This window comes from Anguilla anguilla, chromosome 12 (assembly GCF_013347855.1).
Source record: "Anguilla anguilla isolate fAngAng1 chromosome 12, fAngAng1.pri, whole genome shotgun sequence".
Taxonomy (NCBI): Eukaryota; Metazoa; Chordata; class Actinopteri; order Anguilliformes; family Anguillidae; genus Anguilla; species Anguilla anguilla.
The window spans coordinates 26,847,317-26,991,495 of record NC_049212.1 but is presented as its reverse complement, the minus strand read 5'-3'; the positions used below and the strand labels follow the sequence as shown (position 1 = coordinate 26,991,495).

General features: G+C 45.8%; 7 protein-coding genes across 8 annotated transcripts in view; 1 reads left to right on the top strand and 6 right to left on the bottom strand.

Moving 5' to 3' along the window:
• The window catches only part of sipa1l3 (signal-induced proliferation-associated 1 like 3), a 79,547-nt gene extending 65,326 nt beyond the window's left edge, over window positions 1-14,221 (bottom strand). Inside the window, 1 exon segment of the mRNA XM_035385365.1 lies at window positions 14,024-14,221. The gene's annotated coding sequence lies outside the window, so the exon portion shown is untranslated.
• Window positions 14,222-25,212: 10,991 nt separating this feature from the next.
• On the top strand, window positions 25,213-51,642 carry map3k10 (mitogen-activated protein kinase kinase kinase 10). The gene is made up of 11 exons (XM_035385272.1): window positions 25,213-26,086; window positions 41,917-42,097; window positions 43,754-43,902; window positions 44,253-44,428; window positions 44,859-45,105; window positions 46,028-46,150; window positions 46,905-47,043; window positions 47,435-47,547; window positions 48,160-48,398; window positions 48,666-49,200; window positions 49,831-51,642. The coding sequence occupies exons 1-11, from the start codon at window positions 25,213-25,215 to the stop codon at window positions 50,256-50,258; spliced, it is 3,204 nt and encodes a 1,067-aa protein (XP_035241163.1). The 3' UTR covers window positions 50,259-51,642.
• A 2,942-nt stretch (window positions 51,643-54,584) lies between these two features.
• On the bottom strand, window positions 54,585-72,449 carry ttc9b (tetratricopeptide repeat domain 9B). Its single transcript, XM_035385273.1, has 3 exons — window positions 71,642-72,449; window positions 58,635-58,817; window positions 54,585-58,167 (listed from the first exon to the last, which is right to left on the bottom strand). The coding sequence occupies exons 1-3, from the start codon at window positions 72,120-72,122 to the stop codon at window positions 58,073-58,075; spliced, it is 759 nt and encodes a 252-aa protein (XP_035241164.1). The 5' UTR covers window positions 72,123-72,449; the 3' UTR covers window positions 54,585-58,072.
• A 4,880-nt stretch (window positions 72,450-77,329) lies between these two features.
• On the bottom strand, window positions 77,330-87,272 carry c12h19orf47 (chromosome 12 C19orf47 homolog). 2 transcript variants are annotated; one of them, XM_035383674.1, is made up of 8 exons: window positions 87,193-87,272; window positions 85,394-85,481; window positions 83,601-83,715; window positions 82,557-82,638; window positions 80,041-80,166; window positions 79,733-79,879; window positions 79,433-79,509; window positions 77,330-79,303 (listed from the first exon to the last, which is right to left on the bottom strand). In XM_035383674.1, exons 1-8 carry the CDS (start codon window positions 87,209-87,211, stop codon window positions 78,716-78,718), a joined length of 1,242 nt encoding a protein of 413 aa, XP_035239565.1. In that variant the 5' UTR covers window positions 87,212-87,272; the 3' UTR covers window positions 77,330-78,715. The 2 variants fall into 2 exon arrangements, with proteins under 2 accessions (XP_035239565.1, XP_035239566.1); XM_035383675.1 differs by having other exon boundaries at window positions 79,808-79,879; window positions 87,193-87,267.
• A 7,884-nt stretch (window positions 87,273-95,156) lies between these two features.
• Window positions 95,157-99,338, bottom strand: fosb (FBJ murine osteosarcoma viral oncogene homolog B). Its single transcript, XM_035383893.1, has 5 exons — window positions 99,057-99,338; window positions 98,527-98,714; window positions 96,439-96,774; window positions 96,067-96,174; window positions 95,157-95,780 (listed from the first exon to the last, which is right to left on the bottom strand). The coding sequence occupies exons 1-5, from the start codon at window positions 99,118-99,120 to the stop codon at window positions 95,256-95,258; spliced, it is 1,221 nt and encodes a 406-aa protein (XP_035239784.1). The 5' UTR covers window positions 99,121-99,338; the 3' UTR covers window positions 95,157-95,255.
• A 16,601-nt stretch (window positions 99,339-115,939) lies between these two features.
• Window positions 115,940-138,053, bottom strand: capn12 (calpain 12). Its single transcript, XM_035384203.1, has 22 exons — window positions 137,686-138,053; window positions 136,038-136,258; window positions 134,737-134,806; window positions 133,585-133,703; window positions 130,852-130,985; window positions 130,332-130,503; window positions 130,137-130,220; window positions 128,745-128,830; window positions 127,455-127,532; window positions 125,867-126,036; window positions 124,932-125,221; window positions 124,380-124,391; window positions 123,574-123,782; window positions 123,175-123,211; window positions 122,691-122,765; window positions 122,273-122,318; window positions 121,226-121,287; window positions 120,917-120,985; window positions 120,635-120,713; window positions 118,605-118,721; window positions 116,911-116,963; window positions 115,940-116,235 (listed from the first exon to the last, which is right to left on the bottom strand). Exons 2-22 carry the CDS (start codon window positions 136,233-136,235, stop codon window positions 116,209-116,211), a joined length of 2,187 nt encoding a protein of 728 aa, XP_035240094.1. The 5' UTR covers window positions 136,236-136,258; window positions 137,686-138,053; the 3' UTR covers window positions 115,940-116,208.
• Window positions 138,054-142,331: 4,278 nt separating this feature from the next.
• Window positions 142,332-144,179, bottom strand: part of znf296 (zinc finger protein 296) — a 10,506-nt gene continuing 8,658 nt past the window's right edge. The window contains exon 3 of the mRNA XM_035384872.1: window positions 142,332-144,179. This exon is cut by the window's right edge and continues 787 nt beyond it. Coding sequence (XP_035240763.1) covers window positions 143,333-144,179 — 847 coding nt within the window. The 3' untranslated portion in view covers window positions 142,332-143,332.

Genomic DNA, 144,179 nt, shown 5'->3' with positions numbered 1-144,179 from the left:
TTTACGCCAGCAGCTCATTCCTCATTACTGCTCGAGGACCTATAAACTTCTTGTAATGAGAATTAGAGGGAAAATATATGTAGAGTGGAAACAATAGGCAGTGAATGTTGGTATGCTGGCAGCAGGGCCGCTGATGCACAACTAAGAGGGTGCAGTGGGTTAGAGGTGTGAGCGTGCCAAGTGCGCACACACACGCTGGACACTAACATGGACACGTACACGCCCACACACAGAGCTCTCTGACACATAACAACTAATACACAAGTGTAGAGACAGACAATCACTGCCTGCACAAGCCCACACAGACATATGTGGAGAGATACACACATATGCATACTCTCTCTCTCTCTCCCTCTCTCACTCTCTCTCTCTCTCTCTCTCTCTCTCTCTCTCTCTCTCTCTCTCTCTCTCTCTCTCTCTCTCTCTCTCACACACACAGAGCTCAGTTTGTAATTACTGGCAGGTGGATCAACAGCAATTACATCCCCAAATGACTTTGCTCCGGGGCAGGCTGGGCAGCACCATCAAACAGCCATAATGAAAGCGTGGGAGAGCCAAACCACAGACGCTACAACCAAACGAGTTTCCTCACAGCAACCAGAGTTACCAGCAGCCTCACCCCCCCCCATATCACCGCCATCCTCATCCTCGTACCCCACATCACAATGCTCATCTTCATCACCACCACACACAGCAATCAGTTATCATCAGCCTCATCCTCGTACCCCATATCATCACCATGCTCATCTTCATCATCATCATTGCACGCTGGGATAAGCTCTAGCACCCCCCGCAACCCTGACCAGGATAAGTGGGTTTAGATAATGGATGAATCGACGGATGTCACGGCACTTATTGCTCATAGGTAATGCAATCATTTAATTATAATTAGTAATGGAACACCATTATTAGAGTTTGCCTATGGGCACTTTCACCCTCTTATATCATACAATACCTCACAGCAGTAACCTAACCCTAAGTGCAGCTCCCATCTCAGTGCTCTAATACAGACTGAAACTGTGAGCTGGGCTCAGTGCTCTAATACAGACTGAAACTGTGAGCTGGGCTCAGTGCTCTAATACAGACTGAAACTGTGAGCTGGGCTCAGTGCTCTAATACAGACTGAAACTGTGAGCTGAGCTCAGTGCTCTAATACAGACTGAAACTGTGAGCTGGGCTCAGTGCTCTAATACAGACTGAAACTGTGAGCTGAGCTCAGTGCTCTAATACAGACTGAAACTGTGAGCTGAGCTCAGTGCTCTAATACAGACTGAAACTGTGAGCTGAGCTCAGTGCTCTAATACAGACTGAAACTGAGAGCTGGGCTCAGTGCTCTAATACAGACTGAAACTGAGAGCTGGGCTCAGTGCTCTAATACAGACTGAAACTGTGAGCTGGGCTCAGTGCTCTAATACTAACTGAAACTGTGAGCTGGGCTCAGTGCTCTAATGCAGACTGATACTGAGAGCTGGGCTCAGTGCTCTAATACAGACTGAAACTGTGAGCTGGGCTCAGTGCTCTAATGCAGACTGATACTGTGACCTCTTGTTTCTTTGAGCTAACCATCACTTAGTGCCTGACATTTTTGTTGTTTATTGATAATAATACTGACATACTTGTTGGTAGCACTGAGAGATTCAAAGAGAAAACCCTTCATTTGAATGAAAAGTTGGAAATAGGATGTCACTCCCAAGCTAACTTGCTCAACCTGAGCAAATTAAAACAAAAATCGCTCCTAGGGTTTTAAAAAAATTTATTGGCCTGTGTCGTGCCAAACCATTACTTGTAGCATGTAGTTGTCAGGACAAAATTCCATTATTTGTGTGTTCAATAGCTTATCACTATTTAAATTGTACCAGCAATAATACAAAATGATCATATTGCCGAACCCTAATAAACATGCACACAAACCCACTTTTGTCTGTTCTCAAGCCCAAAAGGCCAGATGCTGTGGAAAGCATATATTCATCACAGGAGCAGCTCCAAAACCCAAAGAGCCTGAATGCTGCTGCGGACTGCACCATCCACCACACTGGAGAGCTACCGTAACCCTGCCGCCATCTCTTAAAGTAATAGCATCTCTACATGAAAACACCCTCTGGCAGCAGCGTCATAATGCAAAGTGCCAGCGACGGCCTTCATCTCTGGCTCGGCCGCTCTCTAGCCTGTTAGCGTCCGCTAAACACAGCAGAGGGGTCTGTCCGCCTGTTAGCGTCCGCTAAACGCAGCAGAGGGGTCTGTCTGTAGCGTCCGCTAAACGCAGCAGAGGGGTCTGTCTGTAGCGTCCGCTAAACACAGCAGAGGGGTCTGTGTGTCTGTAGCACCCGCTAAACACAGCAGAGGGGTCTGTCCGCCTGTTAGCGTCCGCTAAACGCAGCAGAGGGGTCTGTCTGTAGCGTCCGCTAAACGCAGCAGAGGGGTCTGTCTGTAGCGTCCGCTAAACACAGCAGAGGGGTCTGTGTGTCTGTAGCACCCGCTAAACACAGCAGAGGGGTCTGTCCGCCTGTTAGCGTCCGCTAAACGCAGCAGAGGGGTCTGTCTGTAGCGTCCGCTAAACGCAGCAGAGGGGTCTGTCTGTAGCGTCCGCTAAACACAGCAGAGGGGTCTGTGTGTCTGTAGCACCCGCTAAACACAGCAGAGGGGTCTGTCCGCCTGTTAGCGTCCGCTAAACGCAGCAGAGGGGTCTGTCTGTAGCGTCCGCTAAACGCAGCAGAGGGGTCTGTCTGTAGCGTCCGCTAAACACAGCAGAGGGGTCTGTGTGTCTGTAGCACCCGCTAAACACAACAGAGGGGTCTGTCTGTTAGCGTCCCCTAAACACAGCAGAGGGGTCTGTCTGCCTGTAGCGCCCGCTAACCAAGTTAGCTTGGACGTTAGCCGCAGCAGGGCCCCTCCGGGCGGAGCTGAAGAGGCGCTCCGGGCCCAGATGGCGCATGTTCTGGCGCGGCCGGCTTGCTGAGGCCCGGAGCCCGGCGCCAGCTGCCCGCCGGGCCACGCCCACCCGAAGGGGCGGGCACTGAAATATCGCCATCTTGCCCTTCAACATTCAGCTCCTGGCACCTCCATTTTTGTCTCTGAAGTCCCTGAGAACAGACGCCCTGTCGCCTGTAACAGCAGCTCTATGCATTCATGGATTCTGCATGTTATTTTAAATGCGTGACTTCCTAAAGGTGATTCACTCTTTCATGCAAAGCTAATTTACATGCAATAAAGGCAATAAACACAAAGTACTGTCTGAAGCACTGCCTCGCTATTAGTCTCAGAATGTCTCGGTGCTTCCCAGCCCAGTTTCTGCCCCAAAGGACTCTCGGTCCGTCTGTCTTTCTGTCAGTCTGTCCCTGCTTCAGCGCATTTCTGTCCCGCGGTGCGTAGCGACTCTCACATCATGAGTTTCCAAGAAGCTTCTTGTTTAGGCGGGACGAGTCAGAGCGGGCTTCGCACAGGCATTTGCATACAGGTCGAGCCGGCTCAGCCTCTGACTCCGGCTCCAGCACTCCCTCCCCCCCCCCCCGAGCCCCACAGTGGCTTTCCCAAGCAGCCGTGCTCCCCCCACACGCAGTGAACCCCTCTGCGCCCGCCCCATTAAAACCTGCTCAACTTTCCAAGCAGTGAGAAGGAGGGGGGGAGGGGCGGCACACAAAACTGCGCCGACCCAGGAAAAGTCACAAAGGCACGCAGGGGCTCAATTAAGGCTTTGTCCCCTCCGTTAATTAGTCGCCCTGGCAGCGCTTCTGCAAGCATTCCGCTGGCAAGCGCATAGGAAGTGGTTTAGGGGCCCTCCTCCGCTACCCCCACCCCCAGCAAAAAAAAGACATCCAGAAATAAAATGAAAGGTAGGAATTGTTTTCAGAGCTCTGGGGAGTGAGGGAGATGGAGGGGTGGAGGGGAGGAGGTGAGGGAGCGCAGGTATGCGGGAGATAAAAATAGGGAGAGAGGGGTGAAAATAAACCAAAAGGGGCTGAATGGGGAGCTGTGTCCTCCCCGAATCTCTGCTGAATGAGTGACACATAAGGGGGCGGAGCCTGGCATGAGACCGCCCACTTCACACTGCGCCTCAATGGGAGGCAACACCCAGGCAACATGTACACACACACACACACACACACACACACACACACACACACACACACACACACACACACACACATACAGTTACCCACACAAACACGCACATGCGCATGCACACACACTGGTAGCTACACAAACACGCACAGATGCACAGGCACGCACACACACATGCATGCATACAAACACACACACAGGTGCCCACACAAACACGCACATGTATGCACACACAGGTACAGGTGCCCACACAAACACGCACATGTATGCACACACAGGTACAGGTGCCCACACAAACACGCACATATGCACAGGCATGCACGCACACATACATACAAACACAAATACACACACACGAAGGAACAATAAATTGTTGGCAAACTCAAGTCCTCGGCCCGGGCCGCAGGATTAGAAACCCTAAGCAGCCTGCAGATTTTGGCCAGGTTCCCGGCCGAGTTTGTGCGTTAAGCAGGATAATGTACACCCCTGTCCTCCTAATCACAGACCCCCCTCCTCCCCCCAAGCCCTCCCCCTTGTTCCACTTCTCTCAGCGAGCTCATCAAAGGAGTCTTTTGTGAGGTGAGGGGTCAAACAGATTTAAGAGCGCGGGACAGGCACTGGCTCTTCCTTGCTCGCGGGTGCTCTGGATTTTTTAGGGGTCAGCTCGTGCGCCTGTCTCTCGCGTGTGTGCAGGACCGTGCTCAGGCTGCTGCCCTCACCCCCCACTAGCCCTGCTCTGAAGGGTGTTCAGACTCACACTGCCCCACCCTCTAAACTCACTCTGGCTCACACAATATAACAGCCTCACGCCACTTCACTTTGCCCATAGTCTACAGCGGTGGTCTCCAACCCAGGTCCTAGAGAGCTACAGGGTCTGCCGGTTTTTGTTTTCACCTTAAAATCAGCACCCAATCGAGACCCAACACACCAGGTGAGTTGAGTTAACTGTAATCAACTGCTCTAATTGATTCATGAAGTGTAGAGTCACTATGAAAACCAGCAGACCCTGTAGTTCTCCAGGACCAGGGTTGGAGACCATTGGTCTTCAGCCTCACACTGCTTTACTCTGTTCACACTACACACAGCTTAACTCCGTCAAACACTACAGCCTCCAAATGCTGTACAAAATAGCAAAATTGTACCCATTTGAAGAGTAGGTTTTTCGGAATATAAGTTCCAGAATTCCATTGTTTTCAAATACCAGTAGTGATTGTTACATCAGCATTAGAACAGTCATTCTAATCACATATTTGTGATGTCACACCTTACACTATGTACAGAAGCTGGTTAGGTCCATGCAAGGGTTAAGCACTATGGCTGAAAAAAAAAGTGCAGGTTCACTCTGCTCACCAATTCTGTCTATACAGAAAAAAAAAAAATTTCAGAACAAAAATAAAAAAGCTTAAGGTTGAAAATTGTATGAGCTGGGCCATGATCTGAGTCAACCTAAATGAAACATTTAAGCGTTTTCTTCTAAATAAAGTCTAAAAAGCTCAAGCAGATTTTTTTAAACAAAGCATGTTAGCAACCAAAATGAGTTTTGTTTTAGAACACTGTTGAAAGCAAACTTTTTCTAACAGTTTAGTGCCAATTCAGGATTCGGGCCACAACCTATTCTTTCACATGAGCACAGACGTAAACGTAGCGCACATCGCTAACAGTGAGGGCCCCTCGGCCTTTTACAAGTACTAAGTAACCCCACAAGCATCGTGTTACATGAACCGGCCCAGCCTGCATTCTGTCTGGACCGCCACACAGACATCCCAGGATTCCACACTCTAGACTAGGGCATGATCTGGGGTCTCTCTCCCTCACTCGCTCGCACGCATGCACGCACGCACACACGCACACACACACACACAAACTCACACACACACACACACACACACACACACACACACGCGCACGCACACGCACGCACGCACGCACGCACGCACGCACGCACGCACGCACGCACACACACACACACACACACAGCAGAAAGCACTAAGCCATCGGCCGTTCTCCAAGAACAAGGTAAGAGAGAAGGCACCTCCAAGCGTGCGTACCGCTTTAAATGTTGCCCTTCATTAAGTCCAGCTCCCTCTCCCAAACCCCACACAGCCTCCCAAAAGAGCAGCCTCGCTGACGAGGCGCCGGGAGGAGCAGCATGAGCAGGCCTCTTCCTCCGCCCCGGGGCCCGGGGCCCGGCGCGCAGCGGCGCTGCTGTGTGTGCGCAGCGGCGGTAATAAAACGTGTTTTTATGGCTCATATTTACACCGTTACCGTGGTGCGTGCCCTGCGGAAGCCAGCCAGAGCCCAACAGCAGCGTTGTGCAACGAACGGGGAAGGTGTGTAACAGGGCCGCCTGCTCCAGCTCTGAACCCAGCCTCACTCTCCGGCGTGACACCCGGTCCGAGAGCGGCCGGGTTTTGGGTGGGTCCCGTGACGGAGGGTGTGGCGCTGCGTGGACGGGCAGCGCGTCCCGCAGGCAGGGGGCCTGGGGGGGCAAAATGCATTTAGTATTGAGCTCTGGGACAGTTAGGGGAGCAGTGATTGGCAAAGTGAAGGTGAGAGAGAGAGAAAGAGTAGAGGGAATGTGTGTGCGTGTGTGTGCGTGTGCGCGCGTGTGTGTGTGTGTTATGTGCCGTGAGGCACCCCATTGGCCCAACAGCATTCCTGCAGGAACTCAGAAGAGAGAAATAACACTGCAGATGAGGTCATAAACACCGTGTGAGTGAGTCTGTGTTTGCGTGTGTGTGCGCGTGTGTATGTTTGTATGAGCGAGTGCCTGTGTGAATGCCCATGCACAGATCCATCTGGCTGAATCACTGGGTGAAATGGCACCGTGTCTCCAGGTTACTGAGGGAGAATGTTTATTTACGACACTGCCCAAACTGCTTCCTTGTCGGTGCAACCTTTGACCCCATCCACCCCCCCCCCCCGAACTAGAGTGAGGTATTCACACTGCATCGCGCTGACAAGCCAAAACCAACAGATCAGCCTGACTGAACCTGGGACACACCCCAGAGAGAGAGAGAGGAAGAGAGATTATTCACAGGCCTTCACTGAACGCCAACACTTCATTTAAAACTTCTGCTTGAGCAAATGTAGGGAGGAGGAAGAAAGGGGGAAAGGGGGAGCAAAAGAAGAGGGGAAGATAAAGGGGGTTCTGTCACGGAAGAATGAAGAGGTGGGAAATGCTGGAGCCTGCAACGGCACTTTGGCTCCTTTCATCTGTATCTCCCCTCATCCCTCTTTCTCTCGTTTACCTGTGCAATCTTAGCTTATCTCTCTCAATCTCCCCTTCTCTCTCAATCTTTCTCTCTCTCTCTCCCGTGCTCTTTCCACCCTCTCTCCTTCCCTCACTGCAGCAGGAACAGAAAAAAGAAAGAGAACACCTCTTTCCTGTCTCTCCCTCATCCTTCTGAAGGTTCTGGAGCAGCCTGTCAGCAAGACGCACCAGCGATGAGCTTAGAGCCCACCTTAATCCACAGCTACTGAGCATGGACAGAGCAGGTCACAGCGCTATTACTCACTCACTCACTCACTCACGTACGCAAGGGGAAAAAAAGGCAAAAAAGCAGGGCTAAGCCAAACAGACAGACGGCTGAAAGGCTCCTGCTGAGGGACGGGCATCGGCGGAATGAAGACAGGACCAGGGCATTTCCCGCAAAGAGAGAGACTCCATGCAGCGGGAGGTGACACAAAAAGCAGAGGGTTTATGGGTTAAAAATGCTAAACATGCACATAAAGGGACCCCCGCCTCCAGAAAAGCATTCCAGAGCCCCGAAAGAGCAAAAAAAGAAAAGGAAATTCCACTCCTGGGGGGGTGGAGGGGGGTGAGAGAGGCGCCCAGCGGCCAGGGGAGCGGGGTCTCAGCCCTCGGCCCCGCCCCCCCTCCCCACGGCGGCCCTTCCCGGCGGGCGGAGCTTTAACTCTTGGCGTGGGCGGAGGACGGCGGGAGCGGGGATTCCTGCGCTGCGCTGACGCGGGGCCGGGGGCGGGGCCCGCTGACGCTCTGCGGCTTTGCGCGTCGTTGAGCGTCCATCGCCCGGCGACAGGGTTACCAAAACAGGGTCAAGACTGCCTGTGACGCACGGACGCGTTTGCCACAAAGCGGAAGTGGGCGGCTCCCGTTCTCTCACGTGGCTGGGGCATCCAGCTCCGGGTCCGGCACCGCGGCGTGGGCGTGTCACGGTCCGTCTCTGACGCAGGGCTGTCACACCCGAGCCCCGGAGGCCAGCAGTGTCCCTGGGGTTTCGGGCATCAATCGGCGGCCAAATTAAGCAAGGTGGAAACAAGGTGTTTGCACTCCGGCCAATCTGTGACTTAACTTGTAATCGTAAGTGCTGAGGTATTTAGAACCCTGGCCTTGGTAATCTCACTGGTCCGCTGTTGGCCATAGCCTCGCCATGGTAACCCAAGACCCAATCAGCTGGGGGAAGCGAGGCATCCGTCCGCTTGTTGTGCAGACCAACAACATTTTGGTCCCAAGATCCAAAGCAATTTTGCTGTGATCACACAAGACAGAATGGCAGCTCTTTTCTCTGTGATTCTGCCATGTTCCCTGGTTGGCTGCTACCGCTTTGCTCTGATGCATACCCAAAGACTCATGGCGCTTGGCCAATGGGAGGGAGCTGAGGTGGGAGGCGCTTGGAGGTGAAGCGGAAATCATGGGATCTTGTTCATTTGCTTAGCAGACTGGATGCTCTTTATCTTAATGAGAGCCAAGCTGAGCAGGGTCATGTGCTGACCCCCAACAGTGCTGCATTCAGTGTGTCTGCATGCAGAGAGGGAGACCCACGGGCACACACACACACACACACACACACACACACACACACACACACACACACACACACACACACACACACACACACACACACACACACACACACACACACACACACACACACACACACACACACACACACACACACACACACACACACACAGACAAACGCGCGCGCACACACACACACACACACACACACACACACACACACAGGAAAGGCCTCTCCATGTGCTGTGAGGGTCGGCGGGACAGGCATAAACCCCGGGCTGACCTTGCCTTCCCTGCATTCCAGAGGCTGAACTGTATTTCCGCCGCTGGTCCGCGGGCGCGCTCACACTGAGGGATGATTCAGAGCCTGTCATCTCCCAACGCTGGGACTCATTTCCTGTCCCTGCGTCTCCCCCCCCTCCACTCCCCCCGGGGTCCACCCTGACCCCTGGCCCCCACTCACTGGGACGGCAACAACGGCTCCGACAAACAACTTTACAATCTAACCTCAGAGCAACACGGGAACAGAGTCAGAAACAAACACAAGCACACCATCAGAAAGACAGCCACTCCCCTCCTATAACCCACTACAGCATGATACTGCCATTAGGAACGCCGCTCCCTCACAGATCTCTCTCTCCTTCTCTTCTCTCCACCCTTATCGTTCCTCTCTCTCCCTGTTATCTCTGAATCTCTCCCGCTCTCCCCCCGCCCTGTCTCGCTCTGTCTATCTATGGCACAATCTGAGATACAGAGGAAGAGGAGAATGCAGTGCTGAAAAGACAGAGGCTTCAGAGCCAACACTGTGAGTGTAAAAGAATGTGCCAGGGTTTGATCTTTTGATCTTCTGTAAATGTGGTCGGTTTACATTACAGATTCTCTTTCCCAGACACTGTCCTTTTAACAAGCCTTATATAAAGGGCTTGGCCCAAGTCTCTCTCTCACTCTCCCCTCTCTGTAACAAGGCCCGGGGAGAGGGCCTAAAACTTACACTCAGGGCTGCTGAATGGGGGGGGGGGTGAGGGTTAGGATGATTCCAAGGGCCCCGACTGACAGGGGCCCTCAAATAAATTGTGCTGTAATTGTGCAGGGATGGGGTAGCCTGGGGTGGTGGGGCCCAAAGTCCCTGGCGGCGCCCCTGCTTAAACCTCCCACTGTCCCCTAACTGTGCTTTTGTCCTTTATACTGGGAGCCTGTTTTTACCATTAGTTTAAGGGGGAAATCGAATTTAAAAAAGCAAACGAAACGATGGCATCTTACCAATTCAATTTTCTACTCAAGAGCACTTCTGAAACGCCGCGTGCAAAAAGCAGGGAGGCAGGAGAGGAGGGGCGTGGCCAGTCAGAACCGCTGCACGCTAAACACACATTAGCACAGCCTCCACAGGCACTTCTGCACAGGGCTGACAGAGGGTACCCATGATGCATTAGGCTCCGTCACTGCAGGCTGGCCCGGAATGTCACACGTGAACTTGGGAGAATAAAATGTTTTATTTAAAGACAAAAGATGTGCCATGGGCCTGGGGCCCAGTTCATAATGACTGGTATAGTAAGGCCAAGTTAAAGCACTCTCTCACTACCCCCCCAGTCTCGTCTCCTCCTCTCTTTCTCCATTCTCATTCTCCCTCGCTCTCTCTCTCTCTATACGGTAGAGTGATGCTGGGAGAGGCCTGTGGCGAGGAGGAACCCCAGCCTACTTGACATCTGTGTTTATCCTCCGGCTAAAACCAACAGGCTATATTTACACAGGCCAAACAAACCCAGCCATCCTGGGGCGAGGATCGCAGCGGCCAGAAGGGCTCCCTCCTCATTTGCATACCGGCTCCGCCTCCTCTCCGTGCCAAACTCACCTTCAGAGTGGAGTTATCTTACGGTGCGACCACAACACGATTCACTGAAATCCAGACGCAGGGCTCCGCACCAGATCAATCCAGATTACAACTCACGATTTGCTCAATATTACACTTAGCAGCTGGATTTGAACCTGGGCTAAAAAACAGTCTGAACCACAGCGAGGCCCTGGGAGCATTCCAGCGTTCGGCTGCCAGGAAACGCCAGCGCTGTACTCGCCTCTCTCACACGTTTCAAAACTTGACGAAAACATGTTATCCAAGAAGAAGGATTATGACGACAGGCACACGCGCTACTGAAATACTCACTTCTGGCATTTGAAAGGCTTACATTTTTAAACTGTAAGCAGTTTGACCGGATTGGCGCACTGCTGAAGAGGAGTCATGCTCAGTGAAGTGTCTCCCACTGGTCTGGGCGCACTTGAGTCAGTTTATTTTACGTTTATTGGTCAGCTGGATCCAACCGCCACAAAGCTCAGAGAACATACCATTCACTCCTTGCGTGCCTCACTAGGTCAATAATTCATTTCGCTGCATTACTCACCAGGAAAAGCGTGGATAACTATGGAACAGTGTGCAAAGCACAAAAGACTCCAGCTTCCCTAAAGGCATGCTTATTTGGCAGCGGACGTCGAACGAGGTGAATGTAAGACCGTCCGTTTCTTCTGTGAGAATTAGAAACAGATGGACTTACGATACTGCGAGAGCTAATGCAGGATACGCTTCTGTAACGATATACTCGCCAATTAATCAATAAAGAACTCACATGCTTAAGGGAGGCGATTAACTTTAACATCACATTTATGGGGGGAAGCCAGACCAAAGTTTTTTTTTTTTGTCACAGGTAGACTACTTGCCCTGCGTTGGATTCCTTACGCCAGTTCGCCAGACCGAGAGGAATGCCAAATGCAACAGCACGAGGCACAGCAGGACGTGTGCGAGAACAGTCATTCCATATTGTGACCTCGCCTAAGTCACTCCATAAAGCTCCCCAACTTCCTGGTCCAGGGATGCACAAGGAACAAGGGCCGTTTCAGGACTATGCGCTGACTTCTGCTCTTATTTAACTAGCTGATTCATGTCTTGATCTGACATTTGCATAAGCACTACAGCCACAGACTACAAGTGTATCCTAAAGATTTTACTGAGCTCAAGTACAGAAGCGAACCAGTGTAGTTCATAGAGCTGTCAGAAAACTAAAGCTAAGGTAACCGGTTGGAACTAAAACCACCACGCAGACCAGCCTTCCAGGACTGGAGTTGTGCGCTCCTGCCCTAGTCCGTTAAGCAACACAGCGTCATTCCTGTGACAGACCTTGAGTTTAACTTACAGGCATTTCCCCTCTGAATTAATTTGCATGTATTTAAATCTTTGCTTGTTTCTAAGCCGTGAGATTTTTAGGTTAGAGTACAACCTTAGTAAACCAGTGGGACTAAATGTGAAAAACTAAACACATTTCATTTGGCAATGTCATTTGTTTATCAACAGACAAGTTACCTGCAGTGTAGCTCTAATTTGCCTAACTGTCACTTTTCCAGACGATCACTTAGGCGTCCTTATTTCAGCCAAGATACAAAAATATATACATCTCAAAATCACCAGAAGATACATCTCTCTGTAGGTTTCCAGCTTTTATTTCCAATGGAGACTTTGGTGTTGAGCACTGAAGCCGAGTTAAGCAGACATAGCATTGGCCCACAGATGGATGTGAGAACTCCAAACACCTGCCCTTCCCAACAAGGAGTATAGAAAGCATTAGAGGCATTCGGGCCAGTGTATTTTTACATAACATCAATTAGCATACTCAAAACTTTCCAAACAGAAAATGACAGCAGATAGACGCAAAATGTCTCGGAATTAACTATCCACTGCTTCCAGTAGTTGCATACCATAACGTTACACTTGCTAAATAAAGCTATTTTTCTTTTTCTGTTCGTCTAGACTTAGCCTGCTTAATCATCATCGTCAACTGTACTGCTCTCATTACAGTGTAGGCTAATTATTCGCAAAGCGGAAGACTGGACGAAATCCATGCTATGGACTGCGCGCCTGCCGTGTTCAATCATGAGGGGCCGATATTAATATTTGACGTGTTATTTCCTGGGGCGCCGTAAGCACGGCAGTTGGGCAAATACTTAACGACACCCCGCCGCTTACACGCAATAACAACACGCCCCCCACCCCGCCCCAGCCAAACTCAGACACTCACACTCTCCATCCCTGCTATGAGTTTCCAAAACTCGTTTGTCAGCTTCTATGCCCCGAGCATGACAGAGATTTTAAAGACATGCCACACGTCAATTTTGGTTCTAAACAGAAAAGAATGAGGAACACAGTTAAGACTATCAACACGCATCATCATTCAGCATTAGGCTAAAACGAATAAATGCTCCAGCAAAATACTAATTGAAATTTGCTTGACACTGTACATCGCATCATAGGAAGTTTGTCACCTAATTTGGACCTTCCAAACATAGTTTCACAGTATGCCCAGTGGAATCATAAAAAACAGAAACGAGCGCAACAAACAACTGAATTTCTCCTATTTGTTTCAACAGATACAAGAATGTTGGTCATTAGCAAGTATATTGCTTAATTACCTTAATGGCCAATACTGTTATTAAAGAAGCATTTATGCAGGCTACAATGTATGTACCTGGAATTTACCTGGTAAGGTAGCCTAGCGTGTTTTATACGTCGTGAACTGCAACTTTCATTGTTTGGAAAAGAAAAACATAAATGGTGGACAAAAGGAACCTCCGAGAGTGATTAAAAACTTTTCGCTTAAATTGCTTCCCTTTGCCGGACCCCAGAGAAGCACTTACACACTTTTTATAAGGTTATTTACATTAACAAATAAGAACATCACATATGTCGGGTGGGGGCGCATTATTGCATGGAACATGTAGTTTATACGTTAATAATGTCAGTCAGAAAGGTAATTTTCAAACAAGTAAGAACTACAAAGTCCCAGAATACGCAACAGCGTTGCGCGTGCGTACTGAGATTACGATGGATCAGGAAGGACTACAGCAGACAGTGTAGTTAATAAAACATAAATAAGGCTAATGTAATCGAAAGCGAAAGCCAATTTAACAAAATAAAGTTGCAAGAACCACAACTTGTTATACAATCACACGCATATTTAGCATGAAAACATGAACAATAAAGGAGAAAACAGACCTTATGTAGCTCGCTTGAGTGAGCGTTTGGGTTAGCTAGATAGCTAACTGGCTAGCGTACTCCCGACTTTAAAGCGTTGCTAACAAATTCGCTAGCTTGCAGGCTACCGCTTCGGAGAATTTACAAAATTTAGTTTTAAAAAGGAACCGTTTGGGTTTATATCTTACCTTACAGTGCTCCCGGGGCCTTAGACTAAAACTTATATTCCCTTTCGAAAGAGTCGCAATCCTTTACAGAAGCATCTCATTTCACCGTTTGCCGACGTTCGCAAACCGCTGTTCTGGACTGAGGCAGCTCCCCCTTTCAATCGCCAGTCGCTACTCCTCTCTCCCGACCAACCGAAACCGCGGCGCCCCGGTTGCACGCTCTCTCTCACACACACACACACGTACACCGCACTGCGCCTGTGCAAACTGCTAGTTGTACTGTCTATTTTGCGCGATAGATAGCGATTGTTCTCTGTGCCATTGACAGAAATGTATTTAATCTTAACAGCAGTATATTCTTACGCATTTAAAGGAAATAATTCTAAGCCTTTATGTGAAGACAGAGAAGTCTATACACGAGAAGTTATGTTATTAAGTAAATAAAATAGCGTGTAATAAAGCGCGTAACTTATTTTTGTGCACGTTTCAAATGTTTCAGCAATTTAGTTATTGTAATACGTTTGTAAACACTTCATTTTCTTAACATGTTAAATTGATATATGTATGCTACATATTTAAGACCAATGACGTTATGCTAGCTAAATACCACTGTTGCAACAGCTGAGACTTGACTTAAGAGAATATTAGTTTGGTCAAGCATCGTGTTACTGCATCGTGTTGCGTACCCAAGCCCACTAATTAAGATATCTTATTTCTTTTATTAGCTAGACGTGTAGGCTATCCTAATACAAATGCTGTAGACGTGACTCCGATTCAACAGACATGTACAATTGTTTTATGGCGCCCTCATGCGGTTGCATTTATACACTGACGTGGAAAACATTACGATAGAATATATGTAGCTTTCCTTTTTCCATTGTTAAAAACTTATTTTAAAAAAAAAGGGTGATCCTGAAGTATTTTTATATCGGCATTTTTAAAGCAAAACAACCACTATACCGCCTTTCTATGACATTTTGTGTTATGCCGTCTTGCATGTAAATGTATGCATCCGCAAAGCGCCCTGGTCAACAGTAAGTGCATGCATTTGAGTAGCCTTCAAGGTGAATATACGATGAAGAACGTGATGGCGTCCATGACTTAAATTGCTTGATTAAATCCCAGAATAATTTTCTGAAGCTGAAAGCTGAAACTATTCTGTAAGCGGCTGCTTATTGTTGGGAATTCGATTTTGTAACGTGGCGACGTTGGACAATACGGCATCGATTACTGGTAGCTAAAATATTTTATTATGCCTGGTGGTAATTAAATTAATCGAAATGCACACAAAAGACTCCACACTGATTGTAATTTGGCTTTTTATGCATGCGCAAAGCATGAGCTCTTTTAGCGCAATCCAGTTGAGGGGCGTGCCTTGCACGTGCCTTTTTTATAATCATGACATTTCGCTCGCATTTCTTTTAATGGTTGTGATTGTTCTGACAATACTGTTTTTTTATTTATTTTAATTGACTAAGAATACCGTGTATTGTTTAATTATACGTTATCGTTGTCATCCCTTGGTTATCTTTCTATTACTGATCAGCATGGCTAGATTTTCCTGCCATTTTACTTGAACCACACACACACACACACACAAGACATGCAACTTTAATGGAGAAAAGGCTCTGCGGATGGTAGCAATAACAATTATATATTTTCTTGTTAATCACATCAGGCAAAATATTGCTGGCACCAGCTGTTATAACTTGTCATAGTGTATTTCAGGTCTGATATGTACAAAATGGTGCAAAGTGGTGGGTGTGGTCAATGGAGTAGTGTGCAGTAGTAGCCTGGCTCAGCTGCTCAGCTGGGGGCAAAGGTCAGGGACTTTTAACTTTGATGGTGGGAGTGGGGTTAGTCAGAGGCAGATTTCCTTGGATCTGAGTTTCCTGTGAAAAACACTCTGAAGCCTGATCCCTAGCGGGTCACTTGGTTATGTGCAACATGTACACAGTTCAATTCTTCCATTGTTTATCTTGCTTTCCCCCCTTTTTATATTGTGCAAGATGTTGTCTTCCATTTTGGCTGTTATGATCTCCTCAATAACAAACAACACCTTTCCTCTGGTCTCTCCCCTTCAGAGTTCTCAGATTAGACAGAGAAATCTTGGAGGCGTAGAACAATGAATATACTATTCACAATAATCTTATTGGAGTTGTTAAACTATTCATATCTTTTATGTACATATGTATTTTCTCTGCACAATGTCCAATGATTCATCAGTCAAGCACTTTCCTTGAGAAAGCATGGATTTCCAGATCTTCAGTCTATTTTATTTCGTCCTGCTCTTCCCCATATCCCCAGAGTTCAGGCACATACTTAAACTATTTCTTCCATTTCTGTAATCTCCCATTAGCCAAACTCTCTTGAATACAATTTATTTGCCTTTTTTTGTGGTATTCTTACATTTCTGTATTTTCACTAAAGATAAAGTGCAAAAAACCTTTCTTTAAATAAAATATTGTATACAATATTGTCAAGTGATGAAAAGTGCACAGTGTTTTGATTGTGTCTTGCCCTAAATGTCAGTCTCTTCATTTCAGAATGAAATGTACAAATGTAACTCCTAGCCAGTTTTTTTTACAAAATGTGTTTGTCATCTGATAAGGCCAGTCTTTTTTATTTTTGCTAAAGACGACACACCCCTTTAAACATTACTTGTGCATTTCATCTAGTGTGTAATTTTTCTTCCATTCTCTCCACTCTCTTAGTGCCTTTATTTTACTTGACTTTAATCTCAGTAACCCTAACCAATGATTTTTCACTTCATGTTAATTATCTACACAATGGGAAATGACCTCATCCACTGTAAGTCGGAGAATCGGGGGATACAAAAAGACAGTAGCGCAATTTACCAAAAAAACAAAAATGTGAAAAAAATACTGTCACATGTCACAAGGACTTGAAAGATCCTATCCAGCAGCATTGCACAGTTCATTGCACAATCTAAACCAATCAGTGCTTGCTGCAGAGAACTGTCCACTTTCAGGAAAGATCTCAATTATGGGTGCCACAGAAGAGTTTGAAGAGGTAAAATTCTCACAGTTTATTATGCATTATCAGTCCTCCAGTGCTTCTCAATTCCTCCAAAAACACAGTAAAAGCAACATGGTGAAGTGTGCAAAGGCCATGCTTAGGTTATGTGCATGTGCCCTGATAACCCTTATGTACAAAGGCAAAATTCAGTATACTCCCTCTTCTCAGTTTTGTGGTATGCAAGAACAAATTCAAGATAAGGAGAAATTCTGTGCTCCACTTTTGAGCTCTGGGGACAGATTTGATTAGCATGCACATATATACACACACACACACTTGCAATTTTGGCAGTAAATCCCTTGCATGAATGTCATTTTTTGCACCTACTACATACATGTGGACACATCGGTGCTTTGTTTATGTTAATAAATATCCACACATGATCAGGCATGGACGTAAATGGAAAAGGTGACATTAGTTGAAAAGGAGCTTTTCTATGGGACAGTACAGTTTGTTCAGTACTTGCCCTCCCCCCACCCCCATCTTCCTTCAGAATTCCTTTCTCCATGAGAAATATCCTCTTTTTATCTGGAGAGTGGTAGCTGAAAATACGCACTGTGCAGACCCATACATTTTGGCACCCAGCACGAGGCTGCACATATCCAATTCCCACCTTTAATTGTAATTTACCGTTATCTGCAACCACAGCCAAGTTCAAGTGTGAACCCCATCAGGAGAGTACAAGCATCCGCAGTTCTCCTCCAAAACATGTGGTGTCACTACTGCTTTTGTTACACTGCAGACTGCAGCTAAGCACTCATAGAACCAGATGATTGTGCATTTATATAATAGTAGATTCTTTTTTTTACATTCCATTGCTATCAAAATGTTGGTATCTAGGTATTTGACCCTTTGTCACACACCTTGATAGAACCGTAAGGTAGCGAAATAATATTATTTGTTATTTAATGCAATAATCCAATATCACACAACTGGAGTTCCGACAAACAAAAGCAGAGTTTTGGCAGCAGGAGGTGAGCATCATTCTGCACCGTGAGTGCCCCATCTCTTCTTCTTTATCCCCACCAGTAAGAAAGCTTTGAGACAGCTAGTTTGTCCAAAGATTTTGGCTTATTTCAGTGCCCCATTTACCCTACCACAAATGACCCATCATTGACCCAAAAGTTCAGGGAAGGGTCGCCTCATCCACCCCAACGCCACATTTGTAAATGCAAAGTCACCCAGCAGCTATCTTCAGTTGCTCCTATGGTCACCACTCCTTTAACATCCTACCTTTTTCTTCTCCTTTTTGCTGAGTCACTCCAGGATCTGATATTATCAACTGTTGGAGATGCAAAGTCCAAATCAAGGCAACTAGTTACAGTGCAAAGCTGCGCAGCACTGCGTAACATACAATAGTAACTGTTTTAGTATACACTTTCAGTAATGCAAAACAATTATCCTAAAATACTCACATGCATAAAAGACTTGATGAAGGAACAGAGATTAGGAAGATTGTGATTGGGGACCAGGGGACCTTTAATTCTTGGGTGTACCAATCAAAAACTGTGTGTGTACGTAGGGCACCCAGGACACAGTGTGCCATTCGCCTGTGAATCTCACACAGCCACAGAGTAACACTCATGCCAGAGTTATTATACTATATGATGGAAAAGAGCAACGTTACCATGCTCATGTCATTGAACAGTGGTCCGTAATATCAACAGTAATCTACGCCAAATCAGATTTCATTCAGGATCAGGCACTAGGCGATGGGTAGGAGACATGAAATGATTCTGAAAAGGTGTCTTTTTGATCAGCATCAGATGATCACGTGTCGCTTCAGATTCACTGTTTGGATCATTACATAAATGACCACATAGCCTGACTGCAAGAGAAAGAGAAGAGATACGAACTGACACCAATGTGCTGACCAACACGCAGGTAGTTCATGTGCCAATGTTCCAAAACTCCCAAAGAAACCCTTGTGGAATCGGTCGGCTCCTGAGGGGATGGGTCAGTTGACACACAGACTGGTGATTACTAAGTCAGAAAGCAAGCAACTGGCTCCAGGTACCTCCAGCATCACAGCATGCTCCGGCCCTTTAATGCCAGCCATCAGTCTCCAGGGAGAGTAGCCATCCGAAATAACTAAAGTCAGAAGCATTTACGACCTGAAAGCTCTGGCTCTGTTCAAGAGCATGCAAATGCTGATTTTCTGCCCTAATTAATAACTGCCACTGTTATATGGCAAGAACCTTCCAGAAATCTCCAGCAGTGGTGGGTGAATGGCTAATGTGGAGAGGGGAAGGGAGGTGGTCGTGGGTCTGGGAGGTGACCCTGTATCCACTGAAGGGCATTTATACTACAGAGCAAAGAGAATCATTGCTCCTACCTGGTAAGCAGTTTGGTCTTTCCAATGTTCAAGGAAAGTCCTGAAATAGCACACTGTTCTCCATCTGCCTGGTAATGAAGACTTGACATGCAAGCTGAGATGTATTGAATAGAGCAGTACGAATTGTGGCATCTCTCTTTCTCTCACTCTCTTATTCTCTACCTCTTTCCTCAGGATAAAGTGGAAAGATTATGCCTGGACATCTCACCTATTCTTCTTCAGGACCTTTTGGAGGAGCCAAGAATCACTTCCTAATGTCTCCTTCCTAAAGCCTTCTATACACGACTGTGCAGCTAATTAACTTTTTCTTATCGGTACACCAGGACACACTGCCACTGCTTCTGCACCCATTGTCACAATAGAGGATAAACCAAAAAAAAAAAAAAAAAAAAAGTCCAAGCCCATGGCCAAGCTCACACAAACACGTAAATGCATAAATGTGCGCACGCTCAGCACATAAGAATGACACTGGCTGGGAAGTCCTCCCTCTGTATGGGCAGTGATTCTTCTCCCACTGGAAGACAATAGTGAGTCATTCAGCCCCCGTCCCCCACCATCCCTGCCTGGTCCCCAGCCCCTTGCAGTGCCCGCAGCTGCCCAGGCACAGGGAAACAGAGACCAGGCTCCATTATCTCAGCAGATGGCAGACTGGCCTGGCAGGGGTTCCTGTGTCACCATGCATGCAGCTTGAGAGAGGCGGTACACTGACTGGGAGATCAGCACCACTGACACAGAAACGTACTGATAGATACACAGTGGATATAGGGAAATGAACATGATGGAAAATATCACACCTCCAGATGAACACACAAACACACACACATGCACACACACACGCACAAGCACATGCACACGCACACGCACATACAGGCTGAGGCAGTTTGAACTGTTTAAAATGAAATGAGCCCTGACCAGCAGAGGGGCTCCAAACGCCCACAAGAATTTTTGAAAAATGGTGATAGTAAGGGCTGGAAAATGAAGCTCACCACTCGTCAGAGATGGGTAGGCTAGTTTATGTGTCGGGCGAATCCAATTTTAAGGTGAGTGATCGGTCTACCTACCAAAAATAGGTGGGGGTTGAGTTAAGGTAGTTGAATGACACCTGTCTAATCTGTAGCCACAAAACGTGTTCTCATGGCAACATGAATCTCCTCAGTATTTCAGAAAATCACTCAACTACGCTTTTTATTTCCAAGGACAGCTCCAACCTCATGTGGAGCTCCAGGCACATCATTCACATTTTCAAATGTGACATGTTGTATTTTATAGGCTTATGTTTCACATGGGGGCAGCATGGTGGTGCAGTTTGCGCTCCAAAACTATTAATTTTGGCAAGGTCCTGAAAATAAATGGAAGTAAATTGACAGCAGAATGGGAGTCTGGAGGTGCCAGTATACTCAAAACAAAACTGAAAGAGACAAACAAAAAGACGTGGTGTTTTGAGTTTGTTTGGCACGGTGTGTGCAAGGCCCCAGGGCAAACTATTCACAAGCAGTTCGTAAGTTCGCAGATCTCCCCCTGTCTGCAATTGGTCCATCCAAATATCATATGGTTGGTTGTGTCACGGTTGACTGGCCAGCAGGCAAAGTTCAACTTTATTTTTCTGGTCATCTCATCACTGTACTGTCCTGCAGTAGGTCGTGCCTGGATGGGCACAGGCAATTTTGGGAAATGGTGTCCTATCCCATAGGTTCGTCATGATAGAAGAATTAAATGTACATGTACACCAGTGGCTCTTTTTCAAAAAGTTTGTATGTCGTTTGGAGTATAGTGCCTACTTGCCCCTTGCATTTCATCGTCGTTTGTGTAATGACCTGGAAGAAAACCACCACACCACACAAAACACACATTTTTAGATGACTGAAATTTCTGTTGATGAGTTAGGCAGGGACATTTCGTGTCCAATGGGGGCCCATTTCAAATTCTATGACGAGGCTCTCTCCTCTCTTCTCTCCGCTACCCCACCAGACAGCTGCCTATGTAGGCCTACAGAACACTGGAATGGTCGATGGTCTTTTAGAGAATCCTGATATCAAGTTTATCCCCCCATTTGTGCCATGTCCTTCTCTATTGATCTGCTTGTGCTGCTCATTCTGAATTTAAAATCAGTAATAAGGTATTTCTAGTTTCCTCATATTGTTTCTCTTTCCTGTAATACTGCCTGAGCTTAAAAAGAACTTATGGTTAATTATATTCTTGACTTAGAGATATGGAAAGATTTCTTTATTATGAAGATTACTTTTAATTATGAAAAGGGGATAATTTAATTGTTATATTAATTGTTATACCTTTTCCCTTCCTTTCCATGAAGTCTGGGCTAACGGCTTGTTTAGAATGGCTATCCAGGGATTATCCCATAACCTGGTCTTTTGTGCTGCAGTTAAAGGCTTTTTTTTTCATTTTACAAAAGCTTTGAATGGTATTATGAATGGTAAAAAAATTCAGAAGAAATTCTACAATTGTCTTTTGAGAAAAGGTGACAAAATTGACTTTTTGATTGTAACTGAATATTTTCTATTTGAATCAATTTTCCTCATTACTGTTTTGTACTGTGTAATGTTGTACCAATAAAAAACAGCGTGGCTACTTGATAGATTTGAAAATTTGGTAGATTAAGACCCCCTTCAGACGTGAGTACATGAAACTGTTTTAGTGATAACCTATGCGTTTTATTGACCCATACAGGCTTATTAAAGTGGAATAAATTACGTCAAGTTTTTGTTCCCCCAGGACACACTTGTCGTCGACATCCTTCTGCGTTTCCCTTACTCTCCCTCTTTTCCGATCGCAAAACGGCCAGCCAACCAGTGAAAGCTATTGCAGTCAAACTGAGCCAACCAAAAGGCAGTATTTGGCTGGTGTGCCCCTTTAGCCCTGAGTATGCCTGTTTCACTATTGTTTAAGCATCTGCGCGTTGTTACACCCACGGGGTGAAAGCAATAAGGTTTAAAGATAAGCTAACCCCCCATGTTTAAAGGTAGGCTACTCAAATACACTGATGGAACTGGAATGTGTTCTTTTGTAAATGTAAATGCAAATGTAACAGGTGACATCCGGAAGTTGAGCAGTAGGAAGTGACAGGTGTGCTGTTTTTGTGCACCAGTGGATGTGGATGAATTCGCTGCTTACAATAAACGTGGCGATCACAAATTATTCGAATTAACACGACAGTAAGACATTGACTTTGTAATTTGGTGACAATCGCACCATCGGATGCTATCGAAACATGAAAGAGCCCTCACCTTTTATTAGCACGGAACGCCCTCCGTGTTGACGGTACTGATCCGTGTTGACGTATGTACTGCGCTGCTGCCTACTTCGGAATCCTGTAACTACACTTCCCAGCAGCCATCACAGTCCTCCACCCCCGAGTCCAGCCGGTGTATTTGGATACAAAGTCAGCCGTAGCCACTGACAGCTCGGTCCACTGAATGGAATATATCTTTGTGTGGGAAAATGTTTTTGATCGTAATGGACAGATGATCTTTCGAATGACCACGACAGGAAAGACTCAAACAAATAGCTCCCCTTGTGTATTCTAATTGGTAGGTTTATTGCATTGTTATTGTAAAAAAAGAAAAACAGTGGACACCTTCGGACATATTCACACGCCCATGCGACGAGGATATGAGATGGATATGACATAGCATAGCAAACTAGGCTATACATGTCATACAAAAATAATGAGAGTTTAAATATCTGCCATCTCTATTATTAGAACAGTGGACAGTAAACTTAAGGTAGGCGTCGCAGTTGGATTATAAGTGGCTGTCATTTGTCGTCGGTAACTGTTCTTTTTTATCCTTATTACAATGAAGATGGTGGATTCTTCTCCCACGGACTTCGCTACAGCCAAAGGGAACACATTTCTGAAGTGGATTTCATGTAATGTTCATTTCGCTGTCGCGATTCGTAGCGACATCACCGTCGACGCTGTACCATCAAGATACATTGATAACAGAAATAATAGCTACTCATTTCTGTACAGATAATAGACTTGCATCCGTCTTGTCGTTACGTGGTTTGGGTAGCTATAGCTAACGGGCTAGCTGGCTTTACGCGGCTGTAAAGGAGAATAGGCACAAGAATATAAGGCAATGATATGTGCAACGGCGCTATCTTGATAGCTAAAATGAATGGATGATGATACATCTTACCTCCGAAAATAATAGTAGGCTAATGGGCAGAACTACTGTAAATTAGGCTATATCATATTGATTAGGCTGTAGTGACAGCAAGAGCGACTGTTCGCAGAGTGTTGTTGCGGTGGCTAGGCTTATTTCTGACATGGTTCTAGCTCAAATAAACCATTCGAAATATTAGGTGCACTTCATGGGTGTCGTTGGATTAACGTATTTATTCCGCTTAAGGGCAAACACTGGGATTCGTGTGTTCGGGTGCCCTACTATTTGCTTACGATGTCTGTAGCTCCAGGAAAAGAAACAAACGCATGCAACGTACATTGTGGCTGATATGCAGAATGAGCTATCAGTACTCAGTTCTGATCATGCAAATGCGAGATATTTAGAAACCGAACTGTGCTAGCTAGCTAGGTCCGGGTGCTTTTCAACGGATGTTTAAAGGCATTAAACATGCTTATACGTTTCGTGATCATTAGGATTTATCCAAGGAAGCGACAAGGTCAATAACACCCGACTAAAACACTTGAAAACATACGCGTCACTTCACAAGACTGGCTGTTTTTCGCATTCTGGCAAGATGCATCCACTGCCAGCCAACTGAACCAATGTATCCCAACTTGGTGGGGGAACAGCCAAAACAAATCGAGTCCGTCAGGACTGTGCTCCAGGCAACGTAGACAAGCCACACAGCTGTTAGCCTAAATATATTTTTCTTCTGATACATCTGAAATACACACTTTGCCTAAAGACTATGACATAATTTACTGTTATAAGCTAAACCAAATCATTCGACCGAGCGCGCTCTCAGATTTGTGCGGGCCACCTGAAGTAATAAATGTAGGCTAGATGCTTCGTTTGGTACACTGCAATCAATTTAAATGTCATCACTCACAGCGAGGCTGGATGGAGAGTCTCTAGTTATGTAAATGAATTAAATTGCGAAGTCTGACATATAAAAAGGAAAACACCGCAAAAACACAAGCCGTTTCTTGGATGAATATTGCTCGCGCACCACCAACTTATATAGCTAAATAATCGTAGGGGAGGGGTTGTGGGGGGGAAAAAATAAGCACGTACTCGATGGTCTTGTGGACAGACAGTAAAGCAAAGGACTACTGCATGTTACCTGTGCAATGCAATGCGGAGTAGGCTGTTTGTCCCATACGACTGAACACGTTGGGTCAGTTGTAAACTCAGTGAAGGAGCATTCATCTGTCAGGACAGTTGCAAACGCAATGTCCGTAACTTTATCTTTAACAAGCCAGCTGAGCTGTCGGTAACACATTTATTCTTTTGCATTACAATTGAACTTGCACCAGACTTAGGGGCAGGTGCTCGGCAGGCTCTTGTTTGCGGTAAAGACAATGGAAAAGCTGGAACCCTTTGCCTACTGCCTCCCGGATAGCTATAGATTTACAGTAAGCACGTCGTCTCCTGACAGACCAGTACACTCAGGAAACTGCTTATAAATGATAATACTGGGTGCATCAGCGGCAGCAGTGACTATCCCCCCACAGCAGCAAAAATAATGGAACAGAGCAACTTCTGATTTACTCATTGATATCTCCCCACACACCCTCCTTAAGCAAGGTTGGACTCGGTGCATGGATTCTGTATGGAATTTGTGCATGCCGTGAGACAGGGCCCGATCCAGCCTCTGAGCCCACATCGTTGAGCTGTGGGCCACCGCTGCCATGGACCCCTATGGCAGAATGAGCGGCACCACCGCCCCATTGCCCTGTGCGAGCTGCGGGGGCTGCCTGCCCCCCTCCGCCTCCTGTGCCCCTCCCCCCAGCGACGCCCAGCCACCCTGCCCGTCGCTGGCAGAGAACGGCAGTAGTTGGAACTCCTCCACGCTGTCCTCCTCCGGCTCGCCTGACTCCCACCCCCACCACCTCCACCAATGCGGCCCCAACCCCTTCTGGACAGCGGTGTTTGACTATGAGGCCACCGCAGATGAGGAGCTGACGCTGCGGAGGGGGGACGTACTGGAGGTACTCTCCAAAGACTCAAAGGTGTCTGGGGATGAGGGCTGGTGGACGGGGAAGATCCAGGACAAGGTCGGCATCTTCCCCTGCAATTACGTGACGAGGCGGGATGGCGGCTACCAGCCGCCGCTGCCCCCAGAGGGCCTGGTAGGGGGCGGCGACTGCCCCCTGGAGATCGATTTCGCGGAGCTGCGACTGGAGGAGGTGATCGGCGCAGGCGGGTTCGGGAAGGTCTACAGAGGGGTTTGGCGGAATGAGGAAGTGGCGGTTAAGGCGGCGCGGCAGGACCCGGACGAGGACATCAGCGCCACGGCGGAGAGCGTCCGGCAGGAGGCCCGGCTCTTCTGGATGCTGCAGCACCCCAACATCATCGCCCTGCAGGGGGTGTGCCTGAAGGAGCCCAACCTGTGCCTGGTCATGGAGTACGCCCGCGGGGGCGCCCTGAACAGGGCGCTGGCTGGGAAAAAGGTCCCTCCCAGGGTGCTGGTCAACTGGGCTGTGCAGATCGCCACTGGCATGGACTACCTGCACAACCACACCATCGTACCCATCATTCACCGAGACCTGAAGTCTAGCAACAGTGAGTACCCCCCCTCCCCCCCCATATATGGTACGTCATTGTAGTGACAGTGAGTACCCGCCCGCGTACGGTCCTTCAGTATAGTGACAGTGAGCCCCCTCTGAAACTAGTCCTTCAGTGTAGTGACAGGGAGTACCCCCCCCCCCCCCCCCGGTTATGGGTATCCAGGGCCCTTGGCAGGGTTGGGCTGTCCTTTCTGGTAGTCTGACTTGTGGGGAATGTTGAGCTGCTTTTATTTAGCCGTTTGTGGTGTCCAGTCAGGTGCTTTTCCCAGCTTGTCTTAAGGGTGATGTGAAAAGCCAGCTTGTGCCCACAGAGAAAAAGAGAGGGGGAGGGGAAACCCCTTGGACTCCAGTGCTGTATTTCCTGCTGGCAGTTTAACAGTGTCTCAATCCAGGAGGGCAGGACAGGTTTCGACCGGTTTATACCCTGAAATATTCCCGGGCTGGAACAGCGTAGCTCCATCTTCCTCCTGCCGTTCACAACCTCATCCTCTGCCTCGCTCCATCTCCCCCCCCCCCCATTCCCCCAACCCCCTGGAGGATGGCTGCTCTGTTCTGTCGTCTGAGTCTTGAGCTATTTCAGTTCTTTTGTGCTACTCGGTGCTCAGACGCAACTGCGGACCGCGTATTGAAAAGCTGAGTGGCGATGAAGATGGAGAGGGGTGGGGGAGGGGGGCAGGATGCTGAGCCTCGAGATTTTGAAGTGGAGCTTTATACAGTATAAGTGTCTGGCGTGTGTTGAACCCAAAACTCCCAAGATTTGTCCCACCGCACCTCTTAGTCTCCAATTTTCACCTTCCTCTCCATGCTCCCTGAGTTCCCTAAAACTTGTGACCCCCCCCTCCAAAAGCCTCATCGAAAAAACCTGAAAATGTTTTTCGCACAGATAGCAAAACGATGTACATATTTTGTCTGAAACGCTGTAAGCAGAAGCCCTTTTGTCTCCGGGAAGCTCTCTGCATCAGGGATGTTGAGTCACGCAGATGTATTCTTTGCCAGAAACGTCCGCAGCTTAGATAGACGGCTGGTGTGTGTGTACATGCCTATGTTGGGGTGTGGAAGTGCGGCCTTTCTACCGTGAACGTTTTCTCTGCCAATAGCAAGTGAGAGCCCCATGCAAAAGATCACTGTGGGACAAACGTTGGTCCACAGGCGAGCCCATATACCAATAACCCAGCTCCCTGTTCCAGGTAACATCTAAACGTTAGAAGAAAGAAAACAGCGTTTAAAGTTTCACTCCGGTTCATTGTACAGGTGCGCGGGTTTCGGGTGTCTCCTGGCTCTGCACAGCCATGATGAGCGAGCAAGCCAGACCCCTGGGGCCATAACATCAAACCGCCACCCCCTTCCCCCCACTCCTCTGTCCTGTTCCCGTCACCCCCCCGGGTGGCTGGGACATGGGCCAGGCTCATGCCAACCCCTAGTGACTGTCAACACACACACACACAGATGCATGCATATGGGCCTACACACCACAATTTGCATGGGGGGCAATTCCCTGTTTGAAACAATTAGCCTACCTCCGTATCAGATGGAGGATGCCTAGCCCTGATGTAATGTCCAGCGATTTGGTGACCACTGGAGCCCTGGAAGTAGCCCAGCACTGGCAGTCATGTGTCTTCAATCAGCACTGTGTGTATGGGATTCAGTTCAGGAAATGTATTAATTTAAATGTTATTATTTAATTGAAAAATGTTCTGCATGATTTCTTCGAAGAATGAATTGAATTTATTTGGCTTAATAGAAATTAAATTGACTCCATCTCTGTTGGGGGCTGACTCATTAATGTCCTTTAATACATTTCTCGTAATAAGGACAATGACAGTGAACTGCTGCTGCTGTGACTACATCTACTACTATTAACATGGTGATGGCAATAATAACAGTAGCAAAATTACTCTTTTCTTGCCTGGTTTATTAATGCTCGCGGTTGGGATCTTTTGGGGCAGGAAATTTAGCAGTGGTTCTTCGCATACCTTGCCTCTGCAGAAGGATGCTGCCACTTCTGATTAGACTTGAGCACATGCTCGATTCCCACCTCAGTACTGACAAGCATCAGCCGGGGGTGTGTTGTGCTATGTGCCCCGTCGTAGCCCCCGGCAACCGGGCCATGACTCAGCAGCAGGTAACGCGATCTCACTTGTCTCAGTGGCCCCCCCCTCCCCCCTTCACCTGAGCGTGTGGCATGCCAGCTCCTGAGGAGGAGAGCATGGTGAATAAGGCATTAATCATTCCCCGGATTGTTCCAGAAAGCCACTTAATGATGAAGGAGTGCGAGGGATACGACCCGCAGCCATCGCCGTTGGCAGCTCGGGTGACAGGGCGTTCCACAACGTGGCGGCAGTCGCCGTGGCGGTGGCCCTTTGCTGTCCTCCTGTTGGGACTGCTCAGGGACTGAGTGGAGGTGATGGGGGGGGGGGGGGGGTGGATCTAGGGATGTGATTGGTCCTGTGCCCTTGGTTGAGAGTTTTAGGGTCTGAAAATCTGTTTTTATCATGATTACCTGGGAAGAAAAAAAAATCACATCGGTGCCAAGCTCTTCGGGGGTTTCAGCAGTGTGGCTTTGCGATTCTATAAAATCCATAACATTTTCTCAAGCTGTAAATTAAAATCCTGTGTCAGCCCTCAAACAATGTGCTTTACCTGAATTTCCTCAGCACATACATTCTAGTGTATGGATATATGCTTTATCAGTACATACAACGAAAAAGTCAGGTGTCAGCTACTCGGATGAGTAATGTGGCGTGTGGTTAATGCAGCAGTTAAACCCTGCTTTATTAAAGCGTGTTGGAGGGGTCCTCGGTGTTCTCACGGGTGGAGGTGTTGGGGTTGTCCTCTCGGTGGCACGGGAGCAGCTCCGACGTGCTGCAGCAGTAGGTAGAGATGTGTGTGTGTGTGTGTGTGGTGGGGGGGGGGGGGGGGGGCACAGTACTGGGCGCACCAGGACTGCCAACAATAACCCTATTTATTGCCCTGCTGGAGACAGGGATGCATGGACAATGGCAGGAGTCACAGGGGGAGAGAGAGAGAGACAGGGAAGGAGATAGTGAGAGGGACAGAGAGAGAGCATGAGAGGGAGGGAGAAAGTGGGGGAGAAAGAAGGATAGAGGGAGAGGGAGAGAGCGAGAGAGAGAGAAATACTGCAGACCTTGTACTCTGGACAGAGAAACAGAAAGTAAACACACAAAGGAATGTACCATTGTTATCTTTGTGTGCCGTGTGAATTTTTCTGCGGTCTAAAGGGTTAATGTGTTGAGTAATTATTTAAACCAGGGGTGACCTGCAGGTACTGTGCTCCTGGGTGTTCAGGGAAGTACGCTCCTGAGTGTTCAGGGAAGTACGCTCCTGGGTTTTCAGAGAAGTGCGCTCCTAGGTGTTCAGGGACGTGTGCTGCTGAGTGTTCAGGGATGTGTGCTCCTGGGTGTTCAGGGATGTGTGCTCCTGGGTGTTCAGGGAAGTGCGCTCCTGGGTGTTCAGGGACGTGCGCTCCTGGGTGTTCAGGGACGTGTGCTCCTGGGTGTTCAGGGATGTGTGCTCCTGGGTGTTCAGGGAAGTGCGCTCCTGGGTGTTCAGGGACGTGCGCTCCTGGGTGTTCAGGGACGTGTGCTGCTGAGTGTTCAGGGATGTGTGCTCCTGGGTGTTCAGGGATGTGTGCTCCTGGGTGTTCAGGGATGTGTGCTCAGCACGGTGGCAGGGGGAACACCTCCGTCTCTTTGGGCCGGCTGAAGCAACAGGAACCTGAGAGCACAGCTGTTTCTGTCCCCTCCTTAGTTACTGTTGTCATAAGTAATTGATGCACCCCTGAAAAATGCATCAGGGCAGTGATCGGTGCACTGCTGTGAATTCTGGGTAGTTGGCAGCGACTGGGGCAGCTCAGTGTCTCTCTCAGCTTAAACAGTGACACAGATCAACGGTTAATCAGATAGCAGCAGCAGCCACAGAAACACACACACACACACACACACACACACACACACACACCTATGCGTGTGCCTCCAGGATAAGAGAAGATACCAATAGCGGTCACTACACAGCATGACTCCACAGCAGAGTCCCAGAAAAACACACCTAAGAAGAACTACATTACCCCAAATACATCAGAACACATCAGCCAGGTGCCAGGCAGATTTGCTGATTGGTCTCTCAGTGTACGGAAATAAGTTGGGCCATTATACTACATCAGGGTGTTGCTAGGTGGTACTGCCACAGCTTTTCAGAAACACCATGAGATCCAATATGCCCATCTACAGAAGTCTACCCACACACCGGAGAGCCAACATGGAGGTGTTGGGGGGCATCTCCACAGAGCCAATGTTCAAACTCTCATTGGCTAATAAAGATCAGCATGTGCAGTATGACTAAGGTGATTGGTTCTGGGTTCCTGCCCTAGGCCCTTAGCCCTGAATGCCTCAGGGGGGTGGAGGGATCACATGCGGTAAAGCATATAAGTGGCTCTGCACAGATGGATTAGCAGGAAGTGTGAGAGCACTGAGGGGTGGGAGGTTAGGGAAATAAGAGCGGTGACTCACTGCAGTATGGCTGAGTGAGGGAGGCTTGGCAGTGCAGCGGGTTCATGCACATCTCAGGCAGGAAGTGGTAATGGCACAGTGGCATGGGTACTTCCTGCTCTCTCTGCATTGGGTTGCCTTGGATTTATGGGGGCCTCAGGTCAAGTTGTAAGGTGTGTGTGTGTGTGGTTTGAGTGAGCATATTTGGATGTGGGTATGTGTGGGGCTTAAGGTGGTGCACAGGTTAAGCAGTTGAGTTTATAACCCACATGCTGGAGGTTGATTGATAATGAACCCGAGTGGCTTCAGTGACTATTCAGTACATTACATTACGGGCATTTAACAGACGCTCTTATCCAGAGCGACTTACATTTGTTACCGAAACCACAGTAATGGCAAGTAAATTACATTTACAAAATAAATAGCCTAATACTGTGTGTGAATGAGTGCATAATAGGAATGCATGATAATATTGGAGTTGTGTCACTGTCAGCCAATAATGGCTTAAAATGAAATGATCAGCATTGACTTGATACTGTGATTACGGCCGATATGATTATGCAACATACAAGTGCCAGAGATGTGATGCGTTTGATGTGCTTATACTTAAATTAGGTGAAAATGCCATTGGCTCAAAAAGTAGCCTTACCATAGTCATCTTATTTATTATTTATTTTGGTTTTTTACCAGCCAAACCCACAGGCAAAGCTATACAGAGACTCCCTAGCTCTCTAGACTCATGCTCTCTGCTTATTAATAAAGTAAACAAATTAAAATATTGTGTCATACAAATACAATTTCATGCATATTTCCTTCATAAGTTCACCTACTTCTTCCCTGAATGTTGAAACTGTTGAAGTTCACATTTATGCTCTAATGTAAAATAGTCCAGCATTAGCATCAGCATCAGCTAATTTGGCCAGGCTGATATTGGTTAATTATATCAGCCTAGAACTTCAACATGGTGTATCCTAACATATGCATATGTGCATTGTTCTGTGCATGCCTAATTGTGGGGTGTGTGTGTGTTTGTGTGTGCATGCATGTATGCATGCGTTTGTGTGTATGTACTGGAATGTGAGTTCCTCTGTGTGTGCATGTGTGTATATATTGATGTGCACTGTTATGGTCAGAAGCGCATCTCACAGAGCCATCCTGTGCCCTTGATTCAGTGCAGGCAAATGCTTATGCACATTTCCTGGACTTGGTGGTTTGCATTCCAAATAGCCTGAGTGAAAACTATGGCACAAGAATGCTGCAAGCATGATACAAATATATAACTTCATTATCAAAGATTAATTTTATATATGGACAGCTTCTCAGCAATGACGAGGAAAGCAATGTGAATGTTGCTATGATAGTTAAGTTAGAAGCCTGATGAAAAAAAAAATCCCACATCAAAGTGCAGGTATATATTTCATAAGTCAAACCACTGGCATAATAGGAGATATTCCAGGGCCAAAAAAGCGGATCTCTATTACGTTAGCAGCTATGGATGAACTTGACTGAACTCATGGAAGAGTTTCTGGTAACAATTATGAATAGTTCTATGGAATTTCTAATTTTGATGGGAAACTTTCACCAAGAATGATGCCAAAATGCTTTTGTGAAGAAATAGGCTACAGTTGTTGAGAGAGTAAAATATGAAATCCAAAATATAAGGAACCCATTCTACAATTGTCAAAATATATATGGTGTACATTAGAAACTGACATTTATTATTTCTCAAAAACACAAGGTATATTCTATAAAATAGATTTTATTACAGTGAGCACCATAATGGTCGGCGCAAAGAGGATTATGGGTTTGCACCTTATTTAAGGGTATTTTTAAACATACTGTGGTTTCACTTAGTGGGTGCCATGGTGGGGCAGTGGGTAGCACTGTCGCCTCATAGCAAGAAGGTCCCGAAATACGCCACTAATCAAGCAAAGCCGAGAAGTGTTGATCACCAAAATTTGCATACATGAGCAAACATGGTTGGGCTGACCAAAATGTGGAAAACAAACTGATGTTACTTTCAGAGATATCAGTTTATGAACCACCTTCTGGTTAATAGTCTGATAAGCCAGTTCAAACGTGCACACATCTCATTGGCGCGGTAAAACACTGGCTAGCAGCTAGCTATAAATAGCGGTACAAGACTCCCCACTGTCTTGCTGCCAGTGTTAGTGCCAACACTGTGCTAAAAAATTATTCTCTGCTGTGAAAACCCACTTACACCTGAAATGACATGAGGAACTGCAGAATCAGGTGAGCTTCAAGAGTAAAATGTGCAGGGTTGGACAGATTTATTGATTTCTCCCATGTGCTGATGTCACTCTGCAGATCTTAAGTGCTGGGGTGATCAATGGGCAGCTGCTACAGAGCAGCTGATTACAGAGCGAGAGGGAGAGAGAACGAGAGTCATCACTTAGAAAACATCACCAAACCGTCTCTCCATGCCTCCCTTTCTCCAGCTCAATACCATTTGTCCTCCCTTTTTTGATTTTCTGCATTGTCCATCCCTTCATCTCAGCCCTCCATTCCGTCTCTATAGTTACTCCTCTCTCCTCTTTCACACGTCTCCTCCTTTCTGTGAGAGAGCTGGGATCTCACTGTTGGGTGGTGGATTAGGGGTGTTGTCTGTGCCACAGCAGCAGTGTGAATCTCTCCAAAACTCCTGGGGGGGGGGGCAGTTGGGGGAAGTGGGATGGTTGGTGAGTGGGGGAGGGGCAAAGGACAGGCAGCCCAAGTCACTGCACCCCATGTTTATTACTGTGTCCAGATGTCCGAGCGCTGAGCATTTAGGCCTGCGTGACCTTGCTCACTGATCCACCACGTGACCGCCATACCTCTCAGCCGCACCTTTACCTCCCAGTAACTGCCCGCCAAGTTAGATGAGCTGGCTCCCGCAGTGTCGCGTGGCCTGGCCTGGCTCAGCAGCACGAGCGTTTACGTAGCGGTTTTCAGCAGCTTCGCTCGCGCTGAAATGTGACGCACACGCATATCCATCGGGTGGTGTTACCGCCATTAACGCCTTCTGATGCTGAAGTTGCGCTGAGGTGATCTTCTGGGCCTGGGTGGCTTTTTTGGATCGTAGAAACTGTCAGAGGCACACACTCACAGCAAAGGTGATGTCCCCACTATTACTGGTAAAAGTGACTAGTTTACCGCAAAGAACGCCCATTGCTACAAAATATGAAATTCAAATTAGCAGTAAGGACGACTTTAAAGTCTAGCTGTCGTTTCTCACTCATTTAAAAGTGCTCTGTGTTAAACGCATATGTAAAAAGGGAAACAAAAACGTTAATAAGGTCATACACTTGCCAAGTGTCCTGTCCCAGATGGAGCAATATGATGAGGTACGCCGGGGGTGTTGCATAAAATGCCCCCGGTTTTTAAGGTCATTTTTGAAAGATAAATGGTCCGCTTTTTTCTATGGATTTATGGTCTGTGGATGTGCTCTCCTTTAAACAGAAATGCATCGTGGACACTGGTTAAGTGGAAGCTAAAAATACAGTTGCGTGGTACTTTTTTCCCCCAGAAGGAGGAGAGTTTGCTCACATAGCTGCTGTGATTTCAGAGCTGTAATGTTAACATCAATCACAGATTTCTCTTTTACAGTTCACACGCAAACGCTGCAGTACATTGCATTACTGCAGGACAAGCTAAAAACGGTACACGGTATAAACCAGAATAAAGAATGCCTGCCATAAAAGATGAGGTTCGTGTTCAGGCCAGCACAATAGCGATGTCAGGCCAGGCACCGGAGGGTTGGGGATGGGGTGGGGGGGGTGGTGTGTGGAAATTGACCCCTTGGGCAAGATACTCTGCTCCCATTTCGGTGATGAAAACCCAGGCGCATGAAAGGGTTTTCCAGCCTGGGAGAGACGTCCCACTGGGCCTGGGTATAACTGTGAGAAATGTGTGAGAAAATCTAATTAAGCAGAGCGGTGAGGCTGTGAAATACTTCCTTTCCGGAATTTTCCTTTAGATCAGGAACGGCAGTTATTTTCCTTTTGGATGAGCTGCAGGTATAGCACAATCAATGGACCAAAAGCAGAGGAAGAAGTAAAGAAGCAGAATGTTAACCGCAAATCTGGAATCACGGAGAATATGCCCCTGTTGTTATACGTCACAGTCCCTATACAAAAAAATCAGAGACACATTTTACCCAATGCAGAGCCATCCATGTAATCATTAAGCTGGGGAAGTCATTCTACTGAATACAGTAATCAATGCCCAAACTCTGCCAACCTATACAAAGCACAAGTCAAATTGGCTCTCTTATAAAACAAGGCATGCCATTTACTTTAGGTTTACAGACCCTAACACAATCATTTTAAAAAGGTTACATTTGCTTGTTTTGTGGACTTTCAAAAAGGATTTCTTTGGATACACTGTTACCGATTATCGGTGAAGCATCTGACATTTTGAAACCAATCTACTCCAAATACCAATTTTGATTTAAAAAATGTAGCAATCTTTACAATGTGGTATGAAGTAAAACAGGACCAGTCCAGAATTCACTATCTACGTTGATCTGTTGACGGTGATGACCTGGGCACCACTGTGCCCAGGGATTTTAGCAGAGTGAGGATCTGGACATAAACAAAACTTAATCTTTAATCCCAGGAAAACTTTAATGTTCCCCAGACCTCTGTAAAACACCATCCTTTCTGTTCTGTCTACTTACTGTACTGCTGTTGATAAGGAGATGGGTTGATAAGGTTAAGCTGTTTCTTATTGTAGCTGGGATTGCCTGCTGTTTTTATTTTTGTGCTCATAAATGCATTTGTTTTGTAGTATACATTTTGATTTCCATCAAAGCCAACCCTATTATTTACCCATGTTGGTTCCGCTGTCATTTTTGTGGTCAGATCAATAAAGCCAATTTGAGCTTGAGAGAGAGAGATTCATCAGGTGAGAGTCTGATAAAATGTGAGGAAGCGAGAGGGAGAGAGAGAGTGACAGAGTGAGCGGGGGGAGGCGGGGCGAGGGGGTAGATCTGAGGAGATGAGGTGCTTGTTCACATTAAACCCTGTGACTATGTACAAGCTGCTTTAGTGACAGGGCCTCCAAGGTCACTGGGCCACTGTCCCACGTAAGCTCCTGGCTAAGTGAGCTCGACCCTGGAAGGCCCTGTGCCAGCTCTCTGAGGGGGAACTCCCAGAACACACACGCGCACACGCACACACACGCACGCACATGCACGCACACGCACATGCACACACACATGCACACACACGCACACATGCACATGCACGCACACACACACATGCACACACACGCACGCACACGCGCACGCACATGCACACACACAAGCAAACACGCACACAAACATGCACACACAGACACACAAATACAAACACATGCAGGCACACAAACACACACAAGGCACTGTACATTCAGCCAGACATATATGCATGTTCCCTGTCTTGGCATTAACGCGCACGCACGCACACAAATACAAACACATACATGCATGCACACAAACATACATACAAATACGAACACATGCACATGCATGCATGCACACACACACACAAGGCACTGTGCATTCAGAGTCAGACATATATGCATGTTCCCTGCCTTGGCATTAACACACACACACATATGCATTCACACACATACACATACACACACACGCGAGCAGTTGTGCCTCAAAATGACTGAAATAGCAAAAGAACAGGGGAAAAACAATGGTGTATTATCATGCCCATTCTTTTTTCCTTATTTCCACACACATTGAAACATGCGCACACACTCTCTCACGTACACTCAAACATACACATACAAACACACAGTCTAGTTTCATGTCACAGGCCAGTTACACAACGTTTGCCCAAAACTGATGGCCCAACTGATCATGCTCTGGACTACATACAAATGAGAACTGAGTCTAAGACAGGTGAAAAAGACCTACAGGCTAACTGCACTGTGTGTACATTAGCACAGTCACGCAGCAGTACGTGGCTATGAAACACAAACAAATGTATCTAAGCTGGCTATGGTCAATAAAGTCACCACAAAGGTACTGCACGCGACTGCCAAAAGCACATACCTGCCACATGAGACAGCTTAGCCGAAGGTCAGCTCTACCTGACCTGAGTCCAAGGTGTTTCTAAAGCAAGCTAACCAAGGCCGACCGTAAAGAAGGTCAGCAAATCCCACACACATTATTAGTCTTTAACGTTTTAAACCTGTGCATTTCAAGCCAAAATGGACTTCTTTGTTCTGCGCAAAATATTATAGCCTGAAAGTATCTCAAACAGTGCTGAATCATATCTCAGCAACGTCGTGTTCAGATCATCACTGGTTGTTGTCATCTCCAGTGCTGTCCACCAGGTCTGCATATCGTCAGCAGAGCCTGATGTTTTTGGTGTGGTGTCTCCAGAAATAAGACTAACAGAAACACAGGAGTCAGAATGCCTTCCTCCATTATACCTTAGTGAGCTGAAGCACACTCATTTGCTGTGCTGTGCATTTTTTTTTTTGGTTCAGGCTATCTTGTTTTTCCTTACTGTATGCTACTATAGTAAACGCTTTTATCTGCATTTTATTCAATGGACTTAAGTGGACTTGATCCTGAGTTTGGTTACACTGTTGTAAGTCGCTCTGGATAAGAGCGTCAGCTAAATGCCTATAATGTAATGTAATGTAATGTAATCAGACACAGTAGAGAGCGGGTGTAGTAGCTACCACAAAAGCACATTTTTTAGGATATTTCACGTTCACTTTGAGAAATAAGGAGAGGCCGAAATTTTCCAGCTGATTTAGAACAGCCCGATAGAGCAGGGGTGGGTCAGAGTAAACATGGGTTGTGTTTCCCTAACGTATCACCTGGAGGAGATAGTATGTCCTGCCCAGGGCCAAACCTTGCGTTTGGGCAGAATTCAGGTACTACAGAAGTGCTGCTTATTACAATGTGCCAAACCAGAGATTTTGATACACCTTCATCATTCATTTAGAAACACCTCATGCGTTGTTGGTTTTGTGTGTGTGTGTGTGCTTGAGACAGCATGTGGGCAAAATCGGTTCAAATAAACTTGTTGGGAGAAATCGAATGCTGTTCACGCGACAACCAAAAGACCTGTACGTGATCCGTGGTGATCCTTTCTGTCTCTTTTTAGTTACCGTCGGCGACGGCGAGCGAGACACGCGATTTACTAACAGAGTGGCGACTGAGTGGCTGCGTATGTACGCAGCGTTAACCGGGCAAACCCAGCGCAGCAGCGCTAAAACTCACCTGACACCGGCCAAACAGTGCGGTCTTGTTCAAACAAAAGCTTGACTGTGGACTCCGGTGTTCCTTTTGCATACGCTCAGAGATAAGGGCAAACACGAAACCTCCACTAAGCCGCCCCGCCCTGTTAACACTCCAAACTTTCCCACAGCCAACCAGTGCATCGAAACTGACTGGGAAGCGCCGTGTCGGCACCGGAACACCGACGGTCAGGGCTTACGCGCTTCCGGCTCAAACTGAGACCGTAAACGACTAATTACAGAGTACGCGGTTATGACATGCCCTTCATTCTTTTCAACCAAGCAACTCAGAAGCATACAAACTATACGTGTTACCATGCTGCGTTCCATATTTGATTTAACCTTTAATTGATGCATTTTATGATGTGGATGCGATGAAACAATAATTGGCAAGTTTAGAAGGGCAACATTTCCTTGTATGAAGTACAATATTCAGATAATATTTAAATAGTTAAATATTATCTTTGTACTTTTTGGTCTAATAAAAATATAGTATTGGTCTTTGTTTTATCCTGACATTAGCTAGCTCAACTACGGGCTCATAACTGTTCAGAATCGTAAAACAGCTGTTTTCTGGAAAATTATCCACGGACTTTGCTTTCTGTGTGACTGTAAAGGCGTACCTCGGACTGAAAGCATTGCGCTTGCCCTTGTAAAAGCTGAATGCTGATTGAGGTGCTTTTGTTGTCTCTGCCTTTCACCTACCCATTCAGAGCTTCTGGCTACAATTTTCTACATGGTCCGCTGAAGGGAAAACCATCAGCCTGGTATCATTAAACTCACACTAGTCGCAGTCAGTTCATCTCCATTGCCAATTTCAAATCACGTGGCCCAGAATGGCACTCATCCCAAGGAGGAGTCAATGTCCCCACGGTCATTTAGTGATGTGGTGGTCAGCATTTATAACCCCGCAAACAGTTTCACTCAGTTATAAACTGTGTGGGCGTTGACTTGAAAGCAGTCCCCACAGAAATCAATTACTTCCATCGTCCAAGTTGCACTTGAGAGCACCCCCTTGTTGCACTGCTCAGCCGTTACAGCGATGCGGTGCAGCTCACATGCGGGGTAATGGCCCCATTAGCCTTGGGTAACGGCCCCATCTGCTGCCTTCCTGGTGGGGGAATGAACGTAATGAGGGAGGGAGTTTTCAAACCCCATAATGGGCGGGGCCACGACTCTGCTGCTGTCAATCACCAATTAGCACAAACCAATCAAAAAAGCTGTCCCTCGCAGCATGAAGCGGGGAGGTAATTGACTGGACGTGAAAGACCCCTGCGTTGATTTGAAGTCTGCAAAGTGTCTCAGTTTCACATGGGCTGTGAACAGTAAGTGGAGGCAGTCTACGGGCCAGTTGCACTGGCGCAGGGGAGTGCTTGGGGCTCGACGGGACCCTGCATGTTTGGAACAAGTGCGCCGCTGTCTGATTAATATTTTATCACAGCGCAGTGTGTGTGTTTGATAACACTGTGAGTCTGTGTGATTTACCCTAAAGAAAAAGTAATGCAGGCTAAAATTTCAGCTTTAAAACGCAAAGATGATTTTAAAAAAATGCTTTCTCAGCACCTAATGTCAGGTGCTTCACAAAGTAGGAAACTTATTAATACAGTATGGTAGTGATCGCTAATTCAATTATGTTGTGCATACTGTTGTGCATACCTATACGGCATACTTTGAGCACTGCATATATTTGTCATGTGGTGATTTTCAAATATAGGATATGTTTCATATGTATATTTCCCTTACAGTATGGATTATATATTGTACTATGAGTTCTACACATACATTGTATCAAACTGTAGCTTCAGTTCCAGGGGTTGTACAGTGTGAGGAGGACAGGCCAGCCTGCATGCAGAGTTAGAGCTTTTAGCTCCCTTTACTCTCCCCAGTTATCAATTACCCCAACCCCCACTATCGATTTGAGAGAGCACAGACTAGCATGCACTGCAAAAACCAAGAGGAAAGTCTATTTTAACAAGTATTTTGGTCATATATTTACACCTAAAATCTCACTCTATTATTTTTTTGATAAAAAAGACAAAAGAATTGCCAATGAGGAGAGACAGTTTACTCATTTCAATATTTGTCATTGGGGTATGACATTTGCACTTGTCAGGCAAAAAGTAACTTAAAACAAGCCAACATTTCCTGCTTGAGAGAGAAAAATAGGATTTTAAGTCTCATTACTAGACTTGTGCACTCGCAGAAGCATGAGCCGCTGTATATTGTCGCGCCACAGTTCACAAGGCACGCTCGCACACACACACGAGAAGGAGGAGGACACTTCACATCTCCACAGACCAACTGCATGCACCTGATCCACCAGCAGAGACGCTCTCGTCCAGGCCGACTGAAACTCTCCCATCAGTGGGTGCGACAAGAGGCGAGTGCATGCCGCCCTGTGGGGTTCTGGCCCTAGCTGGCACTGGCACACTGGTGTGCATCTGTTAAGTTAAAAATAAAGCACAATGTGGAGCCCTCAAATGGAGGGCTCTGTATTAAAAGTGCTGTAATTTCTACATTGGTGAAACCAAAATGTATTAAAAAAAATACACTTAAATAAAAGCCGAGAACGTGCACTTTAACCAGGAGTGAATTGTTTGTTTACAAATCTAAAATTGTGGAGTACAGAGCCAAATCAAGAAAAAAATGATTTGTCCCAAACATTATGGACGACACTGTATATCATGAGTACAACTGCGATATACAGTCCATCACTCGTTTTTCTGTAGCAGCTCTGTGTAGGTACCTTGTGGGTTCGAGCTCAGTTCATGTGACCTCAGGTCCTGATCACATGTCTCCTCCAATGGGGCAGCTGAAAAGGGGGGTGGGGGGGGGGGCGGAGACACACAGTTCCGTCATCTTCCAGGAAATTTTCCTTTCAACTCTCACCTTGCTTTGTGGGGGTGAAAGCCAGGATATACTGTGAAGTGTATAGTCACAAATTATTTTTAAAATGCACCATAAATAAAATTTGATTAATTGATCGATTCCAACGAGAAAGGAATAAAATGTTCCCAGCATGCTGACTTTTAAAACAAACGACTTTCCTTTAAGAGAGAATCAAAAGAAACAGTGTTTAGTTGGTACGTGCTTGGAAGGTCTAAGAATGTACTTAAGAATCTTTATCAGGAAGTGAAAATAGCACAGCAAATACTACTGGAAGGAGCTTCCTTATCAATAGCAGGTACGCCTGAATTACTGACTACAAAGAGCAGCAGCTGCAGTAAAAAATCTTGACCACTAGAGATGCTAGAGGATTAGTTTAACTCATCAACCATGTCAGGCGTGCCTTGTTTGATCAGCCAGTCTTGTGTACAGTGGTGACAGCTGCGCATGTCACTGAGATTAGTGTGTGCAAACCCATCTTAATTACAGGGAGGAGTTCCCCTGTTCCTTCTATAATAAGAAATGTTTATCATGTTCTGACAGAGCAGGTGAATCATATGATGCTTTTGTTTCTTGGCTCTACATTTGAGCATACATAGAGCTTGGATTTTCAACATGGGTCCATGGACCCATGGGGGTTTCTTGAAAGTACTGTAGGGGTCTCTGGCCTGCTGACACTTGCACAGATAGAATCTCGCCCCCACGCGACTCTCCCTGGACCATGATCACAATGTCAAATTCACTTTATTATTCGTAATATGTTTTCTTTACCTAGCAATATGAGAAAATGATATGATGTTATTGTGTTACTCATATACATTGCTCAGGGCAAACACAAAATCATTTTCAGGGCTGGGTGGAGTGTGCTCTGATCATTTTCTGAAGATAGGAAGGGGGAGTTCCATTTGGAGCCTGTTCTGCTGGGGGGGGAACTTCCCATAATGAGGAAATTTTATTTCCTCATTATGCCAACAGAACACAGGAGAAGAACCTGTGCAGTAAAACCAAAAGGTTTTTATTAGTGTTGAAAAAATGGCAAATTGCTAAAGAGCACTCCCACGGGCTTACATTAGTGAAGGTCAAGTACTCTTGTTTTTTAAATATTTGACAAGACTGTTTCTAAATACTTTTCTTCGTCTGTCGATTTCCCCCTCTGCCCCCCTCTCCCCACTCCTCCCTCCCACAGTTCTGATCCTGGAGCAGGCCGACAGGGAGGACCTGTGCTGGAGGACACTGAAGATCACGGATTTCGGGCTGGCGCGAGAGTGGCACCGCACCACCAAGATGAGCGCGGCGGGGACCTATGCCTGGATGGCCCCGGAGGTCATCAAACTGTCCCTCTTCTCCAAGAGCAGCGACGTCTGGAGGTGAGGGCCAGGAGCAGGGCTGTGTGAGGCTGACAAACAGACCGACAGATTACTAATATTGCTGTTTCTTTGGCAGACTCCATTATCTGATTTACAAGGTTATGATGGTTAAATAGTCTTTTAAAAGACATTATTTTTTTAGCAGGCACTTATATGCAGAGCAATCAAAAATATGAATCGCACAAGTGAATTCAATATGTTTACAAAAGCAGTATTAACTACAGAGTATTTTTAACACTATTAGAGCCAGCACCAAGTGCTGCAACCAACTAATGCTGTCAGGTAATAACTGATGCTGTTATTATCAGGTAAGGTGTAATGACAACAAGAGCAAAGAAAAGCCAATGACTCAGCGATTGAACATCAGACAACGCAAATTGCTTACATAATTTACATAAATGTCCATAAACATCAGTTGAACAGTATAAATTCAGTCAGGATGTCACTGTATGAAACAATGATAAATATATTGTTATGCAAGTGCTTGAGTGAATTGGTGACATAACACAAGCCAAAAGTAAATGGTAAATGGTAAATGACCATGGTAAATGCCAAAAGTAAAAGCTTACACTGTTATAATATATAATTACATCGTACACCAATTAGAAAGGGCACCAGTACTTACACCTGGCTGAGTAAGTGTATAAATTCTGTTCATAATAAATTCTCGTTCAACAGGACACCCCCATTCAAGACTCAAGATTACACGGTCGACTCAATATAATGCAGTGCAGTGCAGATGTCTCGTTCCAGCAGAAGTTTAATCTGTGTGTTGAAACAAAGTCTATGGAATAAATTGAATAAATTACAAGTTTATGAAAGACAGGTGGAATATTTAAAAGCATGAGAATGGTGTTGCAGCACTGGTAAAGCACACGATTTGTAGCAGGAGTTAGAAGGTTAGTTAGGGATGTTTGATAATGGAGGGAGGATCCGATGAGAAAGAGAGCTGACAGAACAAAGCAGAGAACACACACCTTCTCCTAACAGCTTTGGAACATGAACATCCTTAGATCATATTCACTGTTCCAAAAAAGTTCTGTCAAAGTCACAGAATAACATTCCAGGCATGTCATAATATAGCTATACTGGTGACATCTGCTGATGGTTCTAATTTAGTCATAAAGATATACCCACGTGAGGATAATTTTATGAATGTTTCGAATGTGAGTATTGAAATTCCAGCTCCATTGAACATTGCCAACTTTCCTGATAAATGTCCAACCACAACTCTTTTAACCGGAATAATACTCAGTAACATTCCCAGACTGTTCCTGCAACATTCCTCCTGACTTAAAAAATGAACAACGCTGAAAGGACATTCAGAAAACTGGCCAAATGTCAGATGTATGCAAACTTTCTGGGGCTGCCCAAAAAAAAAAAAAAAACCGATAGATGACGTAGGTTCCATAGGCCATCTGGGGAGAGCAGCACCTAAGCCAGAGAGGGCAGATGGTGCATGGTACGAGGATGCAGTTACACACGTCTACACACTGCATCAGTTTTGGGTGCACACCGTTTGTTGGGTGTTAGTATATCACTTTCATGGGTGTGCCTTGTGTTCAGTAGTCCATCATGTTTGTGGTGTGAACATCCTTGGTGAGGTGTGCAAGACGCAGAATGTAAGTTCTTCCCCCTTCTCCCCCCCCAATATAGTTTTGGCGTGTTGCTATGGGAACTGCTGACAGGCGAGGTGCCGTACCGGGAGATTGACGCCCTGGCGGTGGCATACGGCGTGGCCATGAGCAAGCTGACCCTGCCAATCCCGTCCACCTGCCCCGAGCCCTTCGCCCGCCTGCTGGAAGGTACGACCCCCCCTGCTCGCCTGCTGTCCTAAAAACAGTTCTGGGTGTCTGTAAACTTATGTGCTCCTGAGACCCAGACATTTAAAGAAACCCTGAAACAGAGCCTGAGGGTCTTGTTTTCTGTATTATTTCAGGAGCTATGTTTTGTGTTTTTTGTCTTGTCAGTGACAAATGGGGGGGGGGGGGGTTCATGAACTTCTTTCACTAAAAAATCTCCTTTCTCACTGAATATCCTTGCTGATCTCTTGAGACAAGCGCAAAGCATTAAAGAACATCCATTTCATCTCTGTTTCTTTACCTCTTTTGCCATACCTTCCTTGCCCCCACCCCCTGCCTTTCTGTGGCCTCAGAGTGCTGGTGCCCCAACCCGCATGGGCGCCCAACTTTTGATAGCATTCTGAAGCGGCTGCTGTCCATCGAGCAGTCGGCCATGTTCCAGATGCCCCTGGAGTCCTTTCACCTGCTGCAGGAGGACTGGCGCGTGGAGATCCAGCAGATGTTTGACGAGCTGCGAGCCAAGGAAAAGGTCGGAGGACATGGAGTGACAAAGGGGCCCGGGGTGGGGGGTGACTTTAGCGTGCCTGACTGTTAGCCAGGTCCTCACTACTGTCTGTGGCCTAAGCACCAAGGAGGCTCTGTGGTTTCCTGGGGGACTGGAGTCTAGAAAGTTCTATTTTCTCTCCAGATTCCCAAGCATCTGAATCAAATAATTACCACCTTAATTTTATACTCACAGACCAGAGACTACTCCCTGACAAAAAAAATGCTGGAGAACCTGTTGTCTTGGGACCGGGATTTAGCATGTCTGGTCTAATATTTCTGTTGTATCTGTTGGTGTGACCTGTGCACTAAAGCACCTTCTATAAAACTACAAACTACATCTTATTTGTACGGATTTGCCTTACGTTTCTCACTGCCGTTCCCTGGTGTACATTCCTTTCCTAACCTCCCTGAAGGAGCTGAGGTCCTGGGAGGAGGCGCTAGCACGGGCAGCGGAGGAGCAGCGCGAGCAGGAGGAGCAGCTTAGGCGGAGGGAGCAGGAGCTGGCGGAGCGGGAGATCGACATAGTGGAGCGCGAGCTCAACATCATCATCCACCAGATGTACCAGGAGAAGCCTCGAGTCAAGAAGCGCAAGGGCAACTTCAAGAAGAGCAGGCTGCTCAAGCTGGGCCGCGACAGCAACCGCATCAGCCTGCCATCTGGTGGGTGGAGGAGGGAACTGCATGCAGTTCTGCATTATATCATAGATTCTCTACAGCAGAGAGCTCCTTTGGAGCTGTGGATATGTTCTAATGCCACTTATGTTGTAAGGCAGGGGTGTCCAATCTTATCCAAATCATCCGATTTGGGTGCAAGTTTTTGTTTTAGCCCAGCACTAAGACATCTAATTCAACTTACCTGATCATGGTCTTCAATGAAGTAGAATCAGGTGTCTTAATGCTGGGATAAAATAAAAACTGCACCCACATCAGCCCTTTTTTGGACACATTTGCTCTATAACAACCAATCATGCTCACACTACAACCTCATGACTTTCTTCATTGTCCATTTAGGAGAGTTTAGACAAGCATGTGCTCTCCTCTGAAGCATGTGATGTCAGTGGCTGCTTCTTATCACAACACTCACAGACACCAGAGGTTGTCACTTAAAGAGCAACTTAATGGGTGGATTTGCAGGTGCCCCATTGACCAGCAGGGGTCACTGGTTCGCGATAAGACACTGTCATCCTGCCTGACTGAGACCCTGCCTTCTCTAAGTGAAAGCCAACAGTTCTGATCAGACCCCCTCCCTCCCTCCCTCTCTCTCTCTCTCTCTCTGACACGTTCCTGCAGGATTTGAGCATAGGATCACAGTGCTGATCAGACCCCTTCCCTCTCTCTCTCTTTCTCTCTCTCTCTCTCTCTCTCTCCCTCCCTCTCTTTCTCTGAAACGTTTCCTGCAGGATTTGAGCATAAGATCACAGTGCTGATCAGACCCCCTTCCCTCTCTCTCTCTCTCTCTCTCTCTCCCTCTCTTTCTCTGAAATGTTTCCTGCAGGATTTGAGCATAAGATCACAGTGCTGATCAGACCCCCTTCCCTCTCTCTCTCTCTCTCTCACTCTTTCTCTGAAACGTTTCCTGCAGGATTTGAGCATAAGATCACAGTGCAGGCCTCCCCCAGTGTGGATAAGAGGAAGCCACAGGGCAGTGAGAGCACCACCCCTCCCGCCAGCCCTGGAATCATTCCCCGACTGCGGGCCATACGCTGTGAGTCTCTCTGGGGGGTAGAAAGAGTGTTTTGTGTGCTGTGAGTCTGTGTGGGGGGCAGGACAGGGGCAGGAGGGGTGTTTTGTTCCCTGTGAGTCTGTGTGTGGGGCAGGGTGGGAGCGGAGAGGGTGTTTTGGATTGGTGGTGGGGGTTACATTGTGGAGGATGATGCTCTGAAATATACAGACAGTAAAATGCCAAGTGTTAAGTCAACTCTAACATAGCCCAATAGGGACCACAGTAAGAGTTCATTTAACACTGAACATTTCAAAGTAAACACATGGAGGCACAGGGAAACACTAAGACTTGAGAGACAGAAACACTGAGACTAGCACACCTGAGACTTAGCTGGGTCCCTGAAGCTGTTTAGGACAAGAGTCATCAGATGCAGCACCCTGAGACTAAGCACTGATACTGGGCATATGCACACACTGAGACTCAGGTAAACACTGATACTGGGCACTGACACACAGAGAAACGAAGACTGGCTGACAGAAACACTGAGACCAGGGCGCAGGGACTCTAACCTTGGAACGCTACTACCAGAACCCTGCAGCCCAGGGAACTGGGCATAGTCTAAGACTTGGACAGAGAAACACTGAGCCTGTGACACTGATTAATACTGAAACACGGGAACAGACGCATGATATGCCTTTGCAGTAATAGTGTGTTATATCAATCCTACTGTGTAGCGTGAGAGTGTGTGTGTGTGTCTGCCAGTATGTATGCTCTAATACTGACTTATGTTGTATAGTGACACCCAGTGACGGAAGTAAGACCTGGGGCCGCAGTGCCGTGTGCAAAAAGGAGGACCTGGCAGCCAATAAGAAGAAAGGCCGCACCTGGGGGCCCAGCTCCACCCACCAGAGAGAGCGGCTGGGCGGAGAGGACAGGTAGACCCACACACCTGCTGACACACCTGCACAGCACACACCTACACACTGTACACTTCTGTTCACTGTGCATGCACACAGCACTGAATGTTGCACACAGGTGTATTCTGAGGTTATTAAAAAGCAGCTATGGCCATTTTAGATATAAGCTAATGAGACAAAATTGACCATTTTCATAATTGCCATGCCCTTAGGTTTTCTCTTAATATGTTATAAATTTTCTACTTACTTTATGCTCATTGACCAGGACTGCGACTGGTTAGCTGTGCTCATTGACTAGGACTGCGACTGGTTAGCTGTGCTCATTGACTAGGACTGTGACCGGTTAGCTGTTCCTGGATCACTGTTTGTGGGGAGGAGGCACAACCCACCCTGAGCACCTCTGTTTCAGGCTGAAGTCTCTCGGCGAAGGGTGTAAGCAGTGGTCCTCCAGTGCCCCAAATTTGGGCAAGTCCCCCAAACACATCCCCATGAGCGGCGGTTTCTCCAGTCTCAACGAAATGGGTAAGACCGTGCCTTTCCGAAACCATGCCGTTTCTCTGTCTGTGTGGCTGCTGATTTGGGAAGTGTGCACATCAGTAAATAAGTATGCTGGCTATAAATAATGCTGCTGTGAACTAACCAGATGCCCACAATGATCTTGTTGTGTCTGGAATCATAATTATGATGTCTGGACTGTTGAGGCTTGTGTGTTTTGTGCAGATGGGAAAAGACAGCAATAATAGCTAATGTTGCACTGTATGAATTAGAGCTTCTCTTCACTCACACTTACTCTATTTCTGCCTAACAGTAATCTGTATGGTAAAATACAGAACTCTACATAGATCACACAGATCTCAGTGCCTCAAGACATTGGTGTAACGCAGTGCTCCTCCAACCCTGGAGAGACACAGGGTCACCTGGTTGTAGTTCTCACCTTAAATCCAGTTTAGACCCAACAAACCAGGTGAGGTGAGTTAACTGTGTAGTCCACTGCATTCATTGATAATTGTTGAAAAACCTGCACACCCTGTATCTCTCCAGAACCAGGGCTGGGGATCTATGGTTTAACATCTTGTCCTTGTTAATATTTGGGAAGGTGAATACTGGTGTATTTGTCCCCCCTTCCCACCACAGAGGAACACTCAGACTCCCAGGAGTCCCCGGTGTCCCAGCAGCCCTCGGAGGCGGACAGTAACGGCGCGCTGGAGGAGGGCGGGGCCTCGTGGGTGGGGGCGGGTTCTGGGACGGGGGCCCAGGATTCGGCCCGCCGCTGCGGCCAGCGCAAGAAGAGTGACCTCATCCTGCTGAGCTGTGCCTCCCTGCTGGCCTCCGTGGCCCTGGGGCAGGACCTGGCCCAGCTGGGACGCCTGCAGGTACGTCCCAGAGAGCGGGCGAGAGACAGAGGGGGCGAGAGACAGGGAGAGAACGAGTCTGTAAGAGTGACAAAGGAGTGTAAGTGGGAGGGAGGGGGTGAGAGAATGAGGAAGAGAGTATTAGGAGGGAGGAAAGGACAGAAAGACAGGGGAAAGGGGGACAGAATGAAAGTGTGCATGAGTGTGAGAGAGAAAGGAAGAGAAAGATGAGAGAGGGAGTGCACAAAGGTGGTAAGGGAGAGAATTGACCCCCCCCTTCATGCCCAGGTATGCCAGGATGAACAGGAGCAGAGGGAGGAGCAGCGTAAGAAGAAGGAGGGGCTGTTCCAGCGGGCGGGGCGCTTCCGCCGAAGCACCTCCCCCCCAAGCCGCACCCTGTCGCTCTCTCTGTCCCACGGGCGGCACCACGAATCCACCCTGCCCAACCTGGACCCCTCGCCTTCCGTCACCCTCCTCTCCCTCTCCTCACTGTCCGACTGCAACTCCACCAAGTCTCTACTGCCCTCCGACCCTGACGACCCCTTCCTGACCCCCACCGGCCCCGCCCCGGGCCCCGCCCCCTCCCCCAGCCCCGCCCTCAACCCCCTGCTGGACCTGCGGGCCGAGAGCTTCAAGCGGGAGCCCAACCAGTCGCTGACGCCCACGCACGTGTCCGCCACGCTGGCCGTCAACCGCGGCCACCGCCGGACCCCGTCCGATGGCGCCATCCGACCGCGCGCCCAGACAATGGGTCACCGACGCACCCCATCCGACGGCAGCGCGCCCCTAACCCCCACCCCCAGCCCCGCGGCGCCACCTACAGGTGACTAAAGAGAAGCCCCCCCCCCCCCCCCACTCCATCATTCAGTGCCAGACAAGGGCCAAATGCGTGTAAATGCTTTCTTCCTTCAGTTTACTGGTGAAATTTTAAAACATTCTCATGCAGAAAGTTCAGTGAACATGTCATTAACCAAAACTACAGCCCTGCCCTGGGCATGTCGAAGTGTCCTTGAGCAAGACACCTAACCCCTAACCCCTAACTGCTCTGGCGAATGAGAGGCATCAATTGTAAAGCGCTTTGGATAAAAGCGCTATATAAATGCAGTCCATTTACCATTTACCATTTACAGTCAAGTACCGTCAAAAAAAATTTGTTCTAAAGACCTTTCTTTTAAAATTCTAAGTAATCTGCAGGAATTTTAATCTGTTGTATAAATGACTAAACAGTTTAGCTTTTAAAATGGCCTTATTTGCTCAAGAGACTTGCACAACTGTTCCTGTGAACTGGGCCAAGTTGCTTTGTCTCGAGTCGGTGGTTCTCCTGAAACCTGGAATCAAGTCCAATCAGAATAGTGTTCTGATGAAAGTGAAATCCAAACTGCAGTGAAACCCAAACCACGGCACCACCGGTGTGGTCATCAGTCAGTAATCACGCCTCTATCGTTACTCCCAGGTTCCCGGGACACTCTGGAGATCCCCCGCCTGCCCGACCCCTCCTCCCTCTTCCCGCCGGCGCAGCGTCGCAAGGCTCCCCCTCCGCCCCCGCCCGAGCGGGAAAGCCCAGCTGGGGGCGGGGGCACCCTGGAGCGGCCCAAGACCCTGGAGTTCGCCCCCCGGCCGCGGCCCACGCCGGTCCGGGCGCGGGCAGACCCCTGGAGGCTGGGCTCCCTGTCCCGAACGCTGAGCTCGTCCCCCGGCAGCAGCTGCGACAGCCCGCTGGGGTCTGCGGATGGGGGCGTGGCTGGGGGCGGGGCTACTACAGGTACGAGCCAGCCCACCCTGCTGGACATGGACACTGAGGGGCAGAGCCAGGACAGCACCGTGCCCCTGTGTGAGCAGAACGCCCCTCCCTCGACCCTCTGTGGGCAGAACATCTCCTAGCGAACACCTCCAAACCCCTCACCCCCTCTTTTCCTGTTCATTGCTGCTTACCCACCTTTTATCCCCCAACCACCCAGGCCCATCTCCGTTCTCTCACACACACAGACAGCATACCAAGACTGCACGGGCTCGACCAGTGTTGCCTCTTGTACTTAATGTTAATTTATTCCTTGGGAGTGGACTACTCTTATTTTTTATATATAAATATAATAGTCTGCATTTTATTCATTTTTCAAGCATTATTCCTGCCAGTGTGTACATGAATGCTTTTGAAAAGCTGTTTTATGTTGGCTAGGTAAGGGCGTTGTGTGCGACAGTAAATCGAGGGTTTAACACACTGCATCAGTAATCTACTGGAATGCACTCTTCACAAGACCTGGAACGGAATTATTATCATTATTTATTAGCATAAGCTGAAAGAATGCAGTGTGGATAACCCTTGTGTCCATAAGGATGTACCGCTAGTAGGCCTATTCGTAATATGGATATATGTGTGCCTGTGAGCGTTATGTAGCAGAAGACACAAGCGTGAAGAATACCCCGTCCATAATTTTCATTCCTTAATTATACTGTACATTTTTGCTGTTTACATACAGACAACATTCCCTCGTTCTCTCCTATTAAAAACCGCGGACAGCTTGGCAGTAGGGTACTGCACAGCTAAGCCGGGAAAAGGGAGAGGGACATGGGGGGGAGGTGGGCAGGAAAATGAGGGTTTTATCACAACGCACAATGCGTGCATTTCACAGCAAACAGCTTTCATAGCTCTTTGAAAACTACCTGTTTTCTACGTCAACTTACCAAACATTCCTTTCGGAGAACGGCACCTTCAAATGGACGTTATTCGTGTTATTCTCCCACCAAGCACTCTGGAGGAGTGAAAAAGAGGCACGCCGACACAGCAGGAAAAAGTGTTTCTGGCCAACACCGGGTGAAACCATGCGCGAGACTTGCGGATCTGGGTTCTGCGCAACTTCTGGAGCAGCATGGGGACTTTAAAAAAAAATGTATGGGGGTATTTTTAATTGTCATTATTTGTACGAGATTATTTTAAGTAGCAGGATCTAAGGAACTGAACCAGTTATATTTTCATCTGAGTGAACTGAGAACACTGAATATTTATTATTACTGTAATGATCAAGAAAATCGTCGTTCATCATTGCTGTTGTCTTTAGCCTCTTCCCAGGAATTTCTGTATATATTTGTAGATACAACGGAATCCAACCAACTACCCAAGCAACAACTACCTTTGTTGGACACCTGACTGATGTTCATATATGGAGTTTTTGATTTGAACTTGTGACGTTTGAGGCTAAATGAGTGTGGCAGTCTGATGATAAAGATTATTAATTAAAGTGTGAATAAAATAAAATGTAAAAAACAGGCAATCTTTCCGCTGGTTGTCTCCAGTCAGTCCCAGATATTTTAATATAAACACGTTAGTCTATAATGTTTCTGTAAGTGTTCGTAATCCAATACGAATATTCTGTGATATCTGGTTGTCGGTCAGTTCATAATCAATGCGTGACATTATCTTATTTCATTAAATGTGCTGCGAAACTTTAACAGGTGTAATCTGAGAACTTTCCGGATGCACAATTTATTTTAGGAACCAACAGTGTCGGCCAGTAGAGGCCGCCAAAAGTATTCATAGTGTAGTGTACATTTTAATTTTTTCCGAACCCCACCGAGAACACCGCATTTGTGCAGATGCAAATTGCTTTCATTCCGATCCTGCGGAAATCACTTTCTGTTTTGCACATTTAAATATGCGATCTATTCCTGAAATGTCTTGATCTTCTTTCGCAGTGGCTGGATATCTTTTGAAGGTTGTGCTGAGGCTTTTGACTTGAAACAGCAGGAGAGATTTATGAAAGGAAACGTCACTGTTACGGCTGTGCTTATACGATATAATGTACATTTAGCGGACAGTTAGACGCTGAAATTACCGCGCTTGTATACATTTTATTAGGAGAAAAATAAGATCGCGTGATCGTGGTAGGCAATATACAGTATCCGTTGCTCCCCACTCAAAAACAAAAACCCTGTAGCCTATTGCCAATGTCATTTGAGACTGAGAATTCCGTTTTTTTTTTTTGTGAGGATGAACTTAGGCAAAACGCGTGCAGATGGGTGGGAACACACAGCTAATTACAGTAGCATGGACACATCTGGAGACAGAATGATCCACAGTAGACAGACGAACACACACACACACACACACACACACAGGCAGTCTCATATAGACAAACACACACACAGGCAGACACATACAAACAGACACACAAATGCTGGCAGTCTCACACAGACAGACAGACATGCTCAGTTCCGCTTCACTCCACTGCTTGTTCTGGTGGTACAGCCGCCACTCAAACACTCTTCCAGACGCCAGCTAGTTACCTAGCAACCTGCTTCCATTCCATGGCGATGCTATTAAAAGCAACAAAGAGAGGGAAAAAGAAAGGGGGGGGGGGGGGGGGGGGGGGCTGTTGGAAATATAGAGAAGAGATTTGGTAGTCAAAATCTCAAAGGTACACCAAATGAACTGTGGGATAGCCAGCATGTACAGCATAGGTGTGGGTGTCTCTACGTGTGTGTGTGTGTGTGTGTGGGGGGGGGGGGGGTGCTGTACCTGTGCTGAAATCACTGAACCGCAGCTCCTGTTACTGACTCAGGTGTGACTGCACGGCATGACTGACACCATACTGCAGCATTCACACACACACACACGCATGTACACACATACACAGACATGCATGCATGCACACATCCACACAGGCAGATTGAGTGTGCAGTCACAAACACTTTCTTTTGGTCTCAGCAGCACATCAGGGCAAGGCTCAAGTGAAAACCATTGTGGTCATTTGTTATGGGATACGTTTCTCTGTCTCTCCCTCTCTCTCATTCTCTCTCTCTGTCTTTCCTCCTTTCTCTTTGTCCCCATTTCCCGTATTTCCTTGCCCCTTCTACCTTGTCTTTGTTTCTCTTGTTCCCTCAGACAGTCTCCCTCTCTCCTTCTCTCCCTGCGTCCTCATGGAAGAGCAGTGGGGGCCATTAAGATGGCCAGTCAGTAGTGACAGACTATTACTACAGATTATTACCTTTGGAGAGAGAGGGGGGAGTGAATGAGGGAAAAAAAAAAACAGCGCTGCAGTATCTGAAACAATTCCTCTAGGAAGTGGGATATCAGGGAGAGGGGAATTCAGCAGAAATCCCCTCCTCAAATTGGCAAGAGCCTTCTTTACATTATCATCACTCTACCTTCGTACCTGACATTAAAGCACCAGGATGCCTTTTACATGCCTGCAGGTAAACGTGCCACAGGGTTCTGCTAACAAGCTGCAGTTGTACCTCACCAAAGCCCTGTGCCTTTTCATTCCGCTACAGTCTGAAGCCTCATTTTACCTGGAACATGTCCCTGTGTTAAATGATTAGTCAATATCAAGTCGAGTGACCTGTGTTGAAAACACCCTCAGCTATATACACATGCGCTGGGCACTGGATGCTGTGATTGCATGCTATGCGTGTTATCTGTGCCTGTCTCTTGCTATTAAATCAGTTTAAAAGGGAAGCAGGATTGAAAAAAAAAGACTAATAAGATTGTTTAGGACTCCCTTATCCAGACTGTGTTACAGTTTGCATTTTAAAACTCTATCTATTTATGAAGGAGGACTGGATTAGTAAAATTTAAAGAGCACTTCAGATTATACAACTTGTTCAAGGATATATAAATGCAGTACTCCCCTCAGGTTTGACCTTGCAACCTCTTGAGTTACAAGCTCAGTTTCCAGACATTTATACTGGTTACTTGAATCGTTCCTCGAGGGACAAGAACTGCTGGTTTTTCACCCTCCCTTTACCTGGGAGTCAGGTGTGGCAGTCAAACCAATATAGATAATCAGTAGCCCTAATTTTTCAGTGAATTGCCCAGAACGAAAAAAAAAAACAGGGCCAGATTTGGATTTGAGAGCCAGATTTGAGTATCCTGTTTTATACTATGCCACTCTGTCGCTCCAGTTGCCTGCAGATCTCTGGGCTGGGCCTGTCAGGGAGCTTCCCTTCGATGAATGACTACTCATCAGGACCAAGCCCAGACTGTGAAAGTGTAGGCATCGTCATGGTGTGGGAGAGTGCCACCTCTCACTACCTACACACACTGGCAGACTTGGGCATTTGGCTGCTGATGTCTCCTCGGATCTTCCTCTGGCGTATCGAGCGTAAGCCAGATCAGCATGAGTAAAGATGCGTCTGTACGCATTTACACAGCATGCCGTATTTAGGATTAATGGTGAGACGCATTCACAGACACACAGACGAAGCAGGAACTCGCACATTATTTTCAGCTTTATTTTGGATATCCATAGTGCATTCCTGGGCTAGCAGTTCCACGTAACCAGTTTGTCATGGTTTGGTTTGAGATATTTTCCCCATTTATTTATTTTTTAACTGTAAATGCTTCATCCATAGAGATAATGTGTGTTCCACGTCCACCAAGGAAATTGATCCGTATCCGAGATTGTCCTCTGTTCATGATTCTATTGTCTCTCTCTCTTTCTCTCTGAGACACAAATAAACATAGAAAAAGGAAACGTGGAATGGTCCAGGGTGTTCTCTGTCTTCTGATCTCACAGAACTCTCATCCCCTGTCCTTCACAGATATAAACGGACAGACCCCTGGCCACTAAACGCCGGTCCAAAACTCTGCAGTGATTAAGATTCACATGCGCTCATGTACACCAACATATACCCACACCCTTATCTCAGAAATCAAGTCACTTAAAGCTTGTAATTATCACATCCATTTAAAAAAGGAAACAATCTGTTAGGAAAGCACAAGGAAACACCGACATTAAACAAGCCTCAAGCACCACAAGTGATGACAGCCAAAGGAAGGAATCCTGGGATTTGAAGTTTCCTTGTGTCTGCAGTTGTGCTTTAGTCTGAAGATGGGTGTAGCTGTGGATTTAAGGATGAAAGCCTCTCTTTTAACACAGGCAGAGGACAGCCCCGGGGTGTGTGTGTTTGGGTGGGGTGGGGGGCTGAGAGGGAGAGGGTTCGGAGGGATATGGCTGATGAAGCAGAAAAAGACAGGGTGCCAGACTGTGGGGTTTGTACAGGACCAGAGAGGAGCACAATGTCCCAAAAGACAGATGGCAATACTCAGCTCAAGGGATGTGTGCCTGCTTTATCACTGCCTCAGCTTCTCCCACAAACAGAGAGAGAAAGAGATAGAGCAAAAACAGAAGGAGAGAAGAGGAGATGGGGAGAGAGAAGGATGAATGTTAGAAAGGATGGAGATGAGAAAAGGAAATGAAGAGCTGGGCACACAAAGACAGAGGGAGGGGCCAGTGAGGAAAGGGAGAAAAAGAAAGAGAGAGGCAGAGAGAAAGAGAAGAGGCAGCACTGCCCTGGGCCCCTGTCCAAATCTGACCCAGCCACCATTTCCCTGACTGCCGCACTCAGCTCCCACTGCAACCTCCCACTATGTTCTCACATCCCCCAAATGCCAAATTAACATTTGCCATGTCCCTACAGTGTCACAGCAATCTGCCGGCAGAACCATCGCTTTCTTGGACATCAATTTAATGGCGGGGTTATGTATTCTCCAGAGCCAAACCAATATATTTAGATCGCAAATACTAGGACACTCGAAAATGAGGTGATCCGTTTTCTCATTAATTGCCAATGTGTTCATCTAATTCAGAGGCTGTGCAGGTTGACACAAGTTGCTAGGAGATCTTGACCATGGCTGCAGAGGTCACTGACTGACGTGGCAGAACTCAAGTACGGGTGTGCAGCCTGTAAATTAAACTCACTGAGTCAGCGGTGGAATTAGTCACTGAGCATGTCCCTGAAAAAAACTCTGTCAATTTGCACAGCTGGTAACTGGCACTGAAGGGCTGTATTTGCTGTGACATGTGAGTATAATTAGTTTGTCTCTAATTGGGCCCCATGTTTGTGATTTTAAAGCTTTATGGCATGTATTTACTCATTTATTCATTTTTACATGTACAGTTCCTCTAAGAACAGTGCATTGGAACCCCTCCCTCCTGTATGGCAATTGGCACAGATTACTTAACACTATATTAGTCATTTATTTCAAATTTGTTTCACATGGGTGTGAAGGGGTTCAATGATGAAGATCACGGATCATTATAGCAGTGCTATTTAAGAAAGGTCACTCAGCCTGGGCTAAAATCACAGCAGTAATGAGAGGCAAATGTCCACACTTAGCTAGCTCCTACAGCTATAGTTTTGTACCACCTTAAAGATTTCACCTCTTTTATTGTTGCTATTATTCCTATTTTCAATCATTAAAATACATAGTTTTTTGTTTTGCACAGGTATAGACTTAATAAAACTTTCATTGTACTTTGTTGACAGGTAACGTTTAAAATACACACTTAAAACTTAAAAACAGCAAAGTGAAGCTGATTTATAGATCAACTGGTTCAAATATGAGACACATTTCAGATAGGTTAATAAGATTCACTTCAAATGTTGACAGTCAAATTTTCCAGCACAAGCACTGCTATAAGTATGACTGTGAAAACTCTGCCTTGTGATAGATGATTTATGATTCAAGGACAGTATGGTGCAATGTACTATGTGCCAGAGTAGTGCACCATTACAGTACTTATAAACAGGTCTAAAAACATTTTCCATAGTGGACCATGGAGGGTGGCCACAATGACTGGACCACACTCCATGCAGTTAATATTCTTTACCATGTAACATATCCAAAATAAGGACAAAGGCTCAAAACACAGACTTACTAAACACATCTTTTAAACAACAATGCCTTCTCTGTTTTGCTTTTGTACCTTAAAGAGAGAACAGACTCATGCTTGCTTCAAAAAAATGATAATTACCACATTGAAAACAACTACCCCCCCTCCCCCCTCAAAAAAAAAAAAAAAACACAAAACAAACCAACAAAAAGTTAAAGATTTAAACCAGATATCAAAGAACAAACTAGAAACACTGTATTAGCCCTTGAATTCAGACAAATCAGAACGCACAGGGAATATTTAAAAAAGAGAGATAGAAAAAGAAAACAAATCCAGGCCGATGGGTATTTTACAACAGTAAAAAGACAGGAGTTATGTTCTGGCATGTCCACCCACCTCCCTCTCCTGATTGGTGGAACTGCTTGAATTAAGAGAGTGGGTGGAGTCTCTCAGAGCAGGGGTGAAAGACTGTGCTGCTCATCTGTGTTTAAAACTAGAGTCTTGGTTACTGTGAAGGGCCATGGCTTGCTCACCTAGTCCAGGCCACGCCCTTCCTCCCCAAACTACCACCATACTACAACCACAGTCACCAGCAGGTATGTTTACTTACCTAATTAACTTTTTTCTTTTTTTAATACAAAAGAAAGCTTACATACAGTACATTAATATTTTTCTCTACATTTAGTTTTTTGTCTTCAATAAATAAACGTTAAGCTGTGTCCTTTCATTTTCTTCTTCTAATCATTAACATTTTTTACAACCGGAACTGTTACTCTGTTACTATAATTATGATTCAGCATTATTTTTTTTATATTTTATTGGCTTTCGCATGTAGTCAGTCAGTGCCTGGCATTGTTCCAGAGAAAAGGGATGGGGTTGGAACGTTCCGGAGGGGTGTGGGTGGAGGAATAGGGGAGGAGTGAGGGGGGGGCAGGCAGGTAAGGGAGCGCAGGTGGGCGGATTGCATCCAGCCTTGGAGGTGCCAGGGTCACTGTTGCCCTGGGGCGGGGGTGAAGGGCAAAGAGGGATATCTACTTGAGTGGGGTAGGGGGTAGGCAGCAGGGGAAGGCGGGGGCTGGGGCTTTAACCCATGGCTTCTTTGCATGGCTCTCGATCTCGCTGGCCACTCTTGCTCATCTTCATCTCCGTCAGCTGAATGTAACGCAACACATTGGTGTCTGAGAAAGAGAAAGAGAAGGAGACAGAGAGAGAGGAAGAGCAGTTATACCGCAATATTAGCATAATGATCCTGATTATTTCTACTGACAGCAAGAGCTGTTGGCCCGTAGCATGTAAGATGCCACTTCACAGTGCACATATGGAGATGGGCTTGGCACATAAAACATCAAACATGCACTAAGACCTTTTGTTCTCATGTGTTGGAGGCTCTGCTATCCCTTGTGTGTGCACAGTTACGTGAATGCCCACGTATCCCTCCTACAGTGAGCGTACCTGTTTGAGCCAGCGTGGGCTGCGTTCCATGGGCAAAGCGCCATAAATCATTTTGCACAGGGAGGCTACTGAGAGTCCAGGCCTCCAGGCCTGCGGAGAGTTCAATATTTAATGAGCTCTGGACTCCACCTCCCATCACCCCCTCTGCCGGTTTAAAGCGACCCGGGCAGCCTGCGGAAGGCAGGCGCAGTACCTGTGGGCTCGCGGCTCTTGGCGTCACGCAGGTAGCGCAGGGCGCACTCGTAGTCTCCCAGGTGGTAGAAGGCGATGCCGGCGCGGTACATGGCCTTGAAGTGGTCCTGCTGGTGGCTCAGGACCTTCAGGCAGTACTCCTTCACCCTTTCGTAGTTAACCAGCTCCGACTGTAGGAGGCATGCTGGGAAAACAGGGGGGGGGGTGGGGGGGGGGGTTCAACAGAGACGGGGAGGGAGACGAGGAACAGTGAGCTTATTTCTGACTGAGTTTGAGAGGGGGGAGAGAGAGCGACAGAGAGAGAGAGAGAGGGAGGGAGAGAGAAGAAGCATGAGAAAAGAGCACACAGGATTTGGTCGATACTGTGAAAATTATAAGAAAAACCTGTGCAGAGAGTAAGAATTACATTATAAAAACTGTTTCTTTACAGCTGTCTTTCCACACACCCTGGTCCAGGAGAAATCTGCTCAATCAGAGCTCTGAATAGTGTAATTAGAGGACATTAGGGCTCAATTACACCTTTTCAGCCAATCTCAGCTGTTAAAACGACTGGCCCTGGTGCCGGTCAGAATTTAATCAAGCAATGGAGCACTTTTCCAGGAGAGAAAACAGCGGAGACAGCATCGCTCCCGGAACAGAGCTGAGGGGGCCTCCTTCTGAAAGATTAATGGCCGTTGAAGATAACAAAGATGGCGCAGTGGTCAGAGGCTCAAACTCCGGATCAGAGAGCGGTTTGTGAATTTCTGTCTCGGGCAAGACGTGCTGCCAGTGCCCTCGGGGAAGGTGCTTCATCTCTTCTAAAAACAAGCTGCATAAATAGGTCAGTGAATATGCAAAATCATGCGCTGCGCAGCCAGGGGCAGCATTCGATGAGCAAACGCGTGATGAAGCACTCTGCTAGCACGAAAGGGTCGCCTGGCTGCAAGTTTTTTTGGGTCGGCCGCGGGTGCGTCTAGCTGCACTGGTAAGACTGCTATGCTGGCTCTGAGCTGGCAAGGCCAGGCCTCTCCATTTCATGTTTCTAGTTCTGCAGCTGGAACGCAGCGTGTAGCCTAATCCCCACGTGCCTGTAATCTGGATTTAGCGCTGACACAAAAATCGTTGACAACTTCACCCCCCCCCCCCTATTCCAGACAGAAAGATCCCAGAACAACTGCGCATTGTGAGTGCATGTTGTGAGTACGTGCTCATGTGCACAGTTTGAGGGGGGTGACAGGTAATGCACAGGGATGAGCATTACTTCAAATGCATGCATTTGACATGGCCAAAAGTATGTGGACACCTGACATCCAACATCTCATCCAAAATTATGGGCATTAGGCTAATATGGAGTTGGCCCACCCTTCGTTGCTATAACAACCTCCACTCTTCTGGGAAGGATTTATACAAGACGTTGGTCCCCATTTCTGCATGGATATGCTTTCATTCAGCCAGAAGAGCATTAGGGAGGTCGGTACCGTTTGAGCGGTTAGGCCTGGCTCGTAGTCAGCTTTCCTAAGGTGTTGGGTGGGGTTGAGGTCAGGGCTCTGTGTAGGCCAGTCAAGTTCTTCCACACCGATCTTGACAAAACCACCTCTATATAGACTTCACTGTGTTCCCAGGGTCATGCTAAAACAGGAAAGGGCCTTCCCGAAACTGTTGGGGAAGAACAAAATCATCTAGATTGTGATGATATGCTACAGCATTAAGATTTACCTTCACTGGAACTAAAGGACCCAGCCCAAACCATGAAAAACAGCCCCCAGGCAAAGGCGTGCCCAGATACTTTTGGTCATATAGTGTATGTATTTTTCTGTATTTCATAAGTCACATCGGTTTCCTTCCTCTATTTTGTATGGCTTATACTCCTGTGCCACCTGCAAAGTAACCTAAATCTCCACCATTTTCACTGTAGTTTAGGTACATTTATTTTGGAGGTACCTTTTTCCTTTCAGCGTAGGCTATTTTTACCCATCCCAAGTGACGAATTCTACATCGCCCAAAAAATCCCACTCTTTTTCTCCAGCCCCCTCTTTTGGCTCACTCCTTTTCTCCCTCTCAGTCTCTCTGCCCCCTTTCACTCTGGCACACAGAGACCCCTGTGAAAGGGGGCAGAGAGAAAATCTGGCCTGAGAGACAGAGCAGGAGGGGGACACACATGGGGGGGGTGGATTATGCAATGAGATGGTTGTGTAACAGGGCTGTCACTGCTGAGTAGCTTCCAACTTCCCCCCAGAGCTGGAGGTAGGGAGTGCGAGTGGGGTGCAGAGTGTGTTCAAGAGTCCGGTTCCTCCATGCCACTGCTTAAAAATCAAAGGCTAAGGTTGAGAAAAACTGAACAAAGGAACGCTGGATTCAAAATATAAAATCGAAAGAATGGAACAAAAGACGCTTTGAAATGAGACTGTGTCAGGGATGCCTGGGCATCTGCAAACCTGATCTACAGGATGACGTCATGTCATGTGACATAAATGGGGCCGGAATGACACCTCGGTCACCATTACAGCAGGAGGCAGTCGAAGTGTGATTCGGTATTGTCGCTAAGTTGCTGCTGTTGCTAGGGAGTCATCACAGTGCTGGGAACACAGGTGCTCTCGTGGAGACTACCCTCACTCTCTCCCTTTCTTTCCCTCTCCCTTCCCTTCACTCTCCCCTTATTTCTCTCTATCACCTCCACTCTCCCCTTCTCCTCCTGTTGTTCTCTCTCTCTTTTCACCTCTCTCCCCCCTCTCTTTACCCCTCTGTCCAACATCCTTTTTGTGTGTGTAGTGCACATGCATTCTATTCACCACAAACACTGTCCAGAAAATGCAGAAAATGCTGTGACAGTGCACTTTCACCTTCTGAATAAAGAGAAAGGCCAGGTAGAAGGGGAGAGAGAGAGGGAGAGAGAGAGTGCTCTTAGGAGAATGCTCGGTCAGCAGACAGGAAGTTACAGCTCTAGGTTAAAGGGCAATGGAAAGACATTACAAGCCAAAATCGCACTATAATCAAATGCTAGCATGTGCAAATGTACAGACAAGAGTGCTGAAGCATTTACGAAAAGCTCCGCCCGCAGACTGGCCTGAAGGGCCTCTAATCAAAATCAATCAACCCCCCCCCACAACTACAATGCAAAAAAAAGAACAACTATCCATGTCTGCTCCTATCCATCCATCCATCCATCCATCCCTCATTTCCTCTCTCCCACCCTCTCTCATAAACTCACTTCATCTTTTCCCACTGGAGTGCCTGAAAGCTTTCAGTGGATCCAGTTTCAGCCTGTAATGGCTAATGGCCGTTAACACATACAGGTCTCTGTACTTTCCCTCGCTCCCTCTCTCTCTATCTCTCTCTCTCTCTCTCACACACACACACACACACACACACCAGAGATCAAGCAGGCGTCGGACTGACGGCAGTGAGAATCGCTCGCCAGCACTTATTGTCCAGCAAACAGCATAAGCCCAGAGAGGACTTCCAGGGTATAGAGCTGAGCTGTAAAGCGTGTGTCCTGATTATGAGCATGGATCCTAATGGGGAGCTGCGCAGTACGCCCTCCCAATTCTATCTCAGTGAGAGAAGAGGCAGTGGTCCTGTATGGGGATGAGAGAGGGTGGAGCCCCTTGCTTTCTGGCCTCCACATGCGTCCAAACCCCCTCTATAGCTGCTACCAAAAGACAAGCTGGGCTAACGGACTTGCTCGCTAAGGGAAACTGATGTCCTGGTTCAATCAGTGGTGCAGCGACGGCCGTGCGCCCCACCCAGCAGCTAATGTGTCAGAGTATAAATATTTATTTCCTCCCGTTGCTGTTGCCTGCTCTCCTGTCTCTTCGCTCCTGCTTCTGCACTCCGGAGGAGCGGCCCAAAACCACAAAACAAACGACGAATGCACGAGTCTGTTGTCCTCAGAGGGCTCGCGAAGAAAATCGTGAATTCATTTAATTATTAAGAGCTTATGTAAAGGAAACTGGGAAAGCACTAGCTTTCAGGTTTTTTGTTTGTTTTTGTTTTGCAGTTTCGCTTAACCTTCTGGCCCACATTTGTTTTTAGAATCCAACAGGTGCAGAGTCAGACAGGTGGGTGGGGGAGCACATGAGCACTCACACTACTAGATAATGTTCTTGAATCTGTTCAAAAGAAGATGAGAACAAAACGATCATATCTGCGTTTCTGTAGAAGGACTGCAGAAAGAGCAGACCAAAAAAAACACCAAAGAGAAGAGAGGGAATTAAATAAGGGAGGAAGCAGCGGAAATTAAAACTCATGGAGCAAAGACTGCCGGCTCTCTGTCTCACTTAGTCGCTACACATCCATTTCCAAGGCTGGACTCAGGAAACCGTTCATCTTTTTTTCAGCATTTAAAAAAAGTCAAGGCCAGCGCTCGCGGCAATGTAAGCGGCGTGAATTTAAAGCCCGTCTCCGTCGGCAGCGATTACGCTTCTGTCAGTCTCGCTGTAATTACCTCTCTCTGGAAAGTTAAAGACAGATTTGAGGAGGGGGGGGGGGGCACCCCTCTGGCCAGCAGCTCTCACCACCCTCCTCCCCAGCCGATATTCATCGGCAACACAGACCTTGCCCAGAGAGAGATGAACCAATATCACAGATCTGTGCCGCTTCAAGACTCCTGATCTCACACGTTTCTAGCCCCTGCATATTCTCCATTTGCCACCTCTTGAAGACTTAATTTCACAGAATTAAAATGTTCAGTGCTAAATCAACTCTCACAGAGTACGTATGGTCCCAGTTGGACTCACATGTTACATTGTTAGTGTTTAATTAACACTGTACATTTTACTCTGTATTATCAAAAGTAAATCAGTGAACAAATTTTTTTCACGGAAGTGTGATAGCAAATCTTATCCAGACCTAGAATAGCAACTGTAACTCATATACTATAATAGTGCATAATGCTTAGTAATAATAATAACAACAACAACAATAATAATAATATTGCTCTATCAGGCTAATAATAATGATAATAATAATAATAATAATAATAATAATATTGCTCTATCAGGCTGATAAAAGTTATCCAACAAATTGCCAGGAGCTAGCAAATGATGGTTCACTATTCCTCATGCATTGAGCTTGAAATGTAGACATTTCATACATTTCATAAAGTATGGGATGTCTCACTCACACCTCGATATTATTCCTGGAGACAGGAGACTGCAAGTGCAAAAGGAAGCAATTTAAGGCAAGCATCGGATGAGGCAAGCTCCTTGATGCTGGCACGTGCTTGTAACTGTACTATCTCTAGCTCTTACGGTGTTTGCTTACCATGTGAAACTGACTTCTGTAAGCCGCTAAAAGCATCTACTAAATGGCTAAATTGTAAATTGCAGTTGCTGGTTTAATTTTTAATAGCATTAAAGCCGAGTGCACATTGCTGCTAATGGCAAAAACAAACTACTGAATTGGTGTCCAACGTCAGCTCAGAAATCTAATAAGGCCAGCTACTATACTGGGAATACGGTTGAACCCCGCAGGCAGTTGGACAGATGGTATCATAAAGTGCCTTGTCACCCAGTGCTTCTCTATGCAGACAGGGATCTCTTTGACGTTAACAACGCAGACAGAGGTCGTCAATCACAAGGGTTGATACAGAGATCTCAGCTGCCATCACACTGCTGCTGCTAAGAACTCATTCACTCACTTACTGTCTTCTCTATGTTAAACCTGTCTTTCGTTCTCTCTTTCATGTCATTTTAGTCAATTCATTTTTCCCTTTTAAATTTGGATACCTCCGACTCACTCCATCATCCTTTCTCTATGTCCCTCCATCCCTCACTCTTTCAATTTGCCAGTCTTTCATGTCTCTCTCTCTAGCCCCCCTCAAATATTTTTTTCCTTGCTTTCTCTCACTGACTCCCCTCTCTGTTCAGGTATGATAAGACCCAATTCCACATTAATAATGGGCAGCTCCGGTGTCAACTTGACTTTCAAACACAGAGCACATCAGTGAAAGTGACTTTCAATGCAAAAGCCATAGCATATGATTCACATAATTTTCATACTCATCAAGCCATTTAGTGACCCCTTGTGCCCTGGCTGTGGATGGGGGCATTGTCATCTTGGAAGAGACCACTCCCATCAGATTCAAACATCATCATAGGAGGTGAACACTCAGAATAACTTTGTATTGATTTTCAGTTACCCTTCCCTCCAAGGACACAAGTGGACCAAAACCATGCCAGAAAAATGCCCCCGCCCCGTACCCCCCTTTTCCTCTTGCCATCTTGATCCAAAATCGAGGTCAACTGGGCCTGCTCAGCATGTTTATACATGCCACAGAGCATGATAGGATCTTACTTGCTTAATTGTATCGTGCAGTACACCTGTATGGAAGCATCTGCATTCACATGTTTCTCCAATCATTTATTCAGGTTTTTCCTTTGTCATCTATGTGTGTATATATATTTATGTGTGTATGCATCAGACCTGGGTCAAATACATATTTGTTTTAGATTCAAATACTTTTCTACATTTTACTGAGCTTGTCTGGTGTATTGAAACCTATGACATTCTCTCAAAAAGTGCAAACCCCACCTTTTGGTTCTATTGGCAGGCTCAGTTGCACCAGGCAAGATCAACAGAGGACAGAAAAGTATTTGAATCCAAAACAAATACATATTTGACCCAGGTCTGGTATGCATGTATTTCTCTCTCTCTTTCTGTGTGTGTGTGTGTGTGGTAATATGTTCGAAAAATCAGTATGTTTTCCAAAACAAAAGTGATACCTAATATGGCACACGCTGACCACGCAACATGGAAAATTCAAATAGTCACACATGCATGTGTGTTGGTATCCATCTGACAAAATGTTCTCTCCATATTTTCTGATATTGAGGCAACATGACATTTTGCCTGAGTTTTCCTGTTTTCACAATCATTCCGTCAGTCAGTCAGATCACCGGAGAGTGTACCAATTCTTCTGCTTATGATTTTTCAGTCGTTGCACCACATGCCGCTCTGAATGTTGACAGACGCACTTGCCAACATGTCGATTTCGCGTCTGGCTGCACCTAGCAAGTTCATGTTGTGAATGTAAAAGCAAAAGCTTAGCAAACAAGCCTTTCAACAGGTGCTTGCACATTGTGTTTCTAATTGGCGTCCCTGGACAACGCGGGCAGCGCTTGACGGTTTCTCCAGCCGTGGTTCCCTCATTAAGGTCGTGCGCTCCGTCGTCCGTGGAAACTGACGCCACAACAAGCATATTTGCATAAATCATCCCACGAGACAGCAGCAATCACAGCGAAAAAAAATACCCCAATTATTGTGTCAGATTGCAGTGCGGGTTTCTTCGCGTTCAGGTACTGAATGTGTTCTTTTCGAGGGCCATGAAATATGGTTTATTTGCCTGCCATAACCCTCCGGCACTATAACACGAACTTCAGCTGAGTCACTTCACCGGGCAACCACTTCATTATTAATGCGAATGCAGCTCAGACACTGGCTGTTGTAACTATTAACAGCAATGTCGTCATGTCTAAAATCCGTGTCCTTCCGCATAATGTCGTCACGTACGAAATGTGTGTCTTTGAAGGTATAACAGCGATTGTTGATTTGATTCTTTGTTGCTGCATGCTGCCAAACCGCAGAGGACATTTTCTGTGTAGATTTAGAAGGGGATGTGTTCACATCAAGCATCCGGTCGAAATGCCACGGTGATGAAGCAGCAGGCAAGGCAGTGCGGACGCTGTCCCTGGTTGACCTGTTGTCCTAGAAACAGCAGGGTGCTTTCACTGGTGCATTCACCCGGACATGTCTGGAAAACGTGTCCACAGTAGCCTAGTCATTTCTGGATTTGGGGGGTTTTCTGTAAAGCATCTTTGTGGCAGTCCGTCTCTAAAAACGTTACACAATCAAATTGAATCTACCTGAACTGAATACACGGACACCCCCGAACGCTGGTAAGCGTGGCATCGAACGTCAGCAAACGCAACTGTATGCACCACTACAGCATTTAACAACAGCCGGGCATTAGCATTAGCATTCACAGCACAGAACGCAAATGGAAACAACTGTACTAGTAGAGTGGAGAAAAACTCCCAGTTCAGCATCACAGTCCATGACTAAACACACACACTTGCAGTAAAACTGAACTTTGCACATTACTAATCGGTAATGCACACTGCTATGCACCACTGTATTTCAGCATTACAACCACATAGCCCTGAAGGACCATAACCATCTAACTGAGGAAACAAGTTCAATTCAATTCAGTTTGAATCCTTTATTTTCACTGTACTAGTGCAACAAAACTGAGTAGGCTATGCTACGAGTTCAATGAACACAAACTAGACAGACTAAAATATAGCCTAATTTAATTCTGACATTAAGAAAAAATAAATTAATTTAAGGAAAACCTAGTGAACATTGTGCAGTTCAGCATGCAAATGGTAGAGAGGTGATTCACCTTAAGATTGCAGGTGGATGTGTAATAATCAGTAGAAGAATGTTTTCAGAACAGAAGCAAGATAATTTCCTTAGGGTCAGAGGTCATGATCCTTACCTTCCTCCCTTTCTTTGTTTATCACAAAATCTGAAGGTGCATCTGTTTCTGCCTGTAAGTGCTGCGGTTTGATTTTAAATTGCAGACCTCTTTCGCCCTCACTCCTCCACTCTCTCCGATCTTTATTTACTGCCTTGACAAAGCTCCCTAACCCTCCCTGGCTCTCAGAACCTTGAAATAACACAGCCAGTTTTGGACTTGATTTCTTATCAGCCCTATTACCCCCACCCCTCTGCCCCACTTATGATGAAAAACGACCACAGACACAACGGCAATGAAAATAAGAAGCTATGCTCTCTCTTTTGTTGCAAAGGTGTAGAAAGGTTCATTGAAATGGCCTATCCTTCCTTTTTCGTTCCCTCCATCTCTCACTCTCTCTCACCCCCCTCACCTTCACCTTTTCCCTTCACCATCTTCTGTTCTTCTACCCCTCCCTCTGTAACCTTTTCTTCTTCCCCATGCCCACATTTTCTGCACAGTTCCTCCACAGTTTCTCTCTCTCTCACTGCACCCCCTCATTGGCTGCTTTAGACGGTGATGTCATACAGTACAGTACAGTAGACCCAGTGGCCATTAGGGACCTGCAATGATACTGTGCCATCTGTGGACCTGGCGCTCACAGCTCCTCAGCCGCAATGGCCAACTGCCATGTCCATCAACATGAGCACAGGAGAATAAGCCCCGCCCTTCATCCTCACACCACCACCCCATCATCCTTTGTTTATCAACCTGTCCTCTTCCCTTCTCCATCCTCTTTCTGCCAACCTTCTCCTCTCCTCCCGCTTACTTCTGTCTTCCCTCCCTCCTCCTCCCTGCCCTCTCTCGATCTCTGTCCGCTCCTCCTCTATCCCCTCTTTCCTTCTCCTCCAGTAGCCCCCCTCCTCTACCCCCTTCTCGCTTTCTCCCTCCCTCCTCCAGGCTCCTTCCCTCTCCTCTGCTCATTTGAGTCTTCCAGCTTTTGCTCCATGTGGTAGTTTTTGGCAGCAGATGAAAAAAGAGGGGTGGCCTGGCAGTTTTGTTTCATCAGCGAGGCTTGGAGGGTTGTGATAAGTCCAGGGCTGTGATGAATCTGACATTATCAGAGTTCTCTCTGCACACCAAAAACATCATCAATCAACAATGAATAGACTAAAAAACTACAAAAATCATAACTAATATCATATAATAACCACCAGTAATAAAGGTATAGCCATCACCAACAAAAGTGTAAATATATATTAAATTTATTGCCAGCAGGCGAAGAGATCTAGATTGACAGACTGACAAAAAACCCACAGAAAATGTCTGCGTATTCTTGTTTATGTGTTACTTGGCTTACATTACAGGGCTGTAGTGTTTCCTGTTTTTGGCTACCCAAAGAATGGGGATTTAAGTGAAAATACCGGAAATTACATTCTGGCTGGGGAAAGGAGAGCATATGATCTATGACATCATCTCACCATGCAACATCTATAGACCTATCACACATAGACCTATCACATATGTCCCAGTGTGTACAGACCTATCACACATACATCACTAACATGGATAGTCCAGTATCTATAGATTTATCACACATACAGTAAATCAGTATCTATGGTGTGGTTCATGCACAGATGAGATCTAATCTGAGAAAGCCAAACATAATGTAATGCAATATTACATTATTATATTTCAGAGTTGGAAATAAAAAATTTAAATAAATGCAGGTGAACTACCAATGCCTATGCAGTTATGCTGTGTTTTATCAGCAGTGAACCCTGATAAGAGTGAGTCTTTGTTTGCAACTTTTTTAACTTTGCTAGTGAAGTTGGCTACACATAGCTAGACAGCATGCATGCTGTAGAGAATTCAGTTCCCCTGATTGAAATAAATGCAGGTGAATTACCGATGCCTAGGCAGTTATACCGTGTTTTATCAGCCGTGAACCCTGATGAGAACGGGAGTCTTCTTTTGAAACTTTGTTCACTTTGTTAGCGAAGTTGGCCACACATAGCTAGACAGCATGCATGCTGTAGAGAATTCAGTTCCCCTGATTGAAATAAATGCTTAGCTAGCTAAGTTGCAGCTATGAACAGTAAAAGCAGTTCCCATATGGGGGAACACAGCTTGATGGGACATCAGAATTTGATACAAAAGCTTCCCAAGCTTGGGCATCTAGCTGCCTAATGTAACTAGCTAGCTAAAAGTACAGTCACTTATAGGCCCAACAGAAAACAAGCCAACTCCGCATCACTTTTCATCCCCATGGCGAACTTCAGCTCAGGCCACTGAGGAAAAACAATTCCAAGGTTGACACTAGTTCTTGTACGAGCCCTGTTGGCCTGTCTTTTTTGCCTTGCTTTATCTAGGATTCTTTGCATCCATTGCAGCAGCTAACAAGCAACAAACATATAGCTGGAATCAGAACCCAAACCACAGCCTCTGTAGCCACACCCATACCTCCCCACACAGAAAAGAGCACCACGCCCAGAAACATCCCGAACACATTCTGGAATAACAAATACAGATAAAAGGTGCGCAAATTTGTCTAAAGTGTGTAAAGGCTGAGGTTGCCAGTGCATAGTAGATATGCCTTAACATACTTATTTTATAATGTTTCGAAGTAAAACAAATCCTGCATAGTCTGCCTTTAACCTTGAATGTTTCATAGAAAGAAAATCTTGACAAGATGGGTGGGATACAATTGGGGAGAAAAGAAATGACTAAATAATGACACAAATAATGACAGGAAAAGCACTGCTCTTTTTACATGGGGCACGTGGAATGGATTCTAGAAACACGCTGCTATTTCGACCTCATTGCTTTAGCTTCCTTTATCATCTTCTTCTTTTATCTCTCCTAGAACCACTTGCTGTCAGACATATCCCAGCACCAAGCGGCCATTTATTTCCCTTTCTATCCTTTAACATTCTCTCACCTTCTTCCTCTGCCACTCCCCTGCCTAAAGCTATGCCACAGCACAGTCCGTGCCATGACCCCTGTAACAGATGATTTCTCAGAAAATCATTAATAAGACTTTTTTGAAGTTTGCCCATTTATAAAAAGTTGTCACTGCCAATGTAAGCGATGGGTCACAACAAAGAAATGATCAAGACTGACAGTCCATCCCTCCCCCTCCCCCCACTCTCTCTCTCTCTTCCACTTGCACACATGCAGAGCAATGTCAGCATGGACAGTGAGAGAATGAAAGGTCACATAGCATTCTGTCCATCATCCCCCTGCATAGACCCGCTACAGTTCATTACTGCTGCTGAGACAGACAGAAATACTAGACGACCAGTGCCACTTGCTCTTTCCCTTGATTGCAGGCCTACTGGCCTGGTGTGCAGTTTCACCCAATCGAAACGTTCCTAGGGAGCGCGCCCACCATCCTCTCCCCTGAGAGGGCAGAGATGGCACAAACAGCTCAAGAAACATCACTACGGTGATCGCACTAGTCAATGTTTCCCTACCCCCACAGAAAAACAAAATACAGACCAGTAGAGCAAAAAATGTATATCTCCAACTGACCTTCACCCTACTGTGACACACACTACAAACGGTTACAGTGCACCAACAAAACAAAATCACTTGGAGCATCTGTGACGCATTTGCACTGAACACAGGGAAGTCTCTCTTCACCCTTGAAAGGAAATTCCACTGAGGCCAGAGGTGATTGAGACTCTGAGGGGGACACTAATAAGCTTAGGAGAACTAGTACCATCTGACACTTCGTATCTGTGTAAATCCTTTAACTAAAGTGAAGACTGCAAAGCTTTCTCAGCCTATGACAGGACATGTTTAAGGTGCTGAACAAGCTCAACGTTCACAGCATCCCTTTGACAGTATTGCAATTTTGCAAGAACCCTGGGCGTTGAAAAGAGACAGCCTTAAATTTAGTGCAACTGACACCCGATTAGTACGTTCCCATCCCAGAACAATCACCAGACACGATGGTAGCCTACCTCGTTCATAACAACTGAAAGCTGCTGGTCATAGAATCTCCCTGGATACTCGTCGCGAGCAAATCTTTGAGAATCACGACGTGTCGAAGGCCTGTAAAAGGCAAAGTGACCGAGGACGCAACCGAGGAGAAGCAAGAAACAGACAATGAGGGAAAAACTCAGAGAACCAGCTGGGCCAACCATCCCCACCTCTCCCTCCATAGAACCCCCCAAAAAGCAATATGGAAACAAAAAAATGATTGTGCGACTGCAGAGGAAATAGAGTAAAACTCAAATCAAGCTAGGTGAACGAATAAAGATCTACGACTGAAAAATCGTGGTAAATCTCCAATTAATTAGGCTACCAAATTACTCCAGGTTTTGTAGTGACAGACTTGACGACTTTTTATGTTCAGGACAACGCATTCCCATTATTTGTGTAATGCATGATCAGTATAATTATATCTCACAAGCAAGGCAAAGCACACAGCGGCGGCCTGCATAGAGCACTTACACAATCATTCCGATTCCGACTCGTCTCTCTCCTTCGACCGCTCTACCGGAACGAACAATGGCATTCGAAATTTCTCAGTCCAAGAATTTCTGGGTTCAGCTACAGCGACTCACCTGTCAGGCTGTCGTAGCACTCGATCTCCGTGCTCTCCACGGCTCTCCGCTGATCATCGGTCAGCCTAACTGCGGCTTGGTTCAGTAGGTTAACCTCGGAGCCAGTGGTCCCCTCGGCTACATGTACCCCCTTCAGCTGCAACAGAGCCCGATGATACTTCCCTATCGCTTCCCGGAATTTCTTCTCCTTGTAGCAGCGGTGGCCCTCCACCTTAAAGTCCACCGCTTTCTGTATTTTTGCCTCCATCTCCAGCTCCGCCGCACCGGCTCGGTACCCGACGCCTCCACCCCCACCGCCGCTAACGTCCGCACCCGCAGCCGCTGCCAGGCTTCGGCCCCCTGCCTCTGGGTAGCTCTTCAGGCTTTTGATCGAGTGCTGCTTGGCTTCCATATCTCTCAGTGTGCACGACAGCTGCAGGCCATGCTGTTCCGACACGAATGCCTGTTTTCCTTGGGAGGACTGAATCAGCGTGCTGTGCATAAAGGATTCGATGAAAGCGGGAATGGAAATTCAGCAAAAAAGCAGAGCTCGACCAAAAATAGGCTAACATAAATCCTTACAAAACAAAATAAATTAATTTCGACTATATACAAAAAGACAGATGATAACCTTCGTGGTATTGTGGGATTGGCTCCCCTCTCCACTGCGCTTTTGTCCCCGTCTCCCCTTACTCGGTGGTTTTGCAGAGTGATCTTGGGTGAAGGCGGATCGCTCGATTGTGCTCCGCTTTTGCGCTTGAGTCGCCGGCACGCGCAGCTTCAGCACCACAGACAGCGAACTAACCCTTCGCCCGCGCTGCATTATGGGAGCAGGGGGGGAGTCGTGTGGTCCTGCTGCATCACGAGCGTAATTTCTCACACGTCGTGGTCCTCACACGACAACGGCTACCATGGTGCTTTAACATCGATTAGCTGAAGATGAACTACATATTTTCATCAACAATAACAAGTGAACAGCATTTGCTATATTAGATTTCTTGTAAATAAAATATCGAGCATGATTTATGCTGGAATAATGCAGGTCTAACCAGTTATATCCTATTTTACAGTAGTACGATAGTAGAGCATCTTATTGTTGGCAAATTCGTGATGAAACAAATATGTATGCAGTCCGAGTGTGGTTTCACTATTTGTAGCCCATGAAATTAATTTCACTGTGAAAACATTGAACACAGGGTATTTGGATAATTAAATCGCACAATAAAGATAAATCGAACATTATTTTAATTCCACAATTTAAAAGGACTGTATTTCAATCATGTTTATCTGGACCTACAATCTTTAACTTCACCAGATTGTAGAAAACGTCTGAGTAACGATGAAATTGGGTTATTATTATTGTGTTAGTAAGGAGCAAGGCAGGGGAGAGAATAATCTAGACATAACCTAGATATACAATATTGGTCCTAGGAAAAATAGTGCTGAACAAGGTGAACTCTAGATGCTAAGGTCGCTTCAAAAAGGCAACGAGGCATGTTTGAATTTGTGCAAAGTCGTATTGCGTAAAAGGGCGAGTTGTATAAGCGCGCACTGGGGACCACATACTGTCTGGACATATAAGTGAACCTACAGCACCAGCCGCCTCGGTTTTATAACAGCCGACCCAGAGCACAAACTGCCCGTAGACTGAATGTTTTTATAAGACAGCATAACATACCTATGTAGCCTATAGAGGACATTCTTAATAGACAATGACACAACAAGTCTACTTAATCATCAATAATTTTCTACTTTGCAAGTTGTTAAATTTTACTTCAATTTGTTACACCTATATATTTTTTTTAGGTTTTCTTAGTTTCAAAATTTCAGGTTCATTCAAATGAACCTAAAAACTTTCAATTCAGAAAACCTAAAAATCTAGGTGTAAGATAAATTTAGGTTTATCTACTGAAATATTTTTTTCAGGGGAGGTAATTGCTGACCAGTAAACTGAGTTGATTGATATTCAAAGTATGACAACATAATATTTATTAACCGGGTGGAAGAGTCTGATTCCAGTTGTGGGAACTGCGTTGCAGCTAAAATTATACCATTCTTCTGATGGAGATGAGCTCTCATCTTTGCAAAGCTGAGAGCTCATCTCCATCAGAACCAAAACAGTGAAATATACAAGTTCTCTAAAAACATGGGGTCCAAGCACACACAGTCAATATTACGCCACTGAACAAGTGGTCAATCAGTGCCAAAATCACAGTGGTCACAGGAATGCACCTTGTACCACTGTTTCATAGGTTTCACCCATGTGTTTAGGCCAAAACTGTGCACAGAGGAAAATTCATATTAGCATTTACAAGATGGTGAATAATACAAGAGGTTGTCAATATTGAAGGTACAGATCAATGCATCAGATGATGAAATTGATCACTACAGCAAGTTTTACATCTCTAAAAGACAGCAGTGATTTTTCATGAATTTATAAAAAATACTATGCTCTAGAGTGCCGCCATACATTTCAATTGGGCCAATCGTGTTTGGCTCTTGATGTTAGTGCCAATATAGCAACCAACATTTATCAATTTCTGTTGAGCTGTTTTAAAGTTAACATTTTTGTCACAAGCCATGCTCACAATGCTATTCAATGGCTCCTTATTCATCCATATTTTAATTGTCAGAATTCTGTTTAACTTTTCATGGAGCTTGGTCTACAGAGGATGCATGCCAAATTCTGTGCAAGTGTCAATTTTTGCTGTGCAAACAGTTTTAGGGCAGAGAAATAATTTAAAAAATAAATATAGCTGGAAGCAGCAATATACAGGGTCCAAACACACAGCCAATATTGACCAAACAGAACACATTTTAAATGTGTCCTTGGTTTGACAAGGAAAATATGCATTAAGTTGTGTGATGATCAGACATTGTATTCAAAAATGAGCATTCTTCTGCTAAGCCACACCCACATCAATTTTACTGGCTTGTTTTTCATTCATATTTTACTGTATCCAAATTCTGTGTACGTTTTTCAAGGAGCTTGGTTTAAGGAGGCTGTGCATCAGATTTCATTTTGCAAGATAAGCATTTTAGCCGTTTTTTTTTTTTCAAAAAAATGCAAAATTGCAATATATATATATATATATATATACACACAATATGGTGGACTTCATGGTGGTCCTTGAGGCAGATTTATTTGTTATGAGCCAGGAAATCTGAGGAACAAAATTCTGACCATAGGCCAAACAGTTCAAAAGTTGTAGCCCAAAAAAGATAGTGCCTTCCTATATTGCCCCATAAGGTTAAATTGGGTAAGTATTGGGTGGTAATGGGAACCTACCCAAATTTGGTAGCTCTATGATGTACAGTTTCTGCTATGCACACACAATCTCAGAAAAATAATAAAAATCTGAACAAAAACAACAGGTTTCCAGCACTTTATGCTTGGACCCCTAAAAAACATAAATTAAAAAAGTTGATGTCCTCAGAGATTAAATTGAAATATAATACATTGTTTTATAGAATGTATTGATCTTGTGAGTGAAACTGAAAATCAGCTTGTGGGCTGATGAGGCTTCCTAACACCAAAATTGAGTGATACTACCAGACAGTATTAAGAACGCAAGGATACAAACCATAGACTGTAGGCAAACATGGAAGAAGTCATTGTGATGTCACCCATTGACTCCCCATGGGCTTGTTGAAAAGGATTTTGAAGCCCGGAAAGTGTAGTCCAGAGATCAACAACTCACGGTCCTCGAGGGCCGAGAACTACTGGTTTTCCACCCTCCCTTTGCCTGGGAGTCAGGTGTGAAGACAGTCTGGCCAATCAGTAGCACTAATTACCTGGGAGAAAAGAAAACCAGGGCTGGATTTGGATTCGAGGGCCAGAGTTGATGATCCCTGGTGCAGTCCGTGGGCGCTGCCATGTTGGACAAATTGGAGCCAGAGACTGCGCAGTAAAGACTTGAATTGGACTTGAAATCCAGTCGTCCATTAAGCGTGTGCGATACAGTGACTCGGTAGTGACACAAACTGTACCAGAGTCCACAAAATATTACCGGAATGTCCAAACAGCACAATAACTTAAACTGGCATATTGGGAGAAAAAAAAACTACTTTTTCTTGTGGAAAAAAATGATTGACTTCATATTTTGATAGTATTGTTGCCATTGACCTACACTAAAACAGGTGGCTGAAACACCTATACTGGAGCAACCGCAGTGGCACTAGTGAGCAACGTCTCTCAACAAGACAAGGAAGCGAGCTTCAGTTTCCCCCGCTTGATATGAACAAAAAAAAAAAAAAAGTTTTGCGAAGTGGAAAAAAAAAAAAACTTTTGATTGGTTCACACACAATGACTGGCAGTGTGTTCTTGTGAAAGCTCACAACCTTCACTTCCTACATCAAGCAGTAGCGGAACTAGCAGGGAAGATTCATTTAAATGGATTCTAAAAAGAGGTAGAATTACTGACAAATGGTCAGAACATCCATTGGTAATTGGTAAAGGATCTCTGGGGTTTTCTGAACAGAGAAAGATTTAGGCCTCAAACAATCAATATTTCACTGTCAAGAAAACCATTTCATCATGGGGAGACATCTGGTCACCCAGCAACAATTAACTTAGAAGCAGTGTGTGTGTGTGTGTATTTCAATAGACTATCTAGAGTTGGATCAGCAATTTGTTGCATGCACACCCCATACAAGGTAAAATATATCTTACCTGTAAAACTCTGGTGAGCACAGAGTGCCTCAATAATGATTTTATTACTGAGGCACTTTGTTCCAATAATAATCTTAACCAGAAACCACTGCGCCCAATGTTAGGGTTAACACAGTTAAGGCAGACTGGCATCCATTTTGAATAACCGTCTAGACCCATTTTGAAAACTGCGTGCGGCCAAGAGAGCTGGCTTTGAGGACATCAATTGGCAGGACGCAAGGTCAGGTGGGGGAGACTGGTGGACCCATCACTGGTCCTCTTCCCTTTGCCTGCAAGACCTGGCAGATCCCAGTGCCAGCTCGCGAAGGTCTGCTATCTCGCTTAAGTGTGCGCACGCGGCGCACGCTTTCACGCACACACATTCACGCACACATACTCACACTCACACATTCACGCACACGCATTCACGCACACATACTGACGCACACATATATACGCACACATATTCACGCACACATACTCACACTCACGCATTCATGCACACATTCACACTCACACATTCATGCACACATTCACGCACACGCATTCACGCACACATACTCACACTCACGCATTCACACTCACGCATTCATGCACACATATTCACACTCACACATTCACACTCACGCACACGCATTCACGCACACATACTGACGCACACATATATACGCACACATATTCACGCACACACATTCACGCACACACATTCATGCACACATATTCACACTCACACATTCACACACACGCATTCACGCACACATATTCACGCACACACATTCACGCACACATACTCACACGCACCTTAGCACATCCTGCTGGATGTTTGTCTGCACAACAGCAGGACACTGCAGCATAACGGCCACAAATACACGAGGGGAATCAAATTATAGTGCGCAGCTATTTCAGTAGCCAAACCTACACACCTTTTTTAAATGTGCTATAGTGACATGTGTACTAGCGCTGGAGTCCTGGGACAGGGCCCACAGCAGAGTCACTAAACCCAGCACTACTAATGGGTTCAAACTGAGACTGTGGGGAATAAAAGGCAGACAAGTCAGTCAGTGTTTACCCTTTTTTTTTCCTCAAGAAAACTTCTGCAAGACAAGATGTCTTGTGCCATTACTTTAAAAAACACCAGCCCGCTAAACACTTTTTTTTTTTTCCTGTGGCAACTTCGAAATCTGCACAGTGTAGCAAAGGTCTGGTGTAGCATTACATTTATATTAAAAAAGTAAAATGAAAATACAAAATCTGCGATTGGAGCACAAAACACGGTAGAAGTGAGTCCGTGGGTCTGTAGGCCCCCCCGCTGGTCACCCGTCCCGTCCGGCACTGGAGCTTCCAGAGGAGAGGAAACATGGCAGACTTCCAGCTCGCAGGTCTGCCCGACGAGTACAAGGGTGCACCCTTGATGAGGCTTTGCTCCTCCCCCTTCAGAGGTATGGGGGGGAGTGGGGTTTGAAGCTGCCTAGTTCATCGAGGTATTAAAATGATTGGCCACGTCTGCATGGCTGGCAGTTCAAAGGTAGGGTCCTGACCGCAGCAGAGTGGTTAACAGGTGAGAACTAACGACGGGGGGAGGGGGAGGTAAAAAGATGCTCCTGCGTGGTCGAAACCGTTAGCCATTCCCAGCTCTTAACTGCTGTTCGCAAGACCACACCTGAATACTCCAAATGCAGGACATCTTCAACATTATCACCAGTCTTTTTAGAGCAAGTGGGCAAGTGTCGACTTCAGTGAACAACAGTGCCTTCACCATAGATACTTGAGTGCTAAATTGGACTTGCATTTGAAAAGAACTAGTTGTATGTGAGCCAGAAAGCCCCAATGCCGTTTAGTCTTCGTAATTAATGCGAGAAACTGCACTGATTTTTATTCTGTTCCAGAATCTCAGGTTCTCTGCATGCACACCTCGTAATGAACCAGGGCTGGAAATGCACACCAGATTATGCCTGATCTAGCAGCTGTGTATCTATGGTTTCCAACACCGAAAATCAAAAAGGAGAGGGACAAACAAGCATTCCCGTGTTAGTTTGTGCCAGGCCACATCAATAATTATAAGAACTTTAACCATAAGAAAAAAGACACCTTATCAGGGTTCGTAAGTAAAAGAAGAGAAAAGGCAAAAAAGTAGACGTCACTTCTGTGGTCACCAGGAGTGAGGGACGAGCGTGTGTATCACACGAGGCGATGCCACAACCTTTGGGTTGGCTGCCCAGCAAAGTGCTCAAGCAGCAGAAGCTGTGCCCCTTACTAAAACACATCAAATTCTTTTTAAAAATATTCTAATTTCTGACATGGCATGCTCGGGGAACCTGGTAGGGGGGGGGGGGGTATGGGGGGGTTACAAGTCCCTGTAGGAGGAGTGTGAGGTGAGGTACACTGCTTGTCCTGTGCGTGACGGGTTAAGACAGGGGAGGGTGTGGGACGTTTGGGATACGGGGTTAGGTCTTCTTGGTGCCCAGTCTCTTGAAGACGCTGACTGTTCCGGCATTGTCCATCTGGGCCCCCCCGCAGTCCCCCCCGCCGGTGCTGCTGCTGACCTTGGAGCTGGCCAGCGCTTTGGGCCGGGTGCTGGTCACGCGGCTGTCCTGGGTGTCGGGCTGCAGCTGGGGGGCGGGGCCAGGGGGAGTGGCAGGAGGCAGCTTGCCCAGTCTCTGCAGGATGCTGAGTTTGGAGGGTGGGGGCTGTTCTGGAGAGGAGGAGGAGTTAGAGGGGGGGGACGGGGAGGGGGGAGGCTTGGCCTTGTTGCCCAGGCGACGGAGGGTGGTGGGGGCGGGTTTGGCGGGCGGCTTGGGCGGGGGTTGACTGGAGGAGGCGGCCGCCCGCTTCAGGGAGGGGAGGGGCCGTTTCAGGACGCCGGCGTACTGGAGCACCGAGCCCTCACCGTCGCTCTCCTCTTCCTCATCCTCCTGCTCACCCACATCCTCCTCTTCCTCATCCCCTGGCCGGCGCGCCCCTCTGTTCCCAGCTCCGACTTCCTCATCCTCCTCTTCGTCGCCCCTGCCCAGCCGGCTGAACACTCCTGTGGGCTAAAGTGCGTGGGGCACAGAGAAGGACATTCAACACAACAGTGACTCACAGAAGCTGCTCTTGCAGCGAAGCATTGCTCCAGTGCCATTATCCAAAGCTGTAAGTCGCCACGTCTCATGTTTCCTCACCTTGCTGCCGGTGGTAGTGTCTGCTTTGGATTCTGCCCCCAGCCTCTCAAACACTGAGGTACGCTTCATTCCCTTGTCTGAGAAAGATGGACAAAGACAAACTGACATAAAGCAATAAAAGCTCTTTGTGCGAGTTGTCTGAGAGAAGCTACAGTTGCCCTATAGATGGTTGACCTGCCTGAGAGTAGCTGTGGTTGCCCTATAGATGGTTGACCTGCCTGAGAGTAGCTGTGGTTGCCCTATAGATGGTGGAGCAGTCTGAGAGAAGGTACAGTTGCCCTATAGACGGTTGTGCCGTACCTCTCTTGGCCTGCTGCTCCAGGATGCGGCGTGTGCGGGCAGTGGTGCCCTTGGGCATGTTGATGATGTATTTACCCTCCATTTCCGCCGTCACCCGACGGCGCTTCACCGGAACGGCACCGCCCTCGTCCGCCGGCCGGCTCAGCACTGGGACGGAGGGAGGAGAGGAAGAGAGAAACAGAGGAGGGAGTGATGAGAAAACAAGAGGCGGAACTAACAAACGACAACACCTCACAAGAGACAGCATGAAATCAATGTAAGAAACTAAATTCAGAGCGGGGGTGGGCAGGGGGCAGAGAGACAGGTACCCGCTTTTGTGCTCTTGCCGGCTTGTTTGTTGGACACGGTCACAGAGAGGCGGTTGTCAGGGCGACGGACGGGCGTGCTCGGCGGGGAGTCCCGGCTCAAAGCGTTGGCGATCATACGTGTGGCGGCTGTTCCGAGAGGGAGAGAAAGAGAAATATCAACATTACAGGCGCAGGCAGCCTCAAACAGGAAGCGTGAAGAATTTATTCACAGTCTCTCAGACACGCACACAAGCGCACACGCACGCACGCACGCACGCACGCACACACACACACACACACACACACAGAAAAAGGCAAACGTCTGAAAAGCGGACGCCTCGATACAGCTGGTGAGGTTTCTTCCATCTCAGCTCCAGAGTGTCAGAATACATCGACACTCCTTCCCGCTGCTCGCCTGCAAGGCTTTTTCTCATCTTGGATTCGCCTTCTCCTTGATGTTATCAAGCGGTCATCATACTTTGCAATCAAATTGACAATGTTCTAACAGCGGAAACCGACACCAGCTCTCCTAACTTGAAATCCAAGATGGCGTAAATGGCGGTGAGCTCAGACTCACCAGAGCTTATTTGGCTATGTGCTGAGCTGTTACTGCCGGCTCCTCCTGGCCTCTCTCAGGTGAAATGCGCTTGAGCCGACGCGCTCGTGGGCGCAGGTTGTCCGCACGCTGCGGCGGCCGCTCGCCTGCGCTTCCCCAGCGCCGCGCCCGCGCCAGGCAGCGGGGACAGCGTTTCGCATATCTGCAACCTCCGGGGCTCCGGATACAGCCGCACCGACGCTTCTCACATGTCTTTTAACAGCTTACTGCTAAATTTTGTCGGACCACACAGAGGTGATCCTGGACTCTGCCAGCAGCAAGCTGTATTTGTTTGGGTGTTATCTAGCTGACAGGTGGTAGCTTACTATCCTGGCAAAATGCGTATGTGTCACTGCATTTCACGCAGTGTCCCCCAGGGCACAGTTTGGGACCCTCTGTAAATCATCATTTTAGAAAAACAAACAAACCAAAAAAACCCCCTCCCATACAGTTCCACAGCAGCGCTCGCAGGTTACGTTGTCACAGCAATGACATACTAATCTATATCATCACAAAATCCAATTCCAACTGCAAGCAGTACACGACTGCCAGCGAGTTACCAAAGTGCAGGGGGAGTAAGAGTTTAACAAAGGGACCATTTTGTGGGGAAGAAAAAAGGAAAATAACTGATTCCTTCTTTAAAAATGTAATATGCAAGCGTTCCTTTCGATTCAAACAATTCTACAGATAACAGCACAATACTGGCTCTGATAGACTGAATTGTGATACATGAACAAAAGCCAGTGGTGGAGAGAGGGTAAAAGTATTATACTTTTATTACATTATATTAAAAATTATAATAATAATAATTTAAATAAATAAATGTTTGCTACCATTTTAAAAAACACGACAGGCTGGGGGGGGGGGGGGGGGGGGGGGCTCAGAGGAGTTTTAAATGAGGTTCCGGTCCATTTCCGGTTTTAGTACCCTTGCTAAGTCAGAATCAAGGAGACGAAAGCATCACGACTGCCATCCTGGCTCTGGGATGCAGCCTAACTGCCGAAAATGAGCCGGATGACTCAACCGCTCCATCACCAGGGGGACACAAAGAGAAACGGAACGTTGCATCACCGTGCGGCCCACGTAATGACGACAAACCGGGAAATTTCCACCCGGCGTGTTACAGGCCCCCATGCATGCTGGCCCGCAGAATACGCCATTACATTACGTTCAGAGCGAGCACCTCCATTTAAACTGTCCTGTAAAGTGGTCGGTGCCTACCGAATAAAAGCTCTACATAAATCTACGTTTAAATATATCATTCTTCCTACATTTTCAGGCTGCTTAATTGTCTCTGTGTTAAAGCAAACTGCAAATGCTATGTTTTGCACCTTTGCCATAAATCATTTTAAATACGCATCTTAAATGCAATTTATTGTCTGTACAAGTGTCACCGTTACAGCCTATCACAGCCATTGTGGTGAAATTAGCCTCAGTGCCCCGATCTACACCATATCGTAGCCTCAGTATTGTGATCTGTTTTTGCATAGGGAGCTCAGTCTGTATTACAGAACAGCTTTCATACCACTGTGTGTGCTATCTGTGTCCTTAGAGGGACGCAAGAGGCCACGGCAAGTCACGATAGCACGTCACGATAGCACGTCACAGTCAAACTTCTCCCGTAGAGGTTTCACTCGTTAAAAAAGGAGACCTGCCGCTGTCCTGCTCCACGCCTCTGGACTCCGGACACATTTTTCTATCGTAAATGGAAGATGCATTTTTTAAGCTTGGCCTTCAGACTTGCCTCATTGCATTACTTTAACCCTTTTCTTACCTGCAGTTCTGTTATAATCTTCGCCATGTTCATTCTGTTACCCTTTTTTAAGGGCGGTTTTATTTTCAATCCCTCAGCTACGGGCCCCTGTGCAGAGCTCGGATCCGGCGCGCCGGCGCTGTATGACCACTAGGTGGCCCCAGACTGGGAGGTGGGGGAAACACTCACGCGTGTTGGCGGTCCTTCTCAGCTCTGCCTGAACACTGGTTTGTCCTGAGGTGATGGCCTCTGTGGCCATCTTACACATGTCCTGGTGGGGAGGAGGGAAAAGGCCACACTCAGCAGGGCTCTGACCCGTAAGAGAGCTTCTCTGAATCAATGGCAGGCCTGATCATCATTTCATGCAGGAACAAAGGACCATTTGAGATAGAACCCAAATCATTAATAAATAATAATAATAATAATAATAATAATAATAAATACGGTTTACAAAGATCTCATTTATTTCCAGGCTTTAAGTCTGTTGTCCGTAGCCACAGCTTTTCCACCCAAACAAAGAACTACGGTGTAAATACAAAACAATTCAAACAGAAATGAAAGAAAAATGTGTCAAAATGAAAGTGCGAGCCAAAAAGAAAATGGTATGTTTACAGACATTTGTTGTATATAACAACCGCCATTTGTTTCCATAAAACTCCACTGACTTACTCTACAAAATTGAACCTGGAAAAGGACGCCTGCCAAGTGAATTAATAAATAAGCAGCAAATAAAGCGCAAAGAAAGTGAGTGTGATAGAACATTGAGCCATTAACTAATCAATATGAAGAAATATGAGCCATACCAGCCACCTAAAATAAGTGCATCTACTAAGGAAACACACTGGTACCCAAGTAATAAACGCTGGTAAGAGGGAAAGCCTCAGGACATATATGGCTCCATTAAAGCAGTACAATACAGAAATGAAAGTGATCCCTGAAAGTGGCCAAGCAAACCTTAAACCTAAAAAATGAACAAACAAGTATGTGTCTGCAAGACTGAGAGCTCTTTACTAAATATCAAGCTGCACAAAGTAAGTAATCTATGCTGGCCAGCTTAAACAAGGAAATCTGCAAAGGAAGCGAATGGACACGTGATCACATTCAACAGCATGCATGCATGTGTGTGTGTGCGTGTGTGTGTGCATGACCATGTGTAAGAGTATGCGTGCGTGCGTGTGTGTGTGTGTGTCTGTGAGCAGTGCGCGTGCAGCAGTGTGCTCCACCCACCCTCACCTGTCTGTGCACCTGCTTGGCATGCTTGAGGATGGCGATGATGTCACCGATGACCGTGATACCCAGGTCCATCATGATCTCCTTACTCAGATCCATCAGCATGTTCTTCTGGATCCTGTACGGCACGACAGACACACAGAAAAAGCGTACAGACACTGGCAAACCGGAATCTGCACTAGAGAGCTCACTGCCTATGATTCACACTCTAACCACAGTGACCTCACAGATGGTCAGAACTGCCACGCGTTGGAAAGCAGTGTCCAAATGCTTCTGAAATGTAGGATGTCACTTCATAACATTCTCCAAAACATGGCATGGATATATTTTGGGGTATTTGTAGGGGGGAGGAATTGGAAAAGGCCTGGAAGTCTTTTTCAAGACGATAGAGGGAAGCATTTTAGTGTCACCCACACCACGCAGTCTGATTGGCCAGTTAGCACAGTCTAAATGACTTGTGAAGTCATTGATGATGATCCAAATACACAAGATTATTCTGTTTTCAGGGTAAAAATAGAATGTTACTGCAGTTTGTTCCTCGTATATGCAGATAAAATTAAAACAGAAAAATGAATTAGTGTCTTAATTATGTGGTGTATGTACAAAAAAAACAGGTTTGAGGCCGAGAGAAAAGTTTAAAGGACCCGGCAGGAAAGTGCTTTTACATTGAGAGCCTGGACTGTGTTCTAATTGCATACTGAATGGATGAGATCAAAAGCCTCATTCACAGACAGCAGTTAAGAGTGACTAATCATAGATCCTATGACAGGGGGAGAGCATGTGCGTGCAATGACTGGGGGAAGGCAAATTTCATAAATGGTATGCATATGCTCTTCAAAGAGAATTATGCATAGGGAATGTCTGTCTGTTCTGGTCAAATAGTGGTTACATTTTGCACATGCTTGGGGAGTACGGAGCGAAAATGCCCTGCCTTTTAACTTTGGAGCCTAAAGGCAACAAAGGATTCGATTTGTAAATGAAGATGCCTCTGGTTTATAAAGTTCTAGAAAACCAAAGTAAAGATAGTCCTTGATCTACGGAATGAGGCTTATGTAATATGAAGGGGGAATTATGGTTGGTCTAAATAACTCCCAACACATATATACTGTAATACTGTTTATAAAAAAGTTAAGATATTTGTAGTACTATATAGAACAATACTCTTACCAAATACTCTTTTTCCCATTCTGTCCTTTGTGTTTATCAAGCAATTATTATTTCAGCTGTAAAATTAACTTACAATTGTGTTGGTTGTCCACCCTGATATGCGTTTGGATTGCTGTGTATAATTTTTGTAGTTCCTCTGACCTAAAAATGTCTTTAGTTATACATTAATTTCCGAGTTACGCCTAAATTGAGTTACGAAGTGGTCCCAGGAACGCAGCCATTGTGTAACTTGCAGTATATCGCCGCAGGACACAAGAGTACACACAAGACCACCACCAATAGCAATAATGGTACACCAAGTCTCTTCATTCACTGTGCACCTTAGTAATGCGTCTGAGATGACCAGAAGCAGCCAGTTCTGTTCTCACCATAGCAGAGCTGAGATTCAGCCACATGACCCAACAACTCCAGACCAATACTCCTCCATCATCTGAGTTTATAGTTTCGAAAAGAGAGCAAGTCTGCCACAGAAAGTGAAGTCATCAAATAGGAATATGTCTGGTTGCTTCAGCGGGGCACATTCAGTCTAGGGAACCAATCCTGTCTCTTGTCAAAGAGGTTTTGAGGGCCAGGGTCTGGTTCCACGCTCGGACCGCACCGCTTACATCAGAAATGGCCGGCTGTCTTACCTGTTGTCCACAAAGGACAAGGCGTAGTTCACAGCCAGGCTGGGAGGAATTCCAGCATCCTTGAAGAACTGGATCCATTCCGAGGTGGCTGTGGATAGGAGGAAAGAACACGTCAGCATGGACACACATGCAACTCTAGTACGACAACACAATGGCCTTACATGGTTCTAGACACCCAAGAAGAACTGGAGCAATAGGGCACCAGTCTTATTTTCCTGTTGTCTGACCTTACACAGACTTACAGAAAAGAAAACTGAGGCAATATGCATGGTTATGCGAAACATCCGGTAAAGTGCATAACACTGCTGACATAATGGATTTTAGCTAACTGCCAAAAAAGGTCCAGCTAAGTACACTGCAGAGAGTTCTGACATATAAGTAGCATATAATTCACACCACCTTTATTTTCCATAACTGCCGCAAGTGTAGATCACACAGTTTAGCTCAATATATTAAAATTAATCATCACTAGCCCCAAACAAGTACACACATCTTTTGTATGAATCTGTGGCCATAAATCATTAAACATATTTTGAAACACCATAATGTTAAATCGCTTTTAAGATTTACAATCGATCAGGCAGTAGACTGATCAAACTAAAGCCTTCTTAGCTATTCTGCCTGGTCGCTCCAAGACTGTTTGTAGATATTTTTAAGTCGCATTTATAATAATTACTACACAAAGGTCTCACAATGAACTGAGGAACCTTTAGCCAATGGTGATGAATGCTGATGCAAAAATACTGCAACAATTAGGCTACTCCCTAGGTGAAATGTGGCAGTGAGGTATCACGTTAGACCAGCTGGGAGATATATTTAGAGCTTACAGGCTGAGTAGCTATATCTTCCGCATGAAACAAAATTCCAGAAATATTTTGCCCATCAAACGCTGATCCTAGATCAGCATCCACATGTGCCTAAAATAGTTGGAGGATTAACTAAGTCTGGCTGGCTAATTCAGCCAACAGGGTTTCATTACTAAATCGACTGACACTGTGTAACATTTGCTATCGACTGTGTCATCGACTAGAGATTCAGTGATTGACGAAATATCAAGCTAGACCAAGACAAATGTGTAATATTATCTAGTCAGCTTACCATTGGCAGACTAGTATTACATTTGGTCGATGAACACTAAAGTTAACGTTAGCTAGCTCTAATTCGACATGACCAGCTAGCATGCCCTACAGTTATAGGTAACCAATTAAAAATCGGTACTCATGACAATGGGAGATGAAAACAATATTTGCTAATTAACGCTAACTGGCAATCATTACCTAGCCAACCAGGCTAGATGGCCAAAAACAAATTCAACAATGATCTCAGCACAGAACAATTCTGAATACCCCTCACTGGAGCAGCCAACTAGCCGCGTAGCCAAGTCGTTGATGTAGCAGAGCAGTGTGTAAGCGACAAAAGCCGGCTGTAAACCTCGCCTTCTGCATTTAGCAACTTAGCTAGCATTACACTAACCTTAGTTATAGCTACTACAATCGCTAGCTCACACCAGTAAGACCCAATATTCTAGTTGGCTAGGGCCCACTAGTTCATTTGCCAGATACACCAATTCATTCAAATAACGAATCAACGCAAGCTATTCTAGCTAGTTCACGTTAGCTTGGCAGCTCAGCGTTTCGATTTTGTCCAACAGAACCAAGCAGCATCAATAATTGACGCCGTCTTCTGCAACTATACTGACAAAATAAAATTACCTATATTTTACGATTCTGTCGACAACTCTTGGTTCTGGACCTTTTAGTCAGAATTTAAGCAGACACACAAGGCCCTGTGCCACTCACCTGTTGTTACAGACGCCATGTTGGAAGAGAAACAGCTGCTTCCGCTCGACACTGTGACGCAATATCCAGTGTCATCTATGAAAATCAAGTTGTTAGCGAGAAAACTAGCTCTTTCATAAATTTAAAACAATTACAAATAAAAACGACCAGTTTACTGACTGCTTCCTTTCACTTAATTCAGACTCAAAGCCAGTTCACGGCGGAAATTTTCGAAGAACTGAGAAATTGAATTTAGCTATGTTGCTAATCTCAACGCCCAAGTCGCTATTTTGCCTTTGATTAGTTGAGACACGTCACGTTTTTGTCGAGGCCAATGAACCTTGAGTGCGTATTGTGAAGGAGAATTCTTACAAAACCTCTTCGACAATCAGAATATAAAGCATAAACATTGCATTAAACGAACCATATTTAATTTATATTAAAACAACGCAATGTATAGCTAAAATCAATTGCGAAGCCATACTAAATAACATAACTTACAGATTAATTTTATTTATATAGCACACGAAAAGCCGATAAGTGTGAATTGACTTGTTACCGGCATCTTGTTGCAGACTGAGCAAAACACAGACCTTCAAAATTCTTCAAAATTAGTCCTCAAAGACGCTTTCAAATACAACCACAATGAATCGTACCATTGCAACTGCGGTTATATGCTATCCTGAAGTGGTAATATCTACGTAGTGCCACTAGAGTGTAGTATAAGACCTTTCTTTGTGAAATAAATGTCCCTTTGCTGTGGAGGTTGACATGGCTGGCATTGTGCATTGAAAATACTGGAAGCTCTTGTTATGTACTCATGTACTCACATATCTATGGATAGAAAAGAAAAAAAATCTAACGAAACCCCTGAAAACAAATAATTCAATGTTAACAGAATATACGTACAACCTAGACAGTGAAACACACAATGAACTGAACAAAATTTTATTTGGCAATAAAATCATACATTAAAAACATACATATACATGAACATTTCCCATTGGTTAACAGAGGATAAGTTCCATTATGCCCAGAGCTGTATAGTTCCAGAAGCTATCAAATGCAAGACAAGAAATCTTTCTGTAAATGTTTCTAAGTTACTTTTGATTTTGATGCACACATGCACACACATACATACACACACAGACACACAGTCACACATACAGGCGCATGCGAATGCGCACGAGCACACATGCACATACGCACACACACACACACACACACACACATGCAAAGACATATTACAGTAATAGAGGGTGGATGCCCTCTTATTGTTCACAGTCTGATTGAAAACAAAGGTGATGCCCATCCTATATTTTGAAGAGTAAACAGGAGAGGCAGTTATACAGCTTACACCATTATATAAACTTTCTGAAGAAAAAATATTAAATAATGAAGAATAGTATTAAAGGGATGAAGACTTCAGGTTAATGAGAGCTCTGTTCAGACAGAGTGGGCCTTCCCTTCCCTTATTTTATCAACATCATAAAACAATCATGTATTTGACCAACATTAAAATGTTGCATTTCAACAGCAAATGTATTTTTAGATACAGGGACACAGAGGAGCCAAACACCATCCGCTGCATTTGTTCAATTCAAGCAGTCCATTGGCAGCTGACAGCCTATCCCAAACCACCGCTTGGACGTCGTACATGCTGCCATTGTACATTTGTTCTGCCAAATGCTTGAAATGTCTTAATACAGCTAAAAAAGGAAAAATGAAATCATAATAAAGTCACCATTCATATCAAGATTTTTATATTTTTATTCCAACGGGGAAACCAAAATGTAACCCCTGTGATGAATAAACTGACAAAGGCAGTAAAATTATATTTACATCAACAGGTGAAGGACTCCCAAAGAGGGTTACCCATAAAATGACACAGTCTAGAATCCAGAAGGGACATAAATAATTGATGCACATTCACAGATTAGTACGGTGCGTCACCGTCATACAGTACCCACAGTACCATTGGATACACTTTATCTCTGATAAGGCTGTAGTGGGGAAGATATGGCAAAAGTTACAATTAAGGGTTGCAAACTACATTTATAAAAACCTTATGGCACTGAATACACATAATATACAGTGTGTTATTAGTCTAACTGTATAAGTTCTTCAAATAGATTAGCTACATATGTTTCAGAATATTGCATTTCAGTGGACAATGGATTTATAAAGTGCATTTGGCAACTCACAAATCATGGCAATATTACTCCCACTTCTACCCAAAAAAGTTCAGTATGATTTATAGGTATTTGTCTGAAAACCAGACACAGGCTCACAGGAACGACACATAAGAGGAATAGATGTCTGTCTTCCCCCCCCCCCCCCCCCCCCCACATACACACAAACAGACAAACCTACAAACATCCTGTACACACCTTCAGTCTCCTTTGATTAACTTGCCCCACCCTCTTTTCATTACACACAGAATTGTATGGCAGCCCTTGAGGGACAAACTCCCCAAGATTGAAGTCTAAAGGCTCCAGGGCTAGAGTGTTCAGCGTTGGAGGAATCTGATGTAGCCATTCATTAAAGGAATGACAATCAGTCTGCGGGGCAGTCAAAGGTTAGTCAAACAACAGCATCACAGAGAATATACAAAAAAGATTGATGTACAAATATATATATATATATATATATATGTATGGGTATATACACATTTACATGCACATAAGCACTTCAATTTTGTTATGGATCCACTGTACACATATAAATATGTAAGGTCCTACAAACCCTCACATTAAGCAAATGCACTCTAGCAAACAATGGTGTAACTAGACACACCTGTCCAAAACAACGGCACTGATACAGTGGTTAAGGCCTTAGACTCTGGACTTAGGGAGAAACAATCCCATTGGTTTGAGGTGTGGCTTGCAATAAGCTGGCTCCTGGGTGACATCATGGTCTCAAAACAGCCATGAATACAATCCAGGAGTGGGATCACACATTCTCTATTTTAACCAGATGGTCAGCTCCAGTCTGTCTTCTTCCTTACTCCTGAAAGTTTAAATTTGCTTACAAGACTACATTACAGTTTATTCATAAAGGGGTGTAACCAGAACACAGAACATACATTGCCGGTTGGTACAGTCCTTGGTCGTGGCCCATTTATGAATATTTATAAGATACAAAAACCGGTTTCAGATTCAGCAGTCGCTAACACAGTTCAGTGTTAGGAATACATATCTGGAGTTGCTGGGTGGCTCATCCTTTTATGGCACTATTCTAGTGCATGGATGGGCCCCATGGACTGGTATCAAATCCAGACCATGCCAGTGCCACCTGGCGGGGATCCTACAGAGGGACATACCACTGGCTCACTCAGGTATGGAAGGGTTTCAGTTGGTCAGGATCACAGGCACTCATTGCACATCAGCTACCCCAACAGCTCAGTACAGTGGCAAGTTTGTTGACACATGAACTCTGGTCCTTCAACTCATGTCTGTGCAACTGCAACTTAAGAAACAAAAACTGAACTTGCTTTGGACTAGAGCACATACTTGTCTGCATTCTCCTGAATTGACAATTGAGGTTGCCATGAGCATTGCAGTGTAAGCATGATTAGGCTTTTCAAATTGGGGAAAAGAGGAAAAAGCATTAAACAAAAGAATACAGATCTAACCATCTGGTCAGTAAAGAGAATGTGGAAGAATCCCCCAGCTCTGGCTTCGTGTTTGGAGCATGGGGAGAATCTGAAACCTATGTTGCATGACTTCTCGAACTCTGACATATAATAGTGTTTTGCTTTAAAGAGCAAGTCTTAATTGATCTTTACAAATTGTTGATTGACAGTATACAATTCCCAAACATTCAAATAACAAGGCCCCATAATGACCGCATCTCAGAACTTCCATCACCTACTAAAGGCTGAAATAACACACTTCTGTATGGAAGCATGTCTGAAACATGACATCATATACCATTGAGCTATATCAGGCATGTATTTGGTACAATATAAATGTCATGAATTACAACGATCATAATATTCCCAAGGACATGTTAAGTCATGAACTATAAAATCCATATTTAGTACTGAAAATCAAAAAAGTCACTGTGTTAAATGTGTCAAATATGGAATATTAAACAGAATGATTTTAAAAGGAAAACCAAATTTCCATTTTGTTTGGGAAACCATGGGAACCAAATTTGGGAACCCCAATTAAGATCTAGATGCTGCGCGAGTCTCCCATTGCTACCTCCGTCTACATCTGCCCCCCTCTCTGCACTGTCCCCTTGAGTCTGGAAGAGAACAGTGCAGGGCTCTTGAGAGGGGCATTGAGGGCAGGACTGGGAAGGACCCAACAGGAATGTAGGTGCCGGGAGTGAGAAATGGAAGGAGGGTGAGACAGAGGAGGCTCCACCATGTAGGGCCATACCACTGAGTGCAAGTGATTAAGGCTCCAATGAGCCCACAGCCACTGCAAGCCAGCCTTGCATCACAGATTAAGCAGAAGCAGTTTAGCCGTATCCGACACCACAGACTGTGGTCCCAATAGTGTTGTCACACTCACGGTAGGTCCTCCTAGGGTATCTCCCCTCTGTATCACAGTCACTTGCACTCACCATTTTAAAGCTCACAACATCCCATATTTACATATTTGGATTCATACTGTCGTTTAGATTACTTTGATCAAAACCAACCTTTCTTCAACCAAACCAATTTCAAAATAAAACACATTACTATGCAGCACTTGGGAAAATGAAATGACCCAGTGCACATGTCAGTATCTCACCAAACAGAGTCAATGATACAAAATGTATATCTTTATTGTGTGTACAGCTGGTCCCTTCTTTTATGAGTGGATACAGATTCACCCTCATTTTGGAGATGACATTGAAATTACTCCTGCAATTATAGTTACAGTAAGCCTGTTACCAGTTTTATAGAAAAGGGCCAGTTCACTTGTTCAACTTATTTAATCTAATTTCAAATGGAATTTAGGAAAACTGGCTTGAGAATCAACTTTAGTTTGAATCTGTATCTCTCCAGTGGTGTGACTGGATATCTTAAAGACCTTTTAATGGCTGTTTTGACAAACTGCTGAAACTTCAAATATCAGTTTGTACATTTAGTTTTTAATGCAAGCAGCCTTATTATTTTGGTTACAGGGCACAAATTGGTGCTGAAGACCATGGGTAGGGTTGCAATAATACCTCCAGGCACCCTGAAGGTCTGATTCCAGATAAATGGTGGAATATTGGCACAGACATTGAACAGACAACAGGACCTGTTGCAAGTCACAGGACAACCCCATAGACAACAAACCCAACAGGTCTTCTCAATTTCTTGTAGCAAGAAGGCACCAATAAACTTGTAAGGGCTGTAACATGTTTTACAAAGGGCAATACACATTTGCTGCAAAGTTGAAAAGAAACAACAACTGGGTACAAGGACTCCAAATGTTTTTGGAACAGACATGCCAGTTCAAAGTTTGTCCAAAAGAGAGCAGAGAAGAGCAACTGCAGACAGCAACATGAAATAATTTAATTAATTAGACCTCTTTGTGGCGCAAACTTCTTGTAGCATTGCGTAGCACCCCAAAAAAGGAGAAGCCATTAACAGGTTGATTTCAATAGGATTTGAGCACATTCAATTCACATTTTTGTGGTTTTGTGTAGGATGTACATTGCCCTTGATATTGACGTTGACCAGCGGCAACAGGTTCTAAGGCCTGCCAGCGGACCAACCAATCAGAAAAAAAACAACCATTATCAAAGCTGAAATACAACGGCATTCCCAATGTATGTATATATTTATACACATACATATATATGCATATATACATACGTATATATTCAATGTCGGTATATTCATACATTTGTTTAATATAATTATACAAATTGCACATATAAACATACAACAGGGGCTTAGGCAGTGATAAGCTCCTCATCCATGGGAGACTGTTGTTTATTCATTTATAATTTTTTAAATAATTTCATTTAGAAAAATATCTATAATAAATCTAAAGCAAACAGTGACCAATTTCTAACAGACACATCTCCCTTCTTCATTGAAATATGGTAATTAAGTCAGCCTTTCCCCCAAACATTCATACTTTACAATCAATGTATATATCCGAACATCCATACAATAATGTATATGCGTATGCATATTGTTTTTATGTTCCTTTCTCCATATAAAAAGGTTCATAGTGCAAGACGTGCCAAACTTATATAAACAATAAAATAATTATAGTGACAATAATAGTAATAGTTACAATATAAGATAATAGCAACAACGACATAAAAAGCTTCAGGTCCCATCATGCCCGTTGGCTTGACATCATCACTACAGGCTAGAGCAAAGGGAATATCAACTTCTTTCCCCACACCCTATTTCAAACTTAAAAAAATAGATTTCACAGGTAAATGAAAAATATATATACAAAAATATACCTCTCTCCTTCTCCGTTCTCTGTCCTCCTCTCTAACTCTCTCTCTATCACAAAATATGCCTCAGAAAGAAATAAAACAGGGATAATGGTCTGCAGTTTCCCATCACAATCAAAAAAGGCTGCTCTTGCAGTCGACACGTTTCCCCGGGACAGGGCGGCTGACGGGGTGAGCAGGCAGGGGGCCCTGAGACCACTTTCCCCTGCATTAAGAGGCGTCTAAAATCCTTCCCCTCCGACATCGCAATTAAAAACAAAACCAAGGAACGGAGCAGAGGCAAAGAATATCTATTCACTGTACATCCCGCTCAGTTTTTTGGCACCACTTAAGTCAAAATAACACATAAAAAAACAAACACACGCACACACACAAAACACAACAAACTGACAACAAAGTGACCAAAATGTACTCATTGAAAATGGAAAGGCAAAGACAAGGTGCAAAAGAATACGTAACTGGTGGGCAGGGCCACAGTGCAGCTGGAGAAGCTGGGGCATGGGGGGGTGGGGGGTGGGAGGTGGGTCATACTGCAGGGTTTGCTTGAGGAGGCAGCCAACCTCAGGTGGCTATTGCGAGTGCACATATATAGATTTTTTGTCTGTGTGTTTACCGATCCAGAGCCCTGATAGAGCAAAAGAACTGCCTGCTGTCTCGCTGCCAGTCCCTGGGTTGTGTCTACCACCCTCCTTCTTCATCCAAGACTTCACCTCCTTTTCCTCATTCCTGATTGGCTGTCTCCACCGCTTTATAATGAGTAACATTCCAAATGCAAAATAGTCTCTGAATTTTCCCCCCCGCATCCGGCAAAGCCGCTTTTAGGAAACAAATAAAGAGCTGTGTTCCTTTTTGCTTTATCTTCATGTTTTATGTCACTTGTTTAATTCTTTTTTTATTTCTTTTTTTGAAATTGCTAGGTTTGCGTAATACTCTGCAGTTCCTCTGGGACAGGGCGTGGCATAGGAAGGGGTGGCTGGTTCAGTCGAGGTCCCAGGAGCTGGTCAGGCCCAGAGGGCTCTCGCTGGCTGGGGGCTTCATAGAGAGGGAGAGACACAGGAGAGAAGAAACAGAGATGGAGAGATGGATCCGAGAGAAGGGGCGGAAAGTGAGAGCACGAGAGACGGGTACGAGCGACCCTAACATCCGAGGTCCCAGCAAATGGAGAAGAAGCAGCAGCGTGGATCGGATGTGGTCAGGTGAAGGGGGGAGCAGGGGTAGGGGGAGGCAGAGGTGGGGTGGGGTGGAGTTTGGCCGAAAGGAGTCCTTTATCCTACTTCTGCATAAGCACACATATTCTGAAGGTGGTCACCATGGGGGAGAGGGAGCAAGATAGAGTGAGAGAAGCCACATTAAGATCAGAACCAGCAGAAGAGAGGAAAGGAGCAAGAGACGGGTGGTTGAAGAAGGAGTTTGGAATAGGGGGAAGTGCGCTCGTATAATAGCAAGTTAAGATATGTGTTCCTGCAAGCATGTGTCTATGTGTCTAAGCATGTGCCTGTGTGTGCGTATCTGCATGCGTGTTTCTGCGTGTGTGTGTCTGCATGTGTGCCTGCGCGTGTGTGCCTGTATGTGTGTGCCTGCATGTGTATAACTGTGTGTGTGTGCCTGCGTGTGTGTGCCTGCGCGCGTGTGTCTGTGTGTGCGTGTCTGCGCGTGTGTGCCTGCGCGCGGGTGTGTGGCTCTCAGAGTGCGAGCAGAGAGGGGGAGTTTAGGGAGTCAGAGGACTGATCACTGCTGCTGTTCCGCTGGTGCGCGTTGACCCCACAGGCTCCCTCTGGGTAGGTGAACACAAATGAAGAGGTGTATGAGGGGGTGCAGCTGCCGATGTCATGACTGCAAGCGCCGGCCGCCAGGCAGGAGCCGCCCAGTACCGGCTCGCTCTGCGCATAGAAAGAACTAGAAAAGGCTACCTCCTGCATCATCCCCGGCTGGGGGGGCGCTGGCGGTGGTGGTGGCGGGGGGGGCGGCGGCTGAGTGGAGGGGTGGGGCGTGTAGGCGGGAGGCAGGTAGAAAGTGTCCTCTTTCACAGTCAGGCCCACCACGGACACGCCCGGCTGCAGCTGCGCAGACGCCTGCTCCTCGTGGTACGGAATCTTGCAGCCCGGCTGGTGGGCGACCAGGACAAACTCCAGCCGCTCCTTCTCCTTCTGTAGCTCTGAGATCTCCGCCTCCAGCTCGGCCTTTTCCTCCTCCAGGATATCCGTCTCCTGTTGGGGGAGCGCAGAGGCACAAAGCCAGGGTGAGGGAGGAGGGACCAATCAGGAAAGAGTTCTCCGCTAATTACAATAATTGCGCTCTTTGCTAATAATCTCCTACTCTTAATCATTAACCAGTCCGTTAATGTTCCTAGCAATTACCACTGCTGACACACTGATTACCCCAAAACCCTATTACATCTGCACTGTAATATAATTACAAGTCTTAAATATATTGTTTATAAAGGTAACTGTTATTTTTAATCATCGCCGCTGCAGTAACTGTAGTATGGCTCACCGACTGCAGCCTGTCCGTCAGCTCGCGCCGTCTGTTTCGGCACTTGGCGGCAGCCAGCTTGTTTCGTTCCCGCCGGACGCGTCTCTTCTCTTCCTCCTCCGGGGTCAGCTGAGGGGTCAGAGGTCGCAGTGAATACACCCTCGCATGCAGACACGGATGTGCAGACGCACAGGTACACAAGTGCAGATGCATGGAGGAGTACGCACAGGGGCATGCACGTGCGCTATGCCACAGGCCATCAGACGGCTTACTGTCTTTCCTCAAACGGGTTACGCTTGCATCGAAACCAGAAGGATTTCATAGACACAAAAGAGGAAAAATGAGAGGCAGCTTTAAAAAATCTGAAAACTGACAAAGCAAAACCACACTCACAGACTCATCACGTGCGCGCCGGCTGCGGGTTCGAGACTGGCGAACAGGTCCAGGGGCATCGGTGCCAGTGCTGGGCGGAGTGAAGCCAGCACCCGAGGAATAGCTTGTGCCCGGCAGCTCGTAGGTGTCCAGGGGGGCTGGCTGCGCCATGGTGGACGTCCCAGCCGCGCCCTGGCCCGCGGAGCTCAGGCTGGGCTGCACCATCCACTGCAGGTCATGACTGGTCGTGATGGCCGTCACTGTGGGCACAAAGGAGCCCGGCATCTCCCCTCCTTCCCCACTACTACAAGCCCCAGCCCCCACCCCTACCGCCCCACCTGAAGTAGATGCACACTCCTGGGAAACGTGCACACACACACACACACACACACACACAAAGACAGAAATAAGAGAGGATGGGGAGGGGGGAGAGAATGTTGGGGTTATTTTCTGGCTAGAATTCAGTTTCCCAGTGCCTACTACATTCAGAGTAGACCTGGGTGAACTATGTATCTGAGATACTTTAATTCTTTACATGGCAGTAAAATTTTACGAATCTATGCAGATTTCCAAAAGTAAACATTTTGCTAACCAGAATCTATTAATGAAAGTCTTTGCACACCAAAAAATATCTTAAATCACAGGTACATATAGGAGAAAAACTAATAATGCAAATAATGAAAACTTTTACCAGAACAGTTTTAACCACAATCTACAATCATATGAAAGAAAATTTCATATGATTGATAAAAATGGTCACTAATATGGTGGAATTGTATTAAGTCAACAGAATTAAAGTATTTTAAAAAATGCACCACATGGAAACTGCACACAACTGTTAACAATCCTGTTCAAGGCAGAGACGGTATATCCATGGAGTCTGTAATGAGAACACTTGTACTGTGCTGTGTATCACGTCTGAACTTCTTTACTGTACGGTTGTAAAAGTTATCTAGAGATATGATTTTGGTGAATGCTTGAAATTGTAAGCACTTATAGATTCAACGTGATGTTAATACAACCAGCTGTTATTACTGATAATGTGCGATTTATTAAATGTAGCATGTTTTTAAAAACGGTTTCAAATGTAAAAGTTTAATATTTTCTCTATAGGCTGCAAGGTAATGAGCTCAATATTTAATTATTATACTATATTATATTATAACTATATTTAACAAATATACCGAGTTTTTCGGTATATTTGTACGAAAAGGAATAATATTTTTAACTCTTCTAAGATACAAACTGAAAAGGATTTAGATACCCCGTCTCTACGGAGGACACTGCTTTTTTTAGCACAGCGGTAAACTGTGATACTACAGCGCACTCAGTTTTTCATTAATATTAATATTGAGCGACTGAGAGAGAGGGATGTGTGTCTACGAAGACTCTGTTTCGACCAATCAAATTTCTAGAATATTCCACCCCTTTCTTCTTCCTCATCCGCCCCCCGGTGTTCCCCTTAGCAACGCGACGTAACACTCCAAAATAGAACGCATGTACGTCACAGCGAGGCCAGAGAAGAGAGGCGATCGAGGGAGGAGCTATGCGTGTGCGTGCTAATCGTCAGTCGGAGAGTTCCAAAGCCTTGTCATCCGTTGCGCAGCGTGGAAACCAACCACGTTACTGTAAGAAGTCAGTATCAGTTCATTTGCCGAGTTGACAGCCTCCACAGCTTAAACATGAAAACACCCGTTAGCCGGGATAGGAGACGGACTTTGCGGGGGAGATTTTGAACAAGCTCTACCGCCCTCTCCAGCAAAATAATATTTTAAAATAAGTTGGCTGTATAGCCTAAACACTGCAAGCGGAAAACTTTGGCTTCGAAAACTAGCACCGTAGTTGTCTTTATTCACCAACATGCAATAGTAGTCTGCGTTTGCTACAGTAGGTTGCATTCGCTGTCAGAGATTCGTTTTGATACTTTCTGTTTTATAGACTGCATTTTATCCGACTTTCGAATGTAGCCTAATGATTAACAGCCAGTTTACCAAGACGTTATCGGGAAGTTTCTCACTTAGCACATATTTAATCCTCTAAACTAGGATTTATCGTCTGTCACAGTGGCAAGCGTAGTCGAGGCACCGACAGTATAAGAACGGGACTTACTTGTGGAGCGCTGGTGGTTGGCGGGCTCCCAAAGGAGTCCACAGAGGACAGATATTGTGACTCAATGGACGGAGACGAGCTACCACGGGAGCCAGAATCGAGGTCGCCGGGGAACCCTTGGAACATCTCCCCGGCAAAGCCGAGAGACACCGAGGCACCTGCTGTTCCCGGATACAAATCGATGTGCCCTGTGTGAACAAGTAAATTTCTAATTTTTCCTGTATGTAGCGTACACAAATACGTTCAAAGGAGAAACACGTAGACTGCGTTAGTTTATGTTAGGTCGTTATATTATGCATTTGGATTCATACTATTATATGTGTTTTATTTTACAATTAGGCTGATAAAATGCATATAGGAACCGCGTGCATGAAGATTTAACCAAAAATACAGTAGCGAATAATTAGCCTACATAAGTACCCTATAGTAATTCGTATTACAATGATATTTACTGGTGAAGCCTAATAACGAAAACGGTAACTTATAAATAGACTGATGTACATACATGTTACAGAAATATAGTACCTTACCTTTACTAACTTTCTTGGAGTATTCCGGAGAGATGTTCTCGGTTCCCCTCCAAACAAGTTGCATTAAGAAGGCAAACTAGGTCTTTACTTGAAAGAAATTCCTTCAAGTTTTCTTGGCCTTTTTTCACAATACACTCCTTGATGCGTGACAAAATAAGACCCAGTAAGTTGATTCTCCTTGCGTCAACCTTAATAAAAAGTAGAAATGTGTTTATAAATCCAGAGAATAATCCACGCGTTGCTGTAGGACCGACGGTATAAAAGCATGAGTCCAGTGCAGTGGCTCTTCGTCTTTATGAATGAATCTAAGCGAACACGAAGTAAAAGGAACTCCTAGGCCCGCCCTCGGAGTTCCGATGACGTACGTGTCCATATATGGAGCAATATTGCCTGTGTTTTTGTTTGGTATCCAAGGCGATGACGTTTAGGGATTCCCTCTCCCACAGAAATGGTAACACGGCTTGCTGGCGGTTTAATAATAGAAAATTTTACTATCAAGGACACGAGAGCTTTCTTTCTGTTTTATAGGTTTGTAAGGAAAGTAAAATAATGCGATGCGCATGAACTTTTAACAGCTCACGAAAATATTTTGATGTTAGAAAAGGAAACGTACCGCTCATTCTGAAACAACGGACAGGATCGGAATCAGCGAGGCAGCCTACAGTGCATGAATTTTTACCACAGCTCTACGATCAGCATGTTGTGGCCCGCTTAATTGAAATCTACATCGGATGCGAATTCATCATTTCATGCTTACTACAGGCTTTTGACAAATATATATTTACAGAATAAATCATATATTGAAGAAAGTAAGAAATAACTTTTTTCATTGTTAACTCTATTAACTGCTTTATGGACGTCTTAATGAATTTATGCGAGCCGATAGTTAGCCAACGCCACTAGTTTTCATACTAAGAACACACATTATGTAGCATAATAACAATATACACATTCAATGTTCTGATGCCTACAAGTAATTCAGACAGCACGCGTGGGCTAAGACATAGACTCGAAATGAAACATAAACTTGCTATATTTACAACAAGTACAATATTTCCATTTCGTTGCTCACAACAACGTTGCTCGTAACCCACATTAAGCATGAAGCCAACATACTCAACACAAACAAGAGAAAATGCCCAGGGCAATATTAAGAAATATTTCCAGTATGCTCTCCCACTGACACACCCTCCACAGTCCCAGGCCGTTGGGAACAGGCTTGGTGTCTCCCAGCCTTCAGTCGGCGGTAACCGGTCTGTCAGAACATGGTGTTACTTCGCTCTGGTAAGGAGCCAAAAACAAGAACAAAAACACCAGTTTTATGGGGTATCAAATGTTATATCTGGATTTAAAACTGATTGCAGATACACCTTTCCGTTTAATTAGGCAAAGGGTAAAGATGTAGACATAATATGCCTAGCATCTAAACACTGTAAGCCAATCTTTCAGGGATAAATCAAAATATTGAACAACTCATTTGCTATTTATTGGTTGCTTTGACACATTGTCTAACAAAATCTTATAGTCTATTAGCCTAATGCAGCAACTTCCACTATTGACTGCTTTCCCGTTCACCCTTAAGGTCACTGGTGGACTCTAGGGGCGGGGGGGTCTGGGGGGGTTGGAGGGGGCAGGGGGGACAAAAATGGTTGAAAAAGCGTCGCTAAAGTGCCCTCTAGAGTGGTGAAACCGAGAGGAAGTGCCCTATTGGCTGCCCTTCACATGGGGAAAAAATGATTGAGTGTCCTCTAGGGTGCCCCTTCATGCAATAAATTATGATGATGTGCCCTCTAGAGCAAGAAAATTCGATAATGTGTCTTAATGAGTGCCCTTCTAGTGGAGAAAACGTGATGCAGTGCCCTATAAGGTGCCCTTACAATGGTCTAAACTCGATGTTCCCTATGGGTGCCCTTCCAATGGAAAAGGGTGCTGTTATGAAGTGCCCTCTATGCCACCCCTACATGACAGTGTTGCAAAGGGTGCCCTTTCCAGTAGAGAAAACGGGATGCAGTGCTGTATAGGGTACTCCTACAGGTGAGAAAACATCATGAAGTGCCCAATTAGGTGCTCCTCTAATGGAGAAGTGCTTCTCCAGTGGATAAAATGTGATGCAGTGCTGTAAAGGGTGTCCCTTACATGCGTGAGAATGTGGGGAAGTTTCCTACTGGATGCCCCTCCAGTGGAGAAAATGTGATGTGGTGCCATATAGGTGCCCTTACAATGGGATAAATTTGAGGTTCCCTACAGGTGCCTTTCTGATGAAAAAAAAACTCATGAAGTGCCCTCTTAGATGCCCTTCCAAGTGAGAAAACACGATGCATCATAGTTTTTTGCGCATATAGAATGAGCTGGACTCAAAAGCTAGCAGGCGAATGTAAATAAGAAATGTTATTTAGGCCCATTCACATATCTAGTCGAAACAGACATTGTCGCCTGTTTTCCGTCAGTTCAATAAGCCAAACAACCATAAATAATTAGGCTACATTAAGCTACTGGCCTGTCTTTGTTCAGCTTCACATCTTGTGTAGGCTACTATGAATATTAGCTAATGTACAGTAATGTACGTTATGGAACATCTTGCTTCAATAAACAAGACGATTCAAGGGGAAATGTTTTTTTGCTTGTATTATCCTGTCCTAGTTTAAATAGGCTTGTCTCAGAACTATGCCATAACAAGATCAAAAAAGACAAAAGCTAATTTATCATAAACTGAATGTCTTTGAACGAGAAAGGAGCACGTAAACACGTAGCCTACTGGGCAGAACGTTCAAAGAAAGTGGGATGCTGTGACGGAAATCACTGGCAAGCTGTCACTGAAACATCCTCTCCCATACTCCAACGAATAGAAAATGATTCATTTTAAGTACTTTGTTAGCCACATGAATAATATGCACACGGCGATTGAAATATGGCAAGTAGGAGGCGAAACTGGGACTAAAGAGAGACAAATGCGGGGATATAAAGTCGGGAGGGAAAATACGTGCGGACTAATGCAGCGAAATGTCACCTGTACGAAGTAGTTTATAACGGCGCGAGGGAAGACGGGGATAACGATTACTCAGCAAGGCAACGTCACCAACGAGGAACGTTCAGTTCTGTGTGAGCGTTCAAATCAGGATGAGTAATCTGGACAGACGAAGCTAGTGAAAATTGACGACTGAGACAGTAACAGCCCATCCAACCGTGTTGTCCACTCCAAGATATCCGTCGTAGTCCAGGGCACGTCATGTCGTATTCAAGGCTGTTCACAATGGTGGGACTTCACTACAGCCTTTTTCATGGAAGGTAGTCAGTCCGTGCACTACGGTCGCATTGTGTTGCCATATTGCTAACTAGCTATACTGAACAACCGTCCTATATTGGCCGTCCTATATAGCCTACCATTTGTAAACCATGTAGTTGGCTAAAATTAGCTAAGCAATCTGGCAGCTGTGATTGTCTTGAGCTTTAAACTTGCAAGCTAGGGAAACTAACCCGTTACCGTCGCATACTGTTTCGTAGGTATTATTAAATGCTAACGTTAACATTCTGCGTCTGATGTTTTTTATTTTTTATTTTGGTCTGGCAAACTAGCAAGCTAAACTGACAAAATAATATGTTGGTTACCTATATCTAGATAAAAGAACATTGCTAAGATCATGCTGAAATCGCAGCCAGACCATAGAAAACTGTACTGATAGGTCAATTTTGCAGTTGGGGAAACGTTAGATGATTATTTGATCGGGATGGGCAGCTCGGTCGTATCAGACACAATATTTCTAAACGTTTGTACAGCTTCCTTTCTATTAATATTACCTTTTGTAACGACCAGGTAATGTAAGCAAATATTATTGAATCGGGTGTCGCTAAGGAGTTCGTTTTAGTCAAATGTGGTGTCTGGTCTACAAAAAAGAGACTAGAACTATCTGAAACCCTCCGGGTTTACTGCGCTCCATGTGGTCGCACTTCAGGCTCTCGCCGCATCGAGACTGCGTGTATATACAAGGTTGCGTTGTCTAGGAAACGCCGTTCCAACACGTCTGACGTACGGACGTTCGTTGAATCTTTTTTTGTTTTTGTCGCTTGGCAACCAGTTTCCGCGGTAACGGGTTTGGGGAGGGTCACACGAATTTTGAGTGACAAGTGTAGTGAAAGCGATTGCTCAGTAGAAAGCGTAACCCATGCGGCTAATTTGCTCTCTAGCTAACAGCAGTTTGATGGTTAACTTTTCCTGTCTCGCAAATATGATATGAAATGCAGCATTTTGAAACGTAGCGATTTTAACTGAATGTTTACTAATTTGCTTGTTGCAACCTCAGTGCGATTGACATTTGCACTTAAACAGAGAACAATGTCAAGCTAACTAGCTAAAGTTAGTAAACACTCTGACAGCGTGTGGCTTGCTCGCTGTCTGGAAACCAGTATAACCTTAATGTTTTGGGTAAATGGGCGTGCGGAAACAGAATATTTACTATTAGACGACAGAAGTCCGCTGGGAAGTAGCTGAACATATCGTGAACATAGTGTTTCTTCGCTTCACATCGCTTCACAACATTTCGCGATTTATGTGAAAATAGTCCAGATGGCTGGCTTTTTATTTGGGCTGAAATATACCGCGTGATCCACGTTTACCGTAAATTTAAACGCTTTAGTGGCATTAACTGTATGGCAAGTCCTGTAGATTTTGGTTGTTGCTGCCAAGCCAATGACCTCGGGCAATATTACTTGCAATAACAGCATACCATCTATAAAGCGAATCGGTTGTTTCTAGTACGTATATTTAAAAAGCGTTACTTTGTATAGCTGACTATGGAATTATACCCTGGTTGCAAAAGGATTATGCATCTGTAGACCTTAAATGAAGAACTGATCTTTGTGTCGACGTGAAAACAAACTACGCATGATCTCAACGTAGCATTGCATTAAAACTATTTTAAGTTTTAAAGCTAGCTGCCTCATTCCCAACATCTTAGTATATCAGACGCTTATCACGTTTTGTGCCCGTATCAACCATTCGTTTAAAAAAAAAAAAAAAAGTTTGACAGATACAACGGTGGTCTAGGACTGAAAGATATCTTGGAATATTGTATTGGATTTTAGCCCGAAATACCCATTAAATGGGGTTAGGACTTAAATTACCAAGGGGGAGGTAAAAAAAAAGTGTAATTACAATAAAAAATCATTTATAGAACATAAGGATTCCAAATCACTTTGATATACCTCAATTAATATTTTAGAATGTTTTAAAGATTTTAGAACACACTGGCTTCTGAAATAATAATTTCCTGTTCCATGGGATACATGCAGACAGTTCCCACATCAGTTAAACAGGGTCTCCCCAAACACTTGAAAGGTCCATCTGTGTTTTCTATGCTGATGTGTTGTTTTAATATGTTTTCACATTCATGAACAGCTCAGAAATATTTTTTTAAATGATTCTTGCAAAAACAAACAAACAAACAAACAAACAAACAAGCAAAAAAAGTATAAAAGCCTGTGTCGAAATGGCTGAACTTGGCTTGCTTTCCCCCTTGGGAAAAATGCAGGTTTTCAGTGGGTGGGGTTAACTGGGTGTTAGTTACGTAACACAAACCTAAGCCCTGTCTTTTCTACATGTAATATGCAAATGATGCTCTTGCCACTGCTTTGTGCCGACAAGGCAAGCTAAGTGGAAAATGCCTATAAGCATTACCCCTTCTCTGGATGCAGAACAAGTAATATGCATTTGGCTTTTCCCAAAAATGAAGAGATACGCAAGAAATGGGTTTTATTTCTGGAGCCTACGAGCACTGCAATAGTGCAAGAACTGGTACAGTTAGTATTTGCAATGGCCATTTTCGCCCAGAACAGACGCACGGTGGATTGGTAAGTAGGCCTACCATCAGCTAGGGATAGTTAAATAGCTTTCAAGCTCAGACGTGTGGAATCAAGCCATTCTTTATTTGGGTGTAATGTCCGAAGTTCCAGATTGCTGTAGGGTCTAATGTTAGTGTGAAGTAGCTCACTAACATTATCACACATTGAATGATCTTATGGTTTAACTATGCGATGGTAAAGCTTAGTTGATGTTGCTTTCTTTCGTTTTTGTCTGGTAGTGTAATGTTACTGCATGGGACAATCTGCTCTAACCGGCTTTAATCTAGAAACAAGGAATGGTTTACATATGTGTTTTACATAAGTGTTTTACGGAATGAATGTTAATGAGCGCAGGATACACGCCAACCCTGTCCTAGTCTGCTGAACAGGTCACAATAATCTAACAGAGTTTATTACAATTTAAGGGTTATAACTGGGTTAAAAACTTGAAAGAAATATTAAGAAGACAATCATTTGTCACTTCTGGGAAATATAACCACAATTTGAATCCCGTTCTCTGGACCTTTTAAAGAGCTACAGCATCAAAATGACGATAAAAGTGCAACACGAAAGTGCATGAAGATCAAGAAACAACTGATACATGAGAGTGATACTAGATTGGGGGTAAGCTTGCAGAGGAGTAGTGTTGGAGTTAGTCAAGGCACAGCCTGAAAAGAAAAAGTCTGGTAGCTTGGAGGGATTTACTCTTCTGTGATTGCACTAGTAAAACAGCTCAGGGGTGCTTAGGCCAGAATTCATATAGGTACAAACGTTATTGTGCAGTATGTTTGAACATAACCCCCTCCCTTCACCACACATAGGGAACAGGAAGTCACATTACTTTCCGATGCTAGTGGTGTTGTGTCGTCATGGCTGCCGCCATGAAGCGCTGTAGGCAAATGAGATGTACAGTATATGTTTGTGTTCCCGTCCTGTGCCAGCGGTTGGTGTGTTTACTGTGTGTGCAGTGCAGTTTGTGTTTACATTACGTTTCTTATACAATGTGTATGTTTTATCTGTGCTTTTATTTGTGGGTGTTTTAGGAGAGAATACAATGTAATACTGTGCTGATTATTATGTTATTTTTTTACCTGTCTATATGAATGCTGTAAACAGTGCACATGCATCTTTATCAGGCTTAATTTGTGCCTGCATTGTTTAACAGGAATCTAATACGTGATTGTGCAGTTAACGTCCCTCCCCACTCCCCTACTTCTGTTTTTCAAAGCAACACGAGAAGCTCCAGTCCACAGAGTCTTTCTGTGGTCACGTGACCCACCTCACTGTTTCAAGAGGGGTGGGGGGTTAAGGGGCGGGACATTGCAAGCGAGTTTTCCTGCCCAAATGTTTGTAACCAGGCAACAGGGCCAGTCCGGCTGCGGTGTAGTGTAGTGTTATTGACACCCTTCTGGCTGCACATGCAGGCTATGTTGCTTAACTTTATACTCTGTCTCTCCCCGCTCTCCCTCTTTTTGTTTTTCCAGGTTTTCCTCTCTATGCACACAGACATTCATATTTCTGCCCCAGACTGCAGCCTCTCTCAGAGACTCACACAGGAGGACAGCGGAGCACGGTATAGCTGTTGTGTAGTTTAGCACCGCAGGCGGTAGCTTTGCTCGGCCTGGTCGCTGCCCCGGGGCGACGTGGCTCCGTAACTCTCCTGTCATCTGTTAGCGCATTTGAAGCCGAACCAGGGGAGGCCTGCTCCTCTCGCTTGCTGTCCCGCTTGCTTTTTCTTTCTGGAACCCAGCTCTGCTTTGTTTGGCTGGGGCAGAAGCCCAGTGTCTTTGCCAAGGAAAAGGCAAATGCACATGTGGGTTAATAAATGAAATATTGTGTAGGAAAGAAAAATAATAATCATGGTGTAGCTTGTACTTCCCCATATTTGTTCACTGATTGACCCTCAAGGCTGAATAGTCCCCCCCCCAATTGCTCCATATACAGACACACACACACGGACGTGCACACACACACACACACACACACACACACAATAGAAACGTGTGTGTGTTGTGTGTATGTAAAATATATACAGTACTATGCAAAAGTCAGACTTTCTTTATTTACTTTCCAGTGAAAACAGCCCTCATGTGCAAATTATTTATTTTTCAATGTCAGAAAATAATGTAGAAAACATATAGGCTATTTAACACAAAATTACACAAAAACCTCCACAGCTATATACAGTAAAAACTCTTTCAGCATTTAGTGTGCCCACCCTTTTCCTTTATTACAGCTTCCATTGTTTCCGGGAGACTTGCTTTGAGTTTTTGGCTGGACCGCAACAGCGGGGCCAGCCCTACAAATGCGAATGTCTGTGACTGAGTGACTGAGTGACTGAGTGAATGATGAAGTTACACCATTGGTTGCCCGAGTTATGAAGTTACACCACTGGTCGGCCGGATCACGTGTGTTAGGTCCAGCCATATGCTAGGTTTTGACTTGGTCTTGTTTTTAAAGAAATCTGCCAGGATATTTTTCCATGCTTCTGGTAAGCACCTCCAAAGTTCAGTCTTAGAAGTTGGTTGCATTTTCTGCTGCTATTGATCCAAGTAATCCCAGATGCATTCAAGTCTTGATGTTGAGGTCTGGTCTGTGCATATTTGCTTATCTGTGTAGCTTTGAGTATATTTGTGCATGTTTTGTGTGTATCTGTGTGAAACTGTGTGTGCAGGTGTGCATGTATCTGTGTGTGTGTGCTCATGCTTTCTACTATAACTGCCACTTCACCCAGTCAGCCCAGCCCCCACACACTGCCCTGCCACCTATGTTTTTTTTTGGGGGGGGGGTGGGGGGGTTGGGGTCGGGGGTTTCGGGGAAGCACATTGTTGGGGTTGGAAACATCTGCCCTGGCAAGGAACGGGATTAGCTCATCACTCTCCCTGACTGTGTTACGCTTGGCTGATGGAACAATATGCAGTGCATGTTGTGTGTATCGGGGGGTGGGATATGGGTCTAAATATAAAAAGTGCTGCTACTCTTGTCTGGCTCAGATGGAGTATTAACTATATCCAGGTGTGGTACCTCTTAGTAAACTGTCCAAACAGGGGTTTAAGGCCTGTTATCTTGCTATCAGTTACAATATCTTGTTTTTGGCATGTATGTTTGGAAGTTGAGCCATGCTTTTGAAAGCTAGGAAATACAGGATACCGCTAGCATACTAGGCTCTGTGAGTGAGAAGCTGTTCTGAACATCATACTTGCCTGACTGCCAGAGAAGGTTAAACTGTTAAAATGTTTATGTTGAACCTGTGATTGAAGTTGGAGAAAGCAGGCCTCCGTTAGATCTGTTAGATTTGGGGGGGGGGGGAGCACAGGAAAACCTGGACAGGACTCAAAAATGACGACAGTCTTAGTACTGATCCAGTTGTTGAAGGCCAGACCGGAGACGCCAAAGCACAATGTACGGACATACAATGTTGGACTTTCCAATTTCACTTTTCCATTGTTTTCATTTTTATAATTGTGGCTTATGTAGGTGGTTGTGACTGATGTGAGACTGTTCCTCAGTTCATATTATCTCATTCTGTTTCATTTATTTTGCTTTATTTGGGACCCCACAGGAACAGCGAACATAATTCAGCATGCATCAGTCTTTTTATGCTTGTTTTCATGTGAATGTGCTACGGTGTATTTTTTACAAGCTCTGTGGGTTTAACTACCTCTCCACTTCATGTATACCTCATATTTAAGTCATTTTCTGTTTAATGTTTTTTTTACTTTCTGTTCCTTTTCACTATTCAAACTGAAGTTCTTGGGTGATTTACTACACTGGATTGACTTGGTCCATCTACTAAATAAGTCATTTATTGCCAGTAGTATGAATAATAAACAATAAGATTTTGTAGAACAAAATATGTGCTGAAAAAGTTGCATGTGCATCTTGTTAACTTTTTCATTCCACGTTTTCCTTTTGTCATGAAGAATGAGCAATGTGGTTGCAGTTATGGGTTCAGCTCAGCTGCATGGTTGCAGTTATGGGCTGAGCTGCATGGTTGCAGTTATGGGCTGAGCTGCATGGTTGCAGTTATGGGCTGAGCTGCATGGTTGCAGTTATGGGTTCAGCTGCATGGTTGCAGTTATGGGCTGAGCTGCATGGTTGCAGTTATGGGCTGAGCTGCATGGTCGCAGTTATGGGCTGAGCTGCATGGTTGCAGTTATGGGTTCAGCTGCATGGTTGCAGTTATGGGCTGAGCTGCATGGTTGCAGTTATGGGTTCAGCTGCATGGTTGCAGTTATGGGCTGAGCTGCATGGTTGCAGTTATGGGTTCAGCTGCATGGTTGCAGTTATGGGCTGAGCTGCATGGTTGCAGTTATGGGTTCAGCTGCATGGTTGCAGTTATGGGCTGAGCTGCATGGTTGCAGTTATGTATGTTGCAGGTGGTGCAGTTGTCATTGATGTGTAGTGAACACCCAGTTGACCAGAGCTGTCACCATCGAGTAAAGGAATACAGGGCGACAGTCCCTCTCAGATACATTTCCAGAGCTGCTGGGTGGCTCATTTGGTTAGGGCCCCATGCTGTGGTGCACGCTGTGGTGCGTGGATGAGCGCCATGGTCTCGGATTGAATCCGGACCGTGCCAGTGCCAACTGTGCCTGTTAGCTCCATAGGGCGATGTGCAATTGCTGATTGCATCACCCAGGAAACAGGAGGGTTCAGTCGGCTAGGGGTCTGGCTTTCATCACTCTCTAGCGACCCCTGCGGGTTTTCGGGTGCCAGTGGACTGCATGGCAAAGCCGCGTATGAAAGCAAAGCTACATAAGCACAATGCTATAGTGGAGTAGATTACTTTATATATACACGTCAAAAAAAGCCATGTATATATATATATATAGCCTATATATTCACTCTATACATTGTTCTACCAGTGTGCTTTTTTAAAATTAACTGGTGGTGAAATGTGTCAATGTGTTGAAATGATCAAAATAAATACATTTTTTCTTGCAAATATTAAAGGTCCTATACTGTCTTTGGACATAAAATTTAAATAAAAATTGAAAACGGGTGTGTAAAAAAAATAATAAAATGTAACCACTGACCAAATCATCGTGCTTCTTGTTTGCATTACTGGCTATTATTATCATATCATATTGCAAGTCATGGAATATTGCACATAGTCCCATGTAAGAAGCGGTACGCTTGTGAAATAGTGGTGAAATGTAATCAGTGGGATTGAATAGCTGGGTTTTTGGTGTTCTGCGGTGTTCTGTGACTCAGACAGAACCCAGCTGAAGCGCGTCAATTGTAGCCTACTTCCAGCAGGCCTACTGCCAGGCAAGCAGGCGCAGATTGATGGAAGAGGAAAAGAGAGATAGAGGGAGAGAGACGGGTGTCAGCATGGTACAGGGTCAAGAATGCCAAGTTGACGCATACCCCCACTCCCCCTCTCTCTCCCCCCTTTCCAGTTTCCTCCCTCTTTTATGTCTCTCAAAGCTTCTTCTCTCCCCCCTCCCCTCCATCTCTCTCCCTGGTTTATGTAATAGCTGTCCTACATTCTGGAGGATTAAGGAGCTTGACAGATACAGAGTTTTTTTGGGGGGGTTGGGCGATATGAAGTCAGTGCACACGTCAGGTAAGATGAGCAGTATCCCCCCCTCCCCAAGCCTGGCTGCACCCCCACGCTCTCCTCTTTCCTAGCAGCACTGCAAATGCCCACACTGTGAGCCCTTGTGACGAGTGAATGTCACTCCGATACGAGCCAACATGGAAGAGACTGACGGCACACAGTGGGAGTGGGAACAGCATGTGAAAGAGGTGACCCCCTTGGTTTTACAAACAGGGAGGCTGTTTCGCAAACCAGAGGGTTACGTGTTCTAATCTTGGCCTGTGCTCCAAGCTTACAGCTCAGGGGAGAACAACAGCCATTTAACCTTTATATATACTGTTGCTGTTATATATACTATGCATATACATATATAGTTATATATACTATACATACGTATATATATATATATATATATATATACGTATATATAGTGCCCTCCATAATGTTTTGGGCAAATACTTTTTCTCTTGATATGGCTATGTACTCCACAATTTTTGATTTGTAACCAAACAATTCTCAGCTTTTATTTAAGGGTATTTCTCTACATTTTAGTTTCACAATGTAGACTGTACATTCTGTAAACTCTAGAATCTGTAGTTCATGAAAACCCCAGGAAGGCAGCTGCTTCTGAGATGCTGGGAGCACAAAGTCTGGCACCAAAAATCATACCATGGTCAGTCTCTTAGATCACGCATCTTTCCCATTCTAATGTTTCGTTGAACAACAAATAAACCTCTTCACCATGTCTGCATGCTTTACAGCCCCATGATTTGCAGTGCCCTTGTGAGCCATCACGTGTAAACCCTGGCACAACTCTCGCTGCTGTTTGCTAAAAGCAGCACACATTTTCCTATATGACTGAGAAGACTCATACCAGAATCTGAATTTGTTTTTGAGACATGGTAGATAGTGGTTGTGTAGTGCACTTGTTTTGTTGCCTACCCATCCCTCTTAGTAATAAGTTGTCGGTTAGGATCTACTTATAGTGTATGGATAATGTTCACATCAACAATCTTGTTAAACAATCCTATTAAATGAGTTCTGTTCAGAAAGCATAAATGTAGAACATAAACTTGAAAATAAACATGATAACACACACTATCAAGGAACTGCTGCTAAGAGTTGTTTGTTGTCATTGTGACTGAATTTGGTAGAACAAGCCACATTTTTGCCATATAGTCTGCTGCCTATCTTTTAAGTTTTTTAGGCACTCCATTGCAATGAGTGAAGCTGGGCAGAATAATTATTCATGAAATGGTATCATATTGGTTGGAGAAATAGGAAGCCTGAAATTCTGATTGGCTGTTGATGGGCATGCTTGCGAAAAGATAAACCGTGGGCAACATTTTTTGGGCAACTTTCGTCGCTCAGTTGGCCACTTGCTTGGGTTGCTGGCTGTCACTCAGCTACATAGAGAATGAATGGACTTCTGACAACTGGTCATTCGAATCGCTAGCTGTGTGAAGGGGGTTAGATATTTCATTAGCTGATTATGGCAGGGGGTCCACCGTGATGGGACAGTGTTGATCTCATACTGGTAGTATGTGGATGGATTTAAGTTAGCCAGACTAACAATTCACAAGATCTGGGGTTTTCAACCCTTTCTGATCCAGGGAACCCCCACCCAGGCATCCAGGGGACCCTCATCGTAAGTGAAAGGGGTTATATTAAAAAGCTTTTATGTCTTCAAATATTTTCCCAAATCTATATATAGTCACTGCATATCAAGTCTGGCCAAGGGCCCCCTACAGTACCTTGAAGTACCCCTAGAGGTCTGCGGACCCCAGCTGAAAAACCAGGCGCTAGATTCTCCCAACATCATGTCAGAAGCTCACAGTCTACCAGTCGTGAGAGAAACGTCTCTGCTCTGTTCTGCGCTTACTCTCTCCTGTACAACTCTATACACTGTAGGCTTTAAATTTGGCACAGGAGAGCGAATCAGAGAAATGCATGCACGTCAGCTGCAGCACTCAGTGCCCTGGTGTGGGCGGCACACCGGTGAATTGAGAAGCGAAGTGGGCCAAACCAGCGTCGGACCTCCCGAAGAATTTAATAAATCTTCAGCCCCCATGTGCACAGCGGTGCAAGTGAAATAAATGAAAATCTTTGCAATAATCAGTTTAAGGAGAGGATTCCAGTCTCCTCCGTGTCCAGTTCATAAGCCACCAACGACGCCTCGATTCACCATAAATTGGGTTTCATCTGAAAGGGGTGGAGTTTCAGTGCTTCAGTTTCTGCAAACTTGTTGTACTTTTCTGTTGTATTTCAGTTAAAAATGAAATGTTCAATTGAAACAGAATGCTGAATGGGGTTATATTAATTTGGAAGATGATACGCCCACTTTCATTGGAACTAACTCATAGCCTGGTCTCATAATGTTTCTTCATGCTGTTAGATAGCTATAATCAGCTCCTCGCTAAATGAGCCATGTTCAGCGTTCAAATGACACCCTCGCTTTCTGGGGGGTCTGGGCGATTGTGGACCGGGGTGTGGTGGAGGGGCGGGGGGGGGGGGGGGCGATGGGGGGGAGCTCAGGTCTCTTTTTGGCCGGGTGAGCTCCCCCTGGCTCCCCTGTAATTCGAAAACCAGGCCACGGTTAAGTATAATGTCATCATTGATATGCTCCCCTGCATGGGTTTTCTTGAGGAAGCAGAATGTACCCGACAGGTTCACATAGGTCTGAGCGGCAACACAGATGGTCAAAACTTATTGGCTAATCTAGAGACAGCCTGTAGCCTGACCAATGGAGACAAGACATTAAACCATTTAATGGCCAACATAGACAGATTTGTCCCTGTTTGTTCATATCAGGTAATATCCAACTGTTTGTCAATGCTGGGCCTGGACATAGGTCCAATTTGTTTTTGTTTTAATTTTTTTTTCCCCAAAGGGTGTGGACAGTCCACCCGCCATTTGCATTTTTTGCTTTGCTCAGACAGGGAGAAAGCAGAGAGGGTAACAGATAGAGAAGGGATGACAGGACAGAAGGCGCCATGCCGGGGCTCAAACCCCCATCTTTGCAGGGGGGCTTGTGTATGGCTGAAGAGTCAGCTGTCCGACAGACTGTTCCACACGGCTCGCCATCGACCCAATTGGATCTGCCATCGCTTTGGCACAACTGGCCCTGAAAGCAAAAATGTACGTTCAGTAGAACTGAGTGGAGTCAGCTACTGGCTGATGAAGCTGGACAGCAGTAAAGCAGCACTGTGTTGGCTGCTGATTAATTAATGCTTACGGATTCATTACAGTAGAAACCGACACACCAGAGTTTGCCTCTGACAGTAATTGTTTCCCATTATAATCAAAATATATACATTTTATCATTTAAAGAAAAGTAGGTACGTAAGTAAATGAGGTCATCCACTTGGAAATGTACCCAACAACCCTCTGGTTACAAGATGTTTTTTCTAACGACCATGCCACACTGGCACCTGATATCTGCTCGGCACAAAATTGAACCTAATGCATACGATGACAGAAATGTAATTACGATAATGAAAATGTGATAAAAATGCATTTTTATTTTGTCCGTCCTATCCTAACGCTGCACAGAAATAGGAAAGCCTCACAGCTGGTGAGTCGTCAGCACATTAGCAATCTAGTAAACATGCGTCGCACTCGCTGAACTGCGGCTCATGCGTCCATAAATACACGCTCTGACGACACTTTAGGTGTATCTATAAGCACTGTTTGTGTGCTCAGACGGAATTTATAACTTGGCAAGATCCTTATTATCTCTCCCCCCGACACCCAAATCTCACAGCCGCATACCCTTGACATCACCACCCCCACATCACACTACAACTCCAGTGATATTCTTGTATCCGCCCCCGTTTGGTACTTTACGGAAAACCCAGCTGGGCTGAGAACCGACACCGAGGATGTTAGGGGGGCACTGTGCCTGAAGAGAACAGCGATTCAGGAGAAAGGGATGGGAGGCGGGGGAGAGGGAAAGAAGGAGAAGAATTTATGGGGAGGGGGAAGGACTGAGGAAGCAGAGAGACAGACATGGGGGGGGGAAGGACATCAGAAGAATGTTGAGGGGTATGAGATGGGGATGGCTGGAAGGTAGAAGAGGAAGGGATGGAGGTAAAACAAGTGAGGGGTTGGATAGAAGGATAGGTGGAGGAAGGAAGAACAGGGAGAAAGGGTGAATGCATAGGAATGTGTGGAGCAGCCAGAGAGGGCAGTGTTTCGGCCATACCCCTGTTATAATGGGCTGCTGAGAGGTAAAGAGAAAGAATAAGAAAGGAGAGGCAGAGCCGCCAGGAGAGAAAGGGTGCCATTTTGGAGGGGATTAGGGAAATATGATGTGGGGGGGAAGGAGGGGGGAGGGTTCACAAAATGTTCCGTGGTTTGAATGCAAAGTGGCGGTACTGCACAGTCAGGCTGAACAGGGTCTTCTGACAGGATCCTATGAAGAAATGTTCTGTGTCAGCAAGTCCAGACCGTGCCTGGGCACCAGTCCTTTCCGTGAGGGACAGGTGAGGTGCATGCTGGGATATGGTACTTGGGCATAAGCTCCCCGTGTGCACAGTACTCTTCATTTTAAATGATTTGGGCAGACACAACCTGCTATGACCTGGAGACTGAATCTGATGGAGAGAGAGAGAGAGACGGAGAGAGCATCACTCTCTCTCTCCCTCTCTCTCTCTCGCTCTCTCCCCCTCTGCTTCTGTCCTGAAGTGGCTGGCTGTTGCTGCGGGCAACCTGCGCGTTGCCACCTGACGACGGGGAGGAAGTTATTTGAGGAAGAAGGTCTATAAATAGGAGCTCCGGGACTCGAACGAGAGCGCGTGTACGCGAGCGTACGTGTGTGTGTGTGTGTGTGTGTGTGTATGCGAGAGAGAGAGAGCGAGCGAGTGAGAGAGAGAGTCCTTAAGCGTGTGCCCATAACAGAAAGGAGCGGAGGGAGGAAGAGAGCCGCTGCGAGACTGAGACGGTGCGAGGGAGGGAGGCGGGCCGTGCGGGACGGAGGGAGAGAGCGTAACGGAGGAGGGGGTGGCGGCGTGCTGACGCTGTGCGTGGCGTCAGCGCGATAAGAATAGAGACGGTGCGTGCGGCGCTGGAGAGGCACAGCTTTTAATATCCTCTGTCACTCTCACACCCTCATAGGGCACACTCGGCTCGCTGTGTGTGTGCTCGCGCATGTGTGTGTGTGTGTGTGTGCGTCTGTGCGCGTATATGTGTGTGCACGCGCGCGTGTATGCATGTGTAAATATAAATCTCTACATGTATACATATATTTTTGAATGCAAATAATAATTTGAACTAGTTCCTTTCGAGCAGCATGTATGACTGAAGCAAATGGTGACATAACGGTTTATTGGTATTTAACATTCATGCACTTTGTCATGTAACTCTGGAAATCCAAAAGCTCAATGTGTGACATACGATCAAAGCACACAGAACGAGATGAATAAACATTGACATATTACGCTATATTACGTCACTCAGTTCATGCACGGGTAGTACTTATTAATTGGAAGCATCGACTCACATGACAGCTGAATAACCAGCAGTGACAGAAGGCACTATTTAATTATATCTCACAGAAAAGCTGCAGTCCTGATGTTCATCACAGCTGGTTATTTGCTTTAATAGGATGTAGCAGTGGGAGTATACCAGGCCTCGCGGTAGTGATCAGGCAGACTGTGCTGAGGTTGACCGTGGTCAGCAGCTGTGGTACTGATGGTGACCGTAGGTGGTTGAAGGCTGAGAGCTGTTCCGTGACTCGGAGAGCGTGACCGTGCTGACCGTTCCACTCTGAACTCACACCACCAAAAACTTGAGCAGCCACTGCAATGGATGGACAGTCAGACAGTCAGTCAGACAAGCAGCCATGGGGACAAGCGGACAGACAGACAGGCGATACGACTGCCGCGACAGTCTCAACACGCTGGAGAACGTGTGGCGTGGTCTGCAGTCTCGGGCAGCTCTTAAATGCACCTGAGCTAAATGTTTTGCGTGGATGATGTTGTATATTTAATATTTTATGTGTGTCTATACAATTGAAACAGAAGCCAATCTAAGAACAAGCATTAAAAATTAGCTTGTGCTATAAATGCTATGATACATGACATCAGACTATTTGTTAAATACTCTATGTTTATGTATCAGTCCCTATTCAAATACATTTTAAATAAAAAAATATTGATTGAATTCAGTCCTGTGAATCTTTTTTTTTACATACACTGCGGATTCATAAAAAATAAAATGTGAAAAGAGTCACAAGACGGAACACTTGAGTGCTCGATTTTCTTTAGTTTCTGAAACAGTCACCACCGCCTCAATTGATCATATTTAGAAAAAAAGAGACCGGAAGTCCGGAAGGGAAACACTTTTAATTTAAAACCATGGGCCAAGACCCCCGTCATATGAGTGTACAAAAGAGAGGAAAAAGGGAGGGAGAACAAAGGAAAGGAGAGGGGGAGTGGTGGAGGGGAGTGAGAGCGGGAGGGGGAGAGGACTCACTGCGTGGATGCCACGTTCCTTCACCTCAGTGCTGCTCTCTGACTCATACAGAGCTGGAAGAGAGAGAGAACATTACCACCTTTCAGTCTTTAATCATCGCAACCAGCTATAGCACTTTACCTCACACAACCATAACACACTACAGCACTTTACCTCACACAACACTGCAACACACGACAGCACTTCACCTCACACAACCACAACACACTACAGCACTTCACCTCACACAACCACAACACACTACAACACTTAACATCATACACTGCAACACACTAAAACACTTTACCACCCACAACACGACAACACACTATAGCACTTTACCTTACACAACACTGTGACACACTACAGCACTTTACCTCACACAACCGAAACACACTACAACACTTTACCTCACACAAACGACAACACACTACAGCACTTTACCTCACACAACACTGCAACACACTACAGCACTTTACCTCACACAACACGACAACACACTACAACACTTAACATCATACACTGCAACACACTACAGCACTTTACCTCACACAACACTGTGACACACTACAGCACTTTACCTCACACAACCAAAACACACTACAACACTTTACCTCACACACACAACAACACACTACAGCACTTTACCTTACACAACACGACAACACACTACAACACTTAACATCATACACTGCAACACACTAAAACACTTTACCACCCACAACACGACAACACACTATAGCACTTTACCTTACACAACACTGTGACACACTACAGCACTTTACCTCACACAAACGACAACACACTACAGCACTTTACCTCACACAAACGACAACACACTACAGCACTTTACCTCACACAACACTGCAACACACTACAACACTTAACATCATACACTGCAACACACTAAAACACTTTACCACCCACAACACGACAACACACTACAAAACTTTACCTCACACAACATGATAACACACTAGAGCACTTTACCTTACACAACACTGTGACACACTACAGCACTTTACCTCACACAACATGATAACACACTAGAGCGCTTTACCTTACACATGACAACACACTAAAACACTTTACCAACCACAACACGACAACACACTACAACACTTTACCTCACACAACACGACAACACACTACAACACTTTACCTCACACAACACGGCAACACACTACAGCACTTTACCTCACACAACACGACAACACACTACAACACTTTACCTCACACAACATAACACACTAGAGCACTTTACCTTACACAACATGACAACACACTAAAACACTTTACCTCACACAACACGACAACACACTAAAACACTTTACCAACCACAACACGACAACACACTACAACACTTTACCTCACACAACACGGCAACACACTACAGCACTTTACCTCACACAACCACAAAAACACAACCGCATTGTATGTCTCTGGATACATGTAATACAGTACAATGTCATCGCTGACTGAAGGACGATGTTAAACGCGGGATACGAGGACACTCTGTACAATCTGTGAAGCTGACAGTGGGGTGCTCAGCCCTGCGTTTCCTGTTCAGGCCTGATTTGGAAAGGTCTCACACTGTCGGTATAGAGCACAGCGTCCTGCTGGGGAACGCAGAAATCTGCAGAGTCCACAGACCTCACGACCAAGGGACGGGACGGGACGCGTGTGGGGGGGGTGAGGTCGCGGCACGAGCTCACCGAAAAGCACGCGCAGTCTGGCCACGCAAGAGACGAAGCGATGAAAGGGCAGGTGGAGCTCGCCCGCGCCAGCTCTCTCCCACAGCACCTGCATGACCTCACCATCGCACTTCAGCCCTGAGAGGGGGGACCAGTCGCAAGGGAGAGAGGGAGGGGGGAAGAAAAATTGAGAGGTGTGGAAGGAAAAGGGGAGAGAGAATGGGAAAGGGAGAAAGGAAAATGGTGGTCACTGTGAGACTGACAGGTGAGATTGACACTCCTACGCTGAAAAATACTCTTCAGTGAAAATATTTTATTTTAATAATAGCCCTGCAACATCCCTTGAAATTTTAACATTTAATTTGCATTATCTAAACGACATAGCCATGAATGATGATGTATTGCCATGCTAATAAAACACATAGATCTGGATCTTATAGAAGGAGAGGAAGGATGTTTTATTTTGTATTATTTTCTTTTCACCCCCTTTTCTCAAATTCTGTTGATATTCTAGTGTTCTCTTTTCCTGTATCATTGATTGTAGCTCCAACCCAAAAGGGGCACTGCAGCATGAAGTACTCTCACATGCTCAACCTGCGAGCCAGGTGACATTTTTGCTAGGACAAGGACACGCTGCACTATAGGGGAGCCACTAAGGCTACGTTTACACCGCAGATCTTGATGCCCAGTTCCGATTTTTTTTAACCACCCATTTACATCTGCTTTTTTATAGTGACCCATGTCCTATACCTGAACTTGCACGGTTTATACTTGAAACATCACGCATGCGCACACAAGGGTTTGGTTGCCAATATGGAAGTAAACAACCTCGCCGCCACGGCCATATCGCCATCTACAATGGACACGAAATGAGGGAAATAATTATTCAAGCTGTTGCTTTTTGGAAGCATCCTATGTTTGCTAGGAACATCCCTGGTATGTTGGCTTATACCGACTCTTCGCCACACTGAAAGGCCACAACCTTGGTTTTCGCCGCTGGACTGATTCTTCGTCCTCCGTTTAACTTCTTTTAACATTTACCGTCACCAGCAAGAGTGGTTGCGATTGTGATGTGATATACGTTATGTGTCATTCAAATGTGATAAAAGTATGAGAATATCACATTTTGAATGAAGTATGAATCGGAATGACCAGGAAATTCCAATCTGCGCATTTAGATGACAGTCGCATTGGCAGATTTCCGATTCCTATCGGATTTACATCCACATATGCATGTGGCCCAAAACGGATCAGAAAATATGCGATTCCGTGTGCTTTTTCCTGTTTACATGTTCATAGTACATAGTACATCCAATCTGCGCCACATGTGAGGAAAAAAATCGGAACTGTGTCACTTTTACCAGGCGGTGTAAACGTAGCCTAATAGGAGCAGAGTTGAACACCTTTCTGATTTCAACTGGCAACCTGTAGTTTCTGGGTGAGCCGCTAGGGGGCTTGTGTGAGGTTGACGTGAGAAACTCTTGGCAAGTGAATGCCTGGTCATTGGCAGCTAATGACAGCGCCCGGGCTTGAGCTAATTATGTCTAAGCTGCAGGGCTCAGCTTTTGCTCTAGGCTCATTAAGTCTTTATCATTAAGACTGCTACATTTAAGGTGATTCAGTTTATTAGTCTGTCTGTAATAGTGTTGAGTACATTACTTATCTCTCTAACTTTGTATCACATATGTGCAGTGCACAAGTACCTGTCTCTGTGTGTGTGCATTTATGTGTGCCTGCACGAGTGCATGTTTGTGAGCATGTGTATGTCTGTGTGTCTGTGTGTGCATATGCATTTGTGTGCCTGTCTGAGTGTGTATTTGTGTGCGTGTGTGTGTGCATGTGTGCATATGTGAGTGAATGTGTATGTGTGTATTTTTGTGTATTTGTGTGAGTGTGTGTGTGCGTGCATGTGGGTGTGTGTGTATGTGAATGTGCATGTGTGCGTGTGTGTGTGAGTGTGTGTGTGTGTGCATGAGAGTGTATGTGCATGTGAGTGAGTGAGTGTGCATGCGTGCATGTGAGTGTGTGTGTGTGTGTACGTGTGTACATACCAGCAGCTTCTAGGGCCAGACTGAGCTCAAAGGGGCTCATAGTCCCAGATGAATCTTCATCAAACTGGAGGAAGATGGACTGATGGATGAAGAGACAGAGTTTGAGAGTATTCATTTCATTCTGGTGCGGGGCAGAGAGAGGGCAGGTTCTGCTGCTGTGGGGTTATGTTTAGCCCTTAAAAAGATACAGGCAGGTGCTCTAGCTAAACTGTGACATACAGCATCGCCCCCACCCCCAAACCCCCCTCCCCAACCCCCAGGCTCCTGGATGCGCAGCTCTACCTGCAGACTGCGCAGCATGGACACCAGCTTCTCAGTCTGCAGCAGTGTCAGTCTGCTCCTGCCTGCGGTCTGATAGCTGGGGTCAGGGAAGAGCTAACAGAGAGAGAAGGAGAGAGGGAGGGACAGAGAGAGGGGGTAGAAGGGGGAGGAGAGAGGGAGGGAGCGAGAGAGAAAGGGGGTAGAAGGGGGAGGAGAGAGGGAGGGAGAGAGAGAGGGGGTAGAAAGGGGAGGAGAGGGAGAGAGAGGGAGGGTGATAATCGACTGGACAGAAAGGAAACCCTGAAAATAAGGCTGTTTTTGAAAGGATACGTCTTCTGTCAGGATGAGCTGTCTGCAGGTGTCCAGGGGCAGCTGGTAATCCTTATCAAAGACTGAGGAAGACGGGAGAAAAAAAGAGGGAGAAAGAAAAAAAAGTTCTTTTCTGTGCCTTGGCAATATAATAAATCTCTTGTTGTGCTAATAAAGCATTTTGAATTTGAATTTGAAAGAAAAAAGGGGAGAGGGGCACAGGTGTTCAGATGTACCAGGAAAAATACTATTTTAAATTTTAAAGCTGATTAGATTATTACAAGAGTAATATGAAAGATTATAGGGCATTTCAAGATGTGCGACACAATCACATGATGCTTCATATTGTTTGAGTTTTGACCACATAAGTAACATGAATGGACATTTCAGGTAAATACACACATTCCTGTCAGCTGTTGGTGGGCAGTTCTACAGCAAGCCCTGGAAAGATCAACATTTTGTGAGGACACAGAGAGCATGCTGGACCATCTGAGAAACAGCATGAAAATTGCTATTAGGGCCAGAACCGTAATACCAATAAACCAGTAAGACTTGCAAGGTGTCAGGAGGACGGGGGTACTTCAGTAAGACAGAGAAAAGTGTAATTTTAAACAAAGTAGATTTAGATATTATTCAACTGTTTTATTTTCCTATTTGACTATAATGTTACGTGGATGGAAATCCTTACACATTACTGCTTTAAGTGGATGTGTCTGTATTCACTTATATTTGAGAACCCACCAGAAAAAAAACTGGCATAAAGTTAATATTTCCAGTTCAGACACAGGCCCCAGAAATGCTTTGGGCACTGGATCAAAGTGATGTATGTCTGAACTTTTGCACTGTAACTGAGCTCTAGCATTTTCAACATTTGAGTCCAGAGAGACAAAAGAGCACTTTGCTTCCATCTTGTGGCTAATACTGGTACTGAACCCAGAATTCCCAGAATGTCACAGAACAATTATGCAGGATACACCTTCATGCCAGACTGACCACAGAAAGAGCAGTAATGAACGGTTGCTTCTGCCTTGTGCCGCATTTGATTTTCAGTCTCTCTTTGTTGCTCACCTGAGTTCACCAGCTTCATAAACTCCACTGCATCAAGTCTGTTGTCCTGCAATGCAAGAGAGCAACACCAAATCTACACATTATTTACTGAGAAATACAGTACCAGCAATACAACGCAAGCAATGGTTATTTAATACAAAGCTAGTATGCATGTACATGTGCCAATGTTAGTGAGAGGATATCATTAGGACATGATAATGAACTGGGTCCAGTGTCTACCCAGGGTCTCTCAGAGGTTGCAGGTTTGATCCCCAAGTAGAATACTGGCATTGCAGCCTTATGAAAGACACTTAACCGGAACTGTTCCTGTAAATGTCCAGCTATATATATGTATTGTATATGTGTTGCGTGTGTGCGCGTGCGTGCATGTGTGCGTGTGCATGAGTGTGTTAGTGAAATTCATTTACAGTCTCCCTACCGCTCCAGCCTCTTGGTCAAACAGCTTCTGTAATTTGCTGCGATCCTTTTGCATGACCGGCTTTGACTCCACTGCCTACAACAACACACACACACACAAACACACACACATGCATGCACACAAACACACACACACATACACGCACACACAAACACAAGCACACACACATACACGCACACACAAACACACACACATATAGTTGTACATATGCACACAAACATGCACACACACACACCCACAGTGCGTTAATAAAGCCATGTCCATTTCACAGTAGAGATACAGGTGGCAGGACTAAGGTTAGTGCTGTAGCACACACCATTTCCTCCACAGGGGCACCATAGGGGTAATAAATGTTTTGTACACTCTTTTTGTAGAAAGTTCTTACCGATTATTGTGTGTTCTCAATTTAAGTCCAGTTAGCACAAATGAATCAGTATTCTAGCAGGGATCTCTTTGCATGCTGAGCTGTGATTGGCCCACTCACCATCAGCAGGTTTGAGGAGCAGGTAAACTCCTGACCCCTGAAAGAAAGAAGGGCACAAATGTTCACACCCTCCTTATACCTGCTTCATCCCAACCTAATCACTCTCTATCCAACCGTCTCTCTTTCTCTCACTCACATTCAAGTTGCTTTATTGCCAGGAAATACTTTTGTAGATATTTTTAAGTATACAGTAATCAATTTAAATATGAATACATATGTATAGTTATAAAACGAATGAAATAAATAATTTATAATGATGCAATTATCCATTTATATTCATCAAAACAACTCCCCCATCTCTCTCCCCTCAGCTGTGCTCTGCGCTATTTTTAAAGACGGTTGAATAGAGATGATTTAAAAGTCTCTCTCTCCATCCCTCCCTTTCTCACTCCCGCCTACCCCAGGTGGTTCCCGGTCTTGGTAAATATGCGCAGGTAGAAGTCTCCCTGCTGATTGGGTCGGAAGCTGGACGCCACGATGACGTAGTGCCCGGGGTCCAGGTGAACCTTCCTGCGGACCCCGCGCACGGCCTGGTACTTCCCTGAGCGCGCCACCGGCCGATTGGTGGAGAAGAAGCTCTGACCCAGGGGGGCGGGGTTATCCTGGAGCTGCATGTGCAGGAGAGACGTTCTCAACATGGGGTGTGTGTGCGTGCGTGAGAGAGTGTGTGTGTGAGTGCACATGTGTGTATATGTGTGCATGTGTCTGTGCGTGAGAGAGTGTGTGTGTGAGTGCGCTTGCGTGCAAGCGTGTGTGTATACGTGTGCATGTATCTGTCTGTGTGTGCTTTTCTGGGCTCTTTTGAATGAGGACAATGGACTCAGGAACTGTAACTGCTGATAAAAATAAAAAAAGTGTAAACAAACGTACACCAGAGTGCACATTTGGAAACACGGTCATTGTACACTGGGGAAATCGCTTCTTGATTTCTGTACTTAAGATACTGTGAGATGGATAAAATCATTATACATAGATATCGTGGTGACAAAAAAAAAATCACTAAAACAGGAAGCTACCAGTTATCTAAACCGCACTCTCCGCACTGAAAACATTTTCATTGCAACATGTTTTGTCATCCAAGGCACTCGTATTAGGTCAAAAAATGTAAATACTTTTTTTTCCTACCGAAGCTCAGAAGTTCAGATTTCTATGACACTGACAGGAAACGGTAAGGGTATGAATGTGAGAGTAGAATGGGTTCTCACCTCAGGAGGAACCTGAAAAAAGAACACGAGAGTGACTAAGAAACACATTCACAGCAGCAGTGCCATCATCACATCTGCACTAATCTCAGCATCTATGTGAAACTGCTCTCACACTGAACAAACTCATGTACAAGCTGCTTGTGAACTTATTATCTTGCTTTTCGACCACAAATCCCTGAATGCCTTTATATTTGCAACTGTGAAGCCAGCAGATTGTCAGGAAGTTCTCTAAACATCTAAAGTGCACGCAAGACTATGGACTGAAGGAAGGGGAAGGTCTCCCTTGAAATTTCACTCTCTAGTTCTCTTTTCCTCTTTCTCTGCAGCCAGGCCAGGCCTGCAGTCAGACCATGCCTGAAGTCAGGCCATCCAAGTCAGGCATGTTCAGTCTGAACGTACTCCTGTCAATCTGCAGTAGGACAGGGGTTTCCTTTTGCCACATCAACGGGCAAGATGGGGCCATGTTTTACGCAAAGTGAATGCAATTCTGATCCATGATATTTCCTGTGCGATACAGACACACAGTATACATGAGCTCCCGCACTCTCTCACCCGGTAGATGTGGAAGCCGATGTAGAGGAAGTGGACCCTGTCCCTCTTTCTCCGGTGTTTCTGCAGGACCTCCACCAGCACGGTGCACTGCGTCCTCCTCTGCTCCTGCTTCAGATTCACCTGCTTCCCGGGGGCCTTCGCCCCCGCCCCCGCCCCCGCCCCAGCCTCCTCCTCCTCCTCTACGTCGTCATCATCACCGATCTCGTCCTCGTCATCGTCGTCGTCATCGTCTACATCCTCATCCCTCTCAGAGAGGATGAGGCGGAACTGTGGGTTCTTCCAGAATGAGCCTGAGAGAGACAGCAGTAGAGGACCTTAGCTGTGTGTGTGTGTGTGTGTGTGTGTGTGCACGTGTGTGTGTGTGCGTATGCTTGAGTGTGTATGTGTGCGGGTGGGTGTGTGAGCATGTGAGTAAGCGTGTTTGTGTGTCTTTGTGTCTGTGTGCATGTGTATTGTGTGAGTGCAAATGTGAAAGAGAGTGAGTGTGAAATGGAAGCAGTGAGTGAGTGAGTGAGTGAGTGAGTAATGATAGGAGTGAGTGAGTTAGTGAGTAATGGGAGTGACTGAAAGGCAGTGAGTGAGAAATGGAAGCAGTGAATGAGTTAGCGAGTAATGGGAGTGACTGAAAGGCAGTGAGTGAGTTAGTGAGTAATGATAGGAGTGAATGAGTTAGTGAGTAATGGGAGTGACTGAAAGGCAGTGAGTGAGAGAGTGAGTGAGTGAGTAATGGGAGTGACTGAAAGGCAGTGAGTGAGAGAGTGAGTGAGTGAGTAATGGGAGTGACTGAAAGGCAGTGAGTGAGTTAGTGAGTGAGTGAGTAATGGGAGTGACTGAAAGGCAGTGAGTGAGAGAGTGAGTGAGTGAGTAATGGAAGGAGTGAGTTAGTGAGTAATGGGAGTGACTGAAAGGCGGTGAGTGAGAGAGCACACACTCACGGCGGTATCGGCGGCTCCCTCCAGCGGAGCACCCTGGGACCCAGGAGCCATGGTGCGAGCTGATGGTCCAGGCAGAAGACGGTACATCCTGACCTTCCACAAGAGAGTCTGGATTCACGCTACACAGCTCCACCGTGTCAAACAGAGTGCTGAAGTCCTCCACGTTTATCCTACCAAGTACAGCGTGAGACAGGGCTGTAGTTTCAGCTCAGCATTATTCAATGTTTATAACAATGAGGAACACCTTGCAGCTCTTTTATGGCCGCTAAACAACATTAAGTCAAGTTGGTGATCAACACAGATAACCAGATACTGCTGTCACCAACACAGGCAAACTGCTGAATCCATTTCTGCAGGAACAGTGCTGGCAGTAAAAAAAAAATTAGTAAAGAACCTTTCACAAAATCACATGATATCAGGAATGTATATTTGTCTGTACCCTAGCAAATCACACCATACAGTTTTCACAGTAACACTCTACAATAAGTGTCTATTAAGTAACACTATTTAATGTCTTAGTTATCACAAATAAGCCATTAACTACAGCATATGAACAGCATGATTGGAGCATCAGCATTTGTCAAGTACTGAAAGCATTAAAATTGCTGGTATTCTAAACATTCCGGTAATTATCTGATAAAAAGTGTAAGATACCAAATGTCTGAGAGGAAAACCAACAGATATGGGACAGTATGACCTGTAAATTTGTGAGCTTAAAACGTTTGCTCACTCAGATGGTCCTCACATTCACTATAGTAATCCATAAAAACAGCTTCAAGTCAGTATGGCTAAATAACTGCCAATTACAGTCAGCCAAATAACAAATCAAAATGCACTGCCTGGATCAGTGGAGAAATGAACCTCAATCCCAGCATAAGCTAAATAACTATTATGGTGGCTTAAACAGAAACTGCACCTTAGTAATGTATACATCACTATTGTTAGTGACAGAAAGAGGAGACTGTTCCCAACCAAGCACAGGCTTAGTGCCCACAATTTAGCCATTGGGAAAGCCCGACACAAGAAACCTGGCTTTTTTAAAAAGAGGATGTGGTCAGTATAAGCAAGGTACATTTCCTCTTTCATTGAAGTAAATATTCTGAACATTTATTATGAAAGCATTATCACCCTTTGCGTACAAAATAATGTCTATATGTGCATGCAATTTTGCACAGTTATGCGTGTGTGCGTACAGTATGTCTACATATTTTTGTATTATTTTTTTCTATTGTTATCATCACTGGGTAGTTTACTCTTCGCTTTGATGTTCTGTTTTAAAATGTATTATATTTTTTATGTAACTATTGTACTTTATGAAGTATGATGTACAGTATGCCATTGCATTTGATACTCCCTGTCTGTTCAACTGAACTTTTAACAAACTGAAAATGGTGTGGGTGTGTTTGTGTGTGTGTGTATGTGCCTGTGTGTGCATGTGTGTGCGTGCCTGTGTGTTTGTGTGTGTGTGTATGTGCCTGTGTGTGCATGTGTGTGCGTGCCTGTGTGTTTGTGTGTGTGTGTATGTGCCTGTGTGTGCATGTGTGTGCGTGCCTGTGTGTTTGTGTGTCTATTCCTGCGCATAACCCACCAGAATTCTCCATCTTCAGCCTCAATCAGCTCAATCCTTTTCTTTTCAGCACTGTCCACTTTCTCCCAGTCCTTACACCTGCACAAACACACAGCGACTTACAGTCCTCACAAGTCCACAAACACACAGCGACTTACAGTCCTCACAAGTCCACAAACACACAGCGACTTACAGTCCTCACAAGTCCACAAACACACAGCGACTTACAGTCCTCACAAGTCCACAAACACACAGCGACTTACATTCCTCACAAGTCCACAAACACACAGCGACTTACAGTCCTCACAAGTCCACAAACACACAGTGACTTACAGTCCTCACAAGTCCACAAACACACAGCGACTTACAGTCCTCACAAGTCCACAAACATACAGCGACTTACAGTCCTCACAAGTCCACAAACACACAGCGACTTACAGTCCTCACAAGTCCACAAACACACAGCGACTTACAGTCCTCACAAGTCCACAAACACACAGCGACTTACAGTCCTCACAAGTCCACAAACACACAGCGACTTACAGTCCTCACAAGTCCACAAACACACAGCGACTTACAGCCCTCACAGGTCCACAAACACACAGTGACTTACAGTCCTCACAAGTCCACAAACACACAGCGACTTACAGTCCTCACAAGTCCACAAACACAGAGGGATAGATCCACTAAGAAAATATACTGAGAGCAGTTAGTACTGCTAATTGTGCAACAGCTGTGAACACTGTATGTGGCATATTAACAGCTGATTAACTGAAGTATTGGCAAATCAAGTAACTGCGCAGCCATGCTCAAATAATTCAGGAGAGCACTCCACTAGTGCAAAAGTATGTCAGATCAGCCTTCATAATATATTTTTTTCAGCAAGGGCCAAGTGTCATCTTCGCTCCTGCAGTAATTTGCATTTGTCTTTTTTCACAAACGGGTATCGATGTCAAGTTAACTTCCAAATGCAAAAATTAAATAAAATGGTGGTTTGCTCACACTTATTTGGAGCCAGCACTGACTCAAAAAAGAAAGTTACTTGTTATTTTACAAGGGATTACTTTAATTAGACTTGAACTATTTGAAATTCATATTTTTTTAACATGGTTGTTTGAGCAATATCTGTAAATATATATAATATTACGGCAGAAAACAGATTACAGGTGGCATATCATCCTTGACATCAAGCAATTCTAGTATCGAACGACTCGCCCTGAATTGACGAGTGATGTCTCAAAGAGGAGTCATGGAGGATTTGTGTAGCTTCAAACACGTTCCACACAGCCCACTCCACACAACCCGCCTCACTTGTCACTCCAGGGTCCACAGTACTCCACAAATCCCCAGGGGTTCCTCAGTCTGATCAGCGACACCTCCCCCGACTCCTGCTGCACCTAAACATGCACACACCCACACAACACACACACACCACACAACACACACACATGCACACACAAGCATTTGCACGCATACACGCACATGTGCATGTATGTGTGTGCAGGTGCACATATGTGTATGCACACACATGCATGGACAAACATACACAGACCACCCGCATTAAAAAATATTTATACATACACACATGTATGCACAACATGTATGCAGACCCACAACTGGAAACACATAGAATCATTACTCATGATGCACATTCATAACTCAAAATAGGAATATTTTGCCCTTCATACCCGGCCATTTCTCTCTCTTTGCAATTCCCATGTAATACAGTGTGTCAGTCCAATAATCAGCCAGTGTGTCATTCCAGTACACAGCCAGTGTGTCAGTTCAGTACACAGTCAGAGTGACAGCCCAGTACACAGCCAGTGTGTCAGTTCAGTACACAGCCAGTGTGTCAGTTCAGTACACAGCCAGTGTGTCAGTTCAGTACACAGCCAGTGTGTCAGTTCAGTACACAGCCAGTGTGTCAGCTCAGTACACAGCCAGTGTGTCAGTTCAGTACACAGCCAGTGTGTCAGTTCAGTACACAGTCAGAGTGACAGCCCAGTACACAGCCAGTGTGTCAGTTCAGTACACAGCCAGTGTGTCAGTTCAGTACACAGCCAGTGTGTCAGCTCAGTACACAGCCAGTGTGTCAGTTCAGTACACAGCCAGTGTGTCAGTTCAGTACACAGCCAGTGTGTCAGTTCAGTACACAGTCAGAGTGTCAGTTCAGTACACAGCCAGTGTGTCAGCTCAGTACACAGCCAGTGTGTCAGTTCAGTACACAGTCAGAGTGTCAGTTCAGTACACAGCCAGTGTGTCAGTTCAGTACACAGCCAGTGTGTCAGTTCAGTACACAGCCAGTGTGTCAGTTCAGTACACAGCCAGTGTGTCAGTTCAGTACACAGCCAGTGTGTCAGTTCAGTACACAGTCAGAGTGTCAGTTCAGTACACAGTCAGAGTGTCAGTTCAGTACACAGTCAGAGTGTCAGTTCAGTACACAGCCAGTGTGTCAGTTCAGTACACAGCCAGTGTGTCAGTTCAGTACACAGCCAGTGTGTCAGTTCAGTACACAGTCAGTGTGTCAGTTCAGTACACAGCCAGTGTGTCAGTTCAGTACACAGTCAGAGTGTCAGTTCAGTACACAGTCAGAGTGTCAGTTCAGTACACAGCCAGTGTGTCAGTTCAGTACACAGCCAGTGTGTCAGCCCAGTACACAGCCAGTGTATCAGTTCAGTACACAGTCAGAGTGACAGCCCTTACCTTGTTTGAGTTAGTGATGGCATAGGCATGGCCCATCACCAGCCCCTGCGAATTCACCTTCCCAATCTCCCGCCAGCTTGGAGCCTGTATATGGAACAGAGAGACTGGTGTTTGTGTGTGTATGCAGATCTGTGTGTGTGTGTGTGTGTGTGTTTGTGTGTGCAGGTCTGTGTGTGTGTGTGTGTGTACAGGTACCTGTATGAAGCAGCTGATCAGAGTGCCCCGGGACAGGGCAGCAGAGATAGCTCTCCAGAGTACCCTGGGGGTGCGGGATGAGACAGGCAGGGAGTTGGCAATGCCCCCCATGAAGTCCTCCATCCCCTCCGAAATATTTCCCCCCTTCAGACTGGAGTAAGACCCAATCAGCCTGGGGGGAAGGTGGGGGGCACAAGCAGATTTGCTTAATAAGCATGTGTGAACACTCAGATAGAAGTCATACAGACAAGCAAAATCACCCATTACAAGATGGTATATCTGATTCCTGCACAGTCAGGCCAGGAGAACTCAGGGATTATAGCTCTTCCATAAGCCCTGAGGGGGAGATCAGACACAAAATCCCTTCAATGCGTTTGATACTCCCTGCCTGTTCAACTGAACTTTTAACAACAAAAAAACACACACAAACACATAGGCACATGCTCACATACAGGCACATGCACACACACACAAACACACACACACAAACACGCACATGCATAGACTCCCTGGGACTGACTTAGCATAGGCTTTCTCCACCAGGGCGCTCCAGAACTCATTCTGGGTTCGAGAGTAGCTGAAGAGCAGCCGGCCGCTCCGCACGGGCAGCCTGTCGTCCACCACCACCTCGATCCACTCGCCATACTGCCAGAACTGAGCGAGAGAGAGAGAGACTGCGGTTTAGATAACCAGCAGCTTCCTGTTTGTGTTTCTGCTACCACAATATCTGTGTAGAGCGATCCATCTCACAGTAGCTTAATTGCAGATATGAAGTGATTTTCCCACTGTGCACAGTGACCATGTTTCCAAATTTGCACTTTGCTGTATGTTTGAGAGAATGAGCCATTCAACACAGTCCAGTATGGAAGAGTCTGCAAGCAGCCCCTCTACATGACCATCAGGTCTCATTTGTCTGATGAATGTGATTTAGACTGTATTTAATGGCACAAATTCATTGTTTACCATTGGTGTGTGTGTGTGCGCATGTGTGTGTGTGTATGTGCGCATGTCTGTATGTGTGTGTGCATGTGTGTGTGTGTGTCTGTGTGTGTATGTGTGTGTTTGTGTGTCTGTGTGTGTGTGCGAGTGTGAGTCTTTGTGGGTACATCACTGTGCCTCTTGACTCCGGACCCCGCAGGCACAGTGAGTACAGGAAGGCCAAAGGAAGTCAGAGCACCCACAATGGCAGCCAGCAGAAACAGGCCTGCACCTGCCCGGCAAAGGGCCAGTGGGTGTGTTCGTATCCCAGGGCGACAGGAGACGTGCCCAGACTCTCCTAACCCTCGGCAGAGTCCTCAGAACACGGCCTACCGTCGCATAAAGTCACGGCATGCATGCTTTCAACAGTGCCCGAGCGAGCAAGCCCCTCAGCTGCGGAACACCTCCGACTCATAACTCAAAGCAGCAGCCTCACCCCCCGCTCTGTAGCTGCCTGATGGGTACTGAAGTTTTCCCAAGGGGATTCTACTCACATTCCTGGTAATAAATTCCCCTTTACACAAACAGATTATTATTAGGGTCCGTCATACCGACACCTCCGGGAAATACCTGGACTTACACTGTAATTGCTTGTTCTGTTTCAACACTTTATTGCAGGTGCCAAGAATGCAATATTTCAGTCGCGTCGGCACTCATGTAATGGTACAGTACTGTACTGTATACCATTCTACCAGTGACTACACTCATGAGCATCTGTGTGTGGACCTATATAATCTATGACAGTGTCCAGCTAAAGCACTAGGGTTTTGTTCAGTGATACGCCCCCTGGCCCATAATCTGATCCTGGCTGTACGTACCAGTGATGACTGTGCCTGGGGAACCGATATGGAGAGCCAAAGTGTCTCCTGGGGACTGGTGGCTGGGAATGAGCTCCAGGGACAAACATATGCGCATGGGGTGCTGCTTTAGCATCGTTTCAGTGCTCACACTCCTTTCTCCCCAACAAATAAATGCATAAAGACAGATGGGAAAGTAGGAGGGGCCTTCGCTTAAGAGCGACTCCTCCGTTCGGCCGGCTACCTGCAGTCTCCTGGCACTGACTGTGTGTGACGAGCAGTCGTCTGGTGAAGAGTGTGTGGCTCAGCCAGGTGACTAACAGAACACGACTTGCACACTCATACTGACAGGGGGCACTGTAGCAATGTGACAGACCTACAAGTACGACTGGGAATTCCAAATTTGGAGGGAAAAGTAAAAAGAGCTTGTAAAATAAGTACTTAGAAAAGATTGATAAAATAGAGAATCCAAACATTCTGCATTGCATAACAGTCATTTTAGCAGATGTTCTTATCTACATCAATTTACAAAAAGAGGTACAGACATGCTATCATATAGGATCAAACATGTACTAGTGCTACAGTAAAAGATAACTGACATGATTAGGGCCAGTGACTGTGCAGACTTGCTAGACGCAGCCAAGCTACTAGTATAGCCAACTATCCTGATGAAAACATTCAGACTAATCAACATATTTGATACTAAATAAATATTAAAATTTTAATGAATCTATTCTAGCTGTTTGACATATTCAGCCAAGTCAACTATTCAGAAAATTCAGCATATCCAACAGATTCAGCACATCCGATAAATAACATATTTAATAAAAGAAGTGTGCAGGTATATGCTAGAAAAATGTAAAAGAATGTACTGTGCCCTTGATACGACCAGTTAAACCATCTGAGAGAGGAGTGCGGAGGGAAGGGCCCAGCATCTTCCTCATTGAACAACAGGAAGTGATGCGCTTCAGACGGCTGTGGGAGGGGCAGGAATGGGTGCCAGCTGGTAGCCGGGGTCAGGGGTCGGGGAGCTAACGAAGAGTCCCGCTCATTAGCGGTGACGGGAGCCGTAAATCCCGGGGGGTAATTATGCAGCTGCCAGGGGGGTGTGGGCACGGCCGTAAATCTGCTGTCTCATCCGCCCCGCTCTCTCATCTTTCTCTCCTCTGTCCTCCTCCTCTTCTGTGCCGAAGTCTTCTCTGTACACTCCCCTCTTCACGTCGCCCCCCCTGTCCCTCTGCCCTCCCCCCCCACACTGCTGACTCTTCCGCTCCCTTACGGACAAACTGAAACCTGAATTTTGTGAGGTGCTTTGAGTCAGTAGTTCCCAAAGTCAGTGTTTTAATAAGCACTGCATATCTGAGTAATGTACAGAAATAAAAATATGGTGTGAATGCAAGATAGTACAGTGCAATCATATCACCAGAAGATTACATATGTCAAAAGATAAATCAGTTAAACCCCCCCTCCCATTTTACCCTGAAGTGGTAGATTCCAGCATAGGGTTCACTCAGGCTCTGATCGGTTGGTACCACCTTGGCGAACAGAGTGGGGTGCAAGGTAAGGCAGGACAGCGCAGCCAGGAGCCAGCAGTCTCCTGTTGGGGGAAGAGAAGGTAAGTGATCACATTGGGTCGTAATGCAGCTGACCTTCACTGAAAATACACTGCTCAAGTCTAAGAGACAGTGGTAATCACTGCAAGCACAGAGAATGCTCAGCCTGCGGGACTTTGTGTTGTGCAACAGACACACACTCAAACACACGCATTCCACACAGAGTAAACATCTGCTCCACGGGTCTAAATGACCATCTTAAGTCCTCTGGCATTTTTGTGACATGATTGTGTGTGTGTGTGTGTGTGTGTGTGTGTCTCCTGACTGAAAGACCACCAGCTGCCCTCTCAAACCCCCCCCCCCACCCCCACCAATGCGCATTGCGTTATTTCTCTCTGTCGCTGTTTCCCCACTGTGTTCTAATAATATCCACATGTTGGCTAGACACAACAGCACACACACACACACACACACACACACACACACCCACGCACACACATCATCATAAACAAAAACATGCGACACTAGACCTTTAAACTAACGACCTTAAACTAAAGCAGACTGAACAGCGCACTGGTTCAGCCTGCAGGGAACCCCTGAAACATGTAGGGAACTCCAGCAGCGATGCTGGCATGCGCTGAGTGCCAGGGGCTCTGAAACATCCTGTCCTATCCCCACGTACGGCGTGTGGCGGGGTACTGGGGACGATGCGTGCTGCAGGCATCAGTGTGTCATACTGATTTAGCGATTGCAACCAGGTGGCTGTAGGTTCAAATCCCACTGTTGTGGAATCACAAAATGCACTTAACTTGCATTGCATCACCAAACAACCACCAGCATCGCATAAACAGCTATGAGTTGCCATGGAGTCAGCAGATGTAATCCGTAACATGCACTGATCAGAGGCAGGAATGGGATGATTGGGAATTGTCACAGTGGGGAGGGCTGGAGTGAGGCCAGCAGGATGCCTTTCTGTACACCTCTCCCTGGACGACCCAGTTTGCCCTCTCAGGGTACCGCATGCTATCCCACAATGCCTCTACCGCAGGGTAGAGGGCTAAGAGGTGCCAGGCTCACCCAGCTGGCCCTGGCAGATGTCGGTGGTGCCCGTGGTGCCCTCGATGAACACGGCGCTGGGACTGATCTCCTGCAGACAAAACCGAGAGGCGAGGACAAGAGAGAGCGCAAATGTCACTCCTTCCCTATTTATTTATTTATATTTCCTTTCTATTCAGGAAAAACAACTCTGCAGGAGTTTAAACACAGAGATCAGGGGCAGCTGTTCCTGTTCTCATGCAGTTATGTGGTTTGGAGCTGTAAGCCTGAGGTTTAAACTCCTGCGGTTGGTCCCATTGAATCCAGAGAACAAAAAAAACACAAGAGTACACACACCTTTAAAAATGACAATACAGTGACAAAACATTAAACCAAAATAAACTTTAGGGTGCTAGGCATGAAAATGGATGCAATTTTTAGTCACTGCCCTTTGCATTAAGCATTTGATATCAGCAAAATCCTGTGAAATATTACAAAATGAAGGTCCATAAAACTTAAAAGTTGTTTTACTAAATTAATAATATGGGTAGTTCTTAATGTTTAGCAACATTGTCATAAATTAATTATTCTTTTGTCAGCAGCTAAAGCACTCCTTCTCCCTTCTGCAACAGCAGCAAAACCAATGCTGTAGGGTAGGGGGGTAGAACGACCATATAGACAGGCGCTTCTGGGGTCCAGACCTGGGCGTGGCACTGTGGTTTTATCCTTTAACAGGTTAAAGGATTTTGATTCATTCAGTTCAAGTAAAAGTGTGCAAGACGATCAGCCTTGTATTATCAAATAGTAGTTTTGTTTAGTTTCTGTTGCTTGGTCTGCTAGATTTTGTCTGAACATTACTTCTCCGTGCGTTTCTTTACACGCACAGATAGCCCTGCTGTTACTGAACACCTGTGAAGGGAGGAACCGAACCAATGAACTGCTACGCTGATAACGGTTCCGTTAACATAGACCATTAGTTAATATATTCATTTGAAAAATAATTTTACTTCTGCATATCATAGTCATTACCCAAATCAAGGAGAGATTTAAAAAATCCTTCCACTGAACATTCCAATCACTGCACGATTCCCTTGCTACCCATAAAGTATCACCAGGTAAACGCACAGCAGCTTTGTTTAAATAACAGTGTTATTACATTTTATACAAATAGAATCAATAATCCACCTAGTACAAATGAAGTAAAATCATGAATATCCAAATCCTATTATTATAATTTCTATCAACAATTACCCTACTATATAAATATTAAAGTAGCTTTGCATGGTGCAACATTTAATAATTTAAGACGGAGATGTGACCACCAGGAAATCTACAAACCATACCTTGGGCCGCAGCCACTTCACGGCTTTGCTTGGGTCCGGGTCAGCTGGCATACCAATACTACTATTGTCCGCCAAGAACTCCGGGTCGGAGAAGAGTGACTTCGACTCCAAACAACCTCTGCGAAGAGATTCGTAGTCCTGGTTCCGGAACTTCAAGGGGTTGTCGACAGAGCCGGGTACAGACCGATCACAGTCCATTGTGGCTGTTATCAGTGCCGGGTCTTTCGCGAAAGAGAGAGAAGTAATCAGAGAGATGTGGCTAGAACTGATCACAGAAAATTCGCTTGTTCATCTACCACGGTCTCAGTCCGGTGCTGAGCGCAACGGACTAGCCCGGTATTTAAGTACAGCTGACACACCCCCCAGGAACAGTTATCGGGGCGCCTCCTAGCTCTGGCCAGCCGCAGAAGTATGCAAAGCCTCGGGGTACGAAGTTTTAAGCAGTCAGGGTAATAACTGCCTGCCAAGCAACGTCTTTGATCAGCTATGCCTATTCACTGTTTATTGGCATTAGGCAAGACTACTCGAAGATAAGGCAAAACAGAAGTAAGTTTTAACTTTTAAAAGGGATTGCTCAAGAATTAGTGAAAAGGTTACATGCTGTATATTTATTATTTAAGGCAATCGTCTAAGCTGAAGAAATTAACTCGACGCAGAGACAGAATCCCAAACAGAGCACCTAGCCAACGACAGGACAGGAAACCAACACAAAAACATAGGCTACACATTTTCTCCAAGAACATGATATGAGTGAATATGTGACTTAAAGAATTTATGTTTTTTCCAATTGTAAATTACATAATTATTTTTGGTTCAGATAAGACGTCATAAATTGATCCAGTCCTTGCACGAATCTTAAACTACAGTAATGAATGTTTTCACATCCTCAAGTCTAAACCGGGACAAAAAATGTTTTGGGAGTATAAGAGGGACATTTTCTATCAGAGAATATTTTGGATGCAATACCAATATTTCACCACTAGATGCCAATACATCTCCATGCCAGAACCGTTCAGTCTAAATGAATTTTATTACTAGGAACTGGAAGCAACTGCTCGACAAGTGTACTGAAACTGCGCAGCGTCGTTGTGACCCAATTATAACGATAAAATAAAATACAAATTCAACTTGCATTTTATTCACTTTAGGAAAAAACGGGAGACACGAATAGCCTACACAGCAATCGATAAAGCGGTATTTTAATTAATTAAAACGAAAATGTTAAATAAAAGTAAACTTTAGAGCTAATTAGGTTAGGCCTAAATTAAGTTTTTGTAAATAATAGAGGATTTCTTTTGGATGTTCAGAGAATTCTTAGAAATGTCTGTCGGGTGTTCTGTGACATGGGACGTGAACGCTAAGTGGACACTGATTTGCAACAAATCGAACATTCTGTGTTGACGAAAGGATGTTTCATGTTAAATAGTTCATTTGTTAGGCTGACTAAAAACTGACCGGCAGTGCCAGCAAAATTGTTGAAATTAATAGCCCCGATGCTTTCCCAAACGATGGATTCTATGGCATAAACAATTAAGTAACTTTTAACCTTGAACTTAGTGTTTTTTTTAGAAATAAGTAAGCAAGCGAAAATAAAATAAACACTCGGGAATAATGACACTGATTTTGAAGGTAAACTCTAGATCTATACCGTATTCTCTCCATGGGGTCTTTGTGTGCTCGATTGTATTCGGAATTGCGGGCTGGTAAAAAAGGTTGTTGACCCGCCCTGATCATTCCGACACCCCCATGTCTTCTTTGGTCCTTCTGATCCCACGACCCCTGGGAAAGATGAACCCGTTCATCAGCGTTCAATTAGCGAGACCGGGTTCCCAGAGGGAAGTACACGGACCTGGCAGAGCACGAGGCTGTTCTCAGAAATCTCACGCGCCCACAATGGGTTCAGAGGTCAAAGAGGTGCACAGGAGAGAAAGAACCTGACCGAGAGAACCTGACCCTTGCTCCCTCCATTTTCTCTTCCCATCTGATTAATCTCCAGACTTAATTCACCGCTCAAGAAGACATTACTTTCCTGAGCATACAAATGCAAAACAACCTAAGAAAATAAACAAAAATAGACAAAAATAAAGGAATACTTTATCTTTTGAAAATGCACGCTTTCGCAAAATGCACTCATACACGCGTCCCGAAGGCTGTTATGAAATGCTAATTGAACCAAGTTGGTTGTCATTTTTACGTTTTTGTTTCATTCATTGTGCAGATAATCGGGTCAATAGCACCATTTAAGGATAGCCCTCTTCCATGCACCAGCCTCAACAGAAATACTTTGGGTGTTCTTGGCAGCAGTTGATGTGAGCATGATCACTTCCCTTCCCCCATGGAGCGGTTTAACCCTCTGGGCAGGTTGTAGGTGTCCATACAGTCCCAGGGGCCTGCTTGACAGGCTGGTTTTCCGAGTCCCTGTGTAGCCAGGTGCTTCCCCTGACCTATGATGGACAGTGGGTCAGCTGAACCACTATGTGGGTTCAGCGTGGGAGGTCACCAGGTGCTAGAGGTCGCCAGGTGTGAAACAGTCAGGTGGAGTCAGCATCAGGGACCTCATGGGGGAGGGGCGGGTCCATGAGCGATTCAGTGTGACAGGCAACTGATTTCAAGGTAAACAATGTTCTTTTATGCAAATATTATTAACCATTTATAGTGTAAGTTTTTCAAATATCCCTTCACAATTCAAAAGTCAGTGTTCAAGAACTCAGTTGTTTTCAGTTACCAACAGTGATTGTTACATCAGCATTAGAATGTTCAGTCAAGAACATTCTTATCACATATTTGTGATCTTACACTTTAAAGGGTTAATACAGTAACACATAGCAAATATAGCAAACAGTTACATAAAGGACACTGGGGAAGTGATGCCTGTCCTTTACCCCTTTATGTACATTTCTTGGGGGTTTTCAATGTTTCCTGCCAGACAGAACCTGACATAAGTGGGTCCCTGTGTAATGGTGCTCCTGTGAATTCTATGAACAAGATCTGCAAGACCTGTCTACCATGAATGTACACCATGCGTTGCTCTTGTTGCATCCAACCTTCACTTGTTACTACTGGAACAGGGTGCGTGATGATGCACAATAACATTATAGATTTGAAAAGAATGGAGGAAGAATTTGCAAATTTTTTCTGCCATTTGCAGGAGTTCGGTTTGCTGCAGTGTCCCAGGGTGACCAGCAGGGGTGCTGTGACTTCCCTCCTGGTTTTCACTCATGGGCCCAGCTGTCACCTTTCAGGTGAGGCCGTGCTTCAGACCTCTAGAGATGAGCTCCTCAGCATCTCAGTCCCCCTCTGAGAGAGGGCGGAGGAGAGGGCTTCGCTTCGCTCCAGATCTCCCCCGTGGGGACCACGCTGGGCGTCTGCTGAGCGGTTAAACGCTCGAGCGCGGTGGCCAATCACGTCTTCGAGCTGGCTCAGCCACCGGGCGAGAACGGTGAGGATAACTGCACCAATGTTTGCTGCTGCTGACACGGTCACAAAAAAAAGCCATTGTCAGAGGGAGGGTGGGGTATGTCCATCACTCTCCGCCATTGGTTAGGCAAGGAAACAAAAGAGTCACATATGCAATGATTCTCATATCACCTCCATTCCAAAGCTCTGCCCATTTAGAGCAATTCTGATATACAACACTGTAATGAAAGCATTATTCAATTGGGTGATATACATATCTATGCTGGCCATTTGCATTGTGTCTCAGTGCCATTAAGTAAAGAGCTATACACAGGTAGGGTCAGTGGCTGCCGTTTGTGTTCGCAACAGGAAAGGTGAGTTCACAGTCCTTTAAGGAATCTCGTCTCTTGGATGATGCACACAGAAAATGAGGGGGTGCGGATTCTGGGGTTCAGATTTCACTGCAGGGCTCCTGGAGGCGTGAGGGTGGGGTGTTCTGTGGGGGGGGGGGGTCTCCACCTCGCTTTCATTGCCCAACACATCATTCCATCCCTCTCACTTTATCTCATGGGAGCGGGGGAGGGAGGAGCAGACGCCGCGCCGCGGCTTTGGTCGTTGCCGTGAGGTTATTTTGCGAAAGCGGCGCGGCGGAGAAGAAACGGCTTTTTGACGTCGGCCCTCTGAGAACTACAAGACGCTTCCAACCGTTTCGCCCGCGGCCCTGTCGAACAAAAAGGTCTGTGTGGAGGCGCGACACGGCTGTTATATCTCCACAGCGAGCGCCGCTCAGCGATCAGGGGTCAGCAGATGATGTCACACTGGGGGGAGGAGGCTGGGGGGGGGGGGGGGCATTCTGTGATAAGGGCAGGGCTGTTATTGGTCCGCCGCATGAATGCCACTGGCCCGGGAAGTGCCACAGAGGTGTGGAAACTGAGAGGGAGAGACAAAGGGCACCAGGGACCGTATCCACCTGCCCAAGGCTACAGCATTCAATATCGTGTTACCTCACATAATTGCACTGTGCGCGGACACCAAATGGCGTTGCATGCAGCCTGAGATATTGGGAGGGTTACCTGTCCTCGATAGCTCAGCTTTACCTGTCTAAATTCAGCATGTCTACATTGAAACCAAAGACTCTAAATTTTGTTAGTTCTCATAAATAGATAGTAGGACCGAAAAAAAAATTGTTCAATTCCTCTAACATCATGATAATGAGGGATTGTGTCATGGGGAGGGGGGGTAGGGGGGTAGATTACATATGGTCTTCTCACCCCCACCTTGTTGAAAGCTCATTAAACGAGCCTGCTGTTAACGAGCTATCAGGATCACAGAGCTGCAAACTCATTAGAGGGGGCGGGGCCAGTCCAGAGATGCTGGCGCAGGGTTTTGTATTCCCCTACAATAGAGTCCCCAATTATGCACAGCCCCCCTCCTCCTTCCTGCCCCCCTTCTGCACCCCCAGCCACAAACATACACATATACACACACACACATACATACATGCACACACACACACAAGCACACACACACACAAGCACACACATGCACATGCACATGCACGCATGCACACACACATACATATACACACACACACATACATACATGCACACACACACATACATACATGCACACACACACACACATACATATACACACACACACATACATACATGCACACACACACATACATACATGCACACACACACACACAAGCACACACATGCACATACACACATGCACACACACACATACATACATGCACACACACACACAAGCACACACATGCACATGCACGCACACACAAACACACGCACACACGCACACACACCTTTAAATTTACCAATGCCCATTCAGTTACTCCTGACCCTCACATGTTCACAGTCATCGACACACACGCGCGCGCACACACACACACACACACACACACACACACACACACACAAAGATGGCACAAGAGGTCCACAATGCCCACACTCTCTGTGGAAGAAGACCAAATAGGGTCATGGGGTGGGGGGGGGGCTCTGAGTTCTGAAAAGAGAATTCCTCTGACAGGGTAGAGACATTAAAAATGAATAACTCAGGGATAATTGTAGCCCGCGAGTAAACACGCATGACTACCGATGCTAATGTCCTTTCGGAACAAGCTTAAAAGCAAGCTGGGACGCGCCTCCTCATTCCAGCCCTGCGTGACGCGGCGCTGCCACCCTCGCCTCCGCGAGCCTCCCCTCCTCTGGGCTCCTCTTTAATCCTCCCGGTATCCTTTACAACACGAGAGGGGGGAGCCCCGCTCCTCCAGGCCAGCGCCATACAATGAGGAGGACAGAACACACGAGAGCTTCTGGGACAAAGACAGAAACAGAGAGAGAGGACTGATTCACAAGCACCGCCAGCTCTACCACCACCGACTAACTTTATTTGTCATTTACCATCTATGACCCATAATGAACTGATCCCTGAAGAAATATAAATCGTTTGATCCTTAAACCTGTCACATTTATTCATTTGCATCTTTCTTGCTTTAGTTCTCCCACCGGTATTTTCTTATTGACCAAAACTAAGCAGTCCCGTCATCAGCATACAAATGATAAGCATCATATTACAGTAATAAAAAATAAAAAAAAACACACAAAAGTTTCCCTGCATGTGCACAGTGACAGACAGACAGACAGACAAGCGCTCAGCCAGTTGGGCTAGCAAGTTCACAGGTTACAACTTCCCAACCAGTTTACCCCCCCCACCCCCACCCCCACCCCCACCCCCCACCCCTCCAAGCCATCACAGCCAGATTCAGTATTAAGTACTCTCATGCAGCGTCCATAAATAAGTACAAATAATTCTAACATAATATTCCTGTTGGCAAATCATGCATAAATGATCAAGCAGTTAAGCACATATATCTATTTATAAAACTCTATAAATGATATAAAAAACAACACCCGTTTTTTTTTTTTTGTTTCAGCAGATAGTACATACAGTATTTTTTTCCCCCAATGCATAGAAGGCAATGAAGAGCTCAGTAGGCACTGACTTCAGAAGTCGCGAGGGAAAAAAATCTAAATGCAACACAAACACAACATTAATATTAGGAATGTGCCTTTTCTATACCCAGAGGGAGCGGCGGTACGTGTAAACCTCCCACTTAAAGGACAAGGGATGTGATTGTGCCGAGCCTTTCCCCCGGGTCACCGGACAACCAAACGAATCTCGCAGATTCCGCACAACAGTTCAGTCTTTTTCTGTCACATTCAATCCTGGTTTTCACTCCCGTCCAGAGTACTCATATTTATTTAAGAACCACACAGAATAACAGTTACGGAGGTCGGGGGTTTGCCGTCTTGAAGCGACCCTGGATAAGTGGCTTCCCTCAGCTGGAGAACCCTCCCTCCTCCAGAAAACGGCCAATCGTGCCTTTTCTCCAGCAATGTGATAATCTCAAGATGGCTGACAATGGGAAACCAGCAGGCGAGAGGTCGCGTTCCGGGCCAAAACAAGGGTGACAGAGGGTCACCCTTCGGCCCGCCCAGACTCCGCCCACTCCGCTCTCAGCGGACGACCGTTCCCCGGTCGGTGGACGAGGCTCCCCTGACACGCCCGCGTGGCTCTGCCGGCACACGCCAGCGTCCCCCAGCGGGCGGGACCGTGCGCTGGCACGCACAGGGGCAGCCCGGCCGCGGGCGTCCGGGGCCGCATTGCTAAGGGTTAATATTGTGTCATGTAGCAGCCGACAGCGGCCATGCCTCCAAAGTGAAGTGCTTTTATTTTTCGGGAGAGGGTCTGAGAGGCGGCGCGGCGCGCTGGGGCTGCTGTATCAGTACTGGTATTGCTTTTGGTGGCAGTGAGGCTGCGGCGCTCGTGTCCAGCAGGGGCGCTGTGTTCAGTTTGGCCCGCGCTCCCGCGCGTCACGCGGAGGCCACGCTCATTTCGGCGCCAGCCTCGGCGGCGACGGCGGCGGGAGGGGCGAACTCCCCGCCCCCCTCCGGGCCGGCCTCGGCGTCAGGCTCGACGGCGGCCTCCGCGGGTCCGGCGGCGCCCTCCGCGGGCTCGTCGGCGCTCCGTTGGGACTGAGCGGCGCCGCCGGGCTCGGCGAACGGGTCGACGCGGCCCTCGCCCTCGCCCTCGGCCTGCGGCCCGTTGGCCTGGGCGTCGTCGGCGGCCTGGGCGTCGGCCTGGCCGGGGGCGGTGGCGTCGGCGTGGCTGAGGCCGTGGGCCTTCTTCAGGTGCTTCTCCAGGGTGGCGTACACGGTGAAGGGTACGTGGCACAGCTGGCAGAGGTAGGCGGGCCGGGAGCCGCGGGCGCCGTGCGTCTTCATGTGGCGGGTCAGCTTGCTGCTCTGGGCGCAGGCGTAGCTGCAGAGGCCGCAGCGGTACGGCCGCTCCCCAGTGTGGCTGCGCCGGTGCACCGTCAGGTTGCTGCTGTTACGGAAGCGCTTGCCGCAGTACTCGCAGGCCTCCTCCCTCTTCTTCCTCCCAGCTACGCCTCCTCCTCCTCCTCCTCCTCGCTTGGGCTCTCCGTCTCGCTGCCAGTCCTGGAGGGCCTCCCCGGGCGCGGCCTCCCACTCCCTCTCGCCGTCCCGCTCGCTCTCCCGCTCCGGCCGCTTCGGGGTGCAGTCGCCGCTGGCGATGCCGCTCTCGCCGCTCGCCCCCGTCTCCCCGCTGTCCAGCGAGCCGTCCGAGGGGCTGCCGCAGGGGGAGGGCTGCTGGGGCTCCGCGGGCCCCTCCCCCTCGCCCTGCGGCTGGAAGAGGCGC

What these genes read in the sequence shown, in the direction of transcription:
- map3k10 (XM_035385272.1), top strand. Translation starts at nt 25,213, where the DNA reads ATGGACCCCTATGGCAGAATGAGCGGCACCACCGCCCCATTGCCCTGT. An exon ending in AGACCTGAAGTCTAGCAACA is followed by an intron (nt 26,087 to 41,916) that starts GTGAGTACCCCC and finishes TCCCTCCCACAG; the next exon opens with TTCTGATCCTGGAGCAGGCC. An exon ending in CCGACTGCGGGCCATACGCT is followed by an intron (nt 46,151 to 46,904) that starts GTGAGTCTCTCT and finishes TATGTTGTATAG; the next exon opens with TGACACCCAGTGACGGAAGT.
- ttc9b (XM_035385273.1), bottom strand. Translation starts at nt 72,122, where the DNA reads ATGCACAGCACGCTGATTCAGTCCTCCCAAGGAAAACAGGCATTCGTG. An exon ending in GTGCTACGACAGCCTGACAG is followed by an intron (nt 58,818 to 71,641) that starts GTGAGTCGCTGT and finishes CTGTTTTCCCAG; the next exon opens with CATGCCTCCTACAGTCGGAG. An exon ending in CAAGAGCCGCGAGCCCACAG is followed by an intron (nt 58,168 to 58,634) that starts GTACTGCGCCTG and finishes TCTCTTTCTCAG; the next exon opens with ACACCAATGTGTTGCGTTAC.
- c12h19orf47 (XM_035383674.1), bottom strand. An exon ending in TTGTCCTTTGTGGACAACAG is followed by an intron (nt 83,716 to 85,393) that starts GTAAGACAGCCG and finishes CGTGCCGTACAG; the next exon opens with GATCCAGAAGAACATGCTGA. An exon ending in GGAGCAGCAGGCCAAGAGAG is followed by an intron (nt 79,510 to 79,732) that starts GTACGGCACAAC and finishes CATCTTTCTCAG; the next exon opens with ACAAGGGAATGAAGCGTACC.
- fosb (XM_035383893.1), bottom strand. Translation starts at nt 99,120, where the DNA reads ATGCAACTTGTTTGGAGGGGAACCGAGAACATCTCTCCGGAATACTCC. An exon ending in CAACCACCAGCGCTCCACAA is followed by an intron (nt 96,775 to 98,526) that starts GTAAGTCCCGTT and finishes CACGTTTCCCAG; the next exon opens with GAGTGTGCATCTACTTCAGG. An exon ending in GGCGCGCACGTGATGAGTCT is followed by an intron (nt 96,175 to 96,438) that starts GTGAGTGTGGTT and finishes CTGACCCCTCAG; the next exon opens with CTGACCCCGGAGGAGGAAGA.
- capn12 (XM_035384203.1), bottom strand. Translation starts at nt 136,235, where the DNA reads ATGGACTGTGATCGGTCTGTACCCGGCTCTGTCGACAACCCCTTGAAG. An exon ending in TATGAAGCTGGTGAACTCAG is followed by an intron (nt 121,288 to 122,272) that starts GTGAGCAACAAA and finishes CGTCTTCCTCAG; the next exon opens with TCTTTGATAAGGATTACCAG. An exon ending in AGGAACGTGGCATCCACGCA is followed by an intron (nt 116,236 to 116,910) that starts GTGAGTCCTCTC and finishes CATCCATTGCAG; the next exon opens with TGGCTGCTCAAGTTTTTGGT.